The sequence below is a fragment of the Perna viridis genome, chromosome 8 (assembly GCF_037379345.1).
Source record: "Perna viridis isolate PV_CMFRI_1.1 ecotype Kerala chromosome 8, ASM3737934v1, whole genome shotgun sequence".
Taxonomy (NCBI): Eukaryota; Metazoa; Mollusca; class Bivalvia; order Mytilida; family Mytilidae; genus Perna; species Perna viridis.
In genome coordinates, this window is record NC_142452.1 from 31752718 (window position 1) to 31896896 (window position 144179).

Genomic DNA, 144179 nt, shown 5'->3' on the forward strand with positions numbered 1-144179 from the left:
GCTTAATATTCGCGCTACCACGGAAAAAGCGAGAAATAAAACTGCCTCAAAAACAATCACGGATTACAGTACAAATCATGCATGTTCTAAACGCAATGATAATATTTTCACTATCAAAGTTTTGTTCTCTTACGGACTATCCTATATTTGTAGGCAGTGTTTCATGTGAAACTGGTTGGATTCCATACCAAAGTTCATGCTATTTATTTGTGGTTAAAGCAAAAAAGAGTTGGGAAGATGCCAAGGTGACGTATTTACATTTTTTAAAAAGACATTAATTAGCTTACTTTTACATTTTATCATGTACTTGTACAATATAATAACTGAAATTTCAATAACATGAATTAAGACTCATTGATGAAAAGCTGTTATCAAATACGTATAATTCATACTTTAACCAACAAATTTTTAAGGAGGTAGACCTAGGGTAAGGGACATAACTCTTTGAAATCAGTGATATGTATGTATCATAATCAATTTCACCAAAACCTTTCAAGCATTTCTTTGAAACAGAATAAAATCAGTCCAAGTTACTTTGATGCTTACATGAGATTGATGTAAAATGGTGAATATAAACGTTCCAATGATTTGCAAGAGTTGTGTCCCTAACCCTAGATTTACCTCCTTAAATAGCTACATGTACTACTTATGAGTATGATCATTACGCTTAAGCTACAATATAGCAAGTGTACATGTACGTCTCCGCTACCTGCATGGTACTTATGAAATTTGGCGGGAACCTATGTCATTTCCAAGAAATTTCACAGACTTGACATGATTAAAATGAATAAAATGATTGCGACATAAGCTCACTTAACGGTGTAATTATATAATAAGTCACTATCACACTGTATTTTCAGAATGACTGTGCAAAAAAGACCAGCTGGTTGGTAAAAATTGAAAACATCATTGAAAATTGGTTCATCAAGTCAATGCTGAAAGGTAATTCTAGAAATAAGTTAACTACTTCTCGTCAACAATTTATCACATATTTTATGATCATTTTTTTTAATAATACTTGTCATTGGTAACGCCATACATATGCATGGTTTACTACGATAGCGTTAAGTCGCGTTTGACATCCAAGTACATAGTATGAATGTACGTGTTTAATGTAAAATCTCTACTTCTACTTCTATTGGGGGTTTTACGGTCTCGACTACACATACGGGGATTCTGTTAGTAGCGTGTTAGTAGTTTGAGTGGCGGAGACCAGCATTTAGGATACCTGACCGAACAACTCTGTCAGAGTACATTCTGTATGTCTCTGGGGTGCTGTATTGATGATCTGGCCTACTTCCAGACCCCACGGAGGTCGGAGAGCCTTAACTATTTGGAAGTACGCCAGTGTGTAGAGTGGAAATCTTTACTAGGCAATAATTCTACTCATGAGATTCTTCATGCTTATAGCCGTTTTTGATTGGTCGAGAACGTCGTGGCCAGAAAGTTCATACATGCATGAACTTCGCCAGATCGTTCATACATGCATGAACGCCAGTCAACTAGAAACCAATATAGCGGCCATGTAGAAAGACTCGAAAGAGTGTGGCAACGAACTAAACGACATAATATAGCCGTAAGAATGGTATTACATGTACCTTGATTTTACCGGTCAAGTTTGTTTACAGAGAGTAATTTTCAGCTCGGGGAAAGAAACTTATACCTGAGTCTGACTGAACCCTTGAAAACACCTTATTGTAATTTTCCGTCTTCCTTGTTGTAATTCCTTAATAATTTTATTCCTGTTGAATTGTTTTCATCTCGTATTTTCAATGCCAACTATCACTTTGTCCATGCTGCCTTCACTGTTTTTCTGCAGCCGATCATGTCTAAATTTTCGTCCGCGCTCCCATACGTGTGCAAAGGAATGTGTGTGTTTTGAAGCGTAAACATAAACACAGTATGTCAATATAGCCGACTGAGGCTCTCAGAGCGTAGCATGAACGACCAAAAATAGTTGTTCAATCATATAATGAACGATATTTGACATAATTATCACTACATCTCGATCATACATGGTCTTTATAACCACATTTGTATGATGATTTTTAAAGAGTTTGGACACAATTGATGAGAAAATAAGTTGAATCTATCAAAAGAGTCATCAAGGGAACCAAGACTCTAGCGGAAATCAAAAGAATATAAACCAAGGATAAAGACCAGTCAGGGAAAACAGACAAACACAACGAAGTACATAAAATAGTCAAAATAATACATACGAAGTAACATAAGTAAAAAAGCAACTCGGACTCCAGTAAAATTTAAGAGCATGGACCAGGTACAGTGGTATGATAAGAGTCATCTGCTTTTCTAGCAACACAAGCCGACTTGCTCATAAAGAGTCAAGTCCAGGGTAAACGAAAGAGGAAAAGAAGGCTATGACATGTTGAATAAATCAGTTTTCATGGTTCAAATGAATATGCACCGTAACGATCTACGAGTTCTGTAGCGATGATTTCAATCTTGTAGCTAAATATACCTGTTCTATAAGCATACATGTAATTGTAAGAAGCCTAGCGCGATACAAAAGTCTGTAGTTACGGCAAGCTCTGGCATAGCATACAAGTTGTGATATGAAAAATCTATACGTACGCGCTAAAAGGATGTTGTCGCTGACGAAAGGAAAGTTGACAATACGGAATGAATAGCCGTCGCGTTTGTCGTATAGTATGGTAAATAGTTCTCCTTTACCATCGATCTCTAAGTGTGGGTCAAGATATGAGGTTTACTTCACAATGTCTGTAGTATCCTTTATCTCAGGTTCTTTGAGGTAGGTGTATAAAATCCCTAAACTAGGATTGTTTAACGATAATACGTCATCTACATAGCGGAAATTGAGACTAATGAATCTAGCTAAACAAACAATTTAAAATCTTCAAAAGGAAATCATGTTTAGATGTGAATGCAAATCATCTTGAAAGTGAGACAGAAATATGCAATCCTGCAACGTGGGCTTTTATATAACATTATAAAATTGCAAAAGCGGATACATTGCACTACATACATGTATTTATAGATGTTTCACTGCGTTCAGATTAGAAGGATTAACTATAAATAATCAATCAGTGTATTCCCTCTTTTGTATGAAAATTTGTGTTTTGTTTAAAATTTTGGCAAAACAGAGCCAAAAAATAGCCTGAAACCCCATACCAAAACTTCATGATCCGCCCCTGATTTTATTCAAAGAATCGATACCAAGGATTCTTCAAGGGCACTTGACATACAAAATTCAAGTAACTGGTTTTATCGCGCAAAAACTATACACACTATACACTTTTCATGGCTTTGTTATTATGAATAATTCGAGAGATATTATATTTATAGAGATGAATTCAGAACATGCATGGCTGGGACTACATGACACAACACATGAAGGACATTTTACGTGGGTGTCAGACGGGACAGCTGCCTCCTTTACGGACTGGGGCGGTTCAAATCCTGATAACTGGAGAAACGAAGACTGTGTTCATTTTTCGAAGAGTGCCTATAAATGGAACGATATTAATTGTTCAAATAAATTCGGTTACATTTGTGAAAAGCAATAGAAGATAAACAAAAATTATAAGATTGAGTGTTTGTACAACTTATTGTTCACTTAGAAATAAAATACAAAGTATGGTAAAAAATGCCAAAGAGGACTAAAAACCTTTGGGAACAGTTTAAGACATTAGGATATAGCAATAAGCAAAAAGATAAAGCCTCACATTTAACTCCATTTATCTCCTTTTTGAATCATTCGACAATAATTAGATTCCTTCATGATTTTTAAATTGGATTATCTCCTTTAGATACCACTGACAGTAACAGTATTCCTGGATGCACGTCTAGCGATGATGTGACAACTTACAACTGTACAAGAAAGGCCCATATATTTTAAATTTTATTTGCAAAGAAAATGGAAGATATCAATTTACATGTAAATCGGTTTCTCGGTTTTTAACCACAATCACAAAATAAGATTGCTTAGTATTGCTCTACAACAGGCGCAAATCGACAACACTAAGTTCATTAGGGCATAACTCCCATAAAAATGTTTTGATAATATGCATAAGTTTTATGAGATCATGTTGGGTAGTTTTAGAGGAGTTGTGATGGTGAGCTGATATATGATGATTTTCTTAGTTCAAATGGGTACAAATGTACAGATGTATAACTTAATTTCAGAAGTAACACGGTTTCTGATTGGATAAAAAATTTCGGTTACCATCTCATAGACCGAATTTTGTAATGACAGTGACGTCACCGTAACGATCCACGAGTTTATGATGACAAAACTTCTGTAGTGGTGAACGTAGTTTTAAATTAGGTGAAAATCCAGGCGGCAATTTTCGGAAGTAATGGCGAAAAATAATTAGATCAGAGTTATTGATCTTTCATTAAAAAAAACGTTGTTTTTACAATATTCTGCAGTAGCATTATCGGCATTTACTGCTTCAATTGCATTATTACAAACTTATTTCATTGAATCAGCAAAATTCAGTAGAATCAGAATTGAACAAAGTTGGCAGCTAATGCAGCTTTAAGCGGATTTATCTATATGGATAATGTAATCGCACTATGTTAGGCATTAAAGAGTCGACACAATGTCGTAAGATTCTGGATAGTTTATTATGAAGCATTTAGAAATAAACCCTGTAACAAAATATAACAATTAGTAACAAGAAAGTATATGTATAAGTTTCTGATTTTCTAAACATGAAATAAATCATTCTAATAGATTTACAAAACGTTTGTCATTCAAAAATTACTACTTGAACTGTCATTGCGTCACAGATTCATAAAATTAATAAATTGAATACTTAAATATTATCTGATCGAAAGTTACTTTTCTGTGTCCTTAGAAACAGTATAACACTTGCCAAAAGATCAAAATGAAAATAGTTACTCTCATTCGTTAACTTCAATATTATACAAAAATAAGCATATTAAAGAAAACTGAATTAGCAAAGCAAATAGCAAAAGCATCTAACTAAGCAAAATTAAGCTAAGCAAATCAAAAGCAAATCAAAGCAAAATACTAAGCAGATGTAAAATAAGCAAATGCAAACTGAATGATTAACCATACCTTATATGAGGTACAAAGGTTATGCCTCATTACATCATAAGGTAGATTACCAAATCTGTCATAATACCTGTGCAACAAATATTAAAGTATAGTTACTTTGCACAGACTTGTATACACTGAAATTCATATCTGCCTTAGACAAGTTAAATAAAAAATGTAACTCAAAAGTATTTTATCAAATCTAAAAATTTACTCATTTACTCTCGGACTCATTTCGCTCAGTCGCTCGTCATTCATTACGTTTATTTAAAATCAAGTTATTTAATTCAGGCATAAATCAATAACTCTTTTCTTAAATATTATGCCCGTTAGAAAATTACATTTACTTTTAAAAGTTTACATAATTCACACACCATTCGCCCAATACACATTCTGACTACGATAACATGTTAAAATGGAAAGTTACCCGTGCGTGAAACGATGTAAATCAATAATACAACCTAATAGAATAATGACCGAAAATGTAAAGATAAAATAATAAACTGACCTGAATTAACTGTAGAATTCCTCCAACATGAATAAGAAAATATCAAACTGCAAATTGAAGATGTAAATCAATAATACAACTGCAGCCTTGTATGCATATTCCAGTCTTTCCTTCATGTTCTTGATGTATTCCTGATTCTTTGCTTCCTTTCTAAGACCAAACGCTATGTCACCTGGCAATCGTTGGTTCCTGCCAAACATCAAAAAGTACGGTGAGTAGCCTGTAGATTCATGTCTGGTGCTGTTGTAACAGTAAACTAATGGTCCAACATAAGACTTCCAGTTTCTTTTCTGTTTTTCTTCCGGGGTTCCCAGCATACTCATTAATGTCCGGTTAAACCTCCCGCATTGTCCATTCCTTTGTGGATGGTAACTGGTGGTGCGGGATTTTACCATTCCAGTCAGGTTACATAGCTCTTTTATCAGCTTGGATTCGAACTGTGCCTCTTGGTCTGAGTGGAGTCTTCTGGAAGTCCGTAGTGAACGATGTAGTGGTTGTACAGAGCTTCAGCAGTTGTTCTGGCCGTCATGTTCTTTGTTGGTATGGCCTGCGCAAACCTGTTGAAATGATATGTTATAACAAGTAAATACTGTTGTCCTCCCTTTGATGGTTCGAGGGTCAGGTAGTCTACACACACAAGCTCAAGGGGTGCGCTGGTCTGTATGCTGACGAGGGGTGCTCTGTGGTTGGGGATGGCTTTCCTCCTTAAACTTCTTCCACAGTGTGCTATCCATTCCTCAACGTCTTTCGCTATTCCGGGCCAATAGAAGCGGTCTCTAAGAAGTGAGAGAGTCCTGTCCTTTCCTTGGTGCCCAATATCACTGTGAAATGACTGCAAAATGGTCGTGACTAGCCGTGATGGCAATACAAGTTGTTTCTTCATCTCATCATCACTGTTGACTACTCTGTATACGATACCTTCAAAAATCTTCATATGGTTGAACTGTCTCTTCAATATCCGATCTCCCTGTTGTGGTTTCTGTTGTTTCACCACCATCTCAATCCATCGTTTGATCATCCTATCCTGCTGCTGTGCTTTCTTCCAATCTATAATGTCAGTTGTAGATGGTCCATGTTCCACTTCTTCATCTTCATCCTTTATTATGTCGGGGTTGATGGCAAGACATTCTGTAAATGGTGTTGATACAGTTGTATTACAGAAGGCATGTACTGAGTCTCTACTGATATGAGCTGTTTCCTCTGCTGTTGGTAATCTGCTTTAGTCCATCTGCATCGCCATTGGTCTTTCCTGGCCGGTACTTGATGTTAAAGTTGTAGCTGGCTAAGTCTGCCAACCAACGATGGCCTGTAGCGTCTAACTTCGCTGTGGTTAGGAAATAGGTAAGTGGGTTGTTGTCCGTCCATACTGTAAAATTTTGACCGAACAGGTAGTCCTTAAATTTGTCGGTGATTGCCCACTTCAGTGCCAAAAATTCCAGTTTATGCGCGTGTAATTCTTCTCTGCTTTAGTAAGGCCTCTGCTTGCATAGCATATCACACGCTTCTCATCTTCTTGTTCCTGGTAAAGGACTGCTCCTAATCCAACTCCTGAGGCGTCTGTGTGCAACTCGAAAGGAAGTGTGGAATCCGTATATCCTAATACAGGTGCTGACGTAAGACGGTGTTTTAGGGTGGTGAAGGCTTTTTCCTGATCTTGTCCCCATTTCCATTCTTTCTGTTTCTTGGACTTTCTTTTGGTTCCTTTCTTGCCTTTCGTTGGTACTGGCATCAAATCTTTGAGTGGTGTAGTACTCTGGCTGAAGTTCTTTATGTCCCGACGATAGTAGCCTACAAAACCCACAAAACGTCTGACTTCCTCTGGCGATAATGATGTTGGCCAGGTGGTAACTTTGTCCGTCTTCTCTGGGTCAATCTCTTTCCCATACTCTGACACTATGTGACCCACAAACCTGATTCGTCTCTTGAAGAAGGAACACCTCTTTTGAGCTAATTTCAAGTTGACTTGTCTGATCTTCTCCAATACCAGCTTCAGGTTCTGCAGATGCTCTTCATATGTCTTCCCAAACAATGTCATCTATGAAGACACAGCATATACGTAGATTAGATTGTAATTCCCTAGACAGTCTTCCATCATTCTCTGGTAAGTGGCCGGTCTGTTGGTAAGACCAAACGGCATTCTGTTGTACTCATAAAAACCTAATGGACAGACTGTGAATGCCGTTCTCTCCTTGTACGGCTCATAAATCTCGATTTGATAGTATCCTTACTTCATGTCTATTGTAGAAAAATAAGTTGCTCCTGCTAGGCAATTCAAAAGGTCGTCGATTCTAGGGAGTGCATAGATCATGCGTGAAACGATGTAAATCAATAATACAACCGAATGGAATAATGACCGAAAATGTAAAGATAAAATAATAAACTCACATGAATTAACTGTAGAATTCCTCCAACATGAATAAGAAAATATCAAACTGCAAATTAAAGCAACAGAACAAAATCAGATATGTGTGTTCGGCTTGAACATAAATATGCAACTGCCTGGACTTCAAAAGGAATAAACCGCCAAAAGAGATATGACCAATGAAATAGTAAAGAGTGTGCGGCTAAATCAAGCGTAAAAAACTGACCATATAGAAATAGTTAGAGTGAACAATAATCAAGACGAAAACTGTCAACTGTCAAAGTCCGTCTATGTAAAATACACATTCATAATCAATTACAATCCGTAATTAATCTATGTTAAGTAAAGACAAAAGTTTCATATGATAATATTAATGATTTTATTTCAAACTAAAGTCAATATAATAAAATTAATTCAAATTACAAATAAGTACTCAAATATAATTTTTAACACAAATTCTGAATATTTACACACAATCACAATAATGTGGAGATACATGTACAATATAGTCCATGGACTATTGAATATATTTTATAGTGTGTGTGTTTGTTGTTTTCAGTTCATTGTTTACCTTACCTTAAAAGGGATGGATATGACTTTATAAAATTAGTTTTACCACTACGCAGATTTCATGCGCCTGTCCACATTCAGGAGATGTTGGTCATTAATGTGTATTTGTGTCGTTATAATACTTTTAATTTGATTTTGAAGAACTGTCGTCGTTCGGTTACCGTGGATGCCGGGGCCCTTCGGATCTTACTTAACGTATTTACACCAATTGGAGCATTACTTGTGATCTCTGAAGGTATTTACTACTTAATCGGACTTCCTGTTCTAAATGACGTCCACTGAAAATGTCCAAGGGTACAAAATGTATGACAGTATGTAACACACTGCCATTTTTTTATGTTTGTTTGTTGGGGTTAAACGTCCGAGCAGCAATATTTCAGCTATATTCAGACGATTGTTTAGGACCCAGGACTATTCCCTATCAGGATCTGCCAGGGAATAGGACATTCAAGGTGTGTCATGACCCAGGACAGCCTCTGCAACACCCCGTCGGGATTTGCTACGATTGTTGTTCTATCTGCTAACATAGACTTGTTTTTCTCACAGATTTGACAGAATTTAAGAGAGGTTGGAAATGATTGCGACTGTATTGATCAGTCTTAAGCATTATGATATACATTGGACAGGTGCGTTTCAATGAAATACTGATTTAAACAAAATTGTTTCTTTTTAATCGAAATATCGAAACTAGAGTTCCGTTACGTTCATTCATTTTTATAAGATTCACCTCACTTTTTTTATATTTCGTTCAAAATGTTTTACTCATTTCACATTTGGACATAGGCCGACAAGAGCTTAATAATGTATTTATCTACGAATCGGCCTCTGCTTGAAGGCTACATGGTGATTCCTTAAAAATAGTGTTTTTTTTTTTTTAATTTGTATAGACTTCTGGTGCGGCCGTCCCATATACGTTCCTCATTTCCTCATCAGGCCTAGAAAAATTATGTGTTTCCGGCAACCCGACCTACCCTATTTTTTTATGGAGTCAAAAAACCAAAACAAAAAAAATACTGCTTTTCAGCGTTTCCGTCACCGATTTTTTTTTACTAGAGCCGTATTGCTCACCGATGTGGGGGTTCAAAATTCATAAAAAAAATATATGAAACATCAGTACATCGGTATTCAGCGTTGTCATAACAGAGGCAGCAAAACCGGTAGGTTAGGTTTCGATGTGCTACAAATCTATAATTTTTTTTTTCAAAAAAAAAAAAAAAAAAATACAATGTACCTACCGACTCTTAATTTTGAAAGAGATATTACCGGAAACACAATTTTTTTAGGACTCATTGTCAATTCAGTTTAGACGTAACTTTTTGCCTACATATTTATTTCTTCAAACATGTACATGCATTTGACAAGTACATGTATGTTGAAGATAATAAATTTGCCAATTGTACTTAATATGTTTGGAGCATTTAATGATCAAAACTACGCATAAATATGATCTATACATGTATATACATGTATGATAGTTCGAATATCAACCCGGTACATGTACATACATATAGACCAGGTACACCGGTAGGGTAAGCGTCCTCTGCTTTTCTAGAAACACCCGCCGATTTGCTCATAAAAAATCAAGTCTGGGGTAGAGAAAACAGGTAAGGAAACTATGACACGTTGAACAAATCAGTTTTCATGGTGCAGATGGATAAAGTACCATAACGATCCATGAGTTCATGATGACGACCATAAAACTTCTGCATTAGTGATAACTTCAATCTTGTAGCAACATTACCCTGTTCCAGAAGCCTAATTGTAAGAAGTCTTACTAGCGCGATACAAAAAGTCTGCGTAGTTATGGCAAACTCTGGCATAACGTATGAGTTATGATATCAAAACTCAATTTTTCATTATCATCATTATCATTCATGTTTGTTTCATCATCCATTTTCATATTCATCGACTAAATATAACTGAAATATTGCTGCTCGGGCGTTAAACCCCAGTAATCAATAATCAATCTATACGCAGGTGCTGAACAGATTCAAAGTGTCTGGATCCGCCCCAAGACTTTTAACTAATTCGATAATCTACTTACAGATGTAAATACTAACAGTAGTATTCCATTTCCCAATGCATTTTCAGGTAAGCACTGGTAATATTTCTTTTACTTACTGTAATGTAATATTTCCTCCTAACGTTTTTCTTTTACATGACATACAAATAAATTCATAATGTATTTTCAGTAATAAAAGATTGGTGAAAATTCTCAACTAGCTTGGTCACAAAAATCAGCCCCCGAACTTTGATTGGTATTTTACCCTGTTGACACATGCAAATTAAATGTTTCAGTACATAAATAGTATTCAACTTTCTTTTAATGTTATGGGAAAAGACTACCAAAGGAAAGACGTGTTAATAAAAGGTATGGGCATTGATAAATTAAATCAACAAGAATTTAATTATGCATAAAGAAAATAATCATTTATTTTTCTCGGCCTCCACTGTGTATTCGAAGGATGCCACTGTATTTGCACAATAGTTGTCTCCAGTTAGCTGATTCAATGCGAATTTTCCCCTTGAAGATGGGGCATCTATAGTTGCCTTTCCTTTCTGTTCGATTAACAAGAACTGGTATCGATGAGTTCCTTCTGGAGGACTTGGACCAGCGTACTCTGGTTAAATTAAAAAGACGTTAATGTATTATGATCAAGTATTGTAAATCCCCCACACCCCCCCAAAAAAAAATGATTGAGTGGATGATTATGGTTTAACGTGCTATTGCAGATATTCGTGCATTTAAGGAGAGCAACTGACAAATTCAATAAGCCATGTTGTGTACTTGAACAACACGCTAAGCTAGCTCACGGAAGCAATAGCCGCACGCCACCCCACCCAGACACATTATTATAACTCCGAGAGACAGTAAACCAGTCGTCATTCCATCCAATTGAATATCGCATGCTTGACTTAAAAGCAGTGATTCTGGTTTTAAAGCCTACATGTATGTCCTTTTTAAGTAATGGCGGCCATATTTAACTAAATAGTGTCCACACGTATCATATCATATATTCCAAAATAGGATGATAAAAGTGATACAAACCTCCCCACTTTACGGACCGGTGTAACTTAAACAAAATCAACCTTGATTTTGCATAGTACTAAACAACTACGCAAAGATAAACATAAATCATCCAATCTGTTCCCATGTTATCGTCCTGAAATTTCAAATAACATGGTCAAACAGTTCAAATTAATCTTAAGTTTTCAGCATAAACCTTTTTACCAAACGGCGATTCTAGACTTTATTCATATATTCCAGACAAAATCCATTGAAAGTGATGACTGGAACACCACGTTACATGTACATTTGTAACCACGGATGCCAATTTTAAAACTTGCCTATTTTCGTTGTCCCGCTGAAGAAGTCTGAGCCCTGAAATAAAAATTATCTTGCATTTAAGACATTTTGACAACATCAATTCAAGTGGTATATTACATGTACCATGCACTACTTAACTGTTCATCTCATATTTTGAATTACAGAGGGAAATCAAGGGAACCAGTATTCGTAATATAATAAAAAAAAAGAACATACATTGTTATCTAGGGATAGTGGCCAGACAAATAAAATATACTGTAATATAGATACATTTCGTTTTACGTTCCCTTTTCTGCTCATTTGATATGGTTATTCACATCTTCCAATTAATCATCCTATTACTAACACAACAAAGAACATGAAATAAAAAAAAAACATCACACACACAGAACAAAAGTAAATGAGGAACCCAGACACCATTACAATGAAGAATTGAACAGGTGCAATGGTAGAAAAAGGACTGTCATTATTTAGGTGACAAATTTTGAAGAGAATCCTTGTTTTTTTTCCTTCAAAATGAAAGCATGGGTATTTTACACGTGTCGAGAACTAAACTTGATACTACAACTGATATACATGTATCCGCATATCTTTCTCCGTTTCTTGGGGTGGGGTCCTTGTTTGCAATTTTTTGGTTTATTTTTTTCTCACTTCTGTGCTTGACTGTTTGTTTGTTTGTAGTTTTTGCTATTTCAGTCACCTATACTTTGTCAATTTTATCAAGGTCACATGCCCAAAAGCATTCCTCGACCTAGATACATTAAAAATGTTTAAAATACAAAATGTATGATTTCTTTTTATAAAACTTGGTAGTTTTGTCATCCGAAATACTTTCTTTCTATGATATTTTTTTTAATCAAAGTGCTCAACGCACTGAAAATTCATTCATTAGCGCCACTGTAAATTCATTAAGCTTAAATGAAACGAGCAGACACGTACATGTATGTACACGTAGCTCTGGATTTGAATTTTATATTGGTTTGGACACTACTGTTTTGAGTTCTACACATATATAATTGACAGTGTAGGTGTCATAAGACTACAATTGAACAAACCTTTCTTTGAAGCAAGGTCTGTATATCGCTTAAGGAGGTAGACCTAGGTAAAGGGACATAACTCTGTAAATCAATGATAATTATGTTTGTATCATATTCAATTTCCCCAAAGCCTATCAAGCTTTCATTTGAAACAGAATGATATCAGTCCAAGTTACTATGACGCTTAAATGAGATTGATGTAAAATTCTGAATACAAACGTTTCAGTGATTTGTGCCCATTACCCAAGGTCTACCTTCTTAATTCACTATCGTGAAATCTTAGACGAGTCAGGGATTCTAATTGGGTAAGTCCGAGGTCTTGGACTTTCCATATGTGACACAGACTTATTTCAAATTTCATGAGCATACAAAGTTAATGTGGTTCTTGGACCTTTAATTCAATACAATTTAATTCAATTGAATTAATCTGTAATGAGGACTTTTGGTTTACATTACAATATACACTATTAGGTGCACTTTTGATTTGAAATTTACAAAGGTCCTTTGCCCGCATTCCCAAAATGAAAATTTTAAACCCCAACATGTAGCAAACACATTCTGATTTAAATATTTTGTCTATACCTTTATATCTGTGACAAGCCAATGGAGCCAATACTTCAAACGTGGCTGATCTGGGCTCGGTGCATCAGGGTCAACCATCACTAGTGTGTACAATTTACCTGAACTCTGGAAATGAAAAAAAAAAAACAAACAAAAACACTCATTACTCTTGTAATGCATGTATTACTTTTAATACCGAAAATAATCATGACTTACACCCGTCTGACAAACATTATGGTTCTTGAATTGAATAAACAAATAATCGACGTAGAACAACTTTTTAACGCAATGTTTTGTTTTTGTTTTTTTTTAAATTAAAATAAAATCTACTTCTCATGCAATGGGGCACTACTGTCCCGTGTAATTTCGGGTTAGTGTAACATATATGTGACTGAAGACTTATAAGGATTTACAATCTAAACTGCTTTTGCACTGTTCGTTGAACACTTTATTGTTAATTTTATCTTTAAATTATTTTTAGAAAATGTTTGATGAAATAAAAAGAAATGAAACACACATAACCATCAATTTCATAGTAATAAATGATAAACACTATTATTAGAATTATTTTAGACTCATCTATATCGATTCGCAAAAATTACACTCATCAACTGAACGTGTAAAATTGAAATGTTCTAAAATGCAGGTGTCCTAGGGACTACAGTTAGATTTCTTTTTAAATGCAGTATATGTCTTTAAATCGTACATCACACGAAATGTTAGATTCTATTTATTATTCTATTTTATCCATATAGAAAAAAAGTTGCTAATTATAGCGAGCGCCGCGAAGCATTGTGAGCTCTACCGTTATTACGCGTACTTTCTAAAGTTCTCTTAAGATTCCCCAATATACTAACGAAAAAAAGTCATGTCCCGGAAGTAACAAAAAGTGACTGTCCTTACGGAGAAAATTCATCATTTCCTTCATTCAAACATATAAAAAAATATAGGTTAAGATTACGTTTCAGTAAAAATAAATTCATCTTTTCTGATAGTTTTCAAGTATTTTATCTAATTTGTTTTACTTCTTTAAAGAAGTGAATGTTATGTTTATAAAAATTTCACTGAAACACGTGGATGTACGTATATGTATCTCCGCTGTTCCACTGTTGCTGTTATCAAGAACCTAACCCGCCTCGAAAAAAAACATAACTCCGATTATATTATCAAAAAGAAGCATAGCTATTCTAAGATAGGTAAGGCAATCATATTCTTGTCGGGAATAATTGCAGCTGTCGTCTGAGTTTTGTTTACGTCATATGATATGTGTAAAATATTCCCACCGTCCGTGGAGAAGTGTAATATTTCCGGTATCTGTACAGATTGATCTGACAGGCCAAAACTGAAATGGATGTTGCTAGAGATGCACATAAAGGATAAAAATGTAAAGTATTGCGAAGTGCTATAAAGTTAATGACTATTTTGAGAGTGAGGGGAAAGTGGGGTATGGGGTTGGAATTTTCGGGAAAAATTTGTACAAGTCATTCCTTTATTGAAAAAAAACTCCCCCATTAATTAAAAAGACAGATTTTGAAATACAAATATTGATCTTGCTTGGTGGTTAAATATAAATAAAAATATTGCACTTGTGAAGCAAAAATTTTCATCCGAGTCGACCCCCACCCTCTTTGTAATCTCCATTACTATTTTACGAGTCTCGCACAGACGGTACATGTATGGTAAAGCTCGCGGTGCTCGCTGATTTAGGCAATGCCTACCCCATATTATAAAAGCGTTTCGCATACTCAAGTACATGAACGATTTTCATGAACAATAATAGCCAAGGACGTAAAGAAATCCTTTAGTCGGTCATAATTATATATCACAAATACCATATGTAAGTGCAAAGTATTGAGTATATATTCTTAGCAGGAAAGCGGCAATTACACCAAGTAAAAGAACAGAGTCAACTGATCGTCAGCGTCTCTCATACCGTGCGTTTGATTGGTTGACACTGCATGACGAAAAATTTTGGGTGATTTTTGTAGTTTATTAACCACACAGGCAGTCAAATTATAATCCTCGAAGCTACATTATCTTAGCTGTATAATGAACAAAATGAAGGGTGTAACGGATATACGGAAAGTGCTATCATTTTCAACATTATTGTCATAGTATTTAATCAAAACAAATATTAATCAGATTTTCAAGTGGGTAATGCAATTTGATGCACTAACTGCTGTTGTGTGTGTCGGTTTTTAGACTTTTTTTTCTTATTTTTCTTTCGATCGTTTATTTAGATCTAGCATGTCCAATGCATTTAGTCTAGAAGTCATGATATGTTACATTTTGTATCTGATGTTTATGCTGCATTTATCTGGAGGCGATCGAGTAAATAAAGATCAGTTTCCCATTTGAACATAGTAAATGTCGAACCATGCAACTTACCAGGCCGGGGTAACTAATCAACGGTGCCTTTTTTGTCGCTTCTTTTTTTAACAGACTCCCACAAGTAGGGTAATTTTCCAACGCAAGTTTTTGCTCTCCACAAAACGACTGAGGGAGCTCACAACATAATCCATAAATCACAAGAAGGAAAAATGTAAACAAGCTTGACAACACAGCGTACATCTTTCTGTCATTAAATTGTTTACAGTCAAAATAACGACTGTACCCAATTACATAACACCGCCTCCGGAAGCGTATCGAATAAACCGTTTGTCATAATCAATGTATTAAAAAAGATGTATATAAACAAGTTTATTGACAAAGTTAACAATATCTACCACATGTTACACTCTTCATATAATGGTCTATCCATATTTGTTAGATGTACATGTACATAAGACTTTTTAGTGTAAATGGATATTGATCGAGTTTCAATGTTCTTGATTTTATACACACTTTTCTTTGCAAATATCTGTAGAAAGTGGCCGTTCCAGGAGAAGGATGGAGGGGGTTAGCACCCCCTTTTTATGGGGAGCCCGACCAGCACCACTCCTTTTCAAAGCCTGTAAAATATGGTGATTTTTTTTTTTAATATAGTATCACTCGATAAATCAAAACAAAAGTTTCCCTTAATTGTTGATAAGTGGTCTGAGGCGACTTTGATTTCGAATTTTAAAAGCATTTATATATCGAAAACTTCAGATCGAATGTGTACTCACAGGGATGGATCAAAAGATTTTGAAAAAAAGACTATTATTTTGTTCATTATGGTCCCAAATTTGCACGAAATTAAATATCTTGCAACAAGAGAAGGTGATTGAATGCAACCACTGCCGGATCCGCCACTTTGTGACCTACCATTAAAACGAATTTTAGCTTTAGGGTTATCTATCTTAAACTTAAATTTATTTGCAAAGATTTAAAGAGAAGATGATAATGAAAAATCAAAATATTTATATTTGTTTCTGGTCTCATCAAAAATACAAACATGAAAATAAAATCAAATACAAAATGAGCGAGAAAACAAACATCTACATGTAACTTTAGCGCGAACGCCTGAAGTACATGTAATTAAAGTCCTGGTCGTCACTTTATACTCTTAAAGCGGTGTAAATATTGATGACAAAGCACGGACACAAGAAGAGAATATAATTTCTATATATGCAACATGCATGTACATGTATATCCGAAAAAAATACCATTTTCAAATGTCTGTGAAACGGTTCAGGCGTTGGTAATCGATATCACTTTACCAAAAGAATTTCAATATACAATGCATATTTAAATTTTACAACCACCTCCAAGAATCATGCAAAAACAAAAACATGGGACTATCCTACATTCTTTGTTCGGAATTTAAGTACTAAAAATGTCCTGCAGCCTGCCCTGTGGTATAAAGATTTTATTTTCGTTCATTGAAGACCAATTGGTGGCCTTTTGCTAACATTTTCATCCCGTTGGGGTTTTTTGTCTCATTGACATATACACCATACCTATTCTTGCTATATTAAGCATGTCTATAATTAGGGGCGTTATATTACTATACACGCCCTGCCACATGTATAATGTATGTTTTTCATATGTCTATGGTATGCATTTGTTTGTTTGTTTTCTTTTTGCTGTTGTATTCCGTTTTGTATTGTTTTGTGTTATGTTTTGTTTTGGCTTGTTTGCATTGTTTATTTTGTTCGTTTTTGGTTGTTTTTTTTTATTGCTGTTGACGTTTGCATTGTTTTGTTTGTTTTGTTTTATTTTCTGTTTTTTTTGTTTTGTTTTTTTTTTGGGGGGAGGGGGGTTGGTTGGTTTTGTTTTGTTTTTTTTTTTTGCATTGTTTTATTTATGAATTTCATCACCCCAATATAAACTACGAAATATGCCTTCTCTTCTCTTATTGACCAAGCGGTGTTCTTTCTTATTATTTTAATTTTCTTTCTTTTTTGTGTGTTTTAAAGGGAATATCCTGTTTCATAGGTTAAGGTTCATGCCTCGCTCTTCGATATTTATCAAATTTCACTCTGCATGTATCATTTTTAGTTGAAACAGTGCGGTTTACATATAAAATTGAATGTCATGACAAACGCACGCCAAGGCCCGTTTCCGGTTAAGTTCGACAGAGCAAGTCTTGGCTAACCCAAACAACGGTAAACTCACTACATGTACATGTACGAATATTCAGCCTAGCGTCAAAAGACAGATTGTTGTTGAAGAGCTTGACCTTCCTCTGTCTGAAGTTTGACGGTGCACACAAGCTCCGAATAGTGTCTGATTATTACAATTTACGGAATATTAAAAAATACAAATGCTCGCTGTTAGTCCGAGAACGTTTGAAGAGTAATCAAGGGAACCAAGGTTGTAGCGCTAATCAAAAGAATGCAATCCAGGGACAACAGACCAGGCATGGACGTCAGATATACACAACAAAGAACATAAAGTAACTAAAATCATACATACAAAGTAACAAAAGAAAAATTAATGAGCAACTCAGACGCCGCTAAAAACTGAGAGCATGGACCAGGTGCACCGGTAATGTAAGCGTCCCCTGCTTTTCTAGAAACATTAAAAAAAAATCGCGACTAAATCATTACCATATCGTATCGTGTAATAGAAGTAATGAACTTTTTTCGAAAGGAGATCAACTGCTAAAGTGCACTTTATACGTCAGATACTCTTTGGCACAGGTTTGCCGTCTGACGGTAAACACCCGCACGACTACGTTCACGTTTAGCACATTACCAATTACGTGTATGTTCCTATGTAGTTTCATTTTCATGTGAGCATTAAAGAGATTTAAAGAGAGACTGGGAAGGAACAGGAACCGGATTTTGAAAAAAGCAGTTAGGTCTTTTGTACAATGTCGTATTTCACAACCTAGAACACTGCAAGAATTATCGACCTCAATTAGTTTCCAAGGATGTAGAATATGCAATTATACCTTCTCTCTTCATGAGAAATATGTAGTTGTCCCCTCAGGCAAAGCTTAGAAGATAACAAAGCGCATTACTACGAATGCTAACAAGTGAGCTAAAAATGAAATATAATACATGCAAACACAAAGATGAAAGCTTAGCTAATCTGAAGTTTGTTACGGTCTCATTAAATACTCCTTCATGTAAGAAGAATAACATCTATGACTTACATGTACCCGAGTACCTGTCCTGTCAGGCAGTTATTTTTATATGCTTATTCACTAACTCATTGTACATTTACTGGTTTAAAAAGTCAATTTTCCCTCTTTCAACACAGAGGCAATTCTCGCTTATCTGCTCCCCAAAATTTTATATTTCTTGATGAAAAAGGTTAGGAAATAATTCACAGAAATATAAAAATAGGAGTTGTGGTACGCCAATATACATGTAGTTACATCTTTGCAGCGTCCTAAAAAAATGTGTTTTGATAAAAAAAGAAAGAATGTAATGAACAATATATAGCAATTTCAGAATGCAATACATATAGTTTCTGGATAGGTCCATTGATTCATGTATAACACAACATGTATTCCTTTCTTAGAACTTCACGGTTGACCATTTTGACACAAACTAGTCTTTTTGTCAATTCACTTGTTTTGTTCTGATCCATAGATTTACCTTTAATACTACATGTAGTGACACATAAAAGTGTGTGACCATCCCAATGTCGTTTCTTCGAAAATTGCGAGGAACTTGTTCACGTGAAGGTATAGCTATTAATTATGATTTTTTGCTCCTTGGTCGAGTGCTCTCTCTTGATTTCCGCCATCGTACTGTGTAAGTCGCGAATCGAAGACAGTATAATCCCAGCGTTTATATAATATTATGACATCGCTGAATGTTTTAAATAATAATTAAACAACAATTTCTAATCGGACTTGCTATTTTAAAATCATATCACACAGACAAGATTTTCTGCCCTTACCTTCTAATCCCATGAGGTTTTTTTCATTATTCTTATAAACGAGTTCCTTCAAAATATTGTGAAGGACAAAAGGTTAAAGAGGCAAGATACGTTAATTATTGACGATGTTCTCTCCACCAATAATTCTTAATTTGGGGAATGGCTTCCTTCAGTTTATTCATCAGAACTATAAATAAAAGAGACTAGTGACACAGATTCCAATACCAGATGTTAAATTATTTCAGAGCTAGTAGCGACTGTTCAGAGATTTTAAGCCGCCACATTGCCTTATAGAGAATACATCTTAGCTGCCTAAAAAGTTTTTTTTTTCCGATATTGATTTCTTAATGAAAAATTCCATTACAACACTATACAACAAGATTATAGATGGTTTTCATAATAATTTCTTCAAATTAATTTTCTGTAGTTTTTATTTGCATTTAATTTTATTTCAACTTGATCTTGGAGCGTCTTACTCACAAAGTTCAAGACTTATTTTGAAGCTCATTTCTTGGATTTACATAATATTTAAATTTTTTTTTCACTAATTAACTGTTCTTATCGTCTGTTCAGTTTTTACTACTGATTTTACTGATTTTGACTGATGGAAATTTTATCCCTGCCAACTTGTGTCACATTGTTTAATATACTGGAAATAATGAACCGTTTTGGAAGCACGAAGTTTAGCGAGTTGAGAACCTGGTTTAGCCCATATTTCCTTTTTGGAAATGCATCTACTAAGTCAAGACCATTGCGGTGTTTCCAAATTTCTGGTTTTAACTCTCTTTAAGACTCTACGGACTTTCTTTTTGAATATTTGAAAAACAAATTTGCATAGATTTCATTACATCGATAATTTTGCTATTACCTTTTATTTAAGATAATACAATTAGAAATGAATTAAAGAAAGTAAAAAAAAATCATGAAATATTATGCTCATTTGCATCAATAGCAATGTAGAATGATAACAAACTTCATTGTTCATCCACAAATAGCAGAACTATAACTTTGATGTCAATAGAAAAGCATCAAGTAATCGAAGTCGGGCGATCTTCTTTAATTCCTGCATACAATGGATTGTTTCGATGTCTTTTGTGTTGTGCATTCTATTTTCAAGATTTGCAAAAATGGTCTCTTTCGTGTTTTCCCGACAACAAATAACACATGGAAATCCGAACTTTTTCCGGTAGCGCAGGCACAGGTCGTACAGTCGTTCTTTTTCCTTGGGATCTAGTTTTAGTAACCCTGCGCTTCCTTGTTCTTTAAACGATTCTTGTGATACTAACTTTTCTCTTTTTTGACCGCCGAGATCGGTTACTACTCTGATGACACCTTCCTGTGCTTTGGATTAAATAAAAGAAGCAGAGAAAATGAAACACTAGTAAAAACATGTCAGGATATTATTGTTCTTACCCAACCGCACGTTGTTGTACATACAAAAGCATTGAAAAAAATGAATTGGAAGCAGGTAATAAACGAAGACTGACAACGTACATGTATATTGAGAAAAACTTCAAAACGCTTATTTTCCTTTACGCACTTAATATGGTACGTACTTTGAACTTTTACGCTTAATTTAATTCATACTTATCAAACTGCTAACTTGATATTTGTATGTTTCTGGTAGCTTATCAGTTTTCGTGTTCCATTGCTGATATTTTCTATATTTACAAATGTACATGTATAATTGTAATTTATCTGTTTTTTTTTGGAATATGTCTCAGCATCGGGAGCTGTAAACTTTTTTCCTTTTACTTTCGTTTAATATGTACGAATTTTTTTTTTTTAGTTTTTGTCGGTTTATATTTTGTTTTGTTTTGATTTTTTGTTATGCTCTGTATGTTAATCACAATCTCAAGAGTCCATAAAATAATACGTCTTACACTTTTTTTCCTTGGTTTAAATCTCCTCTATTTAAAATGATGAAATGCAATACAAATTTATTAAATTAAACTTGTTTCTCAAACTTGTACTTTATTTTAAGTGCCAGTCTATGTAAGAATCAGGCAGGGATGAAACATGGTAGACAAAATCACCATTTTGAAAGTTTAATTTGATTATTTGCACCATTAGAATAAAAGACAGGATTTTCCACATCATTTTGGTAAACTGAGTAATTATTTCATTGAAATGCACTGAAAATGAACATTTCGGGGGCAGATAACTCAAAATCTGTCAAAAATCTAATTTTTTGTAACATTCTATTGAAACATTTCTGAGGAAATCTAGTGATGCAGAAATCATGATGGTCTTTTCAAATAAAGAATGTATCCTCGAATGAAATTATATTGTCAGATGGGTGAATTATTGACATGCATGTTTCTTATTTTTTCCTTTGCATGATTCTTACAAAAATTTACACTTCATCTTACCACTTGCTGGAAGATCATCGACAAAACAACAAAATTGTTGGTGCAAATCTTTCAAATCTACGAAAGGTTTTCTTGACCATAAAGCTCCTGCTATAAAAGGATTCCTTTCAAAGATGTTACCAAACGTAGCTATAAAGTCGTTATAGCACATTTTGTTGACCTTTTCAATGGTGACCTTCTCCATGATCCTTCAAAAGAACATGGGTCTAGAAGAGCCAAAGCAAACATTTACAAAAAACAATCGCAAAGAACTTTTGTCTTTCATTTACCAGTTCATTATTCAATGAGCAAGAAACTCCATTTGATGATAAAGAGTTTTGTAAGTATTAAAGGTAGAGCAAAAACAACTCTATCCTCAAAGGTAGATAAATCTAGCGTCTCTCTGCGACGCATTAAAACAATCCAAATACACTTAATTTATAGCGGAGGAAATATCCCCAAAGAAGCTTATCTTCAGAGTTTAATGAATTGAAATATACCACACGGCTGATCTTGGTACAAATATTAAATTTTGAAGGTATTTAAAAAGCTTGGCGTAAAAGATAAAAAAAAATGAGGTCAAAGGTCAACATCCAAGTCTCATTACAGTTATAAACTGTGTGCATTTTTGTTATTTTCTTTGAAACCGTTTGACTTAACCTGACGACGCTTAAACATAGTTTAACCAAAGTTATGTCTATGAAGTTTAGAATAATCAAATATTATAGTTAGTATTTTTGAATGTCAAAATATGCCCCCGCCTGGAAGACAAAGGTAATTAGGAATTTTTTTTAAACAAATGTAGTGACTATCGTCATTTTGTGATTACATGTATGTATTAGGTTTTGCAATTGAAATAAAATCGATGGTTCATGTATATGAAGATATTTTGTGGAAATTTTTAACAAATCCTCCAAAACAAACAAACAAACAAACAAACAAACAAAAACGAAAAATGTGATGATATTTACTCAGTAACACCTTTGGGTAACGTGTTTATTAAAAACACGAGCTGTTACTGTTTTTCAATTTGGTATAACTTAAAAAATGTCAGGTTTTAATTTATTTTAAACTAATACTTTCATTTACAAATTCCTTAGACCTTACAGTTACAAATTAAATGTTGATCACTGATGTATACCCCTGCATTTACCATCTTTTTTCGTCGGTCCAGAGCCGTATAAAAGCATTTAAGAGAACAGTATAAGTGCCACTACGTTTATATAGTCAGCTGGTCAGTGAATTCAAAAACGTTTCCCACTAGTGACATATACAATGACTTAGATTACAATTTAACATATTAAGATTGTAATGTGGAAGGATGAGTGTTCGCACGCGCAAGGTTTCTCATAAACATTTTACATAACCTTATTTATGAAGAGCGGAGGCGCTAATGGATTTCCAAATCATTCATACATTTATGAAACATTTTGAGACGAAGTTTATGCTCAGGCTCAGATATACTTATCAGAGTTATTTTTGTAACGGTGTGTTGTTTGTTTTATGCTTGGGTTACGTGTTGTTTGTTTTATGCTTGGCTTACGAGAGGTATATTTCATTCTGACAATTCGCTTATATATATATATAAAGTCTAAAAGGAATCTGCCAACCACCAAACTGAATGGGTATCGGATCGTCCAGTCATGACGATGCAGCGCAAACAAAAATAATTATGTAAGTGAGTTTAAAGGATTGTACAACGATACCGATAAAGATGTTAACACACTATAATAAAGATATTAATAAATAAAAATAAAGATTGAAGTGAGTGTTCTCTAATAATTTACAAATTAATACTTAGTCTTGAAATAACGTTTAAAATTTCAAGTTAAAATTCATTCAAATAATTTATTACCTAATTATAAGGTTTTATCTTGTTTATTAAATATATATATATTTTTCTCTATTTTCAAAATTTATTCAGGAAAGAGCGATCTATTGCACTGTCGATGTTCTATTGCACGGTGCAATAGTCTCCTTGAGGAGTCTATTGCACTGACCCCATAATGACCTTTATTTAAGCCTTTTGGTTGGTTGAACTTTTTTAAGCGCTTCATTGAATTGGAATTTACACAAAAAAAACTCGTGTGTAAAAACGTAGATGTGACTCTCGTCTGCCAATTCGTAAATATGGAGCGGTCAATTTCCTATTCCTGGTCGAATGGTTGTCTCTTTGACATATTCCCAATTCCATTCTTTGTTATATCTCATAGACAAATTAGGTAATAAAACAGTTATTAAATGGGTTGGATGCAATAGACAAGAACATTTGTCCTTTGGTACTGAGAATAATCAAGCGTTCTATGGCCTCGTGCAATAGAACACTTGATCATTCTCAGTACCTCAGGACAAATATTCTGGTCTATTGCATCCAACCCATTTAATAACTGTATACTATAAAAGTTTACTATAAACTGATCTGTAATTAAGAAACCAAGTTTCTGTACTAAAAGGTTTATTGACCAACGATGCGCAACCCTAATTTTTTATAAAACCACAAATCCCGTCTCCTAGCCCACAATTGACTTTCTAAGTCTACCGCCTTATGAGGTCCATTTTAGTTAATTTACTTTAATTTACCAAAAATAAACCAAACTAATTACAAATGTCCCTTTTGTTCGCCTCTTTTAGTTCATTGACACAAACAGAAAATGCATATTGGCAACGGACTTCTCATAAAGTAATATTAATGATTGTGGTAATTAAATCATGTTTTTATTATCACCCTTATGCAATTTATGTTGACTACTGCACTGTGACTACAAGTTAATCTCTTATATTTGCATGTCAAATACTTAAGACTTTGGATATTCAAATTTATCTTGATATAGCCAAATTGACCTTTATAACCTTCAAAATTCAGATTTAGCGAAAAATGTTAAAAATATTGTTTCACATATTTAAGAATAATTAATTGCAGTGGAGATAATTTATATTGTTTCATTTCGTTTTGTGTATATAATAACAATGTATTGGCTTCACTAGGTTGTATTTTTTATTACATGTAAATAAAATCCGTTATTTTTTTTATAAACATATCCTCCATTGTTCAAAAAAGGGAGATAATAATAATGAAGTGTTTTGTCATTTTCATCAGTCGAAAATAATTTAGATATTTTGCAAATGCAAAGCTTATGATCAACACACTTGTATAGTTCCACTAAAAGCATTTTATGTTAGATTAACATACATTTTGTATCTATCCACCTACCCTCTATCCAGTAGGGCATAATAATAAGTATTGGCATGTCCCATTCTGAACGGGATGGACATCGAAAACTGGTCTTCTGATTACTTTTTGCTCTATTGCTTTTTCTAAAGGTATTCTTTAAAACTTTGCAAAAATTAGTTTAATATCTCCAACTGCAAAAAAAAAAAAAATTTTGTTTAAAATTAACATTTTTATCATAGACACTGTTTTTATTGATTGTGTATGGAAGCGTATATGGTACACCAGAAATTTAGTTGTTTTGTTGCAAATAAGTCGGAATGATGGAATATGTTGTGTGCAACAATCTGGAATCAATTATTATGACGACTTTTACATGTAAACAAGTTTGCATTACGATGTCGACATTATTATTTAATGTAAACATGTTGACTTCTATATGTCGGAATAATGTAGCGAAATTTTCAGCACAATGTCGACATGCTTATTTATTTAAGTGAACATAATGAAAAGAAAGTCGACATGTTGAATTCTATGCCGATAGTAAAGAAACTCTTTTATGATTGAAGATTCTTTATATTGTGTTGACCTTCGAAAATGCTACCGTGAACATATTTCTCCATAAATATAAACCTTATCGAGGACATGGTTTTACACTGCTTAACAGTGGCGGATCAAGAATTTTTCATTAGTGGGGTTCCACTGACTGCTTAAAAAGGGGCCCCCTCAGGTCATGTTTCAGTAATTCCCTATATAATCAACCAATTTTTCCCAGAAAAGCGGGGGTGGGTGCCGTGCCCTTCTAAATCCGTCCCTGTTTAAGATGATGTGCAAGGTCGCAAAAGAGGGGGATATAATTTTTGCCTAGAAATTTAAATGTACCAATTTTGAAATAACATTCAATGAATTTCGGTAGCTATAGGGGAGAGTGTGGTAACTGGACATGTGGGGTAAGTGGTCACCGCGTTAGTTATATCCGATGGCTGACTTAATCATAATGCGAGTTGTCTCCCGTCAGACACATAGATGATAAAAAGAACGGACAAAGATAAAGAAAAGTTAACAAGTAAATTAAAGGTCAGTGCAAATGATGCAGCGTAGCAGTTGATATTCATGCAACTTATTTTTTTTAGATCATCTGGCGAAACTTTTCTCTTTACTTGGCGTCCGTCAACGTTTTCGTCGTCGTCCGCTAACTTTCAGAAAAAAAATCTTCTCGTTTGAAACTACTGGGCCAAATGAAACCAAACAACCAAACTTGGCCTACATCATCCTTTGGGTAACATGTTTAAAAAAATGTATCTGATGACTTCTCCCATCAACCAAGATGGCTGCCATGGCTAAAAAAAAATGTCATTTAAGCGCAATAACTCGTATAAGAATTCTGAGAGTTTTGACGTAAATATGGACAATTGGTAGAGCTCATTATTCTGAACATATTTTTTTTCCTTTCAGATTTTCTCTATTTATAATGGTTTACAAAATAAAAGACAAGCCTTGCCTTTTATACCAATGTTCTACCTTTAGCTATGACAGCCCTGTTGGACAACTCGTATTTAAAAAAAAAAATAGACATACTTGGTATGTGTCTTTGCTTTTTTATTGTTGTGTTTTGTGCACCCAAATTTATGAAAACTAACAAAAAGTTTATAAAAGGTTTTCCAGAGAATTTTTAGGTACATTGATATGAACAAATCTGAACGAAAAAAGAGGGTGCGGATCATGCGTTTAGGCATGGACTTTCACACATCCTGTGTAACAAACATTGACATGTTTCAAAGTATGGTCAGTTATTATAGTGGGTTATGCTGTCAATAGTTTGCTGCCGGATTATCAGTAAATACTTTATATCCTCTTAATATCACTGATAATTAGAGAATTACCATATCAAAGCATTTATAAAAAGAAATGTTGACAACCGAAGCGTTATCCGAAAAAGGGCAATCCATAGACAACACACATGCAACAAATAAAACTAGACACACAAGGACAAACAATAACACACAATATCGAAAATATATGAAACAAATGAGAAACACGGACCCGCAAAAATTTAGGTGACTTCAGGTGCAGCCAGGTCATACCCGAAACCAAACAATAGGCTTTAAATCCCCCCTTGATTTACTATACATACATGTATTTGACTGATTGATCATGATTGATTGGTCAATTGATTGATTGATTGATTGACATCTAGTTTCAAACGTGTCATGTATAATCAGGACGAAAACAAATTCAACAAAACAGAATGGCATACCATTAAACATGGGGAAAAGTTTGGGTCCATTTTATATGGCAGCAATCGTGACTAGTATCATTGATCCGTAGGGATATTTTAAGACGTTACAAAAACATAAATAACCATGACTTTAATTTCCATCCAAAACATAAAAAAAAAAATATTCCAACACCAATTAAAATTTACAATTTTTAAAAATCCCCCCACACATACCCTTCCAAAAATTAAATCGACAATGACAAAAATGTGAAATCAAAATAATCATGATGATTCTCAACGTCACCACGGTCATGTGTGGACTTAATTTTCAGTGTAAATCAATAATTGACATGGATAATTGGCTACCATTTGCTAAATGTGCAGACCCTTTCTGTAACGGTAATATAGACCCTGTATGCATTAAAACAACATACTGTAATAAAAGCTAAGATTTTGGTCAATATTAGCATCATGCAGTTGGCAGTCGGAAGTTGGGTGCAATTATTATTATTATTATTATTATTTTTTTTTTTTTTTGTTTATGATCAATCTATCTGACAGAAATCGGAGGTAGGAATCAAAGGTGGAATCGCGGCGATTAACCCAAGAAAATGGACGGAGAATACTACTTTTACACGTACTCATATATGACCAGTTTTGCCTATCTACCCTACTTTTCTTCAGCACGTTTATAGCGGAAACACACGACATACATGATGCATTATTTTTTTTTACTTTTATCTAAAATGTACAGCCCCGTGCAGGTCCGGGTGTTAAAAGAATAGGCCTGCAGCAGCGCTAAGCTTGTCGTAAAAGGCGACTAAATAGTGCTCAGAAACCTAGCCGGGGGCTAGGCGCTCTGCCCACAGAGCAACTGGGATGTGTGCCCCAGGTGGTGGAATGGGGTACCCCTGGCATGTTACATGCTGGGGTTGTCAGGCTATAATACGGAAAACCTGACTGCAAACCATAGTGGTGCACCGTGTTGGGAAAGATGCCACGTTCCTCGCACGTTAAAGAACCATGCTGTAGTATTCGATAGGAGTAGGAACCTTTGCGCTCCGCCACAGGAGGTTAAATTGCCCGACCTTACCCATCCCCCCTTTCTTCAGTGGCAATCAAAATTTGTCGACCCTGTTGTCTTTGTGACCCATCCTTTTTTTATCATTTCATGTTCATTTTATCATCCATTTCATGTTCATTGTCTGAATGTAGCTGAAATATTGCTGCTCGGACGTTAAACCCCAACAAACAAACAAACAAACTAAAATGTACAAAGATTGACCTATACTTATATCAGAGACATGTATGTGTCTCTGCTGATATACAGTGTCAACATTCAAAATATGACCTATGCCGAAAAGCATTAAATGTATAATTTTAATTTAATTATGATTAAGACAGCCATCGGGTATAACTAACGCGCGCGGGGACCACTTACCGACAGAAATATATGAATCACAGTCACCCACATGATAGCTGAATTGAAAAAATAAGCATTTTAGTCAATAGTTTTAGACCCTCATGAAAAATAAAACTGCCTGCGCGCACTCATGCATACATTGTGCAGAATTTTTACTGAGATAATGGTGTCACAGTCATTAATATGAAACTAACTTTTTTAGTTGCTACATTTTACTACGTTGGGAAATTGGAAGTGTTATCACTCATATTCGTTGCTAAAAGTGGCATTTAGAAGAATTTGGACCGAAATATTTAGGTATCAGTCACCCATTTAATGCAAAATTGTCATGTCAATTTTACCATTTTTTAGAATGATTTGTGACCCTTATGTTATTGAAAGTCGCTTTCAATCAAAAAGTACTTTGTCAATCTTGAACTTAGTGAGAATTACCAAACATCTGAAAGTTATCTGTTACGACTTTAACATTTAGAACAGAAACATAGACCTTTAATATTATAAATTAATAATTTGATTTAATTAATATCACAGGGTTATGACAGATTGTAAAAAAGCTATACATGTAAACAATGATAATTTTTGAACGATGAGTGATTGGACCGTGATCGACGAAAATTGAAACATGAACAACGATTGAGTGATTGTTGGATGATGATCACGACGAGCTCTTTATATATGGTTGGAAATTCAGTGTAAATTTTGAAATCAAGATTTGTTTCCTAATCGGGTTAGCTAATTAGTTACACAGTTTCATTTATTAATCCCGGACTTTCTGTTCTAAATTACGTTCTACAGAATAGAAAGATATAGTGTGAGGAGCTGTCCAGGGGTAAGACAGTTTAGAACAGCTTTTCGTATTTTCTTTGTTACGACCCAGGACAGTTTCTGTCAGGATCTGTCAAGGAATAGGGCAAAATGTGTCCTGACCCAGGGCAGCCTCTGTCAGGATTTCTGTTCTATCTGCTGTCGTAGAACAGCAATTCTGACAGATTCTGACAGAATTTAAGAGAGGTTGGAAGTGATCGCAACTGTATGACGTTAAGATTTAAGTTGATAATTCCAAGATGAAAGTTGACAATTTGAAAAAAAAAATTAAAGTGATGGCTCCAATACGCTTCCGTACAAATGAATGAGTGCAATATTTTTCAGAGATCTATTAATGTATCCAATAAAGATTTGAATAAGTAAATTCTTAATATCACTTTTAATGATCATGCAATTCGGCATTGAATCGTATACCGAGAGAGCACACCCAATATATTTCTCTTTTGTCACAAGAATTTAATTAAAATTAAAATGAAGTTTTCAGTTTTGAATATGTAATAAATTACAGCGGAAAATGAGTTGCCAAAAAGAATTACTTAAGATAGCGAAGAAATGTATTCTAATTCTTTCAAACGATGTCATTCGGAATGAAATAGGCTATCTTTTTAATCATAATATTAAATCGAACATGTCACGTACCAAAAAGTACTAGTATACTAAATGGAGACATAATTTATTTTCATGAATGGTCAATGCAAGGGATAAATCAGTAATCGGCACAAAATATACATTTCAGGATCAAATGATTCTGTTAAATATCTTAATTCATATTGCTTACCCACAAGTCAATATACTTTACATTAAAAAGCAAAATGTCTATAGCTTTCCCTTTTTTCTTTTTTCTTTTTTTTTTTTTTTTGTTTTGTTTTGTTTTGTTTTGTTTTTTTTTTTTTGGGGGGGGGGGGCATTTTTTGAATGTCTGAGGATTTTCAGGAGATGGCATGTCTTCATAATTTTAAAAAAGACAAAATATGATATTTTATTATTTTAGATTTCGCAGAAATGCGTTTGTAAAAGTGTGTTCAAGTTTCGTCAATTGAATTCAAACAGTTTCAAAGTCAATTAAGTTAAATTAAATTAAAATTAAGTTCAATTTGTAACTCTAATGAGCCATTGTGTTCACATTTGACCTCGATATTTCTGCAATTGTACCAAAGAAAACTTTTACGACATACCTACAATAAAGGACTTATTTAACACCTTTTAAATGATACCAAATTAGGTCCATTTAATTTCAAAACTTTACAATTTGTTCCCATACTGTTATAACTCGTTTGACACGTTAAGCCATTGTCCTGCCGGTGCACCTGGTCCATGTTCTCAGTTTGTAGTGGAGTCCGAGTTGCTCATTTGCTTTTGTTACTTCGTATATATATTTTTAGTTGCTTAATGTTCTTTGTTGTGTGTGTCTGTTTTCTATGTTTGGTCTTTGTCCATGAATTACTTTCTCTTGATCTTCGCTAGAACCATGGTTCCCTTAAATTTTTCATTGTAGTAAATAGCTCATACATTTCTAATGTAGAAGCATCTACCCGCAGAAATACACCATTCCATTTACACAACGCTCTGCAGTTGCAGATCCAAATGTGATTATAGAGATTGGAACCTAACCTTTTTATATTGAAGTTTGTGCTTAATTGGGACAAAATGGAGGACTGATAGCCCGGAACCTCCTTTTTTTCTAAAATCCTTAAAAAAATCCGCCTTTTAAAAAAAAATATGGTATCCGTGTTCCAGCGGGGGATTGAAGGAAATCAATTTTGTAGTCTTTTGTATAACCCGGTCACAGTCATGACCACCCAAACGAAAGAAGAACGAAGGCTACCAAATTGAATGGAGAGGTGTTACATGTATGATCATTTAACCAAAAAATGTTAATAGATCATGTATAAATATGCCTTGATACCATTTGAAACAGGAGATTGTGTTTTCTTCAGATTTTTTTATGTAAATTATAACTCGCACAAACACATGAATTAAAAATAACCCCACTAAAAAGTCAGTTGAATGATAAATAATCAGAAATTGAGGATCTTATGAGTAAAGAAGAGTTTACATGCATTCAAATTATAAAACTACAAGCAGACATAATACGAAGGTTGTACTTACCTGATAATCAATACAATATTGAATTCTTCCCTTTGTCACAGCTGATAACTAGCTTAAATGCTTAAATGAGTCAGAGTATCACTACGTGATCTAGTCAAGCGCTAGCGCAATACGTCAGTCTCCAGTGAAATCAGATGACTTCACCAGAGAAATTGTTAGGGAGGGAATCAAATCAGGTAAGTGCAGCCTTCGTTCACAAAATTCCAATTTGTGAACCAACTTGTATAATTTTATTTTTCTTGTTGCACTTACCTGATAATCAATACAATATGGATTATTATTACATTTTCAAGGCTGATCTGTAATTTAGTAGGGTTCCAATTTTTTATTCATATTTAAAAGTATCTATACAATTCCCACCATCTATATCTTCATGGACATCTAGTCTTTAAAATCCAATATGAATGAAAATGATATTTACATACGCCGTTATGAATCCAAATTAAGGAGTGTCTTTTCACACAAGCCGTTAAAACATAAAACATATTACATTCTTTTGATTACCGCTATAACCTTGGTTCCCTTGATTACTCTTTGTTACCCACTGGTAAGCAGACATGTTAAAAACCCTTATGCCCTTGTTAAAGATGCTTAATAGAGATCAATTTCCCTTTCTTGTCACCAGCTATTGGACTTTCTGAACTTCGTTAAATAGTCCTTTTTCGTACCTGAGGGCCATGAAGCTGCGAGGAGTTTTCTAGTGTCTTTAGAAAACCCCCCTATCTGAAAATTTTGATGAGAGTGGCCATGCAGTCCGTTCAAAAATTTCTTGATCTAGGATGATTTATTTTTCCTTTTGACTGCGGTAACAGATTTCCTTGAAGTGGAAGTTATTTGATTATTTACTGGCATCTTTAATATGCCTGGATACCAATGTCTTCTGGACGAATAAGGAGCTATCAGAAGAATTTGACACTTGTATTAGAACATGTGTTGAAGAAATTTTGGTATCAGACAAATTGTTGGATATGCATACCATATCACGTCGGACATGGAATTGTCAGAACATCCACTGCTAATGCTTGTTGATTTGGGAACCATGTGCAAAAAATCTGACTCTTCCGATTATCCACTGAAGCAAACAGATGTATTTGAGGTTGCTAAACTTTCTGAGCTACCACTCGATTCAGTGACCATTATGCGACAAAATGTCTGCCTTGCCAACTATATGGACAGCTTTCGATTGAATTTTTTTCAGAAACAGTATTACACTGCTGAATTGTCTGACCGTATCCATGCATTCTGATATTTTATCATAGGAAGAAATAGATTCACACAACAAATCACTGCTTCCATCTAGAAAACATTGATATGCAACTTTTTTTCTTGCACTGTCCATGTACCTTGGACTTTCTGAGTATCCAGATGACCCCCTTCCCCTTTACCATGCATCTATTGTTATGGTTTTGCTGACGTTCCAGATGTTGAAGAAATTTCTCTTGGTACTGTTCGCTATATTCAACCACCAAACAAGATATGATTTTTGGCTTTGACGAAGAGGAATTAATTTGAGTAGCTGGTGTCCAGAATTTTAACATATGTAGTTGAATTTTGGTCTCATAATGACACTAGCATTTTCATTGGTATCATTTCTAAACAAGAAGCTATTATCTCAATTAAATGAAGAAAGTCGGAAGCTTTGGATTTGTTTTGAAGTATCTTCACTGCCTGAAACAATTTCTGAATTATGTTGTTGGAATAATCAAATCCAGATCCAGAGCTTCATCCAAAATCTTAGGTATTGGTATGTACATATAAGCATCGAGAGATCTTGCCCAATCTTCTTGTTTGACAAGATTGATAACTGATTTTTAAGTATCCATCTTAAAATGTTGTTTCATGAGATACATGTGCAATGGTTTCAAATTAATTAAAGGTCTGAAGCCCCAGATTTTGTCGGCACTAGAAAAAAATGTACTGTAAACCAATTAATATTTGCATTAGTAAACTTTCGTGAATTTTAGTCAATGGACTGATTTGCGGATACTAATTTTCGCGATATTGACTATCTTGTCAAATAAAATACAAATTAAAATGAGTTATCTTTCTTTGTTTTATCATGTCTTCCTATGGATTGATTGATTGATTGTTGGGGTTTAACGCCCAAGCAGCAATATTTCAGCTATTTAGGCGATGAACATGAAATGGATGATAAAATGAACATGAAATGATGATATGAAAAAAAGAGATGGGACACAAGGGTAGTAAGGTCGACAAATTTTTATTGCAACTAGAAAAAAAAGGATTGGTAGCCTCGAGCAATTTAGCCTCCTGCGGCGGAGTGCAATGGTTCCTACTCCTATTAGAATACCACAGCCGGGTTCTTTAAAGTGCGAGGCACGTGACATCTTTCCTAACACGGTGCATCACTATGGTTTACGGTCAGGTTTTCCGTATTATAGCCTGACAACCCCAGCATGCAGCACGCCAGAGGTACCCCATTCCACCACCTTGGGTACACAACCTTCTTGCTCTGTGGGCAAAGTGCCCTAGCCCCCTGCTAGGGTTTTGAGCACTATTTAGTCACCTTTTACGACAAACTTAACGCTGCTGCGGGTCTATTCTTTTGGCACCCGGACCCGCACGGGGCTCTTCCTAAGGATATCCCTCCTATATAACGGGGAGCCGCCATTTATTGTATAGTTAACGTTATTGACTTTGTCTTATCAACTGCCTATCGATATTTATGGGTGAATGATTTTAATACTACAAAACATTATGTTATTGTGAATTAAAAATAAATTGTTTATATACCTATCTTACGTTTTTCCAGGTATTAAGACGAAAATTAAAATCAAAGAAAGATAACTGCATTTGATCAACCGGGTTTGAAAATTCGATGGAAAAATTGTACAAAAGACACACAACCTGATTAATCCAATTTCCCCGACTTGTTCGCGTATATAAACTTTCGCGACTTTCACAGGCTCGCGAAAACGGCGAAAGTTTATATCACGCGAAAATTTCTTGGTTTACAGTATTGTAAAAACCGTTGGCTAAATCTTCTTTTGGAATATCTTCCACGTCATGTTTCAAAATTAACTCTTGTATTTCCGCATTTAATATTTTGTAAATTTTAGGCTTACTCCTGTTTATGGAGGTTTAAATTAAAAATTTAGTTGATAACCATCTTTTATCAAGTTGAATACCTATTGATCGTTTGCTATTTTCGATCAATCTTTCCAAACATGTAGAACCACCTACATATATATTTGGAAACAACATTTTAAATTGGATTTCTTTTACCTTCAGCTCTGAGTCATTTCTTTTGGTTACCCTAATTGGTATGAAAAAAGTTGGATCTTGAAGCAGATCCATTATTTGTCATACTGCCATGTTCTGTACCACCACCACCCTTTGGAATCATTAGGTGTTTCCCGAGGTGTTTCCTTCGCAGTCAATGACTCAAACTTTTGCTTTTTTTTGCAGAAGTCTCATGTTATCTGAGTTATTTGTTGTATAAGTACGCTTATTGGGTGGATGTTCATATAATTCTGGCAGCAAGTCTTTTCGTTGTTTGCTTTTTCCGGTACGATCTTTTAAAGTATTTTTTTTCTATTTAAGTCTTGTTCGAAAACACACGAACTTATAACGATAAAAGCTGAAGTCTTTAATAGAACCAATTAAAGGCGGCGTCCTTTATGGCTGCTTTTCTTTGTACTTGATGGTAATAAGTACCAATTCTTGATATTTGATCAAAAGATTTTGTCGACATTCCAAAAACGTCACGTACTTGTTGTTCACATATGTCTATATTACACCATCATTAGGTAAATATTCTAATAATGTACCCAAAGCCGGTGGAATATATGCATTAGCAATAATGCCCATTATTTACGTAACCTGACCCTGATAAACAAATTTTTCAATGTTTCTTAAATAGGGCGTGTGTAAAGCACTTCTCTTGCTAACGGTTGAGAAAGCTTTATTACCATGTTTTCATTGTAACAAAGTAGATACCATATCATCCAAATTTTTAAATGCTCCTCAGATTTATTTTGAAGGGAAAAACATTATTTATAATACTCTTTCTAAGTTGTAAGTTTACTAGGATTGTTTGAATGCTAACTATTTGATAAAATGCCCACTTGGCTTTTATATAATACAACTCCTACAGACTCATTTTTTGCTTTTGCTTCAGCGTGATATCCAAAAAGAGTAACTAAATCACTGACCTCACAATTCTCAGAAGTTTTGTCAACTTTAGGTTTATTAAAGTGAACACACTTTCTAAATCTATTGTTCTTACTTTTAGAAGAATTGAAAACTTCAGCATTACTCACAGATCCTGCAAGACCTTCATCTGAGTGAAAATCCATTCCATGAATTTTACTATCATTTAGGTTGATAGATAAAATATCCTGACAATCTCCATCCTACTGAAAAGAATATTGTCATCATTATCAAATTTGTTATCAACTTTATCCTCAAGTTCTTTCAAATCGTCCTTTTTAGAACTTCTAGATTTCTTACCTCTCGTTGACGACTTCGAGAAGCTTGCTATTTCCTCCGCTGTTTTTGTTTTATCCTCAGTTATGAAATTGCCTGAACGATGGTCACGTTGAGATTCTTCTTCGCCAGCCGAATTAGTTCTCATTATTACGCTATTGGCATCCTACTTTATCAAAAATATAACAAATAAATTACACTGAAACTCCAAAATATTCACAAAAACATTGGAGCTCCAGAAAAACGATGTCAGCTGATTTCGCCGGAAAAAAGGACTGACGTATTGCGCAAGAGCTTTACTAGATCACGTGGTGATATTTTGATTCAAATTAAGCGTTTCAGCGAGCTGTCAACTGTGACAAAGGGAAGTAATCCATATTGTATGATTATCAGGTAAGTGCAACAAGTGAAATACAATTAGAGAAGTTAGCCTTGATCATTCTTCTGTCGTACCTATTCACAATGAAGACCATACTAGATGGAAAACCGAAGTAACAAGATTATACCAAAACCTCCCTTTAACATAGAAAATAGTCTTTCAAAAGATGGAGCAATACCACAATACATTCATCGACGCATCATGTACAAACTCTAATTAACATCTCGCTTATCTGTGAAGGTACATAAAATTCACCGTCATATCATGAAAATCAGTGAAATTCAAAAGTACCTGACACAAACTTACATGTACATATACAGTACCTCGGATTATTTTTGCGTGTGTAAAATTTGGTAACAAGATACGAAATATTTAGGTGTTTCTTATTTTGGTTGATGCTTAGTGGATGCATGTAGTACTTTAGTCCAGAAATAATTTTTATCCGTAATTTATTTTGGTATTTTTAGACAGATCGCTTATACATATATACGCCAAAATTAGTCATCAGTTGTAGCAAATAAATTCTTGTACACCCTGTAAATATACATGTACAAGTATATGTATAACTATATATGATTTCCGATTATTATATAATATGATGTCATGCAAGAACGTTCAAGTACCTATCGACAAGGCTCAACATAATGTTTTGTTAGATAGAATATTTACACCCATTGTCCATTATCAAGCATAGATCTAGTTTCAACAAAAGACAAAATTGGCATGCAATTTCATGAGCAACCCGGTATTCATTGTATGAAATCAGGGGCGCCTATGAGTAGTATAAATGTAATCTGTTGCTACTACTGCAGGCGACGAGATGTGATTAAGTCCAAGTTTAAAAGTTCTTTTCTTTATATTATGTACAGATGATGGGTTCCCACATGATGTTGGGATAATTGTACTACCATTTAAATTAATTTACAGTTTTACATGTACCACTGCTGCCTTTACATATTTTACCAGGTGAGCTGAAATGTAACGAATTATGGTATACCATACTTGTTATTACATGTGTATGTACAATACATGCACATGCTTATTTAGATTGTATGTTTAGCCTGTTTACCAGAGTGTTTAAAGATGGTAAAAGAAGTATATGCAATTCAAAAAATATAGTGCATGTTACACAATGTACATGTAGTTGTGATATTAAACGAAAACACAGAAAGAGACAGATCTCGATGAAACAGTTTCCGAGAAATGTGAAAAAAACACATTTTGTAATTTCCTCTATACAAAGATTGCATATATGCCAAGAAAACATGAGATGTATGTTTGAATCTTAATTAGATAGGATTAGGACAGAATTAATTGCTAGTATTTATACTAAAACAAGTGCTCTATGTTACGATCGAGTTGTCATTAGACATTCATAGAGAATCCTACCGTGTCGTGTATCAATTGACTACCGTCCAGTCACTACTGGGTTAGTCAAAATAAGTTTATGTAGTCTTTCGAACATCAGTTGCATAGCCTAACTGGAGATTAATCCAACATTCCGGACTACTCTTTATATTTTACGAATGCAGTATTGAACACTATGTAGACATAGATACCGAGAGTATAGGTCAAATAGAACAAATACTGGGTTTCAAGCTTGATCGAATGCCATTGGCGTTAATGAACAGTGATGCATGCATAAGGAAATCGGCACCGTTGAAGATATTCTATAATCAATCATTGATTATCTTTTTATGTCAATAAAAAATAATTTTAAGATGTTTAGGTGACTTATAGGTTCGAAGAGCCGGGTGTTTGATAAATTGAATTTATTTAATGTAACATATATACAGATAGGTTCAGTTCTAACCTCTCAGTGGAACTGTCAGAAGAGCCGGCTTTATGACAGTTCTTAAAGTGTCATATAACAATTCTAGAGCCAGCTCTTCTGACAGTTCTAGCAGTGCTGGCTCTCAGAGAACGGGCGCTATTGCTGGAACTATCAGAGGAGCTGGTTCTAGAACTGTTCTAAAGCTGTCATAGAACTGTTCGTCCGACAGTTCCATAGGACACTTTTGTGAGAGGTTAGAACTGGTCTCATCTGTAATTATAGTACATTTTAACACAGGTAACTATTTATTTACTCACTTACTCACTTCCTTTCTTACTTAACTACAAGTGTACTTGTATAATTATATGATATTGAGTTAATGTGATTAAGGGATGTAGAGCTGATTTACTGAACATATATACTATATTTTCGTATCATTATCCTCATACATTAATGTAACAGTATTTAATGCGAAATAAAGACATAGCTTAGAAGAAGTGTAACATTTTCGGTGTGTTTGAATACTTATCAAAATCAAAATAAGATAAAATGCCGTTCGTATCTGTTTTCATAGAATCTGAGGTGCTTCAATATTTATGACACATATTAAAACTTGATTGTTCTAAATTAACCAAACTACCAATAAAACCAGAAACCTAAACAACAAACGCATACACTAAGTAAATCAACTAACCACTTAGCCTTAACCCAAGTTCCTTAAGCACCTAGCTCCCGGCACACCTAGTCCCCGAACACCTTGTTTCTGAGATACCTAGTCTCAGAGCAACTTGCTCCCCAGACACTTAGTTTCGGAACACTTCTGAGACATCTAGTCTTTGAAACACTATGTTTAAAGCAAGCCCATAGATAGTTACAAACTACCTGTTCGAGGGACTGCGACCAATCCCTAGCTAGAAAAATTACAGTACCGAACAACCCGGTATTTTGCAACTACTTCTTGAAACTACTTGCTTGTAAACCACAAGCTTCAAAATCAAACTGAAACTTCTAGATTTAGATAATCAAACTTACTTCTTGGCTTCCTCAAGTTTCAACTAATCTTTCGCTTATTATTACTTTCAATCTTTCTCTGCCGATTAAACTAACAAACTGAACCAATTTTGCAAGGAATTGCCGCCTTATATATCAAAAAAGAGCGCATCTCGCCGAAAACATCCAGAAACTGAGAAAGCGTCTATAACAACCACAAGTGTGAAGTGATGATTTCCAATAATGCTTCCGACTCTAAACCAAACAAATGGATATCTTATTATAAATTTGAACATTTTAACAATCTGCGCATGACCAACAAAATTAAACACCATAATAAAGTAACTTTTGCAAAAGTAAGACCTGTAAAAATTGAAACAATTTTGATTGTCACCGTTAAAGAATGTTTTATCAAAAACTCAAGTTCTGAAATTTAGCCTCGACAAGAAGCACTTACGGCTTACATGAGGGTTCTTTGGCATGAACAGGGCGTGACGTTTCCCTGTACATGGGACATCGGTTTTACGTCTCATCCGAAGGACACAAAATAAAATTAAAAAAAAATAACAGCACTGATTTCTATAAAATCTATTAATTCGAGTTTGCTTCCTACAAACAAAATAAAAGTTTAATCATATACAAGGAATTGCCAACTACTTCCAGTTCTAACTATATTATTCCCATTTTTTCCTGACACAGTCATGACATTTATTTTTCGCGTCATATAACCCTTCCACCTTTGTGGCCCTATCGTCGAACATTTGTTACCTGCTACTACCATTAGCAATGTCAAATATAAATCTGACTCAGAATTATCTTCGTTTTCAAAGCTATGAAAACTTTTTCCTGACATCTGATCAATATAAACGAAAGGACTTTGGTTTCTATATTGTATACTTTCGTTTGGCATGAATGTTTCAATTGTTTTGATAACAGCCTTTCTGGTTGTGACAGTCCCTTTTCTGGTTCCCTCAGCTTTCTTTTCTCTTTACATATGAATTGACGTTATCTTCTTCACCTGAGTCAGATTTTCTATCCTCCCATGCTAACTTAGAATTCTGATTTTCTGTCCCCCTTCCCATTGACTTACCGGGGTCTGATTCTTTTCCACTACTTGAAAAAGATTCCTTTCCAGTGGGAGATGCCTTCGACCCATATTCTTTCTTCGCACTGTTATTTGACACCTTACTTGTGCCATCATCACTATATTTGTGGAATCTAGCCATATGACGTCTGTAATAAGCCATTTTCTTGAACGTTTTGATACACGGCCACATGCTACCTTGTTTTCCTCAAGAGGTGTTCAGCAATATTCACATTTCTGTTTGAAATGGTAGCTTTCCTGGCATTTCTAAACACTGGTTTTTCGCTCCCAGTAGTTGACTGTTTATTCGTTGCGGCAGATACGCTATAGCATCCTATCTGACCTTCAGAGTTTAATTGGATCTATTTTCCCTTTATCCTAATACTACCTTTAGTCATATCAATGACACAATTTTGGGCTCTCTGAAAAATCTATTCTCAATATACCGTCAACAGTTATGTCAGCTATTACAGCTATATATGAGCAGACATACCCATTTATGTCAATGTCAATGATGGTTTTCCCAAATAACATCAAAGAAGAACCATAGGCAGTCAGTATCTCTCTGTCCATTTGTGTCATTACATGCGAATGCATGGTATCAAATAATTTCTTTGATATGAGAGTCACTGTTGCCTCTGTATCAATCAACATTTTTGCATTGGTACAGTTGACTTTGGTTTCAAAGAACATTCCGGCTTCAGTGGCCAGCTTGTTCATCCCTATTGTACCATTTTTTTGTTTCAGATATGGTTCCCTGAGCCATTGCTGGACTTTCTTTTTCACTAGTAACCTTACTTTCCGGACAATCTTTCTTGAAATGATCAAATTTCCCACATTTAAAGCACCCAGCTTTCCTTGTCCTTTTAAATCTATTATTCCTCCTAAAAGGAAAGAGTCCAGACCCATTGGAATTTTCCTTCAAAGTTTTTACTTCTTTCTGCAAATAAGTCCGTGCTGTTTGCATATTCTTGAGGAGATCTAACGTCCTATCGCTTGTCTCTATAGAGTCACTGTCAAGTGCAGTAGTCCTTAAGAAACCCTTATATTTTTCTCTCTTAAGCTTTTTATTGAAAGCTTCTTATTCGACGGCACGTCCTACGGCGTCATTCAAGTCTGATGGTCTAGCTTGTTTGAATCGAAGTATCATGTCAACACTTTTAAGTCCGTCAATGAACTGCTCCTTAGCAAGTGTTTCACGAACATCATTTGGAGCTGTTGAATAAGCAAGATTTACTAAGCGCCTAATGTCCTGACCTAGCCCAGGAAGGCTTTTGGCTGCTTTTTGACGTCGTTCATGCAACTGCGTTTGATAAAGTTCAGTCTGATTTGCAGGAGAAAACCGCTCGTCCAGAGACCTTACAAGCTCTTTATAATTTTGTCTTTGATCTTAAGACAAATTTCCTAGAACCCCCTGGGCTTGTCCCCTTAATGACACGGCCAGATACAAACCCTTTTTAATGTCTGACCAATCATTTATACTTGAACATGCATCAAAATGGGACTTACAATCCACCCATGGCCCCTTCCCGTCATAGGTTGCGGGCTTTACAACATTTTTGCTTCTGGTGATAGAGGTATTTTCCTTTTCAGTTTGGTCCTCTCACTTAAGTACAGCCTTCTTTCGTCTTTGTGTGACGAAGTTTGTGTCAAGAACACAATCAGATTAAGCTCTATTCTCTTGGACTACGTCCTGTGAAGCAGTATCACTTACATTAGCATGATGTAATTTTTTTTACTTTTCCCCTATCCCAACATTTTTATGTAAATTTGCGTGGATTGAGCAAAGTTTGGGGGAATTTTTATGACTACTCATTCCCATGCGGTCTATTTCCCAGTTAAACCTATCAATTTCCCTGGTCAGTTGTTTAGAATCTTGAATTTCTTCAGGTTAATAGAACAGTTTATCCCCCTATGCTCGGGACATTTTGGCAATACAATAAACAACGTATTTACAAATATTTTATTCCAAACAATCTATATGTTTATTCATGGACTAAATTGCTCCACCAAATTATGTAACTTTCCGGCGTATTTGAATACTTATCAAAATCAAAATAAGTTAAAATGCCGTTCGTATCTGTTTTCACAGAATCTGAGGTGCTTCAATATTTATGACACATATTAAAACTTGATTGTTCTAAATTAACCAAACTACCAATAAAACCAGAAACCTAAACAACAAACGCATACACGAAGTACATCAACTAACCACTTAGCCTTAACCCAAGTTCCTAAAGCACCTAGCTCCCTGGACACCTAGTCCCCGAACACCTTGTTTCTGAGATACCTAGTCTCCGAGCAAATTGCTCCCCAGTCACTTAATCTCGGAATACCTAGCTTCTGAGACATCTAGTCTTTGAAACACTAGATAGTTACAAACTACCTGTTCGAAGGACTGAGACCATTCCCTAGCTAGAGAAATTACAGTACCAAACAAGCCGGTAGTTTGCAACTATCGTAACAGCTTCTTGAAATTGCTTGCTTGTAAACCACAAGCTTCAAAATTAAACTGGAACTTCTGGGCATTAGTTAACCAAAATTCTTGGCTTCCTTAAAGTTCAACTATTCTTTCGCTTATTATTGCCTTCAATCTTTCTCTGCCGATTAAACTAATAAACTGAACCAATTTTGCAAGGAATTGCCGCTTTATATACCAAAAGCGCCGAGAACATCTAGAAACTGAGAAAGCGTCTATAACAAAAGTAAGTGTTAAGTGATGATTGTCAATAATGTTTCCGACTCTAAACCAAGCAAATTGATATCTTATTATAAATTTGAACATTTTAACAATCTGCAAATGATTTGTAATAAATAAACTGCATTTTTGTCACATTAGCAATGACAGCCTGATTTCAATCTGTCAGGAAGTCAAATATTTCAGAGGTTCCCATACAAAGTTCTGTATTGTCGTATCTTCTTTACTAAAGTGTTTGTTACAGGTGAGATCTTTTGTAAACTTTCATCGAAACTGTCAGAAGAACCGGCTCAGTTATGAAAGTATCTATCATAGAACAGTTAGAATAACCGGCTTTTCTGACAGTTTAAACAGATCAGGCTCTAATTATGCTCTCGCCAATCCAGCTCTACATGCTTTATATATGAGAACTGTTCTACAGTTAGAAGAACCGGCTCTACAAGAACTGTTCTACTACTAGAGCAAGCTCTCCGAGAACTGCTGTACTCTCTATATTACGCGTATCAGAAGAGCGGGAGTTTTTGCTAGAGCCAGCTCTACGACAACTTTCAATAAGAAAGAACTCTACGAGAACACTTCTTCTACTAGATCCAGCTCTACGAGAACACTTCTTCTACTAGATCCAGCTCTACGAGAACACTTCTTCTACTAGAGCCAGTTCTAAGAGAACTGTTTTACTACTAGATCCAGCTCTAAGTGAACTGTTTTATTACTAGAGCCAGCTCTATGAGAACTGTTTTACTACTAGAGCCAGCTCTATGAGAACTGTTTTACTACTAGAGCCAGTTCTAGGAGAACTGTTTTACTACTAGAGCCAGCTCTGAGAGAACTGTTTTACTACTAGAGCCAGCTCTAAGAGAACTGTTTTACTACTAGAGCCAGCTCTAAGAGAACTGTTTTACTACTAGAGCCAGCTCTAAGAGAACTGTTTTACTACTAGAGCCAGCTCTAAGAGATCTGTTTTACTACTAGAGCCAGCTCTTAAGAGAACTGTTTTCCTACTAGAGCCAGCTCTAAGAGAACTGTTTTACTACTAGAGCCAGCTCTTAGAGAACTGTTTTACTACTAGAGCCAGCTCTAAGAGAACTGTTTTACTACTAGAGCCAGCTCTGAGAGAACTGTTTTACTACTAGAGCCAGCTCTAAGAGAACTGTTTTACTACTAGAGCCAGCTCTAAGAGAACTGTTTTACTACTAGAGCCAGCTCTAAGAGAACTGTTTTCCTACTAGAGCCAGCTCTAAGAGAACTGTTTTACTACTAGAGCCAGCTCTTAGAGAACTGTTTTACTACTAGAGCCAGCTCTAAGAGAACTGTTTTACTACTAGAGCCAGCTCTAAGAGAACTGTTTTACTACTAGAGCCAGCTCTAAGAGAACGGTTTTATTACTAGATCCAGTTCTATGAGAACTGTTTTACTACTAGAGCCAGCTCTTAGAGAACGGTTTTACTACTAGAGCCAGTTCTAAGAGAACTGTTTTACTACTAGAGCCAGCTCTAAGAGAACTGTTTTACTACTAGAGCCAGCTCTAAGAGAACTGTTTTACTACTAGAGCCAGTTCTAAGAGAACTGTTTTACTACTAGAGCCAGTTCTAAGAGAACTGTTTTACTACTAGAGCCAGCTCTAAGAGAACTGTTTTACTACTAGAGCCAGCTCTAAGAGAACTGTTTTACTACTAGAGCCAGCTCTAAGAGAACTGTTTTATTACTAGAGCCAGTTCTAAGAGAACTGTTTTACTACTAGAGCCAGCTCTAAGAGAACTGTTTTACTACTAGAGCCAGCTCTAAGAGAACTGTTTTACTACTAGAGCCAGTTCTAAGAGAACTGTTTTACTACTAGAGCCAGTTCTACTAGAGTTGTTCTACATAAGCTCTAAGAGATGTTTATGGTCTTGAATAATATTATTATTCAAATTCAGACACATTTGTGTTCGTTTCAGACATGTGACATATGTAAGAGTAGGCTTTTCTGCCTTTAGCTAGATAGTTCGAAGTACGAACACTTAGAGATACCGGTATCACTTATTACTGGCAAGAAGTGTCAAGAAGTAACAAGAATCATGATGTCTAGAAAAAAAAAGGCATCAAGAGGTCTGGAGTAAGATAGCGATTAGAAGATTTGTTATATCTTTATATTCAACTTCGTCCTCTTGCAGGTTACACATGCCTCATAATAAATGATACTAACCAGTATTTACGTGTATTTAGTATCCATCTGAATTACATTTAGAATGGAGTATCGAAGGTTATATGAATATACATGTATAATCAGTCCTTGGAACGTTGAGGTGATCGCTATGTGTCGATCGAATAAAGGCAGAAATATCATACTAATATTCAAGTCATATACATGTACATGTAATCCGTATTCTACATTAATAAACACGAACACCATCATGATACACGTACCTTACATGCCTATATTAATTACTTCAACTTGTTTCCCAACATCAGAGCTTGGTAATAAACAATAAACTGATAATTTGGAGGCGAATTAAGGATGCTCTCTAGTTTACAACAATTTTATTTGTTAACTCTACCAAAGGGATAGGACTCAAGTTTTACCAACTTATGAAGTCTTTTCCCATTAATAATATACAATGCACATGTAAGAACATTAGAACATTAGGGGCGCGCATAAAATCATTATGAATATTATAACAGACAATTCTGAATTAGATTTTACAAGTCAATGAAGAAAAACAAAGAAAGAAAAGAAAAAGGAAAAACAACAGTACAATGAAAAAAAAAGTTTCAGAAATATATGTACAAAACTGAGAGAAACATAAATTGGAAAGGTGGATGCGCTGTTCTTGTGTAAAACTGGTTTTACCTCCATAATAATATTAGGTCAGAATTCTTTAGACCTTTTAATATATATGAAGACTATATAAAAAAACTAGTATATTTTCTTCGTTCGTTAGATCAATACTGCCCCTGGTAAGCAGTGAAACATCCATTCTTAAAGGAATTAAGCGTAAACTCTCAAATAGTGAGTGTTCTCTGCTCCGTGTAAGAATAATAAAGTTTGTTAAAGGTTGTGAAATCTTTTAAGATATTTCATGTTAGTACAAAAAAGTAGAAAAAACTGATGGGCTTGTTATTGTTTTTTAGTTTTGTTTTTTTGTTTTGTTTTTTTTTGTTTGTTTGTTTGTTTTTTTTTTTGTTTGTTTTTTTTTTTTTGGGGGGGGGGTTTGTTTGTTTTTACGGGAAAAGGATTTCTCTTGATTTCCCATAGGTTTTATCTTATTACATATAGGTTTTATCTATTTCAAATTAGAAAACAAAAAACAAGGATTTCATTGAAACTTCTCAAATAACATTTAATGTGTGTTTAATGAAATAATGGAAAGAAAAGTGGGTGTCACTGGGCAAAAAAATATAAATGTTATGAAGTAATGGATACATGTAAAACCAGTCGTGAGTGGAGTCCGGAAACCTAGCAAAAATGCATGTATAAATCAATGAATAAGAACAAGTCACAGGATGATTCATTCTTTAAGGAAGTAGACCTATGGTAAGGGAAACAACTCTTAAAATCATTCAAACGTTCGTATTCAGCATTTTACATCAATCCTATGAAAAGAATAGGCCTGCAGCAGCGCTAAGCTTGTCGTAAAAGGCGACTAAATAGTGCTCAGAAACATAGCCGGGGGCTAGGCGCTCTGCCCACAGAGCAACTGGGATGTGTGCCCCAGGTGGTGGAATGGGGTACCCCTGGCGTGTTACATGCTGGGGTTGTCAGGCTATAATATGGAAAACCTGACCGCAAACCATAGTGGTGCACCGTGTTGGGAAAGATGCCACGTTCCTCGCACGTTAAAGAACCCTGCTGTGGTATTCGATAGGAGTAGGAACCTTTGCCCTCCGCCACAGGAGGGTAAATTGCCCGACCTTACCCGTCCCCCTTTTTCCAGTGGCAATCAAAATTTGTCGACCCTATTATCCTTGTGACCCATCCTTTTTTTTCATTTCATGTTCATTTTATCATCCATTTCATGTTCATTGTCTGAATATAGCTGAAATATTGCTGTTCGGACGTTAAACCCTAACAAACAAACAAACATCAATCCTATGTAAGCATCTGATTAACTTGGATTCATTTTATTCTGCTTCAAACAAAAGCTTAAGAGGCTTTGGTGAAATTGAATATAATACAAACATATCACTGGGTTATGTCCCTACCCTAGGTCTACCTCCTTAAAAAACATATCTTGTGATTATTTTTCAGTAAATAACTGAATTAGATTTGTCTAATTTTGAAAAAATAAAAAAGAAAATGAGATCAAAATCTGCTCATCTATCATTTTTTATTAGTTTATTTTTTTTCCTAATTTCTTTCTTTTTCTTTTTTATTCTTTTTTTTTTGTGTGTGTGTGTGTGTTTGTATCATTACTTCGATGCGTTGGCAATTAATTAGTCTAAGTAATAAAAAAGAGCCAAACTTGGTTAAACAGTTCTATAGATGGATTTTATTCTGTTTAACTTCAAATGCTTATATCTACAAATCTACAATGAGATATCTGTCAGCGTTGACTTTGTAAAGAGCTAGATCATTAAAATTTGCATGTGAATTAAAAATTCAACAATTAATCAGAGTATCTAAAAAATCAGACGAAAGGTCGTAAATGAGACAGTATTCGTTTTTGATGATTCTATCTGGTGATATTGCTAATTCTGAATTCATAGCCAGTGTACATTACTGATTAAATGTCTACAATAAAGTATGTTTCTTGTTTCCTAGCATTGCATTCAAAACATACTTTTAGTAAAGATCAGAAATAGTTAAATTTGTTTGAATTTTTACGAACATTTTGCACCTGACGCCAGTTTTATGCGAATTGATATTGTGCTTTATTGTTGATAAACAAGCATGTAGGTGTATAAAGTTCAGATTGTGAACTATTGATAAGCGGTAGCTGCATAAAAAGTCTTGTACTGTTACAAAGAAGAAATCTGGGGTGAATTGTGCTTAAGAACCAGGCAATGAGTGGCACATCATTTTTCTCAATTTGGTCTTTTTTGCCTCAAATATATTCAAATACACATAAAAAAAAACAACTGAAAAACTATTCTATTGAAATTTATCCTGAAACATTGGTGACGTTGGTATTTTTTGACTGCTTATATATTACGAAAAACTTCGGAAAAAATTTCCTGCCAATTTTCTATAGTGCATTTCAACTTAATATGAAGTATCAATATCTTAAAAAAGCAAACTTTACAAACTGACAGTAATTTCTTGATGTTATGAGGTATGATAACTGGATAATGCAATAAAATTGTGTATTTTAACTTCATGTGCCACACCTTATACACAATTTGCCTGATTCTTAGACGTACAAAATCAATTCTTCATCTGTCACATCTTTTACATTGGAAAGAACCTAATTGAATTTGAAAGATTTCAATGCGACGAAAATAATGCAGATTTCAAAAGAGGCTAGAAAAATAACGTCATATTATTTAGTCTATTCATTATAGATGTCAGTGGTGGTTCAACCTACAAACCAGCCCCCTCCTTTTCCCCAAATTTTATGCATGGAAAATGTAGTTAATTTCGTGCAATACATATATGTGTCAAAAATGAGGTAATAATAGCCTGAAATCCCCCCCTCACACACTTGGACGGAACCCCATTCAAAAACTCTGGATTCAATCCAGGATATATTACACGCATTTTTTGTTCGTGTTACTAATATAGGCTTCCATCATTTTCTACTGTGTTCATTCGGTACTATAGTATTAATGTACGGCCTTTTCCATATTGGCCCTGTAACATGCCCGAGGTATCAATAATGGCCAAGGATTACTGTAATGGACCGAGGCAACGCCGAGGGCATGCTACAGGTCTAATATGGAAAAGGTCATGCATTGATACTTTAAATAACCAACATTATTTCAGTACATAGTCAGAATCTATGATCAATACATATGATTTCACATTAATTAAACATAAGTTCGTATCTCAATGAATCAAATATTAATGAAAATAAATCATGAAGGTTTTGTTGTTTTTCCCACTCCCCCCCCATAAAAAACAAACAAAAAAAACAAAACAAAAAAACAAAACAAAACAAAAAATGTAAATTTATAGACAAGTACAAGATTAAGATTAACAGCTAATTAATCACGTGACCAGTCGCCCGATACCCGACATCTTAATTTGACAAAACCATGACTTTTCAGACATCCATAATTTCCGTCATTTTTTAGGGTTTATTAATACTGTCCTAGTATTTGACCGGAAAATTAAAAAAATAATAATAATAATAATAATTCGGCAATTTTTTACGTAAAAACCGTGTTTTTTAAAAGCATTTTGATCTGGAATCAAGCCATTTTCAACTGTCGTGGGAACTTTTTTGACAGAGCGCACAAGGTAGCTGAGTAAAAAGAGAAAAAAATGTACTTTGAGAATTAATTACAACACCTGCATGACCTGGATTCGTGCAAAACAATGAGATTTGACTGCATATCTCGTCTTTGAAAATCACTAAAACACGAAAGTCGCCTTTTTTCGTTAGAATTTTGTATAGAAAAGTATGTGCTCCCGCTTCGAGATTTCATTTTTGTTGCCTTTTCAAATACAACCCCACCCCTCCAAATCGTAAATTTAAAGCTCAAAATTAAACATACCTAATAATTAAATACACTTAGGCCCAGTACCATCTTTCAGCATCTTTAAATATCCTAATCTAATTAATTTAATTATTAGGTCACTCTTAATTAAAGTTTTCACATATTTTAAGAAATGTACGCCATTTTGATTTAGTTCATAATGGCCCCGTTTTGACGCCCTGTTTTGAAATTCGTAACGCATTGCTGTGATTTTGTTATGACCGGCTCTAGGAATTTGCGGTTCGTAATGACCAGTTGTCGAAATTTTCAGGTCATAAAGGATGGGCATTTCTATACATATTGTAATAAGTTGGTTAATAAAAAAATATGTATGAATTGTACTGGGCGCTAGAATTTTACAAGTTGAGAACAAAAAGGTAACCCTTTATTTTCAAGCCTTACATTCCACGTACAGGTACATGTATATGTTTTGTTTATTTTTGTATATCTATTGATCGATTCTCAATGTTGATATCCATAGAAATATCCCCATATGCTATGCTATGCCTTCCTAGTCCAAAGTTTAGGAAATGTAGCTTTTATTTATTTACACTTGAAAGGTGATAATATTCTCAAGCTCAATTGGTTAGGCAAGTCCTTTTATCCCTATTTTCCGCATTCTTGATAATAATTTTATATTTATCATCTTATATTTCAGAAATCAACTTTTATGTTAACAGCGATGATATTAGCTAGTAAAAACCGGAAATTCAAAGCATATTTAGTGTTGTTTTAAACTCAAGCTTTAGGGTGATTTAACAAAAACATAGGAAATTACATTAGCTACATGTACATATGCATGGTAATGCATGTGCATGCATGTACGTAACCGGCTCTTAGACTAACGGCTATCTATATTTTTTATAGTTTTTTTTTAAAGTTAAACCTTAAAAATGAATAATTATAATTCTTCTTATTTATAGCCGTTTTCGATTGGTCGAGAACGTCGTTGCTAGATCGTTCATAGATGAATGAAGGCCAGTCAACTTGAAACCAATATGGCGGTCGCGTAGTTCGAAAGAGTGTGGCAACGAACTGAACGGCATAATATAGCCGTAATAATAGTTTATTACATGCACATTGATTTTACCGGTCAAGTTTGTTTACAGACAGTAATTTTCAGCTCGGGGAAAGAAACTTATAACTGGGTCTGACTGAACCCTTGAAAACACTTTGTTGTAATTTTCCTTCTTCCTTGTTTTGTTTCCTTAATAATCATATTCCTGTTAAATTGTTTACATCTCGTATTCTTCAATACCAACTATCACTTCGTCCATGCTGCCTTCACTGTCATTGCGTATCCGATTTAGTGTAAATATTCGTCCGTGCTCCCATGCGTGTGCAAAGGAATGTGTGTGTCTTGAGGCATAAACACAGTGTATCAATATAACCGACTGAGGCTTCGGCCGTTCATTGAGTTTGGGAGCTCCGAGATCCGTTCATACATGCATGAACGACCAAAAATACTGTTCAATCCCATATTTAATCTTTTCAATACTGATGTACACACCTAAATATGCATCACTGCCCCGTATACAGCTTTTAGAGGCGAGAGTACTGTATGAAAGGCCGTTCATATCAAAAACCAGATAAAATTACGCTTTAATGGAATGTTAATTTAACGCGATAAAAACACCTTCTTACGCATTAAACTCACATTTTAAAGCGTTAGAATAAAATGATCTTTGTCCACACTATGCACAAGTTCAACAACATTTCCAAAAAGGGGCTAAAACCCGGAATTAACTTTCCCATACGATCCGCCTCGTCACAACCATTAACGTATGTTTTCTTGTTGACCTACAATTCAGGACAACTGTTTTTGTGGATGTACAATGTAAACAGTATTTAGTTCTGTTGATTTTCTATAGACTCAAGCGTAAGGTTGGAGCGATCGTGCATATAACAGCTGTAAATATACTGCTACATGTGCATTTACAAATGTACCTATTTTTTTCATTTTATTTTTCGATCGACTAAGTCAAAAAAGTCAACAAAACCTGAATACCGCAATGCAAGTATAAACCAACTGGTTTGCTATTTTGCAATACCAGTTACCATTTACAAAAGATACTACATAATGCCAACAGCGTTATCATAATCATGGAAACTGTGAACTTCGTCATTCGAGAGAATTAAACACTATTTGTTGTACACAATCCTTTTTTTATTAGTTACTCAAATGAAATGATAGAAATCGACAATAAATTCTTTTATTTGACACCAAATAATTATGTAGTTGGGTATTTTCGTCAATTCCCACTTCTAATCGCTACCAGTAATTTAACTTTACAACGGAACAAAATCAATTAGTGGTTTGATTATTGTCCTAGGTCCTTAAAACTGATCAGAAATCCAACAATATTAGAGTATCCTGGTATCCAGAATCTCTACGACAAACCCTTCCTCTGTACAAAAACATCATTCTGATTGGCCCTTTAGAACACCTCGGTATGACCACGTGACAACATGGCCACTTAATTATGAAAGGAAATATAAAATAAATGTACAATTGAACATCTAACTCTCCTTAGGAACGTAAACTTTTTAAAATATATCTACAGTATCCAAACATATGGACAATAATTCTATTACGTAGGTGCGTAAATCAATATTTTGCTACTGTAACATTTGTACAGACTTTTAAAATTATTGTGACTAAAAGATTCTCTGGGACAAAAGGCGGGAAACTATCCCACGTCTGTTGAACGTTATAAATTTACACGAGAGATACTGGTGCTGTCATTTTGTGTAGGACTAGGAAGAAAGTACTATCAAGAAAAAACTTTTGAGAGGTATGTATTAAGTGAATATGTATATGTGTGTTTTATGTCAAGAGATACGTTTAGTAATTTGGTTTTTAATTATAATGCATTATTCATTTTTCTTTTTCTTTTTTTTTTTTTTTTTTTTTTTTTTCTTTTTTTTATATTTTTTTTTGTTTTGTTTATGCCTGAAATTAAATTCCACACTTTACATGTAGTACATACATATATCTACAATGTACATTCATGCAGTTTATGTACTAGTTTTAGTATGCTGGTCGATGCCACGGCTGGTGGACCAAAGGTCCTTGAGTGTATTTATCAACCCAGTAGTATGATCTGTCTGACCCCCAAATAATATCGGATTTTATTTATCAAAATTTGCAGTATTATAAATTTCAAAAAAATAACTTAAACACTGAGGCTTCATTCCTTGGTAGAACCTCTGGTTGATGGAATTGACTCTCTATTTCGATAGTTTAGGTTTTGAATACTTCTTGTATACAATTAATGTTTGGATTTAGGTTTCCCTGCAAATGTGTACTATTTGATTGTAATGCTACAGGAAAGACGTTCCTTGAAAGATGTATATAGCATATCGAAATTTGCAATATATTATTATTATTATTATTATTATTACAACATTTATAGGGGGCATTATATAATAATAATTACTCTAAGCGCTTTACAAAAAATACAACACATGCATACAAAATAGATAGCAAATCACATGTAAAAATGAAAATCAAATTAGAGGAAGAAACAAACAAATCTTATCTATCACTTCCATTAAAAAAAGATGATGATGAAATAAAATATTACTCTGATAATTGAAAAATTTTGAAAAGTTAATGATGTAAAAACCGACCTGTAATTTTGTATATATGATTGATATTTTTGTATTCCTTTTATACGATAAAATTGTTATATCATACAACGAGAATAGACATGGGTACATGTACATTGTATATTTGCCATGTGCACATTTTAAAATTGTTCTATAAAATTCTCAGAAAAAAAGCTTTATCATAATGGCTATACGTTTAAAAATTATTGTATGAAATATTTGTAAAAAGATTTAAACGTGAATTTAACCATTAATTTTGGGTATTTTGGGTTGTAGTTTAAGTAAGCATTGCCGATTTGTTATCCATCTGCACCATGGAAACTGATTTATTCAACGGGTCATAGTTTTCCTTTCCTCGTTTTTCTACCTCGGACTTGACTTTTTATGAGCAACTCGGCGGGTGTTTCTAGAAAAACAGAGGACGCTTACTCTACCAGTGCACCTGGTCCATGCTCCCAGTTTGTATTGGCGTCTGAGTTGCTCATTTGCTTTTGTTACTTTGTATGTATGATTTTAGTTACTTTATGTCCTTTGTTGTGTATGTCTGTTTTCCATGTCTGGTCTTTGTCCCTGGATTACATTCTTTTGATTACCGCTATAACCTTGGTTTCCTTGATTACTCTTTAAATCAAATTAGTGTACACTTTATATGTCAAAAGTAGATTTAGTAAAAGTATCAGATAAGCATACTCTTTATTTTGTTAGACTCACGTGTCCATATTCCTATCCCAGCAAAACTCAATATCAATGTCTTTCGAAATGAGTTACATTTTGTTTAATTGGATTCCTCCCAATTAAACATTACAATGCAACATATGTATAATTATGTTTATTGTTCTTCATGGTTACATTGTTTCATAATATCTATTTTCAGTTTTTGGGTCCAGCAAGGGTTTTAGTAAGCTTTTGCTGGATACTTCAAATAATCTTTAGAAGTTGGTTGTATAGGTATATTTATTAACTTTTCTCTGCTTAGGAGGGGTTGTATTCATAAAAGGCTATTTGTTGGAATGTTTAGTCAATTACGGCTATACGGATTTCTAATTTTAGTTCCAGGCTATCTTAATTTAGTAGCCACGTGTTTGTCTACCATTATAAGGAACTTGCAATCTGACCTTTTATCTTACAGTTAAGAAGGCGCTTGTGAAATTTACCGTCTTTTATGTAAGTCGTAAAAAAACAAGAAGTAGTACTCAAACTAAGAATCATGCAAAATGTGATTCATGGTTGGAAAGGCTTACATATTTACTTTAGATATTTTTTTTTCAAATGTTATAGTAAGCAGAAATTAACATGGTGCTTTTCATAAAATCCCTGTTCATATGAGATATAAATTACAAACAAAGTACTACATGTATATAATATAGAATTAAGAGCGATAACTGTAAATGACACTGAAATACAAAAGAAACAATTGTGTTTTCAACGGGAATTATCTCCTAAGAGCAGACAGATCGGAATGAATGATTATACATTTCATCATATAAACCCATAAAGAACTTGAATGCAAATATTAAAGTGTGTAGCCTTTTTCATGGTGTATCACCTATAATTTGCACGATTCTTACAAAGACTGCTATTTGAAATTTCAAAATGCTACATCTAATGAAAACTTGTTCACTAGATGCATTCTTTAAGATAAATGTGAAAAGGAAAAAGGAGAGATGAAATTAGAAGATATCAATGTCAATATGTACAGTACATAACGATTGAACGAATGAATATACTTCATTTACATGTAATTTGAGTCGCTGTAGAAAAAAAACTGAAGGTTAAGTATTTTTGGAATTACAATATATACAAATGTCCTTAGACCATGCTGAAATGAAATGATAATTTTGTCAAAGCTTGAATTCGCTATCAACAAAGATGGTTTACCATAATCACAAAATGCATGAGTGAAAAATCCGTTTTTCAAAAGAAGACCTGATGAGTTTCCGTAGTCAAACTTGTACATGTGAGTGTTTTGTTCATGCAGATACTTCTGTTTCGATAATTTATATCATCTAATCCACATATCCCCTCTTACCAAAACACAATAACTCAATTTTAACGTTTCCTCTCAAGGGTATAGCAAATATTCAATTCCATTGTAATTTCTGGTTTATCAAAAATCATCGTTACTGTTAGGCACAATCGGTGTATTTAAGCTTACAATAATTCTCTTATAATGATCGGCTAATGGAATAAATTGTTTTGTTTCGAATATAATAGCATTGAACAAATACGGAACATACAAACAGTATAAAGATCTGATCTCATACTTGTGTAAGTTTCTTAATCAGGGACACTCCTATGTCGAATTTTGAAATATTGTTTTCACAACAATACGTAGATGGAAAGTTAAGTTCCAAAAGGTTTTCCTCCAGTAAATCAAGAGGCTGCTAATCGGATTGGTTTCTTGTAGAAATTCCTATTATAAGGACATATATGTTCCCACCTGTACACAGGAAAACTTGTCTAAACCGACCACTGAAAGAAACCGGAAACCTGTGTACAACATATGCTTTTTTACCCTTCGAGTCAGTTTTAAATATATTTTGAACATCAAACCGGACACCTGTCTAAATCGAACAAATTCTACAATCGAACATTGGTTCGGTTTACACAGTTTTCACTGCACTTTCATATTTTACAAACAAACTTTTTGTTGCTCATTCCAAGTTAAATCACGTTTTATGTAACTCATTGTTTCTATGACAACTCGGTTGTTTACACGTGAAACAATTTATCCAATGATAGAATATGGTCATTCACTCTGTAAGTATTCTTGGAACAAAGGACCTAGCCTTTGGGAAAACCATTTTTATTGAAGAATAAATTCAAATCACATTTTCCAAGCATATTAATTACATTGCTGTTCTCTATACGACGAGGAAATTTTACATTAATTGTTATTGTGATTGTTTGGACGTATTGTAGTACTAATTCTCTGACAGACCATTTTATACAGTAATGGAATAAGTGGAGTAATTTTGTTGAATCTCTGATTAAGGTACTCGAAAATGAAAAACGTGAATGAAGCTAATCAATTCTGCACTTCGTGGCGTTAATGCGAACGTTGACTTCGTGCTTGCAAAGGTTTGTCCGTACATGCATGTAATTCCTTTCCTTCATCGATATTATTTTTGACCTCTACGTGTAATAAGACGTTATCATGAACTGTGCCTGTTAAAGAAGAAATTACTGAATAAATTACATACGTTTCTTTACAAAGAGTGTTTTGTGAATTGAACATTTGTGCCTCACCCCCTATATTCGAGAGGGGAAAATGGTTTCATTTAATGTCAGATATGAGCACCCCCTTCCCTTAGTCTTCATAACAAAAGGTTACGCTTATCCCGTTTGAACATTTTCGCACGCATCACCGTTCCCTGATGTTGAACGTATCATTCCCCTCCCCCGATAGTTTTCAAATCCATTATTTCAAAAAACCTATATCACACCACTATTCATACTACAGCTTGCATTATCTTGTCCTATCCTAACAGTACAAGTATATTTGGAAGGAATGCTCTTTCATTACCAGAAAAATGATTGATCAGCGTCAGTACTTAGGTCATGCAAGCATTGATAAAGGAAAATATGAACGTGGTCCTTTCGAAGAGCATGTGTATACATGTACATGTATAAGGTACACTGTAAATGTTTTGCTTGATTAAAAATTAAATATTTAAGTTATTTAAACAGTTTAGCTGATGAGTTTGTTCTTGTTTTTTTTTGTTTTGTTGTGTTTTGTTTGTTTGTTTTTTTTTTTTCTTCTTTTTTTAATTAAATGTAAAATACGTGTAGATCAATAGTGTAAGTTTTAAATCCTCGTCTGTTGTGAAAAATAATTTAAAAATTGATGCAAATATATTCGAAGGAGATACATGTACATGTAATGTTTACTACGGTATCATGCATGTATATATAAAAACAATTAAATGAGAAATCAAACAAAATTTTAGTTCCGAAAAAAAACCAAACAAACAAACAAACAAACAACACATGATGGTATTAATGACGACATAAATTTTAAAAGTCGAACGACACATACATGTACATGAAAACATGGGAATACAAGAGGTCGATTCTATTCCGGAACCTATAGATTACGAATAAAAGTGTAGTGCTTGTCATAATAAGTTTCAGGCAACCGCTCATTAGCAGTCGCATGTTTCTGCAATTCAAGGTTTCAAAATGATACTAATAACATTTACCATAATAAGTAATATATATCATTCAAATTTTGTTCTTCTTCCTAAAAAAATACTTATATTGAATAACATTTTTAACGCAAATAGATATTTAAAAAATACGCTTGTTCTATTTTCAGGCCTAGGTACACATATGATAAAAGATTTCAGTCAGTAAATATAAGCGTAAAATTGCCCATTTATTTCAGTAATTTACTGTAATTACTATTCATAATTAAGAATAACACATACAGATCTCTATTTACTAAGCAAACTGGTAAATACAGGTAATCACTAAAATGTTTAATAATTGCACTCATTTATTGTAACATGAATGATTGAAACAAACGTGCGCCATGCCTATTATGTCGGAGGGGCGAGTCCAGACGAGGTTCCTCAAAAAAAAAAGGGGGTTGCTAGGACGTAATAGGCCATTTTTGTCAAATTTACACATGAACATATTGTAACATTTTTTGCAATAAAAAGGAGAGGTGTCACTCCCTTCACCCTCCCTGGATCCGCCACTGATGTCATGTCAATTCCCGTTACGAGTTGCTACATTCTACCACTAATATCAAGCATCGTTAGTGCTTAACACTCGACTAATCAATCAGCATACCAAATCCATTGGATCAAAATTAGGTTTAAGTACACTGACTAATTGACACAGTCACGATATCTACATTTATATGCTTAAAATATCAAATTGCATAATGGAATAAAACTGTAATTTAATCTCCCGAGACAACGTCATCATTACAATGATAAGATATGTTTACATTTGCATTAAATATTCTGTTAATCTTTTTAATTTTTGGTATTTTGGATTTTGAAGCATACAAATACAACCTTTGAAATAACGTTACTTCAAATGGATTAAAGTTTTAATACAAGTTGTATACATGAATTTTTCATAAATTGCAAAGTTCAGTGTCAGTATGTAAATAAAGACTTTAAAGTCAGTGATTTCAAAGTTACCATATACAGTTATTAATTTAAGAAGAAACACGCTTTCTGATTGGATAAGAAAAGGCCATCATTTATTAATGTGACTGGGATGTCATCATCCTCTCGTTGAATTATATTATAAGGAATAATTTTATTTTCGGTCTACATGAAATACCCTCAATGCCCGAAGTGCACAACGTGCATCGAGAGAGTAATCACGGGAACCAAGGTTATAGCGGTAATCAAAAGAATGCAATCCAGGGACAAAGACCAGACATGGAAAACAGACATACACAACAAAGAACATAAAGTAACTAAAATCATACATACAAAGTAACAAAAGTAAATGAGCAACTCGGACTCCACTAAAAACTGGGAGCATGGACCAGGTGCACCGGTAGGGTTATTTCTTAATAAACCGAAACAGATGTAACAGTCATTCTTTAAATGTTTAATTAAAGATCTGTATGAAATTTACAAATTATAACTTGTATACATGTACACTGTACATGCACGTCGTTATTGTTATAATGGATACGACCAACATCGCAAACATTTTTTTTTGTACATGTACTTGTTAAAGTATATAAATTATTCCATTTCTGACGCATCTAGTCATTCTAGTTTTTAATTTTTTTTTCATTAAATTGTACGTGATAACATATACGAAAATGTAAATACATACGGACTTATGTTACATACTTCTACAATGTACATGATTGATTGATTCATTCATTCATTCATTAAAATTACCGCTACAACATTTGTTCCATACATGTTAATATAGTTTCCTACGGTCATTCCCGGCTTCCGTACAACTGTCAAATGTACGATAAATTCTTTTTCTTTACGATTAGCAAAAAATCATATATTTGGAAAAAGACGCGTAATGTCAGTTCAAATAAGTCTTTGTGCCGTTGCCAACACCCCTCCATATCAATTATGCATGCTAGTGACACATTCAGCAGTCAGTTATTACTTTGGAATATATTTTGTAAGCTACAGCCTCTAACGTAGCTGATGATACCAGACGTGTAGTTAAGACAATCAATACGTGTGTCCTTCTTAAAATTAGAACAGGAGCGTGTAAAATGTATAAAAAAACGCAACTCTACACTGAACCTCTTTCATACAATTAATCCTCCTACATTAGGAGGAATCTCCCACAAAATCAATTAAAAAATTAAAAACCACCCACATGAAAAAGCAATATTTGTGGGTATTTTTTGTGTGCATAAAATGACTATTTTCTGTGAACAGTAATAAATAATTGTATTTTTACCTCAAAATTTGCTTTTACTTAAAAATATGCTACATGAGACAGTGTCAGTGGGGGAGAATCTCCAATACAGTATGATATGTTCCAAAGTTTTACATGTATGTATTTTTTATGGATAAGCATATTAAGTTTCTGTATATACATGTAATATGGTTGATTGATTGTTTGGGTTTAACGCCAAAGCAGCAATTTTTCAACTACAATGTGTATTCAGGCAATGAAGAAGAAATAGATGATAAATGAACATGAAATGATGATGAAATAAATAATTGGATTGGACACAAGGATAATAGGTCGACATATTTTGATTGCCACCAGAAATAGGGAGAGGTGGGTAGGGTTGGTCTATTTAGCCTCTTGTGGCGTAGCCCAATGGTTCCTACTCCGATAGAATACCACAGAAGGGTTTTTTTAACGTGTGAGGAACGTGGCATTTTCCAAGACGTTGCACCGCTATGGTTTGCGGTCAGTTTTTCCATATTATGGTCTGACGACCTCAGCATGTTACATACCCCATTCCACCACCTGGGGCACCCAACCCAGTTGCTCTGTGGGCAGAGCGCCTTAGCCCCCGGCCAGGATTGTGGGCACTATTTAGTCGCCTTTTACGACAAGCTTAGCACTACTGATTCTTATTCTTTTGACACCCAAACCTGCACATATGAAAGAGTAATCAAGGGAACCAAGGTTATAGCGGTAATCAAAGAATGCAATCCAGGGACAAAGACCAGTCATGGAAAACAGACATACGCAACAAAGAACATAAAGTAACTAAAATCATACATACAAAATAACAAAAGCAAATGAGCAACTCGGACTCCACTAAAAACTGGGAGCATGAACCAAGTGCACCGGTAGGGTAAGCGTTGTCTGTTTTTCTAGAAACACCTGCCGAGTTGCGGAAAGGAAAGGAAAGGAAAACTATGACCCGTTGAATAAATCAGTTTTCAAGGTGCAGATGGATACACCATAACGATCCACGAGTTCATGATGACGACCATAAAACTTTTGTAGTGATAACTTCAATCTTGTAGCAACATAACCCTGTTCCAGAAGCCTGAAACGTACAAGTGCATGTACAATGTATATGTATGAACACCGACTAGGATAGAAATAGAAATCTATTTGATGTAATATTGGTCAAAGTTTTATGGTGTTCTTTGTTTAGTTTTTTTTAATTTTGCCATTGTTCAATGTGCATGTGCAGATCTTCTATAGCATTTTATAAATGTACGACGCATCTGTTCTACATGTTCAACATGTATCTACATATGTTGGATATATAATTCATAATGTTCATGGACATATAAGATGACAGCTTCAGAACAAAAATAATAACAATGTTTGCAATTGATTTCATATTTGTACATGCAAGTAAATTGCAAGTGTACATGACTTTTTCAGTTTAATTTAGCCACCTACCATTTTTACACTGAAAGGGGGTGGGGACTGGTTTTTTTAAAGTAAAAAAATAGTAATAAAATCATTCTAAATTTGAACACTTTTTTTACTCGGCTTGGGTTGAAAAAAAATGCAACCCAATATTTCCCCCATCACTTAACAATGTAGGTTTTCAAATAAATTTTATTAAATCCGGCTGTGGTGAGAAAAAAAATAATCATTTTTGCGCTTGTGCGAATTTTTTTTCTCTCACTCAACTTGAAATCCCAGGCCCCTTAGAGGGAAACGGAACGTTTATATGACCTTGCCGTTTCGTGTGATTCAGACTCCGTAAAGTCGAGATGGTGTCCTATTTATTTATTTTTTTTTTTGTCATCTAAATTTAGTAAATAAGCTAAATGCTTGTCTCCCGTTAGTGCTGATCTACTTTAATCTTTTTTGTGAAGCGTGTTGGATACATGCACATAAATGCATATAACTACTTAGTTCATGATGTAATTTCATTCAAATCCTAATTATTAATATTTTGTCCAAGTTAGAAATACTCAATAAATACATATTATTAGCAGCATTCTGATTTTCTTCATGCATTCATATTTGTCACCGGAAATGATGTCATGTCGCTCAGTTCCATCATTATGAATGCATGAATACAGCTGCCGTCTTAAATCCGGAAATATCCACAGAGTTGTTCCCGGAATTCGATTCTTCATCGATAATTTCTATTGTCTTTTTCAATAAGGCGACATTGCATTAGAGCTATATTAGTTGGACAATCAAATGTTTCAATCTTAAACTGAACTGTGTATGGCACTAAAAGGCAGACTAGCGACCTTGGGTATTTTATTTGGGTTGTAATTACATGTAGTCTACTCCTACATGCATGTAATTTTACACGACTAATTTAATGCTAAATCCTGTGCTTCTTTGAAGCATTTTAGGCTAAACATAAAATGATACGAAATATTTGTGTATAGATAGAACAAAGATCAGAAAAACAAAATCATAAACAATGTGCTTTAAGTCATCAATAAGTCCTTACACGAACTTACCACATTCCTTACACATTCATTCTTAAACCATAATTACAGGGTATAGAGAAACATTAAATACAAACAGGCATTGAAATAATTGCGAAACTCAGCATAATATTTTACATGGAAAATTAAAGTATTGTATAAAGGCAAAGAAATATATGTCTACTTAAGTATAAATATACAATAGGAACTTACAACAAGAAAGTACAAAGACGATTCAGATCTGACGTTTTCTTACTATTCATGCATCAGTTCTTTGAATTTTAAAACTGTATAATAAGGTTCAATATATATTTTTCCATATTCCCGAAAATACGAACAGTTTATAATACTAATGATGAAATTCATCCCCAATGTCCCCCCTGAGTTACACATGGCATACTTTCAGTCCTCATCAATATTTTGCCATCTCCCGGTCTCAATTGGAAGTTTAGTGTTTTGTGTTCTAAATAGGGTGGCTGAGTGATATGGGCACTGGACATGTCATAACGAGATGGACACCGCAGTGACCGAATTCAAACCCCATACATATCAAGGTTTCCAGGCTTTAAATTTGTCTTAGGCCGTGAATTTTACAAGTTTTCCAGCTTGGAGTATTGGATTTTCCTTCCCAACATGGCTGGCGACCATGCGAAAAGCTTATATTTGCTTAATAGACATAAATTTCGCTGTCGGTTAAACGCTCTACAGAGATCACATTTTAGATGTCTTGATTGTTTTAAATTTGTTCACATTGACGAATCAAAAGATTCCGGATTTTAAAGGAAAAGAGCCAAACCAAGGGTTCAACATTTTCCAGTAAGAAATAGGACAAAAGAAGATTGCATTATGTTCACTTTTGGCTATAATACAAAACTGAATAACAAATTTTCTGGTATATTTATTTAAAATATTGAATTTTGATTATGTTTTAAAATCATTGTTTAAACACGAAACGTGTAAATTACTTTGGTATTGAATCCGGTTCTTCTTTTCTTGGATGCATTTGATACAAAACCAATCCAAAAGAGATCAAACCCCTATTCTCTAAAAAAAAAGAGCACTTGATTTTTGAAAGCCGTCCTTTGAGATTGTCAGACAAAGACTTGGTTAAGTTGATATGACCATTTGGCTTTTTCCTGCGAATTCAAGAGCTATATGCTCATGCACTAGACTAATAGTGAGTAACAATAATATTAGCAGTAAATCGATATGTATTAATTCAATAGAAGAACTATGTCTTAGTACCGTTATTCATATTTTTGCCACTCGAGTAGAAAGTCTGTTTACCTAGGGCAACAGTGTCTGTGCGGTAATCAGATAGAATTCTTAAACTATTTTCTAACTCAATGCCTGGAGGGAAACTAACGACACATTCCACTCAAAATAAGTAAAAACTTATTGTTCTGTGATCGTGAGAAATCGAGATGTCCCTTAACAATTTTTCTAGCTCTTAAGTAAACGACGTAAATTGACAAAAACAGATTTAAAATTTGCCTCGATTGCAAACACATGTTCATCTTAAGATGTCAATTCAATTATAGTCATTTAATATTCAGAAACTCCTTTAACGTTTACTGCTATTGAGTTTAACAATCTGAGTGTTATTACATCTGACTGGATTTCATATACTTGTGTTTTACTAGATTTCTGTACAAAGCTAATTGAACGTCCGCTAAAATGAAGTTCAAAATATTTTGTTCCTGAATGTATTTTGTGAGTGCATACTGCATATTTAGGATTTCACAGAGAGTTTGCTTGACTGCAAAAAATGAATAATTTCAAATTCGATTTCTTAATCAATGGGAAATACGTTTAGATCAACAATTAACATTTGCATGAACTCTATTTTAATGGATTTTATTGTTTCCAGTCACTGTGTGAATTGGATTTACGATACAGAAATCAACTTGATGCATTAAAATAAAAATAAAATGTCTAGGCGTTAATATGAATCAGAGACATTCACATACCACAAACTATAAAAGTACATGAACTCTTCAGATCTCACTGAAAACATCTAACCAAATTATGTTTAGACTAACTCGGAGCATACTTGTACAAGAAGTAGATCATAGAGAACATTATGGTATGCATTCTAAAACAGTTTTCTGTACCTATGAAACTTTTTTATCCATTTGTTCACTTATAACGTAAACACAAATCCTACCATGTTTAACGTGTATTGTATATGTCCTCTGTCACTGGATAAAATTGAGAAAGTAAGTAAACTCAGTCCTTCTTTTATACAGTGCAGAGTTTATACAAGTATTGTTATTCGTTTCAATGTTTCCATTGAATAAGGCAGATCCGGGATTTCAGGTGAAAAGGTGTGTGTGTGGGGGGGGGGGGAGGGGAGGTGGGGGGATGGGGGTGTAAATAGCATTAGAGAGCAAGCAAGGCGGGATAAGAAAACTCCTGGGGATAAAATTTGTGAAAAATTATGATGTTATGCAAAAAAAAAAATAATAATAAATATAATAAATAAACAACAATATCTTTCCTTACTCGAGGGGGGGGGGGCATACGACGGATCCGCCCTCAGTAGACACACGCCTGGTGTTGTCACACTTAGAGAAAACAAAGCGAGTAGTTTGCTTTATGCCATGTTTTGTTAACTTACTTTTAAAGGATGATATTCCTTATATTGTAAGGTTGAGTTTTACCTACCACTTGTATGTATCCTTTCATTTATTCTGGCTTCATGTTAAAAACAAAAGATGATTTAAGAAGTACAATGTAATACGCATATCAAATTAAACATAAGCTGGAATCACATAATGCATCATTCGTCAAGAACATGCTTAAGAGGTGCATAATATGAACTAGTTAAGTACCGGTCCACATAAAATTCAGACACTTACATTTGTACAATGGTAAAGTGACTTATGGAGTAGAAAAACCCACCAAACAATTATTTCTTTTTCACTCTATATATGCTATATTTTCAACACAACAATAATTTTTCACCGAGATCAAATACGTTGGATATTCGATGTTCGATATCGACTTTCAAACTTTTCAATATCAAACTGAATATCAAACGGTAAAATATTATAATTTTTGTATTCAGATCTGTATTATTGAGAAAACCATACATTTACCTCCCACTAAAACCAACCAAATCAAACACAATCAAGAACGATAACTCTTGCAAGGTGCCAATTTCATGTACAATCTATATCAAATCTTATCTCAAAAGCGCAACAACTAATTGAAAAATGAAGACTGTTGTGTGATCAGTAACTGTTTCTGAACAAGAAATATAATGAATTCAGTGGGTTTTTGACTTGCATGAATCACCTCGTGTCTGATTTTTATAAAGACTGCTACTTAACATGCTTGAACAGAAAATTTATGTATGCACACATGAACTTAACTGTAGCTTTGATGCATGATTAGGACTACATGTATCTTTTGTTGCTGTTTTTCTTGTTACTTGTACAGATTATTGTTGTGTTTGTATGTGTGTGTGGTTTTTGTTTGTGTGCATGTTTTTGTGTGCGTGTATGTTTTGCAGTCTTGAGCATTTCCACTGTTATCTCATCAGTAATACGTAAATTAAACTATTAAAGTACTTTAATACCATCATTTAATTTTGCATTAGACTTTTCACATTTACTGCATGGATGGTTAAAATATATATTAAAGGCAAAAACAGTTCACTGTTCATTGAATTTCAATTAAATCAAGCATTGTATACCTCTCTTTGCCTTTTTGTCAAACTAGCACTTTGATATTGTTTGAAACGTTTGAAAACGCAAAACATTTGATTTTGTCAGTTTACAATAATGTCCTTTGGGATTCAAAGCTTCAGTGTCTTTAAATAGCATAAAGCATTGGTACTAATTGCATGATCTAAAACTAAAACGTTTCTATTCAACTTTAAAGATGAGAACTCTTGTCGACAAAAGACAATTCATGCTTACAAACGAAATAGATCGACATATTTTCATCTAATTATTTTCTTATCATTATAAAATACAAATTAAACGAGACTAGTTTACTCAGTTTTACGACATTCATTAGGAGAACGGTTTACGTTAATAATGGCTGACTTTTATCAAATTATCAATTCTAGTGTAAACGTTACGACGTCATCTTTCCAATCAAGTACCAAAGGCCACCACATATTGAATTTTAACAAGTGCAAACAGAAACCTTCATATCACCTGTGTCATAGAAACGCTTGAATATTAAATTTTCAATGGCAATTTGTAGTCGTAAAAGAGACCATAAATACGTTAATTGCACGGCTAAATAATTAAAATCACCTTTTTATCTCAATTTTCATTCTGTCAAACAGCCATTGCAACAAATTCAAATGTAGTTTCGTCCATTATTTTTGTTCTAATTTCTGTCTCAACTTTGATGTTGGTTTGGGTACACTGCATTTTATTTACGATAAGGTGTTTTGACATTCAATAATGTTTATTGCAGTTTCATGTGAACTACTGTCATGAAATGTGTATGCTTTGTTTTACTTCCTTGTTCTGAATGCAAACAAATTCTGCATGCACGTAAAACTTTAATGTATTTTAAAATTAACAATAATTAATTTGTTTAGCATTTTCCGAGTTAGACACAAATGAAAGTTCTAGTCGTATAATTATTGGAGTTTTTTTTTTCGCACATACCGCATTTTGCCTGAGTTCATTCATTTAGTTCGAAGCAGGACTTAACATTCCCTGTATAAATTTCTAGATCTAGGAAATAAGGTTTATCTCGAAAGTAAAATTGAACAAGCATTTCTTTGATTGATTCATAACTTATATATTTAAATATTTGTATGAAATGTACATGTTTATTTGCGGGTACTATTTTTCGTGCTTTTCTGTCCACGGCGAAAATAGCAAAAATTATTACGTTTTCGGTATTGTGCTCACATACTTTTTCTTCCTGAAAAACAGCATTTAAAATGTTCCTTACTTCTTTTTGAAGAACTTGAATCATTCTGTGCTGATCGATGAGTTTTTTTTATTAATGATTCAGAGAGTCGGTTTTCTGATAATCAAAGACGTATAGTAAATTTATTCACAAACTGCAGTAGTTAATATCTATCAAAGAGCATTGTACCCAGCAAACTAACGAGCTGGAAATTGATACCACTTTGTCATGTTGTCCATTTCTTAACAGACTCTTTCCGAACGTTTTGCATCTGTAAGTTATTCAAATTTTGTAGTTCAGTTTAATTACATCATCAAGTTTCTTTACTAAGTCCCTAAGTCTTTTTTTTCTATTAAGTAGGTACATGACATTGTCAACAGGTTTAAATTTCATGATCAGCGGTAACTTAATCCTTCATTCTAGCATACACTTCATTCATAAGTATAAAAATATCATCGAACATAGAAAGAAAGTCCTGCAGTGATTTGCTGTTTTCCACCATTGATACATAATGTATTCCACAAAGTAGTAGCCAGTCGATAAACTCAAGAATGTACCCGCTCTGGCAAGGGAACACTGTTTTAGTTACCTCACTTGTTTCAAGTCATCCACCCCATATTTTTCATATTGGATAGGTACATGTATATTTGGGTAGGGGATTTATTTTTGCAAAAATAAGAATATAAAATAAAAACAAAAACAAAAAACAAACAAAAATGACACGTGCATTGCAATGCTGTTTTAACACAGAAGTTAGTATTAAGGCAATACATAATACCATTTTTATGGACTAGCTATCGTGGCAATCACGGGCTCTCGTACTTTATTTCAGAACTAAACAAAAAGAAGAGTGGATATGATTGAAGCCTTCATGTGGTTATTAATTGCAGCACTGCTAATTTTGACGTCATCAGCGGCAAACACACAACCGTCACAACATAGAGGAAAACTGTATGTACATGTACTAGTTCTACAAATGTATCGATATTATAGAATTATTGCGTATTGTTAGCCAAGGATGAATAATTCAGCCAATATGGAAAAGCTTACGCAGTTATACCTTTACTAACCAACTGGTCCAATACGTCATTGGATGGCTATATCCTGTATTGGCGCACTTTTTTAATTTGTATTGGGAGTTTTGATCATGTATAGGCTAAAATTCGAATGTTAGCCAATAAACACTAATATGAATTAGACACATTCTACAGCCAAGCATCGTTTATTAAAACGTTTTATTGAAAAAAGGACATTAGCTGAAAGGGATGAGGATAGGTAAACGGTTATCCATTTAAAAAAAAAATTAAATGATTCAGCATACCGGATATGGATACTGTAAATTGCTTTCATTTTTTCTTTGCTTTGAATTGCATATTTATAAATTTAAAATCAGTTTAAAGACCATTTTCACTTTGATTTTACTTTCCTATCCTGTCTGATACCTATCCCAGTTATCGTTAGCCTCGCATGCGATGCTCGGTAAATATTTTTTAAAAGTTACACTTTTCATTACATCTTTTGAGGGTTGCATGAATCCACCAAAAATATTCTTCTGCTTGGCACCGTGGTTGACGTGGTTGACACTGTAAACACGGTTTACTGCTGATTTGTGGTACTGAAACACAAATGAACTTTCAAGTAGCATTAAAAGGACCAATGAAACCATTGGAACTTCATCATTTTGAGTACAAGTCTCCCCACTAGAAACTGAGAATTTTCCATTTTCTATTTCTATGCTTGTTTTTCATTGTCAGACTACCCCATCTTCGATTTATTTCAACATTTTGCACGCTTAGTTTCCTTTTAAAGTATAAAATGCTAATTTAGTCCCTCTATACAAAAAAAAATCATGGCCTCTGGGAATACAGAACTCATTTTGGCAAGACTGAAATCCTGTGAATTCCTAGACATTCATAGTTAGCTGAAAAAATATTTTGAAATATTGAAATTGTAATCTAATAACCGAGATTGAAGTCGAGTTTTCATTTTCTAAATAGCAAATATCGAAATTTCACTAAATCAAACATTTTGAAATATCAAACAGAATTAGTGGGAGATGATTTATTATAACTAACATATGGCAGATATTGAAATAGAATTTGTATGTCGCTAGGAACTTTGGTGTTTAGTAAATAGCAATAACATACAGAATTTTAAATATTGAAAATAAATTGAGGGATCGTGAAAAAACGCGAATTATTTAACTTATTCAATAATAAATGAAGAATTGAATAAAGATCTTACGGCATCGGATCCATTAACCCAGAACATTGAACTAAAAACGGAAACTTCGTTGCAACTACATCCAATTCCTAAAGATAACTCTCAGGCACATACATTACATGTACATGTAAAGTAGAGATATGATGTGTAACATGCATGTACATGTATTATCGTTACAGAAGTTTTATGGTCGACATCATGAACTCGTGAATCGTAACGGTGCATCCATCTGCGCCATGAAAAAAAAATGATTTGTTCAACTATCATCGTTTTCCTTTCCTCTTTCGTCTACCCTGGATTTGACTTCTTATGAGGAACTCGCGATCGGCGGGTGTTTCTAGAAAAGCAGACAACGCTTACCCTACCGGTGCACCTGGTCCATGCTTCAAGTTTTAGTGGAGTCCGAGTTACTCATTTGCTTTTGTTGCTTTGTATGTATGATTATAGTTACTTTATATGTCTGGTTTCCATGTCTGATCTTTGTCCCTGGATTACATTCTTTTGATTACCGCTATAACCTTGGTTCCCTTGATTATTCTTACACATGTTACATGTACATACAAAGAAATAATTAACAGAAATGGTGATCATGACAAACATATTTCTAATGATTGTAAAATGAAATAGGGAAAATCGAAAGGTGGATAAGAACCCTTTCCCCTTTCCCAAAACGACTTTTGCGCTCAAGCTTTACTCGAGGTTCCACTTTAATACTGCAGAACGTACAATGTACAGTATACTAAGCACATTTATTGGAATAATGTAGGTGTAACCTTGAAGTATCGAATTTCATTCATTAAATCCTAAAATAATATCGGAACTTCTTTCCGATTTAAATCGTTTTCGGACATCATCTTTTGTCGTTTGACGATGTCATACAAACCGGATATGATCTCAAAGTTAGTATGCATCAATGTATCATTAAAGCGTCGGAAAACAGTAGGCCATAACAATTTCTATCAAATATTAACGATTTAGTTGGGCTATTGTCGAGAAATCCATTCGGAAATAGACTCACAGGAAGTATACAGCAGGCCAAATCAATTGATTACATTTCTCCATTTCGCGTCTTAATTCAATATCCACAGGAAAATTGGTTCTGAACCATTGTAAATCAGTTATCTACTTGATACTGATTAGGTATTTAGAGAAAATTGATTATTTGTGATAGGATTAGATCTTTTGTTTTAATTTCCTATACAAAATTCCCTGTTTTCATTCCCATAACAGGTCGTTTATATATCTTGTTTTTTTTTTTAAATGCACAAATGAAATTTTAAGTAAATAGACCTAGATATTTTCCAGGACTTCATATTTTTAGAAAATTTTTCATTTCCATTTAAATTGATTGACGACAAAAAATGAGTGTCATATGAACCAAGACAAATACAAAGGTTATCATTTTAACATTTCAAAATAACCTTAACCAATAGCTGTGCGTAACCAGCGTGTCAGTAAAGAGGGGGAAGTAATAGTAATTTTCACTTACCTCCACCCCCCCCCCCCTTTACGTTCCTTTCATATTAAAAAGGAAACAAAATTAAATCGCTCGTAGTTCCCGTCATTAGACACGTGTGTATTTCAAGTATATTTTTTCAAATTAACTATTTCCAAGCAACAGAAACTAAATGTACATGTACTGTAACATTAAGATGCACTTTTTGTTTACATGAAATATACAGATAAAATTGTATGTTAATGTGTAAATCTCAAAATCTTCACTTGAAGAGTTGCAAAATCTGTTCTCCCTCATCGGGTTGCATGGGCTATAGAATGATTAGGGAAACGCTATATTTGAGATAGTTTTTCACGAGTCTGGACTCTATAAAAAAGGTTAAAATCAGGTCTTGATGTGTATTGACTCGCTTCCATTATAAATTTTATTTTTAATTTTCAGACTTGTTACTCAGCTAGATGACGTTCGAAATAACCTAAAATCAGTAACAGATTCTCTGGAAAGACTTTCAGATGTTATACAAGAGTAAGTGCTAATTCAGCGCCAGTCTAGCCCAACAGAACACGAGAATGAAAGATTCTTATAATGAAATGTCTATGAATAAAAAAATTATAGGGAAAATTAAAATCAATAAGACTTTAAAAAGTCATTCAATACGGATAGAAAATATATAAAATCGAACCGCGAGGAAGTCACCAATAATATCCCCTAATAACCTGAACAAAGCTTGACATTATACATGTACATGTATGAACATATCGGTGATATTTCTAAAAAAAAAAGCTTATCCTACTGGTGCACCTAGCTCATCTCTTATGACACTTTTAGAACTAACCATGAGCCGGCTCTTTTGACGGTTCCCCTGAGAGGTTAGAATTGATCTTTCATGTATCTACATTCACATACATGTAAATGCAAGAAGGGGTTTTGCTTAGATTACAGACTGACAAACAGGCAGATAGACGGACATACATAAACTTATTACATGCCATCGTTACAAAATATCGTTGTCATATCATAAATGTCGTTGACTTTTGCGATTCCATTATTCCACTCATTTTGTATGAAATTCAATTTTCTCGAGAAGTCTAATCTTCGTACGAGTGTTGTTTACTTAGATGTACCATGTCATTGCCACTTCACGTTCTGACGAAGAAATATCTTATTATAGTAAATATCCGAAAATGACTACGATATTTTTTTTTTTATTATATAAGTGTTTTAAGTGATTGATTGTTTTATATGTTATTGATAATAGCTACATGTACATGTATTAATGTTACAGTCGCATACTGTCCCTATATTTGACGGTGCAGTCTTTAAATATTATACCTTTACTACATGTAGCCCAACCTCCAATCAGTGATGTGTTCGTATCAATGTTTTTATATAATGCCGAGGTACAATTCATTTTCCGCAAATTATACTTTAAGATAATAAATAAAGGATGTATTCAGTTTGTAACTCTTACATTAACATTGTGCATATAATTGTAGCTCCAATCATTTCTCTGTCGTCCATAATTCAAAATGTAAATTAATCACACACAAACATTTTACCCTAATGAAGAGAGCTAAAGTATTGTTTAGCCAGCTGAGTCCGGTTTATACTATTAGAAACTTCTTTCCACTGATAACTTGTACACATATATGTATATATTGCATGGGATTTTGTTTGTATCCGAAATGGGAACCAGGTTTTGAACAGCAATAAAAGAACGAACATAATCACGGAACTGCGAATATAAAAAAAAAATAGATACTCACTGTAAAGAACATGAAAAACTGCATGTTAAATAATACACACATCTGAAACAAAAGTGTGTGAGTAACCCGGACTCCACTAAAACTGGGAGCATGGACCAGGTGCTTTGGTTGGCTAAACGTCCTCTGCTTTTCAAAACCTACGCTTCCATGTAGTGCTCATTAAAATTATGTTACATAGGGTGTAGTCGAAAGAGCAAAAAAAAATAGTAAAGCATGTAGATAACAGAGCTGAAAATTACAACTAATATTATATTCATTTTTAGGGAATGTACATGGGGAGAAGCTATGTCCGATGAAATGTGCTCTATGCTGAACATAGAAAAAATACAAAACGCTAGAGAAATTATACGAGACTCTCCTGGAAAAAGATCGGTACCACAGGTTGAGCCGTCTGTTACTCGGTGAGCATCAGTAGCACATTTTCTTATACGAACTTGCAACTTAAAAAGGAAACACACACAAGCGAACTTTATAGTCTATTTTTATGCTGATATATTGACTCTCTCAGTAAATGAATACATTTAGATTACCGGGCTTTTGAACGTTGGGCATTCCGACAATTTTAAAAGTAATTACAGTAATTTGTTTTAATTTTTTTAAACAATTAAAATTATATAATGATAATAGAAAATGATTTTTAACATTTGTTGTATATGTAGACGTTCTTTTTATTCATAAATTTGTATTGGGAATTGTTCAAACGCCGTACGTGCTCTTTCTGTTTTATATAATACATGTACACGCCTTATTTTCACTTCATTTATTTTTGGGGCCTTTTACTGCTTGCTATATTATTTGAGTTTTGCTTATCATAGAAGACCGCATGATGACATGTAGAAATTTAATTATTGCTAGACTTTCATGTACTATGTCCTTGTCCTTTACACATACACGTAGTTCAAATGTGCTCACGTAAAAGTATTGTACATTGTATCAATTAATGTAACATGTATGGTGTTAGAATCACATAACAAGAAGGCGCATCCATTTATCGGCATAAAATGGAATAAAAAATATGACCCATAAAAAATGTCATTATCAAGTTAAAAGCACCGTATGTAATGTTAGTTTCCAAATGTCAATATCGTTAATTGTATGGCCTTGTTTTTCATTTTCCTGTTATGAATAAGTTATTGTAAAGTTTTTAAGTAGCAGTCTTTGTAAGAATCATGCACATTATGTAAAATGTGATAAACCCCCAAAGGCTATACATTTTCATTTTTGTTATTTAGTTCTTTTATAAGTCTATATGATGAAATTTATAATTATTCATTCCAATCTTTCCGCTCTTTGGAGATAATCCACATTGAAAATCGAACAGTTTCTATAGTATATTAGTGTCATAGAGTCATCGTCCTTAATTTTGATTTCTATAGTGCATTCAATATATTTTCTATCTCCTAAGAACAAGGGTTATATAAACAACCACACGTTAATTTCTGTTTATTTATGCATTTTAAACAAAATATAAAAAATAAAAACATGTAGGCTTTTCAACTATGTATCACATTTTGCATGATTCTTAGCTGGAGTGCTACTTAAGATACAAGAAACGCTAAATTTTAAATAAAGGCTATTCTTTATACATACATATCACTGTTTACATATTTACTAAATGATTTTTTAAATTGTTGGATATTTTACCGAAATTCACGCTAGAGTTACCTCTCTTTTGTCATGTAGTCACAATTTTCACTCTTTTCGACAGGAATTTACTTAGATGTTCAAATCAGTCCTTGCCCCAGGACTCCTCCCACCCCCAATAAGTACATGTTCAAATCGAGGTTGTTTGGCGAATATCTTATTTTGTCAATAAAACCCGCCTAATCGGGAATAATAATTAAACGAACTGATGTGACCCACTTCTTCAACTTAGTTTTTAAACAAGTGAAGGTAGTCAAACGGAAATTTACAGGAACTAGGAACTTACACCGTCGGTTCAAATATAAATCTCCATATTCCTCCAAAACATGTATCTGTCTTTATTGTGGTTCACTGTCAGCTCTCATTTTGCGAAAATGTTGTGGCCGGAAGATACAATCACGAATGGGAAAACGAGGGGCCTCAGAGCGGATTCTTCCTTAAATAGCTGTATTCATACTCCTACAGACAAAAGAAAATTTCAATGGGAATAAGATACAGGTGAAACCTGAATAGCTCACGTTCCGACGTTGCAGAATTTTGTTTTGAACACATCGAATAATGCTTTCAAAATAATGAAATATGCAGGCTTAATTATACTTCAGAATAATTATATGTCTGAATTATTAATGCCGTAAATCACTGTCTTTTTAAATATAACAGTTCTTTATTTATATGCGATTACATCTGGTCGTGTATACATTGTATCATGGTCATTGTATTGTTGTCACTGAAAATTTAAATTTACGCTGAATCATTTCCGTTATAACAAATTTTCACTAAATTGGACAGTTACGTGTATATACAAAGTACAATTGTATGGAGGGCGGTGCAGCAACTAGTCCAGAAATATTACAAGGGGTATCTACGCTATAAACTGCCAATTTTTGTTTTCTTTTAAACTAAGAAAATCTTCTAAAAAATGGGGTTCTCAACCCCCGTAAACTTCCCCTGGATCCGCCACTGTGATGGGGTTAAACTTTAATACCTTTTTTTGAGACTGATTTCTTTCCATTTAAAAATTGATTTGATTTGTAATATATCAGACCGAGTTGTACACGTACGTGTATTCCTTGTTCTTGCTGTTTCTCTTTTGAAGGTTTGAAGAGAATTTTGAATACTTTGCCATTTAGTGACACAAGTGTATACATACACGTATGAGCTTATGGTTGTAATAAGAAAGAAGGAGAGCTCTTGAATCGTCGAAACATTGAAACTTTACAAAAACATACACATAATACTAGTATTAGCTTTTAATTTGTATACACTCGAAAATACGAAGCATTTATGATTTATGTGTTGGCAGAGTCATGGTATATGTTCCCGCATTTTCTATTTTACAATTAAGAAATAATAAAATCCTTATGATTTATGAGTAAATACTGAATCATGCTGTAAGTTTCTGCATTTCATATATTTCAGTTTTCTCGCTGATCTACTAAGAAAGAAAGAAATGATCAACAGACTGAAGCAGTTAGTACACTACGCTGACACCACACTGCATGAAGAGAGGTAAGGAAAATGCAGAAATTGTATATCAAGCACGAAATCTGACGGACAGGACCTTGAAATACTGTGAGAAAAGTCACAAAAAACCTGTTTCAAATAAATTAAAATTTTAAATGTAAAAGTTGGATACTTGTATTTCCTTGTAGAGTTTTCCTCAGTGTGCAACTGCTAATGATGACCAACCTTCCAATAAATTTTGTCAAAACACCTTAACCGGTTAAGGATGAATTTGCACTGCGCTGAAAAGAATTGTGGACAGACAGACAGAAAAGGTGGTTCCTATTTATCCTTATTGTTATTTAGCAGGACACAAAATGAACGTCACTATTCTTTACACCAATAACGTTCATTTATTAGGAACATTTTAAAAGTATCTTTGGTGAGTCTTCAAGCTCTTCAAAGTTTCAAAATGTCTTTGAATTGCCAATATATTTTTAATGTCATGCCGAAATGATGCAGTGTTTCTGAAGTTGCGTTAGTGGTGCATACTTAATTCTTTATGGAACGAATTGCCAAAATGTGATTACATGTATGTTAGCAGCTACATGTTCATATACGTGTATCTTTATCTGAATTTCACTCAGAATGGGCATGCGTCAGTTAAGTGCATTTTCCGGTCTCTTGTACATAATGTAATCTTTTAGTACTACTGATGAAAAAACAGTAAAATAAAATATTTTCCCCATGCGTCAAGTTTTTCAATGTAAAATAATTTTTTTTTTATTCTAACGGAAATCGAACTGAATACTTAAGTGCTCCTCCGTCTAAGAATCGGGCAGAATGTATATAAGGTGTGGCATATGAAGAAAAAAAAACAGCAGAGATTTTATTGCATTAACCAATTAATAATACCTGATATTATTAATTTCTTTGTAAAATTTGCCTTTTTAAGATATTGATAGGTCAAATTCAGTTAAAATGCACTATGGAAGAATAGCGGGAAATTTTTCTTTCTCTAAATAAGCAGTCAAAAAAATATCGTCACAGATGCCTCACGATAAACTTTAAAAAAGCTTTTTGGTTGTTTTTGTAGATGCATTGAATATATTTTAGGCAAAAATGACTAAATTGGGGAAAATGATGTGCCACCCATTGCCTGATTCTTACACAGAATGGTACTTAAATGGCACCTCCTTCACCAAAAGTACTATTTAGCAAGAACATTGATATATTGTTTGGAACATGAAATCAACTTAATCCTTTCTAAATTACTTGTAACACATTCAGTCGGTATGTACAATCATCAAGAAGACAACATGTAATAAATTCCTTATCACCTGTGCCGAGGGCTCTGTCAAACTCAGTGCGTAAATTTGCATCTTTATTCAAATTACCTGTATTAGAGTACATTACAAAAAGAAACTAATAATGAGTATAGTCATGCCTTTGGAATGTTTTCACATTTTGTATAGCAAATCCTATATGCCAGCGGAGTGATACGTATTGAATCGTGATGCGGTTATAGATCTGCGGTGGTTGGTAAACAATGAGAGAAAAATGCACATTATATGGATTAAAAAAACTAATAAGTTTGTGTATTTGTCTCTTTTAGGAAGAAGAGTTGCCAACTTAATCTCGGATTCCACTGCCAGACGCAGGAATATTCAGCTATAGCCGACATGTTCAACTTTCTTGGTAGTGGGCGGAGCCCAGGGAGAAGAAGGCGGTCCATTGATCAAGTTCGCAGAGTATGATTGGACAATTCATACTTCTTAAGAACGCGATTTTTTTATAAATATTTTCATGGAGGAAAGCGTTATTTTGTTGCCATTTTTGTTGCATTTCCATATTTATTGAAAACTATTGTCACAAGAAACTAGGCAGTTCTAATCCTAAACGATTTCTTTAAAACGGTTGTGTTTAAAAGACATAGTGATAAGTTTGTTGTCAGTTCAGAAAATCTCGTTCAAAAGTTTGGCAAAAATGAGCAAATGATTGCCACGGACTCACCCGCCTTAAAAAAAACTAACAAACAAAAAAGGACTACTCTGGATCGGAACTACCACTCTGATAGGTAATAAGGAGTTATGAAGTTATTCAGTACCTTAAAATACAGTTGTCGTAATAATACTGTTTTTATGTTTCCGAGACCTGATGAATGGACAGAATGCGCAAAAAATAGTTGTTGTAATTTCACGTACTCTGGTACTCTGGTATCACTCGACTTGTTCCACTGAAGGCCATTTGCCGAAAACCAGATTTTTTTTGTTCACAAACTGTGTACGAGGTTAACACGGAACTTTTATTTAAAGGTTCAGTTTTCTCAATGCCATCGGAATTTAATGGACAAACTTTAGTTGAAATGTACCTGGAAAAAAGTTTTAATATACCGAAAATGAGTTTATTCGATTACACTGAGTCCAAATAGCTGCGTTTACATTACTGTGTGTTATGCATAGGTTTGTCGAATTTACATGTAACCACATTGAGGCATTAAAATTTTCTTAATCCTATATATTATACAGCGTATTCATACTTTTTTGTTCTGTTAACTAATTAAAACATAAGATTTAGATGTTAAGTTCCAAAGGTTTTTTTCCCGGCAGGTTCTTGAGATGTAAATTAGAGTTATTTCCAATTATCAGAACAGGATAAAACAAATTAACAAAATATAATAAAAATATACAAGTAATAATAATGATAATAATTGTAACAAAAAAAACAAAAAACAAAAAAAAAAAAAAAAAAAAAAAAAAAAAAAAAAAAAAATTACAGGAATCCCTTAACCGTTTTGCGTTATTCTAAGTAATTAACGGAAGTTATGTTTATAATCAATACTCACCCGTTGATTGAGCAAAGAAAAACACACACACACACACACACACACACACACACACACATGGAAAGCAGTACTTAATAAAATGAGATAATCTGATTATCACTGGTTTACGTGGATTTATAGATTTTACCTTTTCCAGAGGCTTTGTGAAATAGAAAAGATATGTACATGTTGTAATTATGTCATACCGTACACATCACAACAAGAAGCCACGTACAAGTGGCTCTGGATATTATTATATTCTTTGAGCTATTGTTACCATTTAAGAGTCTGTCTCATTGGAGTGTAACCAATTTTTTTTGTTTTAAAAAAGTTAAGAGTTTGACTTCTCAACTCTTTACACTACGTTGCCACATGAAATCTCATTTAAAAGGACTTATTTGTAAATCGTTTGCAGAGTCGAGAAATTGTTACCTTTATATTGAGCATTAATTCACTCAACATACTGCTTTGAGTAAAAATATTTCAGTACTGATTTGCAGACCAAAGCACGAGTTAAAATAATTAAGGACACTGTGGTAATTAGGTATCGAAAAAGACACCCTTTGTATTATACATTTTCCTCATTCTATCTACAAAGCAGATTCCTTATCTAATGATTGTTCAATCCTGTTGATATTCCATTCGTTTTGCTCTCGGAATCATATGTTCTATATAAGGATAATATCTGTTGCATGTTGCATGTACCTTTTAATAATAAAATAATATTGAATTGCTGTCTCAACATGTTACAAATAAAACCACCAATGAATAAGCAAAAAAGTTGTTGAAAGTTTTGATAAAAAAGATCTTTATGGATTGGAATAGCTTTGCTCAGCTCCTATTTTCGATGCAAAATTAACAAATCGTATTTAACATGAATGTCAATCTCAAAGCATTACAATTCAGGGTCCTAATCAATGTAACTTTGGCGACAGATTTGAGTAACTTTATGTTGCATTTATTGCGTAACATTTTTTCAGCAGCATGAAAATAAAATAGTTAGGAAAATAAAAATTCAAGATCCAAATATAAATTATTTAAAAATACTCTTCAAAACTAAAAGTACCTAAAAAGAAGAAAGCCAAATCCAGCATAGAGACATGTTAGCCTTCTGAAGTTTGTCAAAGTAGCTACATTATGAATAATGCCACAATATTTTTGGAGATTTGTTTTTGCAATTATCGGTAAATATATTTTGATATATCATATGACTACTGGGCTGATGAAATAACAAATAATATAAACAGAACTATGTTACGATTTTTTTTTATCAAATTGTCCTTTAGATTTAAAAAAAAATACTATGTTCACGCATCTTTGTTGTTTTGAAATTAAGAGATAACTGTTTTGTATTTGCGGACGTCAATCTGTTGTATTACTGTCGCAATTTGAGTACAAACCATTCACATTGAAACATTTGCTCGATAATCATTAATTTAGACTTACCTCAATACAATCAAATCACGCATCCCTTTTACGTCAAGTAAATTGTAGATTCTCCAGAACTTTAACTTACATTTAAAAAGAAGATATTTTAGGAAACTTTGCTGCTGAAACTTTTAAATATCCTCCATTCATATTCATCAGCTCTTTCACGGGGAAAACTTCCTTTTCCCATATATACCCCATTGCCCATCCACACCCTTCCTCCATTCATATTCAACAACTGTTTTACGGGATAAACTTTACATTTTCCATATAAATACCACATTGGCCATCCACATCATCCCTTCCTCCATTCATATCCAACATCTTTTATAGGGTAAACTTGTAGTGGATACAACAATTAAAAATAGGTCCAAATGGAAATTTCTTTTACTAAAAGTCTTAAACGATTATATGTTTGCTCTTATTCCTATCCACTGCGTTTAATTGCCCAAGATCAGAAGTACGGTATTAAGGAGGTAGACCTAGGGTAAGGAACGCAACTCTTATAAAATCATTGGAACACTTGTATTCAGCATTTTACTACAATCTCATGTAAGCATCAACGTAACTTGGATAGACTTCATTCTGTTTCAATTGAAAGCTTGATTGTTGAAAGGACCGACGTTAGTATGTAATGCGTTTGATCTTCCTTTCACGTGTTTCCGAAAAAAAAAAAAAAAAAAACGTTCAAAAATACACCAATTTTTTTTTTAAATCTGCATTAGCTGATACCATAACAGTACAGTACACTCAACCCCGGTTTAGTTAAAGACATTTACATGATATAGCAAATTCCCATAAAGAGAGAGTAGATAGAGGACAAAACATTGAAAGGGTAACAAAAGTTATGTTAAAATTATTTTAGATTACTTGTTCAACAGAAGAATAGATACAATGAAATACGTCAAGAAAATATGAAATTTAAATTATACAAGTACCCTCTTGAAGGTGATCAAGGTAATTTTAATCATTTTCACTGTCAAAGGAATATATAAGTTAAACTGAAGCTTTTTTACCACCATAATAGAATAGTATTGACAACCTAAAATTAGAATTACGCAATCAATTCATTTCATATAAATTGAAATATTGGTGTGCCTTTTTCGATAATATATATCAAATCGTTTATATAAGAAGTAAAACTGACGCCAATCAAAGATGCACAATTGTGCTTCATCTTAAAACCAGCATTTGAACAGCACAAACTGGGGACCTAAAAATATATTGATGACCGTCATATTCCATGGCGTAATAAAAATGTTCGAAAAACAATATCAAGTACATAGTATATGGTACAGTTCCTGAATGTATACGTGTCTTTAAGTGTCAGTAAAAAGTTGATATTGAACATTGAATATCTATTGAAATTTCTGAAAGAAGTTGATTAAGAATAGTGTAGCTGATGTCAATTTCAATTTACAATTCACTGTAAGGCAGGCTTTGGTTAGATATTGTTAACCTTTTCTTGTTCTATTTCGGTCTCTCGAATGAACGTGAAGAGCTGTCCACAATTATTTGAAGCCAAATGCTCTTGTAAGAATTTTTTATTATTATGCGATGATTTAAGTAATTGTATTTCCAAGATTTAACTTTCTTCATTTTGGTTTTAAATATTTGTTTTTCAAGGGTTTTCGGTGCAATTGGTCCTTGCTCCCAGTTTTAAGCAGAGTCCGAGTTGCTCATTCATTCTTTTCTTACTTTGTATGTATGATTTTAGTTACTTTATGTTCTTTGTTGTGTATGTCTGTTTTCCATATCTGGTCTTTGTGTCTGGATTACATTATTTTGATTACTTCTATAATCTTGGTTCCCTTGGTTATTCTTTTACAAGATAAATGAAATACAATGTACTTCTGACACAATATTTCCTTAGTCAAAGTCAACACTGTCGCATTATGTTCAAATATGATTTACGTAAAATAATCTTGATCTGTTCAAAGAGAGATAAGGAGTATAATTGTGTTTGTTCCATGAGAATTGTTTCCATTAAAAAAAAATTGTTTTCTTTTTTTTTTAAATTCATTGTGTTACATGCACATTATTTCTTTTAAACTTTTGCAAACATGTGTACAGGCCGAATAAATGTCTAACCAATTAAAAAACAATTAACAAAAAAACTACGCCACCAGATCTTATCTATTGACAAATTGTACATGCTTCGGGAGAGGATGTATATAGGGATAGCCTGTTATCCAAACCCTTTGATTTACTTTAAGTCAATAAAATATTTGAAATTAAGAAATTAAATGGTACATGCTTATTCCTTTAAAAATTATTAATGTCCAAAATAATTCGACTATTCACAAAGTAAAATCTTTCTTAACAATTATTTGTTGATTTACATTTAATGAGTATACAACATATATGGGAACAAAATATTTCTGCCCGCGTCACCAGCGGTGAAAGCAGGTCTAATAGCCGCTAGAGTACGTCCGTCCGTATGTCCGTCAGACTTAGAGATCCTACTGTTTGTAAAATGTAGCTCAAACATAATTTAAGCGATATAAAAATTCAAACTATACACATCTTGAAGATGTGCAACCCATATAATGGAGAAATAAAATATTTTTTTCTTTCAATTATAGCTTTGTGAAAGTGGCCATTTTTGTCACTTATTTTGTTATCTCTAACTCAAAACATATTAAAGTGATATCATTCAAACATTGCGCAGTGATTACCGCCTTTCATTTTGAAATGCCTGTACCAAGTCTAGACCATTGCGATGGTTTTTCAAATTTCCGGTTTCTGCCCAAATTACCATTTGTTACTCGGATTATTCCTTTTGTCTACTCCATAAACTTGATCAGTTTCGTAATTTTGTTATTACTCTATATTTAATACATATTGATGATTTGCAACATTATTATAGAGAAATTTGATAATTTTTCTTCTTGTATTTTTGGACGTTTAAGTCATTTTTCAAGCAGTATAAGCTGTCAATTGGTCACTTCATATGGAAATTTGTAACCCACCGTAATTTTTTTATCTTGATGCATATTAAAGACACGTATGTACTAACTACGACAAGTAATTGCCCTTTTCTGATCACTCTGCCACTACAACATGTCTGCGAAAGAAATGTCACACAATATTTAAAGGACAAAATTAACTTTTTCAGCGGCTTGTATTTTGTTTGTACTAGTAGATATTATTTTAACACATTCCAATTTATGTATATAAAAATGGTTAAATAATTCTTACAAAATATCCCCTTGTATCAATTAGTATTATTTTGAACTTTTGAGAGCAGTTAATCTCCTTTTCGCATACATGTTCGTTGATATCTGAACATATATGTAATTCACTTTATTTCATAATCCTTTAAATTGCCATGGTTACATATCTGTCAAAAGAGAGTTTTGTTTACAAATTGTTTTAAGGGACAGTTCGGAAATCCGATAGCTAAGGTACGGACGCCGTATTGTACTTGCCCGACTTTCAATTGGAATTTTTCCGTTGATTTTGTATGGAAAACCATATGTATTTTTGAACTTAAACCATAATATTGTATGAAATTCGGACTACCGATAATGACATTTTGTGGATACCGCATTGTAGTATGTATTTGAGCCTTTTCAGTTTATTGTATTCAATAGACCATTTAACTCCTGGTTGTCTGATTGTGTATTTCGTTTTAACCTCTACCGCTGGTTTCCCCGCACTTAGAAATATGACCACAATCAGTATCTTATCAAAGTCTGCTAAATACCTAGATATAATAGTGACTAGTAAATAGCTTTTGTAGCCCCGTGCGTGTCTGGGTGTCAAACGAATTGGCCCGCAGCAGCACTATGCTTGTCGTAAAAGGCAACTTAATAGTGCTCAGAATCCTGGCCTGACCACAGAGCAACTGGGTTGTGTGCCCTAGGTGGTGGAATGGGGTAACTCTGAGATGTTCCATGCTGGGGTCGTCAGGCCATAATACGGAAAACCTGACCGCAAACCATAGTGGTGCACCGTGTTGGGAAAAATGCCACGTTCTTCTCACGTTAAAGAACCCTTCTGTGGTACTCTCTCGCAGTAGGAACCATAGGGCTCAACTACAAGAGGATAAATTGCCCGACCCTACCCCACTCTCCCAATATCCAGTGGCAATCAAAATTTGTTGACCCCATTATACGTGTGTTCCATCCCATTTTTCATTTCATCATCATTTCATGTTCATTTTATCATCACTTTCATGTTCACTGCCTGAATAAAGCTTAAATATTGTTGCTCGGGTGTTAAACCCCGTCAATCAATCAATAGCTATTACATAAGAGAGTTTTAATACATAATCAATACAGTATTAATTGATTATAGAGCATGTTGAGACGATTAATAATTACGGTAGGAGGTAATGTACACTGACACAAGCCACGCCTATTAATTATCTAGCTGCTCATATATCAATAAAAATGTGTGGTTGCGTCTCAAAGCCTTTAAAGATTTTATATTTATGAAATTTTATGTGACAAAAAGCTTTTGAATTCCTTCCACTTAGCTCGGTTATAAATCGATTCATTAAGAATAGTTATTCGTCAGAATATATTGTTAATATATATTATTAATTTAATCAATTTACGAAATTAATTAATACAGGCTCAGGTAACAAAACAAAATTACAGAAGACGGTTATAGAAAAAAAAATAGTATCACCGATTTGGAGATGGAGACAATGATTAAACGTTTTCCTGCCTGAGTAAGATTTCCGTAAGGAAGACACATTTTAAAGTACCAGTCTTAATAAAAACCAAACATGATGGGATTCATGCACGTCAAAAACCTTCCAAATTCACTTTTATTCCTTGTTCAGAAAACCGCTGTAGATAACATCACCGTTCTTAGTTATTCATTTGGGTGTTGCGCTTTTGAGATAAAAAAATATATAGATTGTCGATGAAATTGGCACTTTGAAAGAGTTCTCGATTTGGCTTCGTTTAGTTGTTTTTAGTGGATAAATGTATGGTTTTCTTAAATGAAAAGATAAACGTATTTTTTTCTTAAAAGTGCAGATCTGAATGCAGAAATGATAATCGTTTTATGAATATAAAGCATATGTAGATTGAAAAAGTATCGTTTTTCTTGACCATGAATCACTTAACAATAGGTAGTGTCTGAGTTTTATGTGGACTAGTACTTAAAAAGAGCACGTGGAGTTCTATAAATAAAAAACGACACTAATAAAAATAAATCTAGATAGATTTGGCCGCGACTACAGCAACATGTCTATTTTTCGATATACTGTCTATATTCAGAGCGGAATGGTAAAGTAGGTATTTCAGTCCATGGTAAATTTTGAACTGATCCCTCCGTCCTCATGAAGACAGTTTTTTTTTCACCATTTTCTATACATAAAGTCAGGGCTAGTTTTTCTAAGACTTGTGATATAATTTCATTTATTAATTTAAATGTACAATGTACAAAATCCATTATTGTACAATTTTGCTAAATTAACATTTTCATGTAAGACAAGGCTCTGCATCATCAAAGGTGAAGATCAGAAACGCTTTGTGAATTAAAGCATATGTAGAATGAAAAACCATCGTTTGTTTGGTTGGGTTTTTCTACACAATGAATCAATTTACCATAGGCACTGTCTGAATTTTATGTGGACTGGTACTTCAAAAGGGCACATGTAGATGTGGCCGCGACTACAGCAACATGTCTATTTTTCCATATATTGTCTATATTCAGGTCAGAATGGTTAAGTAGGTATTTCAGTTGGTCCATGGTAAATTTTGAACTGATCCCTCCGTCCTCATGAAGATAGATTTTTTCACCATTTTCTATACTTAAAGTCAGGGCCAGTTTTTCTAAAAATAATGATATGGTTTAATTTATTGATTTGAATGTACAATGTACAATGTACAAAATCTATTGTTGTACAATGTTGCTAAATTAACATTTTCGCGTAAGACAAGACTATGCAACATCATCAAAGTGAACTTCTTTGGGCGAAAATGATTTAAAAGTTTGCTTTTTTCATCTACAATAATAATATTTTGCAATATTATAGCAGTTGTACACTGACCTGCACGAATCGTATTACTGCAATTAAGATTAACCATTATCGCTGACTTTGATCTATATTTAGTTATATTTCTGATAGCTTTACATCGGTTTTTAAGTTGCACTCCATCTAAGAATCATGCAACATGTGATTCATGGGTTAAAAACCTACATATTTTTATTTTTTGATATTTTGTTTTGAATTGCCAAAGTAAACAGAAATAAACTTCCAATTTTTCATATACCCCGTGTTCTTAGGAGACAAACATTATATAGAATGCACTGTCGATTTCAAAATTAAGGGAGATAACTCTGTAAATGACACTCAAATACAATAGAATCTATTGGATTTTCAATGTTGATTATCTCCTAAGAGCGGGCAGACTTGAATGAATAATTACACATTTCATAGTATAGACCCATAAAACAACTTAATTACAAAAATAAAAATATGTAGCCTTTTTTTGGCGTGTATCACATTTTTCAGATTTTGCATGATTCTTACAAAGACAGCTTCTCAATAATTTGTCTAATCCTTGTCAACCGTTTTGTGTTGTATACATAAATGACAATGGGTACTAAATGCTTACCTGTTCGACAAACAGATGGTTTTTTAGCTTCTAAGTAAGTGTCAACATAACTGTTTTCTTTCTCAGATTCTTTTTTTATAAACTTCACTCGGAACTCAAACATGGTAGGGTCTATAACAGCATCGTATTCTGTGATTAGCCGGTTTAGAGTATTCATGTTGAATGCCTTACAATATCCTGTCAAAACGTCGGGGAAATAAAAAAATATTTTAGAAAAATCAAGGAGGTAGACCTAGGGTTAGGGGCAAAATTCTTGAAATCAGTGATATGTTTGTGTGATATTCAATTTAACCAAAGCCTATCAAGCTTTCATTTTAAACAGAATACAATCAGTCTAAGTCACTGTGATGCTTAAATGTGATTGATGTAAAATGCTGAATGCAACGTTCCAGTGATTTGCTAGAGTTTTATCCCTTACCATAGGTCTACCTCCTTAATGTAGACATACAGTTGAATCATACACCCTTGTACCACACACTTATTCTTTATTTTAACGAAACCATTCTACGTTCATTGCCAAAGGAGTTATTAAAACTGTTAATGGAAATAAATTTCAGAAGATTGGACATCAATTCTATAGTATCTACTGATATAGTTAAAGGGACATTAAGTGATTTGAAGTTACTTTCATTAAGGCGTATTGACGGGGACTATTAGTCTATCTCTTTAGTGAGGTAAAAAGGAAAAAAAAAACAAAAACAGAAAAACAAATAAACAAACAAAACAAACAAAAACAAACAAAACATATAACAAAACAAAGCAAAAACAGAAAAAAACAACAAAAAACCAAAATAAATAAACAAAACAAATAAACAAAAACAAAAACAAAAACATACAAGCAAATAAACAAGAACATTTAAACATTTTTGTCTCTAAATGATGTGTATTCCGACTTTATGATTTCTGAAATTGTGAAAAAAAAAAGAAATATTTGTTTGATCTAGCTAGTTTCATTTAAAATTTGCTGATTGTTAATGTGTTGGATAAATTATGGTACCCACCATGTTAATCATTATATGCCATTTCTATTGTATTTTTGTCATTAGGGTCTGTGATGTCAGCAGAAATTAGAAGTAGATCATTGTCTGTAATGAATACATGCATACTCAGCACTTTCACGAATACAAAAATTTTTGATGTAAGAAAATATGTTTTCAATAAACAATAAATTGATTGTTATGTGGGAAAGGTAAGATTATTTTAGAATAATCAATGGAACCAAGGTTATAGCAGTAATCAAAAGAATGTAATTAAGGGACAAAGACCATAAATAGGAAACTGATATATACAACAAATAACATGAAGTAACTAAAATCATACATACAAAGTAACAGAAGCAAACGAGCAACTCGGACTCCACTAAAAACTGGGACATGGACCAGGTGCACCGGTAGGGTAAGATTATTTTAGTTCATTGATTGTATCTGCCTTTTCTCCATTTTGTTTATCTTAAAATATGTTTAAATTTAAATCATTGTTAAAACATTTTTGCGAGTTTGATGCTTAATCTGAACAGTCAATACATTAGTTTCTTATTTCGAATATCAGTCACATAAATATTGCAATTTTTGAATGCTGTACACGTTTCAAAGAGTATTCTCTCCCCAGCAGTAAAATAAATAAATATAAAGGAAGTCCTAAATTTAGAAAATTAATAAACATACCAGTAAAAATCAACGGAAAGAAAAACCGACAGCTTGAAAAGGCAAGGGACGTTAAACGGCCTTATGAGACCATAAAAGTATATATATATAGTAGACGTCATTATTATTATTGTTGTTGCAATATTTAAAGACTTACGGTGCATAAAACTACCCAATCCAGAGAGATATGGGTATGGTAAATATCGTGTAATCGCTAGTTAATTCAAGCAAATCCTTAGATTAAAATAATTTTTGAAAACCAACAGAACCATTGAATTGAGTAAATTCTATGTGACAACTTCCTAAATGAATGAACGAAGACATGTTTAGAACTACTTCTTATTGTTTTGAAAAATATTTGTACCATTAGAAGTAAAGAAACAGTGTCATATACACGAGTAGTTAAAAGGTGATTCGTCAAATCCCCCCTCCAAAATTCACTTTTTCTTTAAAGAAGAACAACATTTAAAGTCTTAGTTTGTAATTTGGTAGTTGCATTATTTATATAAAATAACTACCTAGATTGTACATAAAATTAGTTCTGATAAGACTAAACGTTTTCGATTAAGTTGATCCATGTGGGAGATGAACGTTTGGTTTTCTGTGTATGAAAGGACAATAATACGTTACAATATGATATATTATATATTTATCACACACACACACACACACATCATTTGCTCAGTAGGAATTTTTGTATTAGTCAATATAAAATGGTTTTGTATTTGTGTGATATGAAATTTAAGATAAGATAAACTTTTAACTGTCAGATAAGCTAAGGACCAGAAATGTATATCTACAGTGGTCAGGTCTCATCAGTTGTAACCACGCCAATTGCTATTTTAGTGATAAAATTCACGTCTCGAAATTCGCTTAGAAAGCTTTTAGATGCCAAAAGTTGTTTTTCTATTTATTATCTCCACAACTCTAGAATCGCTTTGTAACAGAAATATGTACTGATTTTCCGTACGCAACAGGATTAACTATTGTTGATTCTACTTTTCCTGACGCCAAAATGCAATACAAAAAAGAAATTCAAAAGTGAAATCACCTACATAGTTGTGTACACCACTACTCCACTGTAGACATTATCTTTCTTGAAATTACACTGTTGTACACAACTGTTAGAACTTGATACAAGTAATAACTGTTGTACAAACACAATAAGTGGCTCGACATGATACTAATAGATTAATCACTCAATGGTTGTGTCTAAAAAGGTACAATAAACTATCATACCTACAATGCACAAACATGTGTCAAACTAAAAGGCCAATTGGACAATGCTAAAAATAAATATTTGTACACCCATTTAAAAAAATTAAAACGTAAACTCACATACGGTAGCACATCGATGTTTTGTTTTAAAATAAAAATGCCCACCACGAGATCATTTAGTTTTCTATTATTTATGATAAATTATATATCTTGCCTGATTACTGTCATTGCTTCTAAGTAATCGTTGTTAATTGTTTCCACAACAAGTCCTTTTCCTCCATATTCTTTCTTTATCTGCTCTGCATCTAGTAATGTAATTCCAAGGAAATTTCCGACGAAAACACATATGTACATATGATATCTAAATCTAGTCATAAAACGGATTGTCTGATTACCATGGGTTCAATTTTTATTTCCCTTCTATATTGACGTTGTTAATACCAGGGACGGATCAAAATATTTTAAAAAAGGGGGTGGTCCAGGTTATTATCAGTTTACTCATTTCATCGAAAATTTTACAGGCAATTAACAAACAAAACAAACAATAAGATCATCCTGGATGCCATTAAAAAAATCTACACGATATCCTGTTGTTTTTTGTTGGTTTTTTTTCAGGGATCCTTTACCGGAGTTTTCCGAATTTTCATAATAAAAGCATGACATTCATGTAAATAAAAGTGAAACAATTTAGGGGTATTTTGCATTTGTTGATAAAAGTAGGAATTGACTAACCTGGAGTTCAGAAACAAGTCCAGAAAATGTGAATAAATTTAACTTTCAGATAAATCCCGTGTTATATTTTAGCTACATATATATATACTGATTCAACATAAATTTAACCATATATAAGCAGATTACCATTTAAAAATGGCAAAACACTTTGATATGCTTTAAATAGCTAGAGAAAGGCAAAATCATTCGACGGTTCATATGTCACAGTATTCCAATTATTATCCTAAGCTTATAGGGAGAGAAATAGAACAAGTTCAATAATCCAATACGCAATTAAAGTACATTATTTGATATAATGCTTTTTACTATTTAAATTGTTTCTTTTACAAACGGCCTTGTATTTAAGCACTCCGAGTCTGCTCAATTACACAAAAGTATCGATCATTCGCGAACCTAGCTGATACAATCAACGAAAAAAAAACTATTCATATAAAAATAGAAATTCCCGGGCCAGATTATCAATACTTGGCTTTAAAGAAGTTCCATGGGAAAAAAATTGAATCAGAGCCAAATGATTACAATAACGAGATAATCAAATCAAGCAAACATGTACATTTATCAAAAGGATGCATAAAATGTGCCTTCCCACCCTTTCTGGTAGCAAGCCCTCTGACTTACTCAGCAAATGCAAATCCTGGTTGTATGCATACAGTGCCGGAATATTAAATATTAAATATATTGAAATTATTAAAAAATACTTACCGTTAAAAATGACAATCACAAATAACAATCAAATGCTATATATATAAAATCCAATATATATGGCATTAATTGTATCTGTTTTGCACTACTTTTAAAAACATTCACATTTTTTGTTGTTTTGTTTTTTTAAAAACTTATTGATAATAGGTTTCAGTCTCTAATACGTTGTAGTATTATAGTGAAATGGTGATTTTTGCTGACCTTTGAAAGGTGGTACCTAAAATTAAATTCATTAGATCTTGAAAAATGTTGAGTGTGTACAATAGTCTGCAATGTTGTTTTATATGAATATTTTATGTATTGTGTAAAAAAATATCATTTGACTTGTATGAATGTGAAATATGTTTTACTATTTGACTTCGACCGATTGACAGACGAACTTTGGGAAACTGGTGATTGTATTGCAATTTTAGTCGTAATCTTCTATATTCTTTTTCATGCTTGATCTGTAATGATATTTTACTATGCTTAAATAATAGTGATTAATGATTGATTCATCTGGGGTATGCAAACCAGGATACAAAGATGGCAGATCCACCAAGTAGGTGTAGAATTGCGAGGTAAAAGTGTGATTTCTCTTAACTCCGTACATATACCAGGCTGGTTTTGAGAATGAAATTTATATTTGCCTACAGATTTTTGACTATATATTTTTTGTAGCTATACAATGAAGTATGTTACCGGAATCAACAGTTGAAATTTTGGTTCTAATGGGGAGTAACGGAGAGTTCCAACGACAAATTTTGTCGGAAAAGAAATTTCAGAACAACATTGAATATATTCGTATAATTTCACTTTCGTGACAATATCTATGGCTTCTTATCTGTATAGAAATGTGTTACTACTAGATTTGGTCGTTTTAAAACCTTCCGTAAAGATCAATATATTTTGTGTTTGTTTACAAATTGTTCCCCTTTGTTTATGTGGCAATTAATGCCTTCAGCTCAGACAGAGTTTTAGTGGTAGTCAATGAATTACTTTGAACAATTAATTTAAATATCATGATGTTATAATTATATTATTTACATTTATATGGATAATATATTTTTTTTTGATTTTCAGTAAAATGGTATAAGTGTCAAATCATGTAGTACTACTGACAATTTTGCATATAAAAATATTGAATAATAGCATTTGATGTGTTCACATAGAATTTGTAAGTATTTAAAGGTATTGTGAATAAATCCAAATGGATTAACAAATGAAATTCAGATTGAATTATTGTATAATTAATTAATTCATTTAGACTAGTGTACATGATGCAAATTGTTGCTTCTTACTTAATAGATCGTTATATTGTTTCCTTACATTTTAATGTTATTTCTGAATCACTATAGATTAAACTTATTTTCTGTGTTTCAGGTCATACGCGGAGGAAGATAAAGTTTGGAGTAAATTCGCCATCCTGTGAACATGTTTGTGATAAAGTTTTAGATCTGAATAAATATAGAAGTTAAAAATATTTTTTATGAATTAATTTGAGCCCGGTCAATGACTATATTAAACATGACAGACCCTGTGAGATGAATCTTTATGTAATCATGAGACTTATTTTAAAGCAAACCTAAAAAAAAAAACTTCTTTTTAAAAACTACAAGAGTTTATTTTAAAAGGAAAATAAAAAGGCCGACTTCAAGTTTTATTTTTAAAATCAGGTAGTTTTAGGAAAACCATTGACATCAATCGAAGTCGATACATTCAATTTCATGAGATAATAACACGTTCATGTTATACAATGCCTTGAAAGCTTAATTTACTCCTGAGTTCCGGGGCAAAGCTAATGCAGAAAACACCTAATTAAACTTATATATACTAGGTATACGCATGTGTGTGTGTGTGTTTGTATACATCATGTACAAAGTTACAGCCCTAGATTAATCCTACGAGGAGGAATGACCCGATCAGTGAAAGCTATATTTATATATAGCATAGCTGGCCGAGTGGTTTAGGGCGCTGAACTTTGTGCAGGCGGTGTTGCCATAGATGTCACAGCGGTACGAGTTCGTGTCCCGCGGAGGAAACGACCAAACTTTGCTTTGTTTTTGACAGTTCTAACATCGTTGGGAATTTTTCAGACCCTTCTATAAGTTCTGTTATCTTAACTTATATTAGTACACGATGTATGGTAGTACGGGACAGTTCATGTAGATGTTATTATGTAGGATAGAGGATCAAATTTATGATGCATGTCACAACAAATCAATATTATACAAACGTCTCAGAATGTAACGACTATGTATATATTTAACATGTGAACTCCGATTTTATGTTCATGTTCATATCTACCCCGGACTTGACTTTTTATGAGCAACTCGGCGGGTGTCTCTAGAAAAGCAGAGGACGCTTACCCTACCGGTGCACCTGGTCCATGCTCCCAGTTTTTAGTGGAGTCCGAGTTGTTCATTTACTTTTGTTACTTTGTATGTATGATTTTAGTTACTTTATGTTCTTTGTTGTGTATGTCTATTTTCCATGTCTGGTCTTTGTCCCTGGATTACATTCTTTTGATTACCGCTATAACCTTGGTTCCCTTGATTACTCTTCCACTTCCTGGTTACATTGCATCTATAGTTTGTATTTAATTGTTTATGGTATTGTTATTATATCTCTTAAAGAAGAAATAAAGACACGAACGAACAACAAAGGCAAGGAGCCATTTATACTACAAAAACCGGAACAAAAACAAAATATGCTCACACAAAAAATGTCTTATTGGGTTAAACAAGTTGCAAAATAAGTGTAAAAGTTACATGATCAAATTAATTTAATTTAAAAAAAAAAAACTGAATTTGAATTAATTTGATGTTTATATGTACAAAATAAATGAATGAAATGTGTTGTGATGCAGGGGCGTTTGCATCCTAATATATTCCATTCATTTAGTTTAGTACGCATATAAATATCCAATTTTTAATTCTATACCAGGCTGTAACAACTGAAAGAACAAAACCACTTTGCAAAGTAAATGAAAAAAAAATCAAATATTTGAACAACCCGGTATGAAAAATAAAAATATTGACACTGCTATCTTTTAGAAACATTTGTCATATATATTAGTTATAAGCTTAATTGAGGTAAAGAAGCATGAATTCTATATTTATAACGAGTCACGGGCTGTTATAACGGCGAATTTTGTCTATACTACCCGTCAGATAGTAATGATAATGTACTTAAGTCAAAGTCAAGTGAAAAAAGGTCCGTTTCAGAAATGGTATAACTAAATACCAAAAAAAAATTTTCCACACCTTTTGTAATTGGTTTCCCTCCCTTACACTATAATACCCTGGATTCATTTAACAATTCGAGTGGACCGCTCGAAAGTGAAAGTGTAAGTCTTTAAATCGATCACATATTGTTTTCATAAAGTAATTGTTTTAAACTATAAATACAGTAAGCCATTTTTGATACTTCAGGTAAAATACAGTAGTACTGGGGACTTTTACTATTCCCGTGACCATTTACAAAAGTGCCTCTTGCACGATATGCGAGGTAAGCTAAGTGTATTTTTGAGTTTTTTCTTTGCTTATGTACTTGCTTTGCTATTTTTACGCTTACTGTATGCACTTTATCCTTATGCTCTGACGCTGTTTTTTTTTCTATTTAATATGTTTGATTAGATAGTTTACCATTTGTTATAATTTGCTTCATTTGAATATGGAGTATATGGTTATTTTTTAATATTATCTTGATTAGCAAAATGCTATTATTTATCTTGGTCTGTGTATTAAATATAATTTTATTTTACAGGGCATTAACTTTTTTTGGCAATAAAGCATAGAACCCTAGAAATTAGAGTTTACTTCTACATGTATCAACCCCTAGAAACCAAGATTGTGACAAGTGCAATCCCTAATTCTTGTAAAATGTACCTTCATATAAAAAAAGTTTTTCATAAGGAATTTAATTAAAAACTAGAAAATCGTTAAGATACATGTATCTCACTATATTCTTATCAATCAAAATACCTAAGATAAAATCTGGACTCTATGCATATGTCTTAAACGTTGACATACACCGCCCTTTAGCTCTTATGATTGCACTAGCTACTAGTCATAATCATTAAAAAAATTCATTTTGCAAGAATAGCTAAATATGTAGCCTTAAAACAAAACATAATACTTCGAAATTTTGATAATTATTTCCAGTTTTTAGTGGAGTCCGAGTTGCTCATTTGCTTTTGTTACTTTGTATGTTTGATTTTAGTTACTATATGTTCTTTGTTGTGTATGTCGGTTTTCCATGTGGTCTTTGTCACTGGATTACATTCTTTTGATTACCGCTATTACCTTGGTTCCCTTGATTACTCGTCCAAAAAGAGACATGAACATAATTAGAATAATGAAATGGAAATTTCCCTTAAATTGTGTGATAATTTGGTCAAATAAACACATTAAAGAAACTACGAACTGGCGTTTTTTTTCTTTAAACCACAAAATCGGTTCCCACGAATATAAGAATGATATATAAACAGCATATAACATTGGATAAAGCAAATACTAAAAAGAAAAATTGAAGCGAAGCCCGGAGGAACCAAATGGGACGCAAAAGAAAAATAAATCTTGAAATCATGCTTGGAGGATCTGTTTCCTAAGATAAGATCGCCGATGTCACGAATCATATTTATGATATTTGTTCATTTTTCAATTGAATTACTAAAACATATTGGTTTTACTTTAGAAATAGGTTTAATCAAAATATACATTAAAGTTATTAGCACTGTTCAATCTTTCAGAAGCGACGTTGAGTTAGTGACGTTCTATATATGTAGAATGGCTCAAAATGATGTTGTGGGAGGTGATGCATTTCGGAACTTCCGCATGACGTTTAGAAGTGATTGTTTTGAATGTGAACCAATTACTCTGTTTCTTTTTTGACACACTTCCGGCGTGTTACTCAAGAAGAATAGCGATTCCTATCGATCGTCAGAGCCGTTGTCCTAAAGCAAAACACGTATTGCTGACTCTAGAATATCGTATCATCTTTGAGATGTTAAATCCGTCTGCAGGGGAATGTACATTACATCATATATATAATTTTAACAAAGTGGATAACAAAATCGTCTCTTGTTAGTCATCATTACAAAAAAAAAAAAAAAAAAAAAAAACCAAGGTTGTCATTTCATCACGAACTAGTGGTTCATTACTGTACTCGCATGGCCTTCTCATTGTTGTAAAAGGGAATAGCTGCCTAGCAATATGTAAATAAATAAAGATTTTTCAATATGTTAAAAAATGAGGACTCAACATGATTTAAAGTTTTAAACATTTCTCATTGCGAATTGGTTCACAAAGTAGTATGGTTTGCATTGAAAAATGTAATTGATATTTAAAATGAAGATGATTACGCACAACAGAACTGACGTTTTGGGTTTCATGTTCGAAATTTAAATTTAAAAGAACTTAAAGATCTAAATCAATAGCACTTATGCCTAAGTTTTAAATATATGTATATATGATATTGTATGGAAAATAATAATTCAAAAGTACGTTCAAAATGAAATTTTGTTTTCGAAATACAGATCATCGAATATGCCATTATCAATAAAACTCAAAGTGTTTTTGATTCATTGCCTATCGGTACGAAGATATACAAGTCAATCTTAACTTCACGATTAGTTGACGGCAGCAGTTTGTAATCGTTATTTTTATAATATTTTCACTCAATTTTACTTGTAGGTTTGGGTGTCGTTATCGGCTAGCGAACCTGTACATTTTAATATCAATCCAATGTGCCAATATTAGATCAAGACCAAAGTGTAAAGTTGAACTGAACATCTCTCTTAAGTGTAAGTGTTTTAAGAATCAGGCAAAATGGGAAAATCAGAAACATACATGTCAAAAATCCATTTCTCAGACAATAAAATATCACTTAATTATGCTTTCCTATGTGAAAATACCATCATTTGATCTCTGCACGGTTCAGTGAACGTCAACAATAACATTAATTTAAAATAATTGAAGGATTTAGTTTATAAATATATATATCAACTTGGAATAATTATCCATTAAACAGGTCGATATTACTTTGTATCCGTTAAATTGATGACCTGGTATGGCCTACTACTCAATTCTATAAGATACCAGAATACGCTATGTTGTAATATGTACAATGTGAGTATTTCATATTTTTATCTCTCCAAAAATTAAATATGTGTGTGATGTTTCGAATGGATACAACTAATATGATAATTTTCAATTTTCCAACTAGAAGCGTATTTTTGTTGACCTCGCTCTGCCTCATCGGAATTCACTTTGAAACCTGTTAACATTGTCTGACAGAATTGCTGAGTATTCCACATCTAAATATATTTTTTTCCTTTTCAAAGGAGTATCGAAGTGTCCAAGATTTGAGTACATAGATAAAAAAAACTAGACAGGGAAAATAGACAAACATAACAAAGAATGTTAAAAAAAAAGAAAAAAAAACACGTACAAAGAAACCAACGCGAACTTGGACTAAACCAAAATTAACCAAGATTTGGGTACATAGATAAAAACCAGGCTGGAAAAACAGACAAAGACAACAAAGAACGTTTAATAATAAAAATAACGCGTACAAAAAAAATTTTAAAAAAATAAAAAAAATAAAATAAAATAAACGCGAACTCGGACTCAACAAAAAACTGGGAGCATAGACTAGATTCACTGGCCGAGTAAGCCTCCTCTTCTTTTCTAGAATTACCCGCCGAATTGCTCATAAAACATCCAGTACGGTGCAGACAATATTTAGAAGGAAAACCTGACATGGTGAACATTGAATATATGATCACGACTTCAAATTTCTGCAGTGATTTCTTCAATCTTGTAGCAACACAATCCTGTTGCAACAGCTTCAGCGTGGTACAAAGTGACAATCCATTGTTACAGATTGAATATTTACTACATTTTACAATGATCAATCCAGCATCACCGGCTTAGCTTACGTTATAACGATTATTGTGAAGAAGTTGCTGTAAAGTTATCTTTGTTTATTCGAAGTCCCAAGAGGAGGATCGATTAAAAATTAACAGCAGAAATGCAACCTTGATTTTTCAACACTTTATACTTCTATTCCCTATACTCCGTTAAAATTCATTATATCTTGACCTACTCTTAGAAATCGATTGTAAAGGAAAACTATTGACCAAATTTTACGGCAAACGTGATGACTTTTCATTCAGATTTGTCTATTTTCCTTTCATCTGTGGCAACATCCCAATATCCCAATTTTCTTTACCATCGATTTCTAAGTGTAGGTCAAGATATAAGGCTTACTTCACAGTGTCTGTAATATCCTTTATTTCAAGTTCTTTGGGGTAGATGCGATGCATTAAGTCCCCGGAATAAGGATTGTTTAAAGAATATACGTCATATATATAGTGGAAACTGAGATTAAAGGATCTAGCTAAACGATATTCTTTCTTTTGGATCAAATCAGCTTTAAAGCTAGCCTCATAAGAGTAAAGGAATAGGTAAGCAAATAGTGGAGCTCAGTTTATTTCCATTGGAATGCCGACGGTTTGTTGAAAAACGCGTCCACCACACTAGGCAAATATGTTGTCGATTAAAAATTCCAGCATTATGTAAACATCTTCTGTATATTTGGAAAAAGTATAAGGAATCTCTACCACGAACTACATATTTGTATCTAGGTGTATCATTTTTTGTGGAAAAACAACGATGTATAATGTTTTTAAGTCGGGATTTTAACTGAGTGTGGGAAATATAAATATACAGTGTTAAAAAATCATTTAATGCTATTATAATCTGATAATACGCATACGTTATGCCAAAGATTGCCGTTACTACTAAGACTTTTTGTTACGCGCTAAACTACTTTACAATTAAGCGTCTTGAACAGGGTTAAGTTGCCACCAAATAGAAGCCATCACAATAGAAGTTGAAAAGCTAGAAAAGCAGAGGACGCTTACCCTACCGGTGCATCTTGGTATTGCTACTAGTTTTTAGTTGATTCCGAGTTGCTCATTTACTTTTGTTTCTTTGTATGTATGATTTTAGTTACTTTATGTTCTTTGATGTGTTTGTCTGTTTTCCTTACCTGGTCTCTGTGCCTGGATTACATTATTTTGATTTTCGCTATAATCTTGTTTCCCGTAAACTCCTCTAAAGTATTTTAACACACAATCTGTATTTTCTATCGTTTAAGTACAACAACAGAATGACAAATCAATAGTGATGCTCTAATAGTGTTCTGATTAAGAAAGAAAAATAAATTTGGTAGGTTTTTGACATGAACGAATCACCTTCTGTTTGATTTATATAAAGACTTAACCACAACATTTTAGTGCTTATCCTGTAGCTGTAGCATGTTAATGTTAACGAACCGCAAGACCATGAACACATGTTATTCTTTTATTGCGATTTGTGTTCGAAAACGGCTATCAACTTGGATTTCTTATGATGACGTTGCACAGCTTTGAATAGTGTCAAAGTTTGCGCCACGTTCAATTCCATACAGAGTAAAACATTTAAGGTGGTAGACCTAGGCTAAGTGACATAACCCTTAAAAGAATTGATATACTTGTATCAATCTTTTATTTGAAAAAGAATGAAATCAGATCAAGTTACTCTGATGCTTATATGATATTGATGTAAAATACTGAATACAAACACTCCAATGATTTGTGTCCATTACCCGAAGTCTACCTCCATAACTTCCAGTCTAAAATTAAGTAATGAAAAAGGGTGGAAGATGACCGTCCAGACATGTTGGAGGGATTTTATAATGTCGGCGTGTAGAGGCGCTCACATATTTATGTATTTGTACGAGGTCTTTATCCACATTTTTTACACAAACATTAAAAATATCTGATAATTAACAATCAGACAATAGCTTTGATTCATTCTGCAGAAAATATCCACTGCAAAAACGTTACTTTTTGCAGTCTACATATGATATGTTTATACAGTCAAACATTGTTTGGCGCTTCTTTATCATTTAAAAACATACATTAAGAATATCTAACAAAATCAAGAATTAAGGACAGTTGGTTCATACCGGTTTATGGGAATCAATCCAAGCGTTCTGTATATATTGCATATAAGCATTATGCAATTGATTTGTTAACAAAACACATTTCAATATTTTTAGTGTTAGATATAATTAAAGTTTCAGGGTGTGTCAAAGCCTGCATGATTATAAAATAATTTCACAAGAAAAGAAATCGATATCTCTCCGTCCATAGAATATAATATAATCAAAGCGTATTAAAATCTCCTTTAAATACTCCTCTGATAAAGGACTTGTACAAAAAAAAAACAAACAAACAAACAAATAAAACCCTATACATTCGAGAATATTGGATTCTGGCGATTTTATTTTTTTCACACATCTATTGTATCGCCATACCTTTAAATTTGTTGAGTACATGAAATTGTACATATCTAGAATTTATCAAGCTTTGAATCAGTTTTAGAAGCAAAATGTTCATTTTTGGAGAGTTTGATTACTTCTTGTCACTGAACTCGATGATTTGACTTTACTTTCAATGGTGTATGACCAAAGGTCTGCAGTTCACATAGTATTATTTTATTCATTTTTTAAATAAAAAGTTTATTAACAAGAATTTTATATATTTTGACCAGTTCTTGCTTGTTGGCATTTTAAAGCGTAAACAATTGTATAAAAACTATCGATTACTTCGCACGCCGTAATCAATACAAAATTGAGCAAATTCTTTAAGAATACCTTAACCGAAAAAGACTTTAATACAACTGTTCATGCATTTTTTAGTGAGATTTCGTTATAGCACCGTGCAGGTTCCAGGTGGTGGAATGGGGTACCCTTGGCGTGTTACATGCTGCGGTTGTCAGGCTATAATACGGAGAACCTGGGCGCAAACCATAGTGGTGCACCGTGTGGGGAAAGATGCCACGTTCTTTGCACGGTAAAGAACCCTGCTGTGGTATTCTCCCGTGAGTAGGAACCTTTGCGCTCCGCCATAGGAGGCTAAATTGCCCGACTCTACCCATCCCTCCCTTTTATCTTGTTGCAATCAAAATTTGTTGACCCTATTATCCTTGTGTCCCATCCTTTTTTTATTTCATCATCATCCATTTATATTCATTTTTTTATCCCTTTCATGTTCATATAGCTGAAATATTGCTGCTCGTGCGTTAAGCCCCCAACAATCAATCAATAAATCATACTTTGTTATAGGATTAAAAACAGTTTTCTCTGACTTTATCGATTGTAAAATCGGACCATTCACGCACAAAACAAGATAAAAATGTTAAACGGACTTTGGTGAATTCTGGAAAACAATGCTTAATCTTTATGATTCAAATCCCAAACTGTCTGAAATATATTTTGACGTATTCTTCATGTAAACTTATTCAATAAAATTGACATCCAAAACAATTTGACATTATTAATGGCGGCATTCAAGCAATTGGGAGCTGGTTTTACATTAAAAGAGGAAGTGTTTCAAGAACACTCTCCTTGAGCATTCAATACCATGAATGAGTAATCAAGGGAACCAAGGTAGCATTCTTTGCTTTTCTAGAAACACCTGCCGAGTTGCTCATAAAAAGTCAAGTCTATGGTAAGCGAAAAGGGAAAGGAAACATATGAAACGTTGAACAAATTAGTCCTCATGTCAAAGACGGATGCACTGTAATGACCCACGAGTTCATGGTGTCGTCTATAAAATTTCTGTAGTGATGACTTCAATGTTCTAACTTTGACCAGACATTTTTGAAATATGTCTTCCGGATTGGATTTTATGTCCTTTCGAGGAGTAACGATTGAGAACGTCCACTTACAAAGTTCTTGTTTACTACATCACTAGCCATGTTTCCTTACTTCCCTGAATACGTACTTCCCGGTATTATCTGTTCACTATAGACTATAATTTGCAGCTGATTAGCCTACCATAAACACCACATTAATCCGGTCCTTTATCGATAGTTTTTGTATTGTATACACTTTTATTTGTACTTTGACAAGTCCGGCAATTAAAATATTTACAACCCAAAAAGTCTTTGATGAAGGAACAAGTCTTAATTCTAAGTAGAATCGAAATATTATTAGATTATACGGGTTGCTTTTAGTTTTTGTACCTTGGTATAAGCAACTTTAGAACGATGTGTGATACCAATTCATCGTATTGTAAAAAAGTTAATAAACAAGTCATGGGGAAAAATTAAGAGAAAAATCGTGACTTACTGAAATTAGCAGTCTCGTCCAGAAAATATTAAAGCTATATCACTGTCCTAATGTGCAGTAACACTACTAGACAAAGAAATTATTTATATTACCATGTACCGTCGATTTATGACTGAAACAGACATAAAGTATCTCGTGAAATGTTTATCGGGAAATGTATGATTATTGATTGTTGGGGTTTAACGCCCAAGCAGCAATATCTCAGCTATATTCAGGCGATGAACATTAAAAGGATGAAAAAAAGAACATGAATGATAATGAAATGAAAACAAAGGATGGGACACAAGGATAATAGGGTCGACAAATTCTGATTGCCACTAGAAATAGGGGAATGGGTAGGGTCGGGCAATTTAGCCTCCTGTGGATGGGCGCAAAGGTTCCTATTCCGCGCGAATACCACAGCAGGGTTCTTCAACGTGCGAGGAACGTGGCATCTTTCCCAACACGGTGCACCAATATGGTTTGCAGTCAGGTTTTCCGTATGATAGCCTGACAACCCCAGCATTTAACACGCCAGGGATACCCAATTCCACCACCTGGGCACACATCCCAATGGCTCTGTGGGGGGAGCCCCTAGCCCCTGGCTAGGTTCCTGAGCACTATTTATTCGCCTTTTACGACAAGCTTAGCGCTGTTGCAGGCCTATTCTTTTGACACCCGGACCTGCATTTGGTGGGAACGTATCAAGAAAAGCATTTTCTGACGTTCTTTGAAAAAAAAAAAAACAAAACAAAAAAAAAAAACACAAAACATTTTTTCATATTGTAGCTTTTAGCTAAGCTACCAAATATGATATTTTTTTCTTACTACATTCATATAGCACAGAACGCACCTCATAGATATAAAGGTTCATTATATCTTATTAGGTGATGTATTTAAAAAAAAGAAAACGTTTCAAACTTCTTGTCCGTTCGATGAAAACTTTGAAGCCATTACAGGAGATTTGTTTTTGCCAGAATATACTGCTATTGATACTGAATACTTTGGAAGCCTTTACATTACATCCATAGAATTACGTATAAATATTATTAAAGCAAATCATGGCAAAACAACCTCAAGATACACGTGTTAGTGAACAATAAATTTGACTCACCTGGATGCCCGGAAAAAACACGAACGAATATGTAAACGGTACTACTAACAGGTCATTACGTTTTTAATAGAGTCCTGTCATAAGTCAATTGGAATGATATGAACCAGATACAATCCTTGAACCGATCCACATAACGATTTGTCGGATCGATGACCGCTGACTTATCGCTGATGGATCGAGAACCGATGACCAGTGACCGATCTGATCGAAGTTTTGTTATGTAAATTGATGTTTAAATCTATTGCAGTATGAATAACGATAACCGCCTGTGATCACTTGATGCGATCACTGGTTTTATTAATGTGTTACATCCAACATTTTCCCGAACTTTTTTAAGACGACTACACCCTGATCTGTTTTATGGCTATAGCTAGGAATGTCAATGTATAAGTGAAAACAAAGTTTTTGCAGTATATGTAGTTATTAAATACCATATATACGTCACGTTTGCAAGGACAAAAAGCTAAATGCAGGTAATGTATACAGTATTAAAACGTAAAAACAAATCTACAGTCCTGTAACAATAGAATATCCAGAAGAAAAAAAACCAAAAAAACTAAATTATTGCTCAAATACATGTAGGCAATACTTTTCACATGTTTATATACAATAAAAATAAACGGAAGCGTCCAAAATAGGAGACTAAGTAAGTACATGGCCCAAATTTGAATTTATGAAACAATAAGGATCTACAGACTTAGGAATGTCAAAATATTGTTACAATATGCATATAAAAAGCAAAGATGAGAAAGTAGAAACGCAATACAAAACCTAAAGCACAGAAATAAAAACAAAAGTGTCGTATGCTTGTCTGGATGATTGTATCTTTTTACTGCAAGACCTACCCGCTACCTAGAACGCAAACCAAAGAAAAACACAACTTTGTCCTTATACATGTCAGTATATTATTCTTCATCCTAACTTGATTTAGAACATACAACGGCGGCGTGTTTGTTGTACCAAATATCTTCTACTATAAGCGAATCTTGCTTATGCACATGTTTGATTTGATCGATGGTGAGCTTTGAACTAATACCTCCATCTTTGTGTAGATATATTTTTTCACCCCTTTTAAGAGCAACAGTCAAATCAAGTTTCTCTGTATGCAATTAAATACATTTTAATTGTTAATATATGGAGCTAATAATAATGCCTAAAACTGTTAACTACGTTTGGTGTTAATATTTACTATTACATACACGTATTTTGAGGATGAATACGTAACAAGAGCGATCAAGGGAACCACGTTTATAGCGGAATGCAATCCAGGGACAAAGACCAGCCATGGAAAACAGACAAAAAAGAACACAAAGCAAACAAAATCATACATACAAAGCAACAAAAGCAAATGAGCAACTCGGACTCCACTAAAAACTGGGAGCATGGACCAGGTGCACCGGTAGGGTAAGCGTCCTCTACTTTTCTAGAAACACCCGGCGAGTTGTCCATAAAATGTCAATCCCGGGGTAGACGAAAGAGGAAATGAAAACTATGACACATTGAACAAACCAGTTTTCATGGCGCAGATAGGTACACCGTAACCATCCACGAGTTCATGATGACGACCACAAAACTTCTGTAGTGATGACTTCAATCTTGTAGCAACATAACCCTGTTCCAGACGCTAATTTGTTAGAATTATAGCGAGATACAAAAAGTCTGCATACTTTCGGCAAGCTCTGGCATAACGTATGAGTTGTGTTATGAACACTCCATGCGCAGGTGCTGAAGGGATATTGCCACAGATGAAAGGAAAGTCGACAATTCTGAATGAAATATCATCACGTTTGCCGTAAAGTTTGGTCATCGATTTCAAGTGTACGTCAAGATATGAGGCTGATTCCACAGTGTTTGTAATATACTTTATCTATAAGAAATACAAAAACTAATTTACGGTCGTTTTTTTTTACTGATTCCCGTATAGATGAATCGTTCACCCTTTTTATGAGCAGAAGCCACGCCTAATTTCTCTGTAACAAATAAAAAATCTTCTTTCCATCTGTGTATGAGAATAAAAAAAAATGAATCAAATTACGTTTGATGTTATACACGACAAAGTTGTGGAATAGTCTCTTTTGTGATAAGTTGATGAGGTTTCTAAATACACACTTCCGCGAGGAAGGGCTTGGGTGGAAAAAAAGAATTTTCCTCGCGGAAATGAATATTGAGCATGATCGACGCATGCCTATCGATTATCCTTCAGTTGGCACAAAATAGTCTATCACATACACGTATGTAGCAGTGCTGAAATAACAAAATAAGTGGCGTTCCACTGAATATTCAACAATTCAAAGCAATTGCACGAATTCTTAAAAAATGAAACAACCAATAACACGCAACAATAAATTAAAGCAGAATATGCTTCATTAGCTTATTGCAAAATCCACTAAAAGTTAAACATGCAAAGCAAATGTCATCATGGACATACAAAAATAAAAAAAAAATAACAACTCGGAAAGTTAAGGCAGCTTTCGACTGAATCCATACATTAACATAACTGTTCCCATTTTCATATATGTTTTTTTTATAAATTCAACACGTGTGTCGAAATGTGACTGATCAATATCGCCCCCGAATTCATTATTCAGGCAAGTCAAACTGTTCATATAAACAATTTTGGCGTAACCTGTAAAAGACGCAATAAAAATTTAAAAAATACATTTTTTGACCCGAAAGTCAACAATTCATTTAACACATCTGATAAAGCATTGACAAACAAAAAATATGCAAAGACCCGTTTAACCAAAGAGTTAATAATGAAATCACACAAAGCATTGGATGTTCAAATATATATAGATTAAATGTCAACTTCTGTTTTAAGAATTTGCTTTTAACTACGCTCCAATCAAGTTAACCTCCGATCTCGAGACACACGATCCTTAGAATGATAAATGACATCAAACCACCTACTAAATATGTTTGACACAATTTTGTGTAACACTATCTCATCAAATTACACTATCTACAACAATAGCCCGTACTATTGAACCTAGGTCATAGCAAGCATTACTCTTCTGGCTTAAATATGTTGATCTGTACACATTAAAATCTGTTAGGGTTTCCCTTCTCAATATATAGCACTGATTTGACTTAGTAATGAGCATGTAATGTCGAAATGTAAATTACATTATCATACTACCCATTACATGCTGACAACGTTTGACATTGCGTTATTTTTGTATTTCTTTCTTTTATTTCTTGTTTTCTTTGTGGTTATGTTTTTATTTCGATATTATTTGTAACTAATACCTTGTGACCAATTAAATAGTCTAGTCAATTTAATAGCTGTAGTGGAATGTGTTCTACTTATGTTGCTACAAGATTGAAATCATCACTACAGAAGTTTTATGGTCGTTATCATGAACTCGTGGATCGTTATGGTGTATCCATCAGCACCATGAAAACTGATTTTTTCAACGGGTCATAGTTTTCCTTCCCTCGTTTGTCTACCCCGGACCTCACTTTTGATGAGCAACTTGGCGGGTGTTTCTAGAAAAGCAGAGGACGCTTACCCTACCTGTGCACCTGGTCCATGCTCCCAGTTTTGGTCTCAGTATCGTATTAATTTTCCCATAGACTTCTATAGTGAAGTGCATATTTTTAGGATTTTTTAAAAAATATGTAAATTGATTCAATAAAACTTTCACTTATGTAGCATTTCTAAGGACATGTGAAAAAATAATTTCCCGCAAAGAAAATAGGGTGAGTCCACGAAGATCGGACAGAAAAGTAGTCTCGAACTATAAATCTATTTTCCCTTCTTTCACTTTCGTTTTGCATTCACCAAACCAACCTTTTCAGTGGAACATTTTTATGATATTGTGTTAGATTTTCTTTTAAAAAAGTTCTTCATCTGACAGTGTGATGTTTGCTCTATTTTATAAGTCATTGTTCATATCTTTTGACAAAATATTAGTTTGTAGAGAGGCAAAAAGAAAATGCACTATATTTTTATAGCATCCATGTTTTGACGTACACCTGCTCAGGGATATGCAATACGATACTGGTACCTTTTAGCTCATTTACTTTTGTTACTTTGTATGTATGATTTTAGTTACTTTATGTTCTTTGTTGTGTATGTCTGTTTTCCATGTCTGATCTTTGTCCTTGGATTACATTCTTTTGATTACCGCTATAACCTTGGTTCCCTTGATTACTCATTAGCATTTTGTCTATGTTCAGCCTAATACTACTCATTATTCCAAGAACGGCATAGATTTTTAATTAAAATGTTTAGAAAAGCTAACCAAATTATTGAAATGTTAGTCCAAGTTGGATTCATTTAGAAATGGACTCAAAATACTACACCTCCAGTTTTCCTACTAAGTTCTAATGAATTATAACGAACAAACATATTTAGTACATTAATTTCCTCGAAGATTTTTTATTATCCCACAACTACCGTTTAGAAAATAATAACACCGTATGGTTATAAAGAACAACTAAAAGTCAGCTTCAGTTTAGGTATTGTGAAAGTTAATTAAGAAATACTTATAATCGTAAGAAAATTTCCAGACTTATTTGAATGTGTATGAATATATTGATATAAGATTCAAGAATTAGCTTTTATGTCTTCCTGTCAGTTTCGAGACAGATTTGTAAACTGCTTCAGAAATGTTTATACTTTCAGAATAACGCTTAATTATTCGCATATCTCGTCGTCTCTTATCAACTTTTAAGCTGTGCATTAACTTCAATATCAGTTTGAGTTGGTTGATTAAAATTCAATATATAGTTTCATTTTACCACAAAGGAAAGGATAAAATAAATATGCATAGATCTAGATGAAACTGTACAGCAAAGGTCCATGCCATACACGATATATCCCTCACATTTTAAGAATCAAAGGCCAAATATTGTCAAAACCGTGAACACATAAAACAGAGACTATCTACAAACATAATGTAGCGAACCGAATAAAAACAAGTTTACACATACAAATTTTTTTTTGAAATGGAGTACATTTAAACCTTTGCAATTGGTATTGTTAATGTTTTTTTTTTAATTCTTTGGGTATCGATTTTGTTTTCTTTTATTCAAATTAATTATAAATGAGGTTTGTTTCCTTCTCCTGCGATGAAAAAAAAAACTGCATTTGTTTTTAATTAGAATTTTACTTTAAAATTGGTCTCTTGCAAAAGCAGTCGGTTCCCGTGAGATATTAAAGCCTTCAACCAAGCCTTAAAGAATGCTGCGAATACAGCAGGAACGTATTCGATAAATTTGAGCATATAATCACAACAACATTGTTTTTTTTTCTAGTCTCCTACTTTTGTTTAATATGCAATAGGATGTTGGATTTTTAGTTTGAAGTATGGTTCAGAATTCGGTATTTAGTTTATATGTATATCACTTAACGCTGTGTGTGGTGATACACAACATTTTGAATTTTATGATTTAAAGCCATGGCTATGTGTGGCGGAACTTATTCTTTGTTTACATTGCACTGTCATGTTGATTTGGGGAAAGTCTCGATGAGGACAACGTGTGAGATTTTCTTCTGGGAAAGCTTATTACATTTCTATATGTACAGAGCCAATAATTTCAAAAACGTTATTTAATAAATAAATATATATATAAAACGTATGTATCGACGCATTAAAAGACAAAACAGCACCTCTGCACCTGCGCAGTCGTCTACTTCCGCGTTTACGAATTTCGTCACTCCCGTCAGAATATTTTTGAAGCCATTAATAGTTCTGGTCTTAAGTTCTACATGTATAGGACGTCCATATTAATGAATTTTAGTGGAGAAAATGTTTGTTTCTAGTGTAACCTTTAGCTTTAAAATATTAACTTTTCCAGTTCATAAGTATTAACCTTCCATTGAATTACGCAGCCCAGTCAAATACCGTTGTTTCTCGGTCCATGATATACTGATAATTCCTCCCGCAAACAAAAGCAGCTTTTTCATCCCTTCGTATTTTTGCCTAAAATTGAAATGAGGCAATCATTTTATTTCAAAAGTATTTCATATCAGTACATCATCCATGTGAACTAACAAGAAAACCAAGTGTGATAATAAAAATGCAAAACTATATTAAACGTAACGTAAAAGTATACGCATATTAATTTTGCTGAAGAGTTGTGCTTCCATTTATTTTCAGTTGCATGTATTTATAAGTATATTTTTTTATTGTCAATTTTATATATTTTATATTCGCTGAAATACTGAAAAGTTCAGGGTTATCGAGCAAAATTGTCAATTTCGTTTTGTTTTCTGGTGTGTTTCAATCAGAATATAAGGATTTAAATTGTTGGTTAGTATGAACGACTTTGGGTCGGTTCGCGCTGCAACATAAACTGACTTACGTCTGTAGCAACAAACAACAAATTGAATTTGTGTAAGTTGCAAATTGTGGTATGTTGCTTAATTGCAGTAAGTGTATGAGTTAAGTTATAAAAACATATAAAATGAGATTTGAGACTCAGTTTAGTTATTTTGATGAAGAGTGGGGGGGGGGGAATACTCCATAGTGGTAGACTTTCACTTTGGTTTTATTATCTTTATGGAGTTTGACTTACACTGTAGACTTTCTGCCATTTTAATGGAGATGGAGATGGACATGCCATATATCTTGTTTCCGATGACCTTACTATTGACCTTTAAGATTAAGTTGGACATACCTCCAGTCATCAAGGTGAATATGGATTTGAGTACGAGTCCATATAAAATTCAGACACTGCCTATTGTGAGGTGGTTCATGGTATAGAAAAAACATCAAAACAGACGATGCTTTTAAGTCTTGATATGCATTATTTAAATGTGTCGATTGTACTTTCTTTGTTTAGATCTGTCCTTTTGAGAAAGCTACACTTTAAAATCCAACTAAAATTAACCAAATACAACCAAATCAAGAACGATAACTCTTAGTGCTAACTTCAATGCAATCTATATAGTTTTTATCTTTAAAGCGCAGTACTCAAATAAAAAAAAACTAAGACTGTTTGATAAGTGGTCAATATCTGTTTCTGAGCAAGAAATAAAAGTGAATTTGGTGGGTTTTTTACAAGCATAAATTACCTTGTGTCTGATTTTGATACAGACCTTTACTTAATTACTATGTATCATGCTGGTGTAGCGTACCGTATTACTTTCATCGCTTCTTAGTAATCTTTGTCAATGGGGTCAACATTCATATGTTTATAGTCTCGCTTTATTTAGTCAGCAGTTTGATTTAAATACTCTATTTAATAGTAAAAAAAGAAATTTCATAAGCATTTAACTTAACAATGTAGGGTTTTTGTTAACCCTATATTGTTAAGTTAAATGCTTATGAAATTTCTTTGTTTTACTATTAGATAGAGTATCTAAATCAAACAATAGTTTGGAAAAATAATTGATTTTTGCAATCAATAAACGACAACCATGTGCAGAAAATAATGAAAGAAATAACAACTTAAGTACGATTCTTTGTCAGATTGAGACAAAGTGTGGCACATCATTTTTCTCAAATGCATTCATACATCTAGAAAACAACCAAAAAGCTGTTCAGTTTATCCTGAAGCATCTATTACATAGATGTTTTGCCTCCTTATATACGAACGAAAGTCCTGGAATGTTTTCCAATCATTTTTCAACAATGCATTTCTACTAAATTTGACCTATCAATACCTTAAAAAGGCATACTTTATGAGCACTTTGATGGTTGTTTCTGCAGATAATGAGATATAAAGATTAGAATAATTACCATAGAATCTCTGCATTGTTTCTTAATGCATCACACCTGATTCACATTCCGCCTGATTCTTAATTAAAGAAGTACTCTAAACTTGATGATGAACACGCATTTGAAGTATGCTTAATGTGTGTGTTTTTCATTCATTTTGTTGTTATTCGCTTTTGAAACGCCCGTATAGACTAAAAGAGTAGATGGTTCTTTAAACGTGAAATGATGTGAATTCATTTTTGCTTTGAATTTTTATTTACAATATTTTTGTGTGGCATTTTTCTATTATTTTATTTTTTTTTTCAATTTCACTTGTATGTACACAAGACTTTAACTTTGAGAGTTACTGTAATAACAACCCAAGAACAACATTGTGAATTATTTCCCGGTTAACTATTTGCATGTAAGATGGATTTATTCTTTTACTTTTTTTGGAGGGGGGTTGAGAAACGACTTGTTCGTATAATAGAAAACATATTCCTTCACAGAAAATTTAGTATCTTCATTGAGGTAAACTTTCGGCTTGGCAGTTTTTATTGACAAACTTCCCATATCCTATTCCCACCGTTTTATTTCCCGTTCAGATTCATCATCGAGCATACGGAGTAATCATGGATAATACATGCAACGAACAAATTTGTTTAACCTATTGCACAAAATCAAATTCACAAATGAATTTCTCATGAAGCACTTTTGGTATGTTCATTTTCTCATTCCTCATTTTCCTTTCATTTTCGAAGAAATTATTGCCGCATGCCTATTCCATTGATGTATACATATGTTATATTACATTTCCCCTTTACTCACCTGATGAAATATCAACTGGAACATACAACGTTTCTCTTGTTGATTCAAGTAGATTGTTTAGAAAAAATCTATTTTTGTGTGCATTTCCACAGCCAAGATCAATTAAGTATCACTCCAGCTAAGGATCATGCAAAGTGTGATTCATGGGTAAAAAGCCTACATATTTTTTTTTGATATTTTGTTTAAAATGTCATAGTGAACAGAAATTAATATGTGGTTTTTCATATAACCCGTGCTCTTAGTAGATAAAAATTACATAGAATGCACGGTAGATTTTTAAACAAAGGGAGATAACTCTGTAAATGACGCTCACATACAATAGAATCGACTGGATTTTCAATGTTGATTATCCCCGTAGAGCAGTCAGTTTTCAAAGAATAATTACACATTTCAAAGAATAGACCCATAAAACAACTTAATTACAAAAATAAAAATATATAGCCTTTTTTGTGGGTGTATCACATTTTTTCAGATTTTGCATGATTCTTATAAAGACAGCTACTTAATACATCAAAATCGTCAACGCAAATCTTGTTGTCCTGTGAAAGTAAACATACTAATAGAAAGTATTTACTTTTGTTACTCCTGAAACTCTTGATTTGCTTATTACTGGTAAAATGGAAGAAAATATGAAATTCCCAAAAATCCCATTTTATGAAAAACTCATTTTTGTCACACAGAAACTGAAAAAACTCGAGACTGAAATGGGAAGATATGTTCGATACATCGATAATTTAACCAATACTACCCAACATGTCTAGTGTACATCGTTTATAAGCAAACATTTAACATTTTGATTCATTTTGAGATTTTTTTTCATTGATAGGGGTGGCCTTTTTTTACGTAACTCGACTTGGAAACTTTCAACTTTTCATTTTACTTGGGCTCATTTGAAAACAAGGACAGTATATTGGTTTACTGTATCAAACCAAAGCTTGTTAAAACTACAGTTGTTTTTTAGAAAAAAAAATTGATCAGATATGTTGAGTACATCATTACCTCAATTATGAATGCCTTAAATATGAGATTTACTGCGACAGTATGCTGTGAATGAGAATTCTGTTTGATACTCAGACAAGTGCCCTACGGATAAGAGTACAGTTTTTTTCTTTTATATTTTTTAAAAATTCTTTTTTGACGATTTGTTTTTTCGTGACTTGTTCACCTGAAAACAAGACTATCTATTGAATGACAGAAAATTTTAGACATTTTAGTTGAGCAATAACTTGTAAACATGCCATTATTTACTGAAACATAGATACTCTGGGTATCTGACATTGACAAATATGTCAATTAAAGCGATTGTTTGGTGTCATCAGGCTACATGTTAATGCCTATATCTATCAATTTGTTCCGTTGCGTAGACAGTAGAAGTTCGAAAAATCAAAAAAATGATTTTTCCTCAACCAGATACAAACAGTAGCCAAAAAAAAAACCAAACAATAAAGGCTTCAGTTTGTTTTAGTCGACGAAAAAAATCGTAAATGGGAGGTATAAAGGTAACTGAAAATCATTATCTGGCTGATGGGAGGGGTTATCTCAGCCTACGTACTAAAGAACTCAGGTTATAAATCTTTTAAATTTCTTGTAAGAACCTATATGTTCTTCTGGAACTTTCTTCTTAAATCTTTTAAATTTCTTGTAAAAACCCATACGTCCTTCTGGAATGAGTTTTATAGTTTGATCGTGATAATTATTAATATAATTCAATTACAATTTCATATTTACAATACACCTAAATTGTCTGAACTTGATGGGGGGTTTCATTTAACCTCCATTAGGAGTTCAAAGATGCAGTTATATTTGTGTATACAAGTACGATTTAAAGCAGCTTTAGCATTATGTTTGCTTTCAAAAAATCCTTTAAGGAATTGACGAAAAATATTTGGGGAAGGGAATAACGTTTTACTTCTTTGCTATTATATTATATTAGAAAACTGTGAACCATACACTGAATCCACTTATATACACTTATTTTGTAAGGATATCTAACATTTGCTTTCGTCAATACATCGGTCATTTAAACTTGACCCTTCCTTGTTGTATCGAAACCATGCTGGAATATACTTCGAATCTGAGGTTAGCCCTCTGATTAAAGCCTCTCTGACGTTTTCCATCCTGTCATTAGATTATTACCCTCTGTCAGAAATGTGATACTTCAAAGGTCTAGAGGCATTCATACCCTCTGAAAAGAAGGAGTGTCAGCCCTCACCCAAAACGGGGGTACTGGGACATTATTAACCATTTTATTTTGTCATTTGGTGCAAAAATGACAAATTTTCCAAGAAAAAGGAGAGCTGCCAACACCCTGCATCTTGGATTCGCCACTGGAATTGTTAAAGCCCAAAACATCATGTTGTAATAATATAAAACTATTCATAAACTGTAAATCATATGAATAGTAGTTTAGTGTTGTGTGGTTATAGTCAATTATAATGACTTCACAATGGTTCAACAATTATACGTCGTTTTTTTTTTTTTTTTTAACAAAAATCACAAATTGTAAGGCACCGATCATTTTTATACTGATTGAGGGCGGGATGCGGACGACTGGGATTATTTTGTAAAAAAAGTATAATTATTCTAAATTTGAACAAAAATATTTTTTTATCGGCCTTGGACAGAAAAAAAATATAATTTTTCCCAACCCGACATAAAATCCCAGCCCCTATCCTTACCCCGAGAAGAAAATGGTCTATGCCTAAATATGTGTTATTTGCTGGCATATTTACATCAAGAAAGCACACAATAACAATTTTATATATTTATAAAATCAAATCAAATTTGTAATAATGAATGTATTCACTCAACATGAATTAGCTTCTTTGGTGTAAAAAAAAAAACATATGACCAGAAGTATTAAAGAGTACAAAGTGATATGAGTTAGTTTTGGTAAGCTTCAAGCAATTATTTCATCCGTTTAATGCTAGAAAATATTGTTTCTTTTTTTTTCAGATATAATGAAATTGAATCGATACATCTGGTCCACATGCATGCTCCCAGTTTTTAGTGGAGACCTCAAGGTTGTAGTGGTAATCAAAAGAATGTAATCCAGGGACAAAGATCAGACATGGAAAACAGACATACACAACAAAGAATATAGAGTAACTAAAATCACACATACAAAGTAACAAAAGTAAATGAGCAACTCGTACTCCACTACAAAAACTGGGAGCATGGACCAGATGCACCGGTAGGGTAAGCGTCCTCTGCTTTTCTAGAAACACCCATCCAGTTGCTCATAAAAAGTCAAGTCGGGGGTAGACGAAAGAGGACAGGAAAACTATGACCCGTTGAACAAATCCGTTTTGGATACACCGTAACGATCCACGAGTTCATGATAACTTTTGTAGTGATGACTTCAATCTTGTAACAACATAACCCTGCTCCAGAAGCCTATTTGTTAGAATTCTACCACGGTACAAAAATTCTGCGTAGACACTATGCATTGATCAAAAAGAAAATGATAACAGAAATAAAAAAACGGTCTCCACCCTCTCCCCACCACCCCCATAGAATCCGCATTGGAACTTTATTCACGTAGTTTATTTAGAGTGACCCCCATGTTTGAGGTTATTTCTTCACATTAAACCGAAACAATATAACAGTAATTCCTAAAACTTTAATTGTAATGCGTAAATCCTCAAAGAAGGTTGTTTACGTCATTGTCACGTTAGAGAATATGGCCTATGATATGATGGACAGACTTTGTTCATCCAGTCAGAAACGTGTTACTTCTGAAATTGAATTGAAGGGTACCTAAAAGCAGGATAGTTAAGGCTTATAAACCATTATAGCCCCATTGCAGGTTCCATGTGCCTGTTCTTGATCACGAATGTGTATTTGTTTTGTTTTTTGTTTTTGTTTTTGTTTTGTTTTGTTTTGTTTTTGTTTTGTTTTTGTTTTTGTTTTTGTTTTTTTCTGTTTTTGTATATTACGTTTTATTTTTTATTATTATATATTGTTGCCCATCTGTTTCCGTAGGTTTATTACTATCGTTGACAGAGCCCTTTTGTTAAAGATTGTATGGTAAACTTTGAAGGTATTTATTGTTTTGATTTTAAGCCATGCGATGGTGCTGTGTTGCATTTTACCATACACGTTCGTTTTTCTAAATTAGTACAATTAGAAAAATATTGCATACTATTTTTGCAGACAAAGAAAAGAAAAAGTTTTTATCTTGAATGGGAGGCAAGAACAGCTACATGTTTATTGCTCCATATATTTTCTAAACTCAACAAAGAATCGTTTAAGAGGTATCGAAGTTGGTCCATGGTGAATTTTAAACTGATTCCCCCGTCCTCGTGGAGATAGATTTTTTTACCTTTGTCAAGTCTCAAGTTCAGATTCAATTTTCCTAAAAGAAATAAATTTGTTTTCGAAGATATAGACTGTTATTCTAATATTGTTCGTGTTTTAACTTCAGGATAATGACTTTAGGTTTATTTCGCAGAGTCCTTTTCAATTGTTAACTAAAAGCATTTTGTTCTTGATACCGTAATTGAAATGTTCATAAGTCAAACTTTACAAGGAGCAGCTTCAAGAAAGTACGCATAAACAAGTCCGAGTTTGATGGCAGCATATTTGCACCGACGACAGGAAGTCATATATTTGTTATATGACGTGTGTGTGTGATTTGATTTAGGGAATATTGGATATTCAGGATGTGTATATGATTAAATCTATGAATTAATCTAGAAAACTTTCTGCACATTTGTTTTCATGCGTGAATTGTCTACTTTACTTTTTTCTGCAACTACTACAATGAACTTGCTACAGGTAAAAAACATGAGTACTGGCAAGTTGGTATTTGTGTATGACTTTTTGATAATCGGGTTAAGTCCAATTAATGCTAAGATACCAACCGATTCGGCATTTACATGAAGATTTAGCTTCTATCCAGATGTCAATATAACTGTTCTCCTTTTCAGAGCCCTGCTTTATAAATTTTGCATTGATCACAAATTGTGATGGATCAATTTCAGCATTATATTCATTGTTCTTCAACCTTGTGATAACATTCATATTAAATGCTTGACAGTAACGTGAATAAAATATAGGCAGAATCAATTGAATGTTCCGGACGACTTTATTATGTAAAATTTAGGAAATTCTTAATAAAAATATATATTAACAAATTATGTCACAAACAATTAAGTGTGTATACATTGTCATTTTGTCAATTGATCAATTTCTTATTTTTACTTTTTTCGTATCAAACAGGTTGTTTTTGTGCGTTTTTTTTTTTTATATATGTCGTACACAGTAAGTTAGTCAACTCTAGGTCAATTCACTAAACCATAGAAAAAATAAAGAATGTCAATATGAAATTTGTCGCCCCCATTTTATTTTCAGAATCATTGGATGAAAAGGTTTCTCTACATCAGTAATGTATATATCGTATCTTAACAGATCAAACAACCAGTACACCATACTGATCTTAGTTTCATTCTTCTTGGGATTATCTATATATAGGAGTATAATACAGTTCTACATTATTTTGAAAACTAAAGATATTAATAAGAAGGGCATACACGTAAAACACAAATAAAACAAGAAGTGTTGATAAAAGAGTTAGACAAATTTGGATATAAATCTTTTTGTAACATCCAATCTTAATTGACTATAAATTTTGTCGAAGTAATGCCATCTATGTTGTTTTCGGTAGCTATGTTAATTGAAACCGCACAGTGGAGGGTCCCAGTATATTTTTTTAAATAATTCCTTGCTTTTGTTACTTAGTATGTATGATTTTAGTTACTTTATGTTCTTTGTTGTGTATTTCTGTTTTCCATGTCTGGTCTTTGTCCATGGATTACATTCTTTTGATTACCGCGATAACCTTGGTTCCCTTGATTACCCTTTTACATTTTTGAAAGCTAATTTACCAAACAATAGACTGAATAAAATTTGAATCACAATTTTATCTTGCCTTATTTCTGTCATGGCTTCTAAGTAATCTCCATGAAAAGGATCAACATCAAGTGCTTCGCCGCATGCACTCCTTGTCTGATTTGCAGTTTGATAGAGATCATCTGTAAAACAATATAACAATATACAACAACATATTATTACGAATATTTTCATTATTAGTCTAGCAGTTATTGCATTTAATAAATTAAACAGTCATGTGCTTGTCGAAAAGTGTGTATTTGTAAAAAAAAAGTTATAAAGCATTTGTTTTTAACATTTAATTGCACTGAATTTAGATTTTTAAGAGATACACACTTTATTTAACCGATCAATAATGTCGGATTATTCATGCTATGTTTATTTTTCAAATGCATTTGGTTAGTAGTAATATAAATATCTGTCTGTCGATCACAGAAATAAAATTTGTGTTTAAAATAGCAATAATAAGTAGGATACAGAGTTTGAAGAAGGCGGTGTCATATTGTTCAAAATCTTGTACATTAGTGTTAATTTGTGATTTTCTCGCCGAACACATAATTTTTGCCATCCAGTTTCTATATATAAATTGTTAATTGATGTTAATCTAGTACCCACTGTAACTTCTTGTTGCATCAATTTGAACGTTTCAACTTCGAGTTTTAGAATAGCACTGTCTGTATCACATATTACATCGGCATATTCAAGAATCGGTCTGATAAAAGTTCTGTAAAGATTTTCTAGGGTCTGTCTATCCAAAATTGCTTTAAATTTTTGTAATATATTTAAACGATTGTATGCTTTGGTTGTAGTCATATCAGTATGACTATTCCACCCACCGTCATCAGATATTGTAAGACCTAAGTGTTTATGCTGCTTAACTTGGGCTATGATGTCATTATTAAGGTACAAATCTGGGTGATAAGCTTTGTTGGCCTTTCTAGAGACTTCCTGTTTTACGGGAAATGAATGTGACAAGCCATCACTCAGACCACATATGGATTTTGTTCAAGTCATCGTTAAAAGTAAGAGCTCTGTATCTTATTGTTGACAACCCTGAATCTGCTGCTCTTACTCTTAACGAGGGCAACATTTGTCAAATCAAACTTGCAAAATGGTGTTTTTTGTTTAAATAAGGACGCAAAAACGACATAACAATCGTACAAAGAGGATTGATATTGTTCGAAATAAAATCATATCCAAATTAAATCCCAGACCCCCCTCGGGATAATTGGATTATTTATATTACACGAACTTAATGATATTTAGTATAATATGACACATACTGCCTGCATTTGGTTTACTAGATGAAGTAAATTGTATGTAACAATATCAAAATGACACACCCTTTCAGAAACAGACACAGACACACACACACACACACACACAGGCACAGGCACAGGCACACACAAATATTTCTTTTTCCGAAGGTAAATGCAACCTAATTTATTCTATATATATATTTGATTATTAAAACGTGAGTGTGTGTGTGTGTTATGCTGTTCCTCGAGGACCGAAGTCAAAATCTCTGTTCGTAATCGCTGTTGACCTCCTATATATTTTTCTGGATACACAGAAGCTTCATGAATCGAATTAGTTAACTGGTGAAGATGGTGAAAATGATTACTCTACATTAAAGTTGAGTACATTTACGAGTGAAATTGGCCCCTTATTTTCCTGAAAATTGATTTCAGTCACAGAAAATTTTTACTCGCTGAACATAAGTGTGTAACCTCAAGTTTAATTGCGTATATTTATAACGTATTTATGTCATAATCATTGGTCAAATTAGTTGATTTTCTTAAATTTTACAAAACCAGGAAATAAATTATCCATTCTTCCTAAAATAACAGTGTTTGCACCAATGTAGACCCATGAATTATTTTGATATTCTGAAGCATTTTGGTCTATTTTATTAGAATTCCTGAAGATTTAGTGGGTCCACAATGGCGCACGCATAACAAATTTGAATACAAAATGAGAATATTGTTCCAAATTTAAGCTATGTTTGCAAAAACCTGAGTTTTTGTATTACGTTCGACTTGCCATTAACCTAAAATAACTGACTAACAACTTCGTATATGGTTATTTTGTTGAATTACCTTAAATGGTTAACAGAAATACTGATTGGTAACATTCTATTATTATGTTTAGAAATTCAGCCAATAAGGGGGCCAAAAACATCGCGAAGTGTACTTCGTCCTTTCTGTTGACTTCTAGACATTTCCGCTTCCGTTTCTAACTTTAGAACCAATATAAATTCAGGCTTTGATTTAATCTAATGACCAATTCATATGCTGAATAAAAACACCTATAGAACAATAAATTACTTTATTTGCACAATAACATTAACGGAAGTATTGCATAATTTGAAGGGAGAAAAATGAAGTCTACAAAAAAGCCAATTTCAAAAAGTGCATCACTTAACATTATATAAGTGAGTTGTTCAATTCAAGCTTATGCCAGATGTTTGTTCAAGTAATTAAATGTATCAAGTAGCAAGTTTTTGTATGATTCAGGCAAAACGGAAAAAAATCATAATTATGCATGTCCAAAACCCACCGATCTGACAGTAAAATTTCAATCTACTTGAAAAAAACCATTGATTGATATCTGCATCACTACACTATCTGAGAATTTTTTCAATGGAATGTCAGTAAAATGTGTTTTTTTACAGCGTAATCTGCCCTTAAAATTTTCAGTGCACTTCAATGAAGTTTTAACTCAATTTGCCAAAGTGATATGGAAAATCTTGTCTTGTTTCATAGATTCTGATGGTGAAAATAGTCAAATTGAACTTTCATGATCAGAGCCTGATCCAGACACTTTGAAAAATGGAGTGCTATCACATTATTTGCCAGTTTTTGTCATTTTTACTCACGGAAATGACAATTTTTCTAATAAAAAGGGGGTTGCAAACCCACTGCACCCCTCTGTATCCGTCACTGATAATGGAGGTTAATTTTTATTTCACACACCATGTTCTATCTATTGCCTGATTCTTACCAGTACTGACACTTTAAGCAAATAAAAAAAAAAAACACATAATCACACACAAATCACTGACTTTACAACCGTAGAATCCAAATCTACTTTTTAAATGCCTCATTGTTATGAGGTCGTTTTAAAGATCATGTCTTTATTTTTAGCATTTCTATATAAACTGATCATATCATTTAAAATAAGAATTGCTGCCTAGCACTTGTAAATAAATAACAAAATATTGTTACAGTTGTACAGGGTGACATACAACATAAAAGCAAGTTAACGTTTAAATATAAATATGAATCGTTTTGCTTCACTTATCAAATCATTCACTTAACCGTTTTACTTATGAAAGGATCACCCACAACTTAAAAAAGCAAACATATGTACAAATAGTATCAATATCCGGTTAGCACCTTCATACAGGAGCTTTAAGATAGCAACGTTGCAAATCATTTTTTTTATTCATATACTGTTGAATGATATTGAGAACCAAACAATTATATAACATTTCCTATTTTTATAAGTATTATAAAAAAACGCTATCATCAATAATCAAATAGTAATCGAATCATCGCTTTTTCCCAGAAGTCAACAGACTGTTTACGAAAATAACCGGATATAAGTACATTTCAAATGAATTACAAGAACTAGTATTATAGTGAAAGTATTACAAACAGTGTAAATTGGTAGTTATATGATGAAACGAGAGTTATGAATTTGAAAAGTGTTATCACAAGATGGTCAGGAGCTGATTACTCTTTCAAAAGGTGAGTTCCTAATTGTTTTGTTAGCTTCCACTTTCTACAATTAGGTACAGGTGCTCTAGGATGATATCTACCGTTTTGAAACAACTACTTCAGCAACTGTGTAGCTAAGGTCAAATTCGCATAGCAACAAATTCTTCCGGAGTCTCTCATAAAATTTCTCCAGGATATTGTCTCTGTCTGCTTTAGATCTGTCTCGTAAGGCAGTCTCTATTGATTTGTAGCTCCATGTTTTAGCTATAATTTGAAGTCGTTGCGCCCATTCTTCCTTTTCTACAAAATATTTTTGAACATTTTATATTCAACGGTGGTTCACGGGGGAAATTAATGTTATACATAGTACAGTCATAACAGACATACATCGGTATGTTTGTCTTCCCCGGAAAACAGCAGTTAAGATCCATTTTGTGAAATCGAGTAATGGGGTGGCAAATATTCTTTCTCAATTTGTTCTTTTCTTGACTCATTTAATATATAATAGCTCTATATAATTAAGTAGGCACTCCAAATAAGAAACATGCAAAATGTTATTCATGGTTGAAAGCCTACACATTTTCATTTTTATATATTTTTTTAAATGTTACAGTAAACAGAAATTAATATGGGGCTTTCCATATAACCCTTGCTCATAGGATATAAAAAATTATACAGAATGTACTGTAGAATTCAAAATTAAGGGAGATAACTCTGTAAATGACATTTAAATACAATATTAACTGTTGGATTTTTAATGATGATTATCGCCTAAGAGCAGGACGATTGAAATGAATAATTATACTTTTCATCATAAAGACCTATAAAGGTACTTAATAACAAAAATAGAAAAATATGTAGCCTTTTTCGTGGTGTATCACATATTACAGAATTTGCATGATTCTTACAAAGACTACTACTTAACAACCGAAAAGCTATTTAAATGATGATGGAGCATCTCTGACATATATTTTCCCGCCATTTTCCCATAATTCTACTGTAACAGTAAAATATCATCTTTGTAGTTATTCTACATCACTTCTTATGACATCCCGACCATACAAAATATTAATTACACGAAAAATTTGTATCGATTCAGATGCAGAAAATCTTTTCTAATTTAGAATAAAGATGTTTCGTGTAATTTATGGTGTTGTACTTGAAAGTGCATGCTGTGGTGGATCCATAGAGGGTCCGCACTCTCCCTTATTTATTGGAAAACTTATCATTTTCTTTTGTAAATTGACAAGAATGGCAAATATTGTCCTAGCAGCCCCTTTTTCTGAAGAATCCCGGCTGGCACCCCTTCTTTTTAAAGTTTCTGGATCGGCTCCTGGCATGCGTGTGGGCTTCGGGCTTTTATGCTTGATAGTCCTATGATCTTGCATAATGTATCATTATTTGGTTTGTTATTCCAAGAAAAAATATATCAAACAAGGATGATACATATGTATATCTGGATTAATATCAATATGATAAAATATACATATTTTTATGTAGCTCTTGTATTTTGTCCACTACATTCCCGGATATAATAGACAAATAACAAAATCTAGTTTTAATAAGATTGGGTTTATATACCACTAACTCATTTAAAGTACCAATCCATATAAAATCCTTACAGAAACTGTGAATGGTAGAGTAATCACGGGAACCAAGATTTCAGCGACCATCAAAAAAAAAAATCTAATCCAAGGACAAAGACCACACACGGAAAACACAGACACACACAACAAAGAACACAAAACAACCAAAACAACCCTCACATTAACAAAAGTAAAATGAATAACGCGGATTCAACTAATTCAAGAAGCATCGACCAGTGCACCGGTAGTGCATATTAAGCGTCCTCTGCTTTTCTAGAAACACCCGCCGATTTCCTCATAAAAAGTGAAGTTCAGGGTAGCCAAAAGACAAAATAAAAACTATTGCACGTTGAACAAATCGGTTCTCGTGTCGCTCCTTCGGAAAACAAAATATTTGGTTATTCAAATTACAAATATACCTCTCCATATTATAAATATTAATAAATTAATTATAAATTTATAAATAGGCATTTGTGCCATTTTTAGCTTGTAGTACGATAAGATCGTAACAGAATACAGGCGTTCATTGAGAAGTATCATCGACTTCTTTCTTTCACAATTTAAGTAAAAGATTGCAATCGATGAATACAGTGGAAAGTGACCCGTTCATTACAGTGATTGTTTTACGCTATTTAAAGTCCTCCTTTGTTTACTAATCGAACGTGTCTCGCCATTATATTATAATTTCATTTTGTTATCGCTTAAGTGCATTTCTCTTGAAATCAGTGATATGCTTGTATCATATTCAATTTCATCCAAGCCTATCAAGCTTTCATTTGAAACAGAATGATACAGTCCAAGTTCCTTTGATATTTACATGACATTGATATAAATTGCTTAATACAAATGTTCCAATGATTTGTAAGAGTTGTGTCCCTTACATTTGGTCTACCTCCTTAAATAATGTTATTTTTATTATTATTAGTATTATTATTATTTTTTGGCTAAACAATTATCATTATAGCATACATAAACAGGGACCATTGAAATGTGTTCGAATATTTTCGGATTTTTTTTTCTTTGCCGGTCCGAGTTCGACTTTATCGATAGAAGTTGCTTACCTCCTACAAAGTTTTTTTTTAGGTCTTGGGTCTTTTTCATTCGCTTTCGGAAGGTTATGTTGATTTGTTGACGTTAAAAAATGCTGTGTTTGCTTTTAAACACTTGCAGAGTTTGAGTTCCTTGGTCAATAATTTTTTGACGTTAAATTTCTTTCATTCTTTCTTTATGCCGACTCCAGAACATTCTCGAACTTCAACCAGGACTATGCGGTTAATTAGATGTATTTTAGTATGACTGTTAGTTGCTTTTGTTAAGTTAGTGTATATTTGTTTGTGGATACATGTAGTATCATGGGATAATAATAGTATAACAATATTTAGAAAATTTTTGGGCGGGAAAATTTAACCACATGTTACCATGGCAACCATACAAACTCAAGCACTATGGATTATTTTTTATTATTATTTTATGGTCGTAATTTGCTAACATGCAATTCAACAGACTTTGTCACCATGCGTGCAGCACCATGTTAAGTGCTTACAGAAAATGGCTTTAAATAGAAAACACAAGTGACTGAGTTTAGATAAATTTACTTGTAAGCATAAACAAGTCGTCGAGAAAGGATTCTTTATCATAATAATTCATTCGTACATACAACTTAACCAAATTGCCATAGAAAAAAAATGTTACTTCGTTAATTATAATATGATTGTAGGCGTTGTCTATGTTAGACAGAGCTACATTGTGTTGGTACTCTCGACCAAAGGGAATAGACTTCATAAATAAAACGCTTTGCGCCTGCGTTTAAAGTTCAAACAATTATTTCCTAACTACATGACATTTTCGAAGTTCTTTGCTTCCGACCAAACGAGTTAGAGCCATTTATGTTTCAGAGCATCTACATAACGCTCCGTCCCTACGAAATACACAAATAAAAACTAACAAATCATTCGAAAAACCGGTTGTTGCATATATGAAGAAAAAATCAGCCAATCCCTATTTTCCTACTATTGTTTTTGATCCCATTTTAATTCGGAACATCTCAATAAGTAATACAACCTGAAAAAAGATGTATTTAAAAAAAAATCCTAATAGAAAAAGAATCAAACACATTCTTTCAGGTTGGGGATCTTACTAGTTTGTGGACTGCATTCTCCGGGGTGCTTCTCTGCTATCCAGTCTTCAACTTTATAAGATTCTAGTTTCAGCACGGATAGTGATAAGTTGTTGCTCTCATTGAACGGTCGAACCATTTCTTCTTCCGTTCGGAAGTAGGAGTTGAAATACATATCTGTGAACTCTTTCTAAAATAAATATTGTTATTATGACCATAACCGTATTCAACTTTGGTGTTTAAGGAGGAAGACCTAGGGAAAGGGACCCAATCTTACAAATCACTTGAACAATATTCATTTTACATCAACCATGTAAGTATCAAAGTACCTTGGACTGATTTCATTCTGTTTCAAAAGAAAGCTTGATAGGTTTCTTTGAAATTGAATTTGTTGAAAACATATCACTGATTTGGAGAGTTATGTTCCATACCCTTGAACTACCTTCTTAACATTAATGTGGACAAACTGATTTTTTTATTAGTTTAATAATTATGTTTTCCATTATATTTCATTTCTTTAAATTCGATCTGTTCTCTACTATACGCTTCTTTGCATTTTGCATTTACTTCACATTGTGCCTAAAATCTGCTCACTGACTGTTACTGGTTAATATTTGATAATTAAATTGTTTCGTATGCGTATTTACATGTCTCTGTTCTAATTTTGTAGACCTTTTCAATTTCTTCTGAGTCTGAATTAAAAGTAATTCCATATTTGCTTTCTTTGGGCCATTAATTGCTATCATGCCCCACTTGGTCACGTTAAGATGAAAAACTAGGATTTTTTGTTTTAACTTTTTTTTTAAATTATTTTATGACTGCATGCATACAAATGTGAATAATACCTGTCGGTAAAAATTTAAACAATAAGTTTGAAATTCTAATTTCATCCGTGTTTGAATATATCTTTTTCAGCACGAGAGCTGGTATTTAAATTAGTGAGTATTGTAGTATATACTAGAGTCGGAGAGACCATCCAACAAAAACGAGAATTCGGATTAGGGATGTGCTAAACATTCCGCCATGTTTTAAAGGGCGTTATAAAGTAAATTATGTGATAATGATTTGTATGAAAAGGTGTAAGGTTACAATAATAATTGATCTGAATGTTATGTTTAGGTCGAATAAATTTATACATCTGTTTCCTGTTACAATGAATAACATATGTATAATTTGACAAAAGTGTAAAAAATAACCCTCAAGAACAAGAACGCACGGGTACGAAATAGGTAATTAATATTTTATCTACAATGCGAAACTATTTACTTTATTGATTTCTCCTTGCTCCAGCATATTTTCCTGGACTTTAGTAAGCTCTTTATGGAATTCCTTGGAACCATATGTATCGTCATCTTTTCTCACGAGCGCTATCATAAACATCATGCCACCTTAAATTAATGACAGCATCATTCATGATACTAGGACATTATATTAGTGCTTCAACATAATTCAGTGGTCAAACTACATAAATATAAACTGTATAGCTTGCAATACATGTACCTGTAATTAAAAGCCAGTCGAGGAAGCAAATTTCTTTTTTTTCACAGAAATCGGACCTTTCACTCACAAAACAAATAAGGGTACATGCAAGATTGTTAGAACTGAGACGAAAGTAGAACAGCTCCATCGAATATCTCGGTCTGATATTCTGCAAGGCTGGACTCCATCTCTTGCTATTTCAAAGCTTTATACCTCTGCCACACTCAGTGTTAAACCCTATCCCTTTTTGCAACTTTGTACAATACACCGGAGATAGGTGTGCTCTGTGATTGTATAACAAAGCTTACAAGCCAGTTGAGGGATACATATAAATCAAGGACGGTTACACATCTGCGGATATACATTTGTACATGTATTGGGCTGGACTACAAATTTTAAACCTAACACAATTGGTATTACTAACATCGACCGTTCAAGATCCACAAAGATAGCCGCACATGCTTGTCTATAACTCACATAAGAAGTGTGCAAAATTTCATTTATGTTGATGATAAAGTAAGCATCACATCATGGTACAGGTCCACAAGGGTATTTACCAGGCGGGTGTATACAGTCGGATGTGTCTGACTATACTTACAGCATAGATTTATTTACTGAAATTTCAAGCATTAGAAAATGCAAATGCTCTTAAATACTGATACTCCTTGTATTGCAAATTGTAAACTTGTCAGTTTTGAATTTGGCTCCTGAATCAGAGTATGAGGGAATCCGCCTAAAAAGATCTCTTACTAAATTATTTTTTCAGCTACTAGTCCTTGATTGAAAAATACTCAGTTTCTTCTAAAGCGATGAGTAATGATTTCTTCTTGCAAATTGTTCCTTGTGCCGAAGAGGCCGCTGATTTACCGATTATAACGCAATAGCATGCACATGCTATTTGATCACAACTGGTACATGTATATCACGTCGCGATGGATGAGGGAGGTTTAGCGTACTGCGTACTGTAAAATCTAAATTTAACTCGTTTGAAATGCCTGTACCAAGTCTGGTGGTATAATATCTATTTCGCTAGATTTAGATTGGACTTGAGTTGATTATGGATCGGATTAGTGAACAGTAGATTTTGGTGTAACCCTTTCTCCCTATTTCGATATTTTTAGTTTCGGGTTCTTCTTGATTATAATTTTCTTTCTGATTTTGATCTTCCTTTCGATTTGGTACAAATATTGTTGGTTCTTAAAAAAAATGAAAAAAAAAAAAAAAAAAAAAAAAAACGTGAACAGCATGCCGAAATTTGCATTACTTATATATTTTGTTGTATAGGTGGCATTTTTGAATTTATGGTTATACATGTATGTATAAATAATTTTCATCGATATTTCTACCCCATTTTGAATACAACTATGTTGGTTACCAGGCTTTAACTCCTTTCCGCGGTTACAAAGAAACATTTCCCAATCTTCTGCAGCATGGTCAGCAATGCGTCTCTGCTCTTCTTCAGTTCCATCTTGAACAAAGAGTCCATTTTCAACTGAACAACCTACAGAACTATACATCGGATAAAGTAACTGCGTTTGCAGAAAAAAGACAGAAACTCATATATTAGATATGATTACGACAAAAATATCTTTATTAAGTCGATAATGTCATGGACTTGATAAATTTCAGAATTTTATTTAATAATGAAATAGGTAACGTATGAAAATCTAAAGAAACAGACTTAAGTAGCACTCCAGCTAAGGATCATGCAAAATGTGATTCGTGGGTGAAAAGCCTACAATTTTTATTTTTGATATTTTGTTTGAAATGTCATAGTAAACATAAATTAACATGTGGTTAAACCATCGCATTTCTATTATTTAGAGTTTGAATGTCTGAACTCCTGAATATGCAAAAAAAAAGTCATTTAGTGCCTGCTTAGTTTGTGGGTGCTTCTCATTATACGGTTATTTTTCAGAGGAATCTAGTCTTAAGTAGCTGTCTTTGTAACAATCATGCAAAATTAGAAAAATGTGATACACCCCAAAAAAGGCTACATATTTTTATTTTTGTAATTAAGTTGTTTTATGGGTCTATACTAAGAAATATGTAATTATTCATCCAAATCTGGAACATTCTCAGATTTAAGTATTTATCAAGTTTTGTGGCGCTCAGGCAAAATGAACTACAGATTCTTATTACATGTTCCCAATAATTTGCTTCCGGCGACCTTCATGACAAACCAGGAGTAGCATACTTAAGTGGAGATTGGTTTTTACCGATTTTTGGAAAAAAAAACAAGCCAAATCTTTACTATTTAGATTTAGTTATAATACATGACAAACGCCTTTATTCGTTAAAAATATGTGAACATCTTAAGCACCAAACATATAGAGTTTACTTTAAATATGTGTAATTGTACCTATTAGAAAGCCAGTGGGAACCAAAACCAGAAAACACAAAATGTACAAAGTTAGCTGGGAAGCATTGTTTGTACATATCTGTTCCGCTGACAGCAAGAAACATGTTCTCTCCCTGAAGATTATCTGTAATAGATATGGAAGATAATGTATGTAGAAAGTCATTATGAACAGACAAAACAATTTAAGAAATAAAGAAATCGCAGGAAAATTTATTTTTGCAATTTGTGCCCTACACGTATATTGGATAAGTTGCAACACATGTTTTCATATCTTTCAAACATATGGAAACATATGTTTACATGTAAGACTGGTATGGAAATATATCGTTTTTGCCCATTAAAACTCATGAACTGCATATTTGGCTCCAATTCAAATAAAAACATATGCCTTTAATGATGGAAATCATCCAGAAAACATGTGTTTACCTAGTAATATTATATTTAGAGAGTATCAATTATTTATATTTTTTATTGAAAGCATACATTATTCGTATGCCTAAACATATGAAAAACATAGACAAACATATTTTTTTCATATGTTTCAGACCCAATATAAAAACGTATGTTGCAATTTTTTTCCTTGTGTGCAACACTTTACTTACTTGTACATGTGTATACAGATGAAATCGGACATCAGAAGGACAGTTCTATAACAGATTTAGAACAGTTATCGGACAGTTCTAGAGCCAGCTCTCCTGACAGTTTTAACAGCGCTGGCTCTTATAGTAGAACTGTTCTCGTAGAGCCGGTTCTGTTTGAACTGTCAGAAGCGCTGGCTCTAGTAGCTAGCAGAACGTACAGACGAGCTGGTTCTAGTAGCAGAAATGTTCTCGTAGACCCGTCCTGCTAGCAGGAGATAAATGATCCCGTACCTAAAGTGAAAGTTCAGGTAGATTCAAATGTACTGAAAGATCAGCATTCTAATGATGATAAAATGAATCAGCTTTTCGCGATAGTAAGGAAACAAAGTGAGCAGATCGATGCTTTAACAAAAACAGTCAATTCCAAGCCATCTGGTCAGAATAGATCCTACAATGAACAACGTTCTTCTAATTTATGCTTTGGGTGTAAAAGGCCGGGTCATAAAGTTGCTGATTGTCCGAATAAGCAGGGAAACTAGCGCCATCTTTCGTGTCGAGTCCCATGTTAGATGGAGGATATATGGACTCTGTTGATTGTGATTATTTGATAGGAAAGTGTCCGGTGGTTACCGTTGCCATAGCAGGCACAGAGGCTAAATGTTTAGTGGATACGGGATCTACTATTTCTTCGGTTACAGAGTCGTTCTATGATAAATTTCTGCGGGATTGTACTCTATTACGTACTGACGTAGCTTTGCAGCTTCGGGCTGCAAATGGACTTTCTATTCCATATATTGGTTATGTGGAAGTTGATATGGTAGTGATGGGACAAACGTTGAAAAGCTGTGGTGTATTGATTGTGAAAGATTCCACTGATCCAGTCACAAGAAGAAGGAAGGCATTGGTTCCAGGGCTATTAGGTATGAATATCATTAGGAGCTGTAAAAACATTTTAGAATTTGATTTTGGCAGGAATTTTTGCGAAGAAGTATCCACTATTGCGGAAAATTCAAAACTTAAAGAGCAATTTAAAGCTTGCATTAAAAATGAACATTTGAACACTATTGGTTATGCTAAAGTTTGCGCTAGTTCTCCTGTACGCATACCTGCTTCGTCTGTTGTTACTTTAAATGGCACAGGACCAAATCTTCCTAGAATATATGATGCCGTAATAGAACCATTAAAATCAAGCGGACATTTGCCAAGTTCACTAGTCGTAGTACACACTTTTGTAACCGTCAAACGTGGTCATTTTTCATTTCGAGTCGCAAACCTAGGCAGTGATGACATTTATATTGCACCAAAAACAAGAGTTGGCATTCTTATGAAAGGAGAAGTAGAGCAAAACAATCGGTCACGTATTGAGTTCATTCGAACTGATTCTGTTGAAGAAATAATTTTCCACAGTAATTTACCATTTTCTGATGTTCCGAATTCTAAAGTTGATGATGATTATAAACAATTTGAAATGCCGGTTGATATAAGCCATCTATCTGTTAACAAAATTGAGTTAAACGCTGTTCAAAAGTTGTTTTATAGATACAAAGATGTTTTCTCAAAAGATGATAATGATGTTGGTTTCACTTCTACCGTTAAGCATACCATTCGGCTGCAAGATGATAAACCGATCGTACAACCATACAGGCGTATACCGCCAACACAATATGAGGAAGTTAAGAATCATATCAAAAAGTTGCTAGAAAATAAGATCATTCGTGAAAGCACCAGCCCTTATGCTTCGCCGATCGTTTTGGTCAGAAAGAAAGATAACTCTCTGAGGCTCTGTGTTGACTTCCGTTTACTTAACTCGAAAACCAACAAAGACGCATTTCCGCTTCCGCGAGTTGAAGAATCTTTTGATGCTCTCAGTGGCGCTAAACTATTTTCTACGATGGACTTGACTTCTGGTTACAACCAAATTGCAATGAATGATGATGATATTGAGAAAACTGCGTTTACTACTCCTATGGGTTTGTACGAGTATTTACGCATGCCTTTCGGACTCTGCAATGCGCCGGCTACATTTCAACGGTTAATGCAGCATTGTTTTCGAAATGAACTGTTTCAAATTTTGCTTGTATTTCTTGATGACATTATCACATTTTCTAGTACATTTGATGATCATTTAAAACGTCTTGAAGTAGTTTTTCAGCGTTTAAGACAGCATGGACTGAAACTGAAGCCTTCAAAATGCCATTTTTTCAAGCGTGAAGTAAGATATCTTGGTCACGTGGTGTCTGCTGATGGTATACACACAGATCCTGACAAGGTTAGTGCTATAGAAAATTTTGAAGTTCCGTCAAATGTAAAGAAATTGAAATCATTTTTGGGATTAGCTGGTTACTATCGACGTTATATTAGAGACTTTAGCAAAATTGCTTCTCCTTTGAATCAATTGGCTCAGCAGTATACACCACATCCACGTAAACTTTTTGGAAAAGATTGGAACACCGATTGTCAAAAAGCGTTCGATACGTTGAAAGAACACTTAGTTTCTGCACCGATATTGACATATGCAAACTTTAATAAACCATTCGTTTTGGAAACCGATGCAAGTATGCAAGGCTTAGGTGCTGTGTTATCTCAATATGTGGAAGGAAAATTACGAGTTGTTGCTTATGCGAGTAGAGCATTAAGACCGAACGAGCGAAATATGAACAATTATAGTTCTAGAAAGTTAGAACTATTGGCAGTAGCTTGGGCGATAACTGAGAAATTTAGAGACTATTTATTATGTTCTAAGTTTACTGTTTATACCGATAATAATCCATTATGTTATTTGCAGACGTCAAAACTTTCAGCACAGGAACAGAGGTGGCTGTCCCGATTAGCAGTGTTTGATTTTGATGTCAGGTATAGACCACAAAAGCATAATTTAAATGCTGACGCTTTGTCTAGAACACATAATAAGGTAGAACTTGCAAAGTCCGAAGATATAAAAACATTGCTACAGAAGTTTGCTACCGGTACAGCAGTTCCAGGTGATGTAGTTCAGAATGTTAGGTCTGAAGACTGTCAAACTGTTTTTGTTGAAGAAGCTCATACAACTTTACCAACTTTTGACAAAGGTGAAATTCGAAATTTACAAAATTCTGATTCAGTAATAAGTAAATTTATTGCAATTTGGAACACTAAGGTTAAACCTTCACGGTCAGAAATACACAAGTTAGATAGAAATTTAGTTACTCTTTTACGTCAATGGGACAGAATGATTGTTGTAAATGGTATATTTTATAGAAGGATACGTGATCCGATAAATGGTGAGATAAACCAGTTGATTTTGCCATTTGTTCTGAGGGACAAAGTATTGAGAAAGTGCCATGACGATTTAGGACATCAAGGGATTGAACGTACGTTTACCACCATACGGACCAGATGCTATTGGCCAGGTATGTTTAACACAATTAAAGATTATTGTAAGAATTGTAGACGTTGTGTGATTTCAAAAATGCCGCAACCTAGTATTCGACCAGCTATGGGGCACCTCATTGCCAACAAACCGTTACAAATTTTAGCAATTGACTTTACCATACTTGAACCAGCACATGGCAAAGAGAATGTTTTGGTAATGACTGATATTTTTACAAAATTTACTAGGGCAATTCCCACGAAGGATCAAAAAGCAGACACCGTTGCAAACGTTTTATTGACCGAGTGGTTTTGCATTTATGGGGTACCTGAGCGCTTACACTCCGATCAAGGTCGGAATTTCGAATCTGACGTTATTCGCCAGCTTTGTAAACTGTACAACATTAATCGCACTCGTACAACACCGTATCACCCGGAAGGAAATGCTCAATGTGAACGATTTAACAGAACTCTACACAATCTTTTAAAATCGTTACCTGTTGACAAAAAGAAAAATTGGCCGAAATATTTACCAGAACTTGTATTTTCGTACAATGTATCAATGAATTCATCAACTGGTTACAGTCCGTATTATCTATTGTTCGGACGGCATCCAAAATTAGCTGTTGATTTTTTGTTGTGCAATAATGAATCTAATGACTCTGAAGTTCTTTAAGATGAATGGATTGTTGAACATCAGAATCGTCTACGATATGCTCACGAAAAAGCTGGGGAGCAGATGAAAGACCGTGCATCGTACAGGAAGGAACAGCACGACAAGAGACATTTTAATCCTGAAATCCGTGAGGGAGATTCGGTTTACATCAGGAATCGTGGCGTACATGGGCGTAACAAGATTCAAGACACTTGGGACTCCGCCGTTTACCGAGTGGTAAGATCATCCGAAAATACCGTTGTCGTTGAACCTAGTGATGGAGCTGGTATATCCAGGACGCTGAATCGTCAACATGTGTTGAAGTGTCGGCCGGATTGTGATGAACTTACTCCGTACGATTCGAGCGACGGTGATGATGATGATACTCTGATGGTACCGAGACGAAGTACGAGGATAAATGCTGGTAAACATTCTAATCCGAATAGACTACCATGTGCTGTTTATTGTAGTTAGTATTTATTAGCAAAGTAAACTGCTTACAAAAGTTAGTAATTTTAATACAATGTGATTTGTAGTGCTGTTGACTCTTCAATTTATCATTTTGATTATGGTAAATGTATGTTGTCATTTTACTATTGTTCCTATTATTTGGGAGTATGTGGAGTTAATTTTTGGTATTGTTTATCGAGACGATAACATTTCAGCTGGGGAGTATGTGGACAAGCTGATTTTTACTTATCAAAATAATTATTGTTTTCCATTTATTGACTTATATTTCTTTCGAAATTTTGATCTGTTCTCTACAGTGGTCTGAGTTACTCTACGCTTCGTTGCATTTTGCATTTTCTTCGCATTGTGCTGAAAATCTGCTCACTGGTTGTTATTGGATTTAATATATTTAGAGGTTGGATGTTCTAGTTTTTCCACTTGTGAGTAGTACTGTATTTTGGTATAAATACTCAGAACTTTTTATAGTATTTCAATGTGGAACTGGGAGGCCAAGATGAATGTCCGCTTTTAATTGTTAGAAGTATAGCCAGCAGATAAGGTATTTATGATGTTACTTTTTCATGTTCTTACTTTTCATTTTTCGTACTGGCACTTTGCATTTAAAGCATTTTTGTATTTCAATGTTTTATTTCAATTTGTTTTATTGATTTTGCAGATCATTGAATCAGTTTAATTGATTTAATGTTATACCTTGTTATAGTGAGTACTTATAAAGGACTTTAAATGGTCAGTTGTGTACAGTTATAGTTAACTGTGGGTATTACATTTAAATATTCAATTGATGATTTGTGTTCTTTTCGTGTGTTCGTTAAGTTAAATTGTTTTGAACATGCAAATGAATTTGATTTATGCAAGTTGTTTGAATATTTGCAATGATTTTCTATGCTTTGCATGTATTTGACAATAATTGGTCTATTTTGTATATTTATTCATTATTCCTTTTGTTCTCTATTTTGTAGATCTTTCAATGCCTTCTATGTGTTAATAAAAGTAGTTCCACATTCGTGTTATATTTGGGCCAGCATTTACCATCACGCCCCACTTGGTCACATAATGTTCAGAAGGGCTGGTTCTAGTAGCAGAAATGTTCACGTAGACCCGTCCTGCTAGCAGAACGTTCAGACGAGCTGGCTCTAGTAGCAGAAATGTTCTCGTAGACCCGTCCTGCTAGCAGAACGTTCAGACGAGCTGGCTCTAGTAGCAGAAATGTTCTCGTAGACCCGTGCTGCTAGCAGAACGTTCAGACGAGCTGGCTCTAGTAGCAGAAATGTACTCGTAGACCCGTCCTGCTAGCAGAACGTTCAGACGAGCTGGCTATAGAACTGTTCTATGACACTTTCACAACTGCCTAAGTGCCGGCTCTTCTGACTTCCCCTGAGAGGTTAGAACTGGTCTCATCTGTATTCTTATTTGCAACGAATGAATGATCAGGTAATTATTAAAATTTAGCAAAGATTGATGAAAAATAAAGCTAGTTTTGACATAAAGTACATTTATAATACACGCAAAAGGTAAACTTTTGTATAATTCAACTAGTTATGCAATAAAATACCACCTATCATTACCGTATTTCTAAAAATTTTATCATATTTGTTATTGTTGTATATATCCAGGGGCTGATCCAGTTTTTTTTTTTAAAAAGAGAGCGGGGGTTCCAGATTGGTCGTAAAAAGCCCTTTCCCAAAACAAAACAAAACAAAACAAAACACAGAAACAAAAATATTGGTAGGTTATATGACGTCACAATACTTTGTATTTGTACTTGTCTTTCTACGTTACAACAAATTCTACACTCTCAATTTTTGTGAGGCTATGATTTCCTTATTTTTGCCAAAATATTGCACGAAATCGACGAAATGTCCCAACAAAAGGGGGTCAGACATCCTGCTCTTCACCTCTCCTGGATCCACCAATGATCGCAATCTCTCCGTATATATACTATGGCAGGACGCCTACATGTACCAGCGTTGTAGTAGGTAATGAGATTTAAGTAGCCACTTAATTGACTTGGCTAAAGCCGAATCGGGTTGGCGCTGGCTTGTCACCGGGCGATCGAGAGTTCGATCTTCGGTGGCGGAGTATAATTTTGTGAGACAAATTATGCTCTCCCGTTACAATACCTTTCATTTCGTAACTACATGTGCCTCTCATTGCTTTGTTTGTAACATAAACGTGTATACTATCTATCATCACTTACCATGGACATTTGTGAGTAACGTATTGAAATTGTTACAAATTTGGTCCTCCATCAGTAGTAATACATCTCTGTTTCGTTTATCGATGACCTCTGTGTATTAAACAAGATTAACAATAGATTCGGTGAGATAGATGCATAATTTTTATAACAAAATCAGTCGAATATACAAAAATCGATGTCCTTTAAACAATGAGCGTGTAGTATGGAATGTTTAAAAATCGTTTGGATGTAACTTCCGGAGAGAAATTTAGACTTACGTTACATTAAGCAAGCTCACAATTTTAGAGACTGCTCTTTTAAAAATCTGGCAGATCCTATGATATAGGTGGCACAGGCTCAATTATATCCCACTGAATTCTTTACTCCATTATAACGTATATACCATTTGTTTGTAAGATAGTATAATATTTTTTTTCAAACCGATTATTGATGGCTCAGAAAATGATTTTAAATTTCCCTAGCAAAGCAACACAATTTGGTCAAAAAGAAGATTTTTTTTCAACGAATTTTAATAGTTCATTTGTAATTTATTTCTCTTTAATTGTTACAGTTAATCAAAATCATACTTTTAACTTTGAGAAAGGATGCATTTGCGATATGAAATTTATATACATTATTTTTAAAACAAAATTTGTCACGTGCCACCCATTGCCTGGATTTTACATGGGCATCCTCTTAACACGACCATGAAGTCAATGTGAAAGACGTATTACACATGTAACAACAAAAGTACCAATATTATACAATGACGAAAAGAAACAAAAAACTGATAGCAGTGAGTTAGGTAGCATGCATCATCATACTTGTATTGATATTTTTTCAACATTTGTTTTGTTTTTTGTTTGTTTCGTTTCGTTTCGTTTCGTTTCGTTTTGTTTTGTTTTTGTTTTTGTTTTTGTTTTTGTTTTGTTTTGTTTTTGTTTTTTGTTGTTGTTGTTTTTTTTATTTTAAGAGGTCTAGAGTGCCAATGCAAAAACCAGGAAGTGGGTGACAAACTTTCTTTTTTAAAAATGTTTCATATCAAATGTTTCCATTTCATATCACATATGCACCCTTCCTCTAAGTTGAATCTTGGATTAACTTACCGCAACGATCACTTCAGCGACAAAACGTACATAGAAAGCTTTGAAAAAAATGGCAACAGCTCTTATTTTGAGCAAAATTTAGTTGATTTGTTAGGGAACTTTAAAATAATTCATGCCACCCATATCATAGGATTTGCCTGACTTCTCTAAAAGAAGTAGACCTAGAATAAGGGACACAATTTTTACAAATCATTGTAACGTTTGTATTTAGTATTTTACATCAATCTTATGTAAGCATTAAAGTAACTTGCACTGATTTTATTATGTTTCAAATGAAAGTTTGATAGGCTTCGGTGAAATTAAATATGATACAAACATATCACTGATTTCAAGAGTTATGTCCCTTTATCGCTATTTTGTTTAAAATCCCTTTGATCTTGCTATACGATAATTTTCAATCTCACGCCGGTCGAGTGAGAATGAAAATTATCGCTAGTTTCTATGTCCTCGCGTTATATACAGGTAACAGCGTAGGAATATTTGACGACCAAAATAACCGTCTGTTTGTTTACTGCATATGAAATAATGGCTAATTTGTGGCAATATTTTCTAGTCTACAATGGAAAGTGATTATATACAGTAACTTACCCAATACGAATGAATAAATCCCAAAATTATTCCACAAATTTTCTTTAAACGCGACCGTCATAGTTAACCGATTAAAAAAATGTGTATCACAGCTGCACAACATACGTGACGTCACGTAGCACGTCGCTGAAAAATAGTTCCGAAAAGAAAATTTTGCAGTGCTTATAAAACTTGCATATTTAGGTGAAGAAAACGGAAAATAAAAAAAATAATACCTTACAATTCAGCAAAACAGCGATAAACAGATTATTATTTTTTTTTTTTCAACTCGCGGGAGTTTCTTATGCTCATCTCGTCTTGCGGCATAGCCGCTCGACGATATAAGCATGAGAAACTCCCTCTCGTTGAAAAAAATATTAAATAATCTAATATTCCCTCAGTCTACCTACTTGAGCCGAGCAAACACGTTTACATTTTCAACCAGTATACTGTTACATGCCGAAAATGTTCCTTATACGATTGGTGCAGTGCGCTAGCAAAGTCCAAATCCAAATCAATATTGATTACGTTTGATGTGCACATGCACAAAACTTTTATTTACCTTTTAGTTTTGAAAATATATCAATTGAGTTAATCCCATCTGCTGTGCAAAGATCGGCAATCACAACAGTCTTATCGTCATTAAAGTTACATATTTTCTCTGAAATAAAAAAAAGGAATACACAGTGTTGTAACGTAACTCTGTACATGTCGTAGGCCTATTCGTGGGGTGTTTCTAGAAAAGCAGAGGACGCTTACCCTACCGGTGCACCTGGTCCATGCTCCAAGTTTTTAGTGGAGTCCGAGTGGCTCATTTACTTTTACTTTGTATGTATGATTTAATTACTTTATGTTCTTTGTTGTGTATGTCGGTTTTCCATGTCTAGTCTTTGTCCCAGGATTGCATTCTTTTGATAACCGCTATAACCTTAGTTCCCTTGATTACTCTTTAATAGTTATTGAAACTCTACATACATGCGGGGACTATTATTCTAGAAACGCAACGATACGAAACGGTTTCGTTTCGTCTTTTTTCCCTTCTTTCTTTTTTTTTAAATATAATATGGGTAATTATTAGTTCCAGAAACGAAATCATTTCTATTTGTTCTTGAAATAAAAACCCATTACATGTGAGTTAATAACCATTGGGAAATACAATATAGACTGCAATTTTACTAAGAAACATGTACATGTACATGTGCATCCTTATGCACCGATTAAGAATACAAATATAATCAGTAGAAGTCAACAGGATAAATTACGTAGCTGGTAGTCAGGCAGACCACTAGGTACATGTACATGCATTTGTTTTCAAAGAAGATATTTTTTTTTTTTTTTTTTTTTTTTGTAAAAGCAGCATTTAAAATTGCGCATAATATTATTTTCTTTGTTTTAAACATGCTATTTTTAAAGACTTCGAAGACTGTACTTGAGCAGATAAACACACAAACGCACGCACAAGAAGTTACCTATGCATTCCACAATATCAGGTTCCGAAGATTTGATTATTTTCCTACACACATCCATTATTTCTCCATACTTCTGCTCTTTTGATGAGTACATGTTTTGTTAAGTTGGATCAATCTGTAATCTAGCAAGCTATGAATTGGTTTCAATTGTAATAAGCTTTGTGGTTGGTTGGACCTTCGGGAAAAATTGATTACATTTTTTATCTGAACGTGACACCATGACGTCAAATATGACATATTTTGAATGAAATAAAAATTCAAAGGACTTACGAATGCGAAACGTATTGTATTTTGAAACCGTTCTATTCAATCGAAGCTATTTTTAAAATTCTACACAATGTTGAATGTTATATTGTCCAGGTCTCGGTGAAAGGTGGGAAGTGAATCTTTTAGGTTATAAAAACCAAATTAGAACATTTTTAGAAATTAAGAGACTTGTTTCATTTTATCACCCTTGACCTAAAACGGCGAAGTGGAATGGTACGACATACAAATTCATGTAATGGAAAAAATACCAGTCAATAATAGATGGCAAATTTACGAAGGTTTTGAAAAATTATAACAGTCTTTGTAAGAATCGTGCAAAGTCTGTAAAATTTGATTCACTTAAAAAGGCTACAAATTTTTATTTTTGTTATTAAGTTGCTTTATACGTCAGTATGATAAAATGTATAATTATACATTCCAATCAGTCTGCTTTTATGAGACAATCCACAGGGAAAATCCAATGAGTTTCTATTGTACTTTAGTGTCATTTACAGAGTTATCTCCCTTAATTTTGAAATATCCAGTATTTTCTACATGATTTTTATCTCCTATGAACAAGGGTTACATGAAAAGCCACATGTTACTTTCTGTTTACGATGACATTTTAAACAAAATATCAAAAATTAACATACATGCAGATTTTCCAACCATGAATCACAATTTTCACGGTTCTTATATGGAGTGCAACTTATGAGCTTTTCGGAAGGTCGATAGGCTTGTATCATAGACCCATCAATAAATTTAACTATATATATATAGGTCTCTGTGTGTATATAGTAAGTTCGATATTCCAAACTGGAAAATCGGCGAAACATGCTTTCCTTATGTGTATGGAAAAATTGACACAGGAACCAACCCAGAGTAGTAAGTTACCTCTGGCCTGAAGTACATATACATATATGTGCATGGATGGACATTTTGACACAGAAACCTATAGGTATGTCGACCTCAAGAAAACAACCCAAGCCCCCTTTACACTCTTCCTATTTACAATGTACCTTTCCATGTAAAATAACGAGAATAGGTATGGAGTATATGTCAAAGAGACAAGAACACTACCGAGATGAAAATATCAACCAACGTATTGGTCTTCAATGAACGACGAGGAAATCATCATACTACAGGGCAGGCTGCAGCTGTATCTTATAGAGAAGTACAGCGAAAGAGTTGCCTCTATATACTCAAGTAACATAAAAATAAACTAAAGGTGAAAAAGAAAATACATGTAGAGGCCAGAACTTCCTGACTTGGGACAGGCGCAAATAAAAATGCGACGTGGTTAAAGTACTTTGGCGTAATCCCAACTCTCCCCTTTTAAAATCTGGCAACTTTGAAAAATATGTTACACATTTAAAGATACCTATTAATCAGTTCAAAAAGATCTCTTGTTACAATGAAAATAGAGAAACTGACTATAAATAACATTAATGTACAAACTAAGGACTACTACTTGTAGATGTATTAGATTACAATGTATGAGGTTTTAGAGCCGAATATCATTTTCCCTACTTTTCTACCATGAAACTTTCTTTTACTGGTTATTACATCATACTAGGGAACATCCTGAGTCTATTACTATTTAGATGTATAATAAAGGATGTCAGCAAAAGTATATGGACGAGTTACCCCCAAAATATATAAATGAATAAAAAATTAAAAAATAACTTCTTTTTTTCCTGGAATTTGAAGCATTATTGGCAATGACGTTTGTTTTTTTTTTTTTCAACAAAGGTTTAAACATTTTCTGCATTTCCAATGATCAAGATGATTATCCCTCTTTAAATCATATTTATTAACACCGTGGATTCGAATTCTCTGACATAATTTGCTTATCCTTGCCACATTTTTTTCACAAAATGTGGAAAGAGGAATCAAGGAAATTTCCGACGAAAACACATATGTACATATGATATCTAAATCTAGTCATAAAACGGATTGTCTGATTACCATGGGTTCAATTTTTATTTCCCTTCTATATTGACGTTGTTAATACCAGGGACGGATCAAAATATTTTAAAAAAGGGGGTGGTCCAGGTTATTATCAGTTTACTCATTTCATCGAAAATTTTACAGGCAATTAACAAACAAAACAAACAATAAGATCATCCTGGATGCCATTAAAAAAATCTACACGATATCCTGTTGTTTTTTGTTGGTTTTTTTTCAGGGATCCTTTACCGGAGTTTTCCGAATTTTCATAATAAAAGCATGACATTCATGTAAATAAAAGTGAAACAATTTAGGGGTATTTTGCATTTGTTGATAAAAGTAGGAATTGACTAACCTGGAGTTCAGAAACAAGTCCAGAAAATGTGAATAAATTTAACTTTCAGATAAATCCCGTGTTATATTTTAGCTACATATATATATACTGATTCAACATAAATTTAACCATATATAAGCAGATTACCATTTAAAAATGGCAAAACACTTTGATATGCTTTAAATAGCTAGAGAAAGGCAAAATCATTCGACGGTTCATATGTCACAGTATTCCAATTATTATCCTAAGCTTATAGGGAGAGAAATAGAACAAGTTCAATAATCCAATACGCAATTAAAGTACATTATTTGATATAATGCTTTTTACTATTTAAATTGTTTCTTTTACAAACGGCCTTGTATTTAAGCACTCCGAGTCTGCTCAATTACACAAAAGTATCGATCATTCGCGAACCTAGCTGATACAATCAACGAAAAAAAAACTATTCATATAAAAATAGAAATTCCCGGGCCAGATTATCAATACTTGGCTTTAAAGAAGTTCCATGGGAAAAAAATTGAATCAGAGCCAAATGATTACAATAACGAGATAATCAAATCAAGCAAACATGTACATTTATCAAAAGGATGCATAAAATGTGCCTTCCCACCCTTTCTGGTAGCAAGCCCTCTGACTTACTCAGCAAATGCAAATCCTGGTTGTATGCATACAGTGCCGGAATATTAAATATTAAATATATTGAAATTATTAAAAAATACTTACCGTTAAAAATGACAATCACAAATAACAATCAAATGCTATATATATAAAATCCAATATATATGGCATTAATTGTATCTGTTTTGCACTACTTTTAAAAACATTCACATTTTTTGTTGTTTTGTTTTTTTAAAAACTTATTGATAATAGGTTTCAGTCTCTAATACGTTGTAGTATTATAGTGAAATGGTGATTTTTGCTGACCTTTGAAAGGTGGTACCTAAAATTAAATTCATTAGATCTTGAAAAATGTTGAGTGTGTACAATAGTCTGCAATGTTGTTTTATATGAATATTTTATGTATTGTGTAAAAAAATATCATTTGACTTGTATGAATGTGAAATATGTTTTACTATTTGACTTCGACCGATTGACAGACGAACTTTGGGAAACTGGTGATTGTATTGCAATTTTAGTCGTAATCTTCTATATTCTTTTTCATGCTTGATCTGTAATGATATTTTACTATGCTTAAATAATAGTGATTAATGATTGATTCATCTGGGGTATGCAAACCAGGATACAAAGATGGCAGATCCACCAAGTAGGTGTAGAATTGCGAGGTAAAAGTGTGATTTCTCTTAACTCCGTACATATACCAGGCTGGTTTTGAGAATGAAATTTATATTTGCCTACAGATTTTTGACTATATATTTTTTGTAGCTATACAATGAAGTATGTTACCGGAATCAACAGTTGAAATTTTGGTTCTAATGGGGAGTAACGGAGAGTTCCAACGACAAATTTTGTCGGAAAAGAAATTTCAGAACAACATTGAATATATTCGTATAATTTCACTTTCGTGACAATATCTATGGCTTCTTATCTGTATAGAAATGTGTTACTACTAGATTTGGTCGTTTTAAAACCTTCCGTAAAGATCAATATATTTTGTGTTTGTTTACAAATTGTTCCCCTTTGTTTATGTGGCAATTAATGCCTTCAGCTCAGACAGAGTTTTAGTGGTAGTCAATGAATTACTTTGAACAATTAATTTAAATATCATGATGTTATAATTATATTATTTACATTTATATGGATAATATATTTTTTTTTGATTTTCAGTAAAATGGTATAAGTGTCAAATCATGTAGTACTACTGACAATTTTGCATATAAAAATATTGAATAATAGCATTTGATGTGTTCACATAGAATTTGTAAGTATTTAAAGGTATTGTGAATAAATCCAAATGGATTAACAAATGAAATTCAGATTGAATTATTGTATAATTAATTAATTCATTTAGACTAGTGTACATGATGCAAATTGTTGCTTCTTACTTAATAGATCGTTATATTGTTTCCTTACATTTTAATGTTATTTCTGAATCACTATAGATTAAACTTATTTTCTGTGTTTCAGGTCATACGCGGAGGAAGATAAAGTTTGGAGTAAATTCGCCATCCTGTGAACATGTTTGTGATAAAGTTTTAGATCTGAATAAATATAGAAGTTAAAAATATTTTTTATGAATTAATTTGAGCCCGGTCAATGACTATATTAAACATGACAGACCCTGTGAGATGAATCTTTATGTAATCATGAGACTTATTTTAAAGCAAACCTAAAAAAAAAAACTTCTTTTTAAAAACTACAAGAGTTTATTTTAAAAGGAAAATAAAAAGGCCGACTTCAAGTTTTATTTTTAAAATCAGGTAGTTTTAGGAAAACCATTGACATCAATCGAAGTCGATACATTCAATTTCATGAGATAATAACACGTTCATGTTATACAATGCCTTGAAAGCTTAATTTACTCCTGAGTTCCGGGGCAAAGCTAATGCAGAAAACACCTAATTAAACTTATATATACTAGGTATACGCATGTGTGTGTGTGTGTTTGTATACATCATGTACAAAGTTACAGCCCTAGATTAATCCTACGAGGAGGAATGACCCGATCAGTGAAAGCTATATTTATATA

The 144179-nt window shown here is 33.5% G+C and overlaps 6 protein-coding genes and 1 pseudogene across 12 annotated transcripts in view; 2 read left to right on the forward strand and 5 right to left on the reverse strand.

Moving 5' to 3' along the window:
- LOC148610241 (uncharacterized) overlaps positions 1–3626 on the forward strand; it is a 6929-nt gene extending 3303 nt beyond the window's left edge. Inside the window, exons 3-5 of the mRNA XM_088542515.1 lie at positions 154–245; positions 861–942; positions 3325–3626. Coding sequence (XP_088398641.1) covers positions 154–245; positions 861–942; positions 3325–3545 — 395 coding nt within the window. The 3' untranslated portion in view covers positions 3546–3626. The remainder of the gene's footprint in view (positions 1–153; positions 246–860; positions 943–3324) is intronic.
- A 7261-nt stretch (positions 3627–10887) lies between these two features.
- On the reverse strand, positions 10888–16071 carry LOC148610242 (protein D2-like). The gene is made up of 4 exons (XM_088542517.1): positions 15799–16071; positions 13432–13536; positions 11833–11866; positions 10888–11105 (listed from the first exon to the last, which is right to left on the reverse strand). The coding sequence occupies exons 1-4, from the start codon at positions 15979–15981 to the stop codon at positions 10912–10914; spliced, it is 516 nt and encodes a 171-aa protein (XP_088398643.1). The 5' UTR covers positions 15982–16071; the 3' UTR covers positions 10888–10911.
- A 4450-nt stretch (positions 16072–20521) lies between these two features.
- On the reverse strand, positions 20522–36470 carry LOC148610243 (2-oxo-4-hydroxy-4-carboxy-5-ureidoimidazoline decarboxylase-like). Of its 4 annotated transcripts, XM_088542518.1 has the most exons (4): positions 31764–31987; positions 25231–25382; positions 22041–22228; positions 20522–21009 (listed from the first exon to the last, which is right to left on the reverse strand). In XM_088542518.1, exons 2-4 carry the CDS (start codon positions 25290–25292, stop codon positions 20669–20671), a joined length of 591 nt encoding a protein of 196 aa, XP_088398644.1. In that variant the 5' UTR covers positions 25293–25382; positions 31764–31987; the 3' UTR covers positions 20522–20668. The 4 variants fall into 4 exon arrangements, 1 of the variants encoding a protein (XP_088398644.1); XR_015914783.1 differs by lacking the exons at positions 25231–25382; positions 31764–31987 and adding an exon at positions 36237–36470; XR_015914785.1 differs by lacking the exon at positions 25231–25382 and having other exon boundaries at positions 22041–22246.
- A 4163-nt stretch (positions 36471–40633) lies between these two features.
- LOC148610244 (uncharacterized) lies at positions 40634–42105 on the reverse strand (annotated as a pseudogene).
- A 10141-nt stretch (positions 42106–52246) lies between these two features.
- Positions 52247–78184, forward strand: LOC148610245 (uncharacterized). The gene is made up of 6 exons (XM_088542525.1): positions 52247–52550; positions 67909–68027; positions 71197–71280; positions 72785–72922; positions 75585–75674; positions 77224–78184. Exons 2-6 carry the CDS (start codon positions 67933–67935, stop codon positions 77363–77365), a joined length of 549 nt encoding a protein of 182 aa, XP_088398651.1. The 5' UTR covers positions 52247–52550; positions 67909–67932; the 3' UTR covers positions 77366–78184.
- A 7037-nt stretch (positions 78185–85221) lies between these two features.
- On the reverse strand, positions 85222–87525 carry LOC148610246 (uncharacterized). The gene is made up of 3 exons (XM_088541909.1): positions 87443–87525; positions 86442–86618; positions 85222–85655 (listed from the first exon to the last, which is right to left on the reverse strand). The coding sequence occupies exons 2-3, from the start codon at positions 86596–86598 to the stop codon at positions 85447–85449; spliced, it is 366 nt and encodes a 121-aa protein (XP_088398035.1). The 5' UTR covers positions 86599–86618; positions 87443–87525; the 3' UTR covers positions 85222–85446.
- A 32150-nt stretch (positions 87526–119675) lies between these two features.
- Positions 119676–141827, reverse strand: LOC148610247 (uncharacterized). Of its 4 annotated transcripts, none has more exons than XM_088542528.1 (9): positions 141680–141827; positions 139003–139177; positions 138096–138194; positions 135882–135971; positions 128630–128753; positions 127643–127776; positions 126055–126176; positions 124810–124978; positions 119676–121386 (listed from the first exon to the last, which is right to left on the reverse strand). In XM_088542528.1, exons 2-9 carry the CDS (start codon positions 139094–139096, stop codon positions 121184–121186), a joined length of 1035 nt encoding a protein of 344 aa, XP_088398654.1. In that variant the 5' UTR covers positions 139097–139177; positions 141680–141827; the 3' UTR covers positions 119676–121183. The 4 variants fall into 4 exon arrangements, with proteins under 4 accessions (XP_088398654.1, XP_088398656.1, XP_088398655.1 ...); XM_088542530.1 differs by having other exon boundaries at positions 139003–139117; positions 141554–141819; XM_088542529.1 differs by having other exon boundaries at positions 139003–139124; positions 141554–141819.
- Positions 141828–144179: the final 2352 nt, after the last annotated feature.

What these genes read in the sequence shown, in the direction of transcription:
- LOC148610242 (XM_088542517.1), bottom strand. Translation starts at nt 15,981, where the DNA reads ATGTACGCTGTGTTGTCAAGCTTGTTTACATTTTTCCTTCTTGTGATT. An exon ending in TGATTAGTTACCCCGGCCTG is followed by an intron (nt 13,537 to 15,798) that starts GTAAGTTGCATG and finishes TTTCATTTCCAG; the next exon opens with AGTTCAGGTAAATTGTACAC. An exon ending in GGCTTGTCACAGATATAAAG is followed by an intron (nt 11,867 to 13,431) that starts GTATAGACAAAA and finishes TTTTTATTTCAG; the next exon opens with GGCTCAGACTTCTTCAGCGG.
- LOC148610243 (XM_088542518.1), bottom strand. Translation starts at nt 25,292, where the DNA reads ATGTCCATCCCGTTCAGAATGGGACATGCCAATACTTATTATTATGCC. An exon ending in TATGCCCTACTGGATAGAGG is followed by an intron (nt 22,229 to 25,230) that starts GTAGGTGGATAG and finishes GTTCTTTTGAAG; the next exon opens with GATCATGGAGAAGGTCACCA. An exon ending in CGATGATCTTCCAGCAAGTG is followed by an intron (nt 21,010 to 22,040) that starts GTAAGATGAAGT and finishes TTTAATCCAAAG; the next exon opens with CACAGGAAGGTGTCATCAGA.
- LOC148610245 (XM_088542525.1), top strand. Translation starts at nt 67,933, where the DNA reads ATGATTGAAGCCTTCATGTGGTTATTAATTGCAGCACTGCTAATTTTG. An exon ending in TCACAACATAGAGGAAAACT is followed by an intron (nt 68,028 to 71,196) that starts GTATGTACATGT and finishes TTTAATTTTCAG; the next exon opens with ACTTGTTACTCAGCTAGATG. An exon ending in ACCACACTGCATGAAGAGAG is followed by an intron (nt 75,675 to 77,223) that starts GTAAGGAAAATG and finishes TGTCTCTTTTAG; the next exon opens with GAAGAAGAGTTGCCAACTTA.
- LOC148610246 (XM_088541909.1), bottom strand. Translation starts at nt 86,598, where the DNA reads ATGAATACTCTAAACCGGCTAATCACAGAATACGATGCTGTTATAGAC. An exon ending in ACCATCTGTTTGTCGAACAG is followed by an intron (nt 85,656 to 86,441) that starts GTAAGCATTTAG and finishes CATTATTTTTAG; the next exon opens with AAAAACTGGCCCTGACTTTA.
- LOC148610247 (XM_088542528.1), bottom strand. Translation starts at nt 139,096, where the DNA reads ATGTACTCATCAAAAGAGCAGAAGTATGGAGAAATAATGGATGTGTGT. An exon ending in TGATATTGTGGAATGCATAG is followed by an intron (nt 138,195 to 139,002) that starts GTAACTTCTTGT and finishes TTTTTATTTCAG; the next exon opens with AGAAAATATGTAACTTTAAT. An exon ending in CGGAAAGGAGTTAAAGCCTG is followed by an intron (nt 126,177 to 127,642) that starts GTAACCAACATA and finishes CATTAATTTAAG; the next exon opens with GTGGCATGATGTTTATGATA.